This window comes from Pararge aegeria, chromosome 18 (assembly GCF_905163445.1).
Source record: "Pararge aegeria chromosome 18, ilParAegt1.1, whole genome shotgun sequence".
Lineage (NCBI taxonomy): Eukaryota > Metazoa > Arthropoda > Insecta > Lepidoptera > Nymphalidae > Pararge > Pararge aegeria.
In genome coordinates, this window is record NC_053197.1 from 7083181 (window position 1) to 7205076 (window position 121896).

Sequence of the window (121896 nt, forward strand, 5' to 3'; positions counted from 1 at the left end):
ATAAACTATTGTAGGTATATGGCAATGACATACGAGGTATTTTATTCGATTTTTATTACACATTTTGCGCACGTCTATGTTCGGTTTATTTTCGAAATAAAAGAAGCTTATATAATTTTTCGGCTCTTTCCCTTTCTTCGCAAAAAAAATCATCTTCCTTGCTCCATTACTGCGTGGCAGGAGGGCAAACCAAAGTGCAGACAAGCGAAAGGGTATTAAAATCCTGACCCACATCTTAAAGATAATTTACTCGTATCAGTAATGGCACAGGCTGTGTTACACATTTTAATATCCTAATCCTACTTAAGCATGCAGTCGAAACTTATTCAAATAATCACCACGCTGGGCAGACGGATTAGATTAGAGCAAAAGATGGTAGTAGTACCACATAGATGGTGGTAGTTATATATACCCTCAGTCGCCTCGAAAAACACTCGGAGGTGGAGGGGTGACAACTGTATTTTGATCTGCCGTTACCACACGGCAACGGTACGGTACGTAATTATATCATGACAAATAAATAAAAGTAGTTTATGCATCTAGCAGTTTCATTTTTGTCCCTTCTGAAGTAGAGACTTTAGGAACGTGGGGTCCAGAGGCCCGAGCTCTTTTTAAAGAATTATCGAAAACGGTTATCGAGTCTACCGGTGATCCTAGAGCAGGCAGCAACCTTAGCCAACGAATTAGTTTGGCCATCCAAAGGGGCAATGCTGCCAGCATCTTAGGAACTGTGCCTCGCTGCGGTGGTTTCGAAGACGCTTTAGAATTTATTTAGTTGTACATAGTTTATGCATCTAGTATGATTACATCGCATTTTACAGTCGAGGCGGTACTAGGCTCATGAGCTAAAAAAGCCGATCGTGTAACAAGTAATAAGTAATGTACCGTACGTGTTCCAACGATTACACTAGCCAGTAAAAAAAACAGCAGGAAAAAAACAGGATAAAAGTTAAATACGTTCTCAGAAAATAACGGACCTTGTTTTTCCACTGTATGAAAGTTTCGTAGGCTGTTCTCTAGATTTTGGTTGAAACAGGTCGGGACAGTCACTCGCGATTCGTGCCTCAATTATTATTTCCGGCAGAGTAAAACCTATTGCTCGACTTTGCTATTTAAAGTGGACTTTTTAAGTTATTAATAAAAGAAACCCAATAAAAAAGATATCTTACAACGTTAAATCGTTTTCGTATCTCTAATTCCAACATAGCACATTATGAACTCAAACATCAATGTATCTTAACTGAACTTATAGCATACTTTTAATTAACTCCAAGAGATAACTACTTCAATCTCCCTTGGGCCTTGGCACTTCTGTAATAATATATCAAAAAGCGAAAATATTAACAAAGTGTACAGCGAGCATCGTTCGCTACATACAGCTAATAGCCTATACTAATAATATAATAATAGGAATATTTTCGTATTTAAAACATGTTAAAAACTTAACTAGTTGTGAACATAACTAGTGATAAAATTAAACGTTCTTTTCTCATAACTGAGAAGGTAAAAATATTTGTCACACTGAGAAGTCCAATGAAGGCAAATGCCTTATTTATAAGTTTTATTTTACATTAAAATTTTCACCAACTTCTGGTTAGGTAATATGAACTTGTTGGACAACTCTTATACTTAGTCACTTTCTGAAGTAAAATAGTAGTTAAACACAAAGTTACCGTGGACTCTTCAATTAGAGGGACGTCTTAATTAATCAGATGGGGCTTTAAATTACCTATTTTTGTTTACTTTGTAACTTTATCGGTTTCATAAGTTGTGATGGGTGAAATATATATATCCTTCTTTTGTATCCACATTTTAGAAAGTAGAAGTTACCTAATTATTTAATTTTGTTAGTTTATTAGATTTTGTTAACGGCCCACTACAGGGCACGGGTCCCACAGTTAGAAGGGATTAGGTCGTAGTCACCACGCTGGCCCAGTGCGGTTTGGTGGACTTCACACTCCTTTGAGAACATTATGGAGATGGATGGAGACAAGGCATGCAGTTTTTCTCAGAATGCATTCAGTCACTGTACTATGCTACTATCCTTTAATATTATAAATGTGAATGTAAGTTTGTTTATACGCTTACGCGAAAACTCCTTAACCATTCATCATAAAAATTTGTTCACGTATTCTTAGAGGTATCAGAAGTAACATAGGATACTTTTTAAAATATATATTTTTTACGAAAGATAGAAAAATGTTTGTCAAAAATCTCATGTATGACTGCGTACTGCTATATAGTCTACACCTATGTAGCAGTAAGCTGCGTCCCGAAATTTACGCGGGCGAAGCCGCCGGGCATATCTAGTAATATTATAAATGTGAAAGTGTGGATGTTTGTCACTCAATCATGCAAAAACTACTAAACGCATTTGGATGAAATTTGGCATGCATAGCCTACATATTCCTTAACTGATTACCGAGGAAAAATTAAAAAATTGTTTACGAGCTGTGTGATCGAAGCCGCGGGTAAAAGATAGTTATATCATAAAAGTTAAAAACGTGACAGTTAAATACTTTAATATACAGACATACTTTGTATCCTTGCAATACGTGCATCAAGATCGGTGCACATATTGAGCTGAACATATATTAGATTGTACATTTATAATTTTTGTTACGTAGGTAAGAATCTCACTTGGTCAGTTTTTCTTATAACCGCATGGCTTTACACGTCACTTACGGCATAGTACTTCTTATGAATATATTTATTGACTTTTCACAACGCTTCTTAACGACTTTGTGAATTTAGACGGACTAATAAAAAACTCATGTAAATTTTCAGTAAGTTACGAAACTTTGGAGCTATGTTGAGATGATGCGTATTTTATCCTATAAGAGCGTGTTTCGAAAAGTTTTTTGAAGTACCTTTCCTCCTTTATGATTGTACAACGCGTCACAGAAAAAAAATCCCTTAATTAACGCCTTACTCCTCGACTGTCTGTTATCCTAGTACTATCCTGCGATGATAGCCTAGTGGGTAGGAATTTGACTTTACTTTTAGGGGGCCAAGTTCAAACCCCAGTAAGCGCCTCTAACTTTTCTAAGTAATGTGCGTTTAAAGCAATTAAAAATCGATAGCTCGGTGAAGGAATATTTTCCTTATGAGGAAACGTGAGGAAACCTGCATGCGTGAGTTGTCCTTAATATTCTAAAACGTGTGTGGTATCCACCAATCAGCCTTAACCCCCTTATCATGGTGGAAGGAGAACCGTGCCCTGTATGGCTGGTTGGATTGACGATAATAATGATAATGATCCTACTTTCTACTAATATTATAAACGTGAAATGTTTTGAGGATGGATGGATCTTTCTTATTCTTTCACGCAAAAAATACTAGATGGGAGACAACTATACAGTCATAAAGATTATAAATCGGAACAACACATAAGATATAATTTATAAATATATTTTGATATCAGCCAAAATATAATAAAAAGTGTCGGAAGTAAGTCGGAAAAAATTCTGCCCTCTGGGACCAATCGTGGCGTGAGCTGCATAAACAATTACCGTTAGGCAATAATGCATGCTGGGATTGTTCTTTTTAATAGTTCTACAAAAAAAACTTAGTCTTACGGGAAATCAGAAATTCTACGCAGACATCCGTAAGTATAATAATTGAAGTAGTGGTAGAGCTTTCTGTAACAGAGCTCGTCCGGGGAAGTACTATCGCCATGCTTTTTTCTGCCTTGTTCTGCATTGTTGTAATGCTGTGATCGAGACTGTAGGGCGTTGTTACCGGTGTAATAACAGGCACATGAGTAGCGAAGGTCTTAAATTGATGGGAACAGGGCAGTATGTTGTAGGACTTGCATGCCCTGTAAAGTGTGGCTCTGTTTATAACCGCAAGTTTTCCACTAAGGTGGGCCATCAATCATAACTATAAAAAAATATTGTGCAACTTCTGGAACCAAGAGGCTTCTGTGGTGTCTCCAGTTACCTCCAAAAGGCGTATAAATAAATGTTACTATGAAAAGCCGGCTTAACCTCTGATGCTGTTCATGGATGTAAAAGTGACCTGCTCGTTTGCTCGTGTATCTATACTTATCAATAAAGCTGGGTTTTTGAAGTTATACTTCTTTTGGCGCGATGAAGAAAAATGATGAGTAGTAACAGTACAAACAGAGTGAATAAATAAATATTATTACGTTAATAAAACCTTTTTTATTTAAATAAAATCTTTTTGATTAATTTTAATATTTATCGTTAATCACTACTGCATTTTAGTTTTTTTTTTCCATACGCCAAAGGAGTATAACTTCCAAGGCGTGTACATAAGTACACACACTCTTTTTTTATTTGTTTGCATGAACGTGCTTATCTCTAGAGCTGTTTGTCAGATTTGATTCTTAGGGTTTACATCCTAAGGATCTAAGCATAAAGAGTCAGTAGAAGAGTTTTGTCTGGTGGGAGGCTTTGGCCGTGGCTAGTTACCACCCTACCGACAAAGACGTGCCGCGAAGCGATTTAGTATTCCGGTGCGATGTCGCGTAGAAACCTACTAGAGGAATGACTACCATACTCTCTAACAGGTTAGCCCGCTGCCATCTTTGACTGCATCATCACTTACCACCAGGTGAGATTGCAATAAAGGTTTAACTTGTAGTGGAATAAAAAAAAAAGTAAGAACACGCGATGGAAGTAGAAGAAGTCGGAGATGGCATTTTATTCCGATCTTAGCATGAGATCAGGTTCTGAAGCAAATATATTGAAATAGCAAGAAATAAAACAGGAAATGAAACGAATCAAAAATTTTTAAGCAACTGCCGCTACATACAATCATTTACAAAACCAGTTTGTACCGAATTCCCACACATGCGATCGTATTTTCTTGCTTCCTCGTTGGTCTAGTCCTTTGGTTCAATCATATTTATTCAAGCAGTAATATTACGTTGCCGTGCATCACAACTTGTGTAATTACTTTCAAAACATATATATATTGAATGTCAAAGTTGAGTACACGTACCGTATAGTTCAAAGGGATTGACAAATTGAATTCAGTACTGCAACAGAATGTAATAACCATAAATTTACAAGCAATATTCTATCAATATTTGCTTGGAATATTATAAATACCGTTAATGTTCGCTTAATTTTATATCGTACCCAAAAGTTTCCCTATTAATTTTGCTCTTCAAATTAATATATGTTTTAAATTCTGGCAACATCGTTCGTTAATCCATCAACCTTATACAAAGGTCAAAGTATATACAGAGGCTTAAAATTAGCACATAACTTTATTAATATATAAAAAATAGCTGTTGCCCGCGATAGTTTTCTTCCGCGTTTGTTTTTGTTTTTGAAAGCATATTTTTAGGTTGTGTATTTTTCTAAAAAGTTAGTTTTCAAAACTATCTTTTTCAAATATGTGTATTTCCAAACATAACTGTTTCGTTTAGGTGAAGCTATTTGTTTCTACCTGCGAATTAAATTTTGTAACGCAGAAGCCGGTATTAATAAGCGACTTAATAGAAAGATCGCAGATTTCTTTGAAGGTAATAATGAGTATTTTAATCATGTACAATACAAAATTTGTATGTATCATCTCATATGTTTTCTCAGCGCACGCCAAGTAATTAATTTTATGGGAAAAAAAATTCTACTTTTGGTTACATTATTGCAATTTTCTTAAGGATCTCCACTTTATTTTCAATAAATTATATCATATTTATTTAAATAAATGATACTTCGTGGTAGCTTTATTTTTGCATAAAAAACGCTAACTCGGTCATTTACTTTCGGAGCCAAAAACAAACAAAAAAAAACTTTGCTCTTTATAATATTAGTATAGATACATACGTATCGTCTATAACTAAAAAGAACTTGAAAAAATCGTAACGAGACATTTACTTATTTCGTTGAATATAAATTAAGCTAATTTAGGCTTTCTATCTCTTTGATCTCTCTGTGTGGGCCAGGAAGGATCATTAGCGTATTAATGAAGATATCGTCATCATCTCACTACCACGTACACTTTTTTATGTAATTAACTCACCAAAAGTGTCTGTCTTTGACTTGGAATGTCTCACTACTAAAAACAGGTCACCTTTCTCATAGGAGATAAAGTTTTAGGGAAAATATCAACAAAATGTTTATATTAGTAACGTTGCAAATATTGTCTATACATGTTATTTAGTAATTAATTCAAATTCAAATTTCATTTATTACAAGTAGGCCTAATTAATAAGTAACGACTTATGAAACGTCAAGTCTGTTTGTAGTGACTCTACCACCGGTTCGGAAGGCAGATTCCACTGAGAAGAGCCGGCAAGAAACTCAGCAGACTGTTTTCCAACATCATTTTAAAGTTTAACAATCTAAAATGATAGCAATCACCTCAAAATGTAAATTATTCATATATGCATAATTTAAAACGTCGTGCATGACGGCGCTGACATAACTTAATTAACTATTCCTTGCGCCAAAATTGTACAAAGCGTTTGACAGTGAAGGATAACACAAAGGAGACATAGGTAGGTACGTTGTTAAATTGAGACCGTTAAAATTCAAAAATACTTCGTATATTGATTTTATGACAAAATAAATAATCTACGAAAGAGAAGTGGAAATGCCGACTTTTCAGTTACCACTAATCTAAATAAATAATAAATAAATAAATATATATATAAATATACTACGACACTACACACATCGCCACCTAGCCCCAAAGTAAGCGTAGCTTGTGTTATGGGTACTAAGATGACTGATGAATATTTTTTTTTATAAATTATATATACATAAATACTTAGAAAATATATATAAATACCCAGACACTGAAAAACACTTATTGCTCATCACACAAACATTTTCCAGTTCTGGGAATCGAACCCACGGCCTTGGACTCAGAAAGAAGGGTCGCTGCCCACTGCGCCAGTCGGCCGTCAAATCTATACGGAATAAGCCAAAAAGTAAAGGAAGAATAAGAATAATGGCATTTAGACAGTTCCATGTTTCAAAATTGTCCATTAGACTCTTATATTCGTGTTTGTATCGTTGGAATCAAATAGAATAATAATAAATCGATAATTGGAATACTACAAATCGAGTGTCGATGTCGATGTTGATGCTAAATAAGAAAAGTTTAAGGCAAAGTATTATTTATGTTTTTGTTTCGCAAATAAAACTGAAACAAAGCATAGTTAAAACAAGATAGCTAATATGTAAAGTAATATTTTTCAAAAGTCGCCGAATGCAATTTGCATGAAGGAAACGCAATATGTTTTATCCAATGAGCAAATTAGTGACATAAGCCAATATGGATAACAAGAGCTGAAGTTGCATAATTGCAGCGGCTTACAAAGGCAACTAGATATTTCGTAATTGGATATTGAAATTTGCTTGTTAGAATTTATAAGCGTACCTTATCTCAATTTGTTCGTATGATGCTACTCTTATAAATTTTTATAACTTTGTTTTGTTTAAAACATGTTTCGAACATGCAATATTCTGATTGAAGCTTTAAATATATATAATATTTATGGATTTCGTTCGCATATAGATATTATGTCAAGGTATGCAAGTTACTGTTCACCAACATTTTGATGAAAGCGATCGACAATTTTTATAAGATTCAAAATGGTACATATTGTAAATATTTATCAGTCTAAACGAAATTATTTTACTATGTTGTACTTTTGTATGTAATACATACTATGTTCTAACTGATGTTTTTTACTAGAAGTGTCTTTTTGAATTAATAATAAAGTAAAGGACATGACCAATTTCTGTATGGGCGTTCGAACTCAGTATATACCAATGATTTTTAGTGTTATAAATACGTAATTTTAGGCATTCTATTAATAATAGAACGTTGTTACGTAACGTAAAAGTTTGTTAGTTCGATTCTTCTTCTTTTACGCGAAAACAGAGCAACGGATTGATGTAATTTTTTGCATAGAGATAATTTATGGACCGGATTCGCTTTCAGATCGTTGTAAACTAAATCTCGACCTTAAATACTAATACATAAACATTTAATCACAAATATGGTCAAAAATAACATAATATATTTCTTTTGCTGTAAAAATTATCACAGATGTTATAATATAATATGTTGAACCTCTTTTTAGAATACTCAGCATAATAAAGAGAATCTACAGGTATATCTAGTATATCGCCATTAACTCAAATATAAATTCTCCTTTTCATGAATACACATTTAACAACAATAGATACAATGTTCCTTTTTACCTTTCGAAGTAAATGTGCTAAGTAGGTATAATATTACGAGACCTTTCTGATCCCGGACAACCTTTATAGATGATTCAATAATTTATCTGTATATTTAACTAGCCGGAATTTAAATATCGTCATGATCGTCGAAGAATGGCCGATCTTAATTCTGTAATCATTTTCAGTACTACCTTTTATAACCATTTTTAATATTCAGCATATCGTCTTAGGAAAGTACAGAAAACCTTTTTGGGGCTGAGTATATGCTTTTATAACATGCTACCGTGGAGTAAGTAATATTAGATTTACCATTACATAAGTTTAAAGAATGTATAAAAACACTTTTAATACATCGAGGTTACTATACTTTTGATGAATTTCTTAATGACAAGGTTGCCTGGAAGCAAGCCGCTCCGCTTTCATCTCACACAAGATAGAACAAAGATTGTTAAATTGTAAAACGATGATGGAAAAGAGCAACTGCTGATTTTCCTGCAAGCTTTTTCTCGGTAGAATCGGCCTTCCGAAGCGGTGGTAGATTCACTACAAACAGACATACTTGACGTTTCAAAAGTTTTTTTTTATCAGTGTGTTTAAAAAATAAAAAATAAAAACAAAAATATTTAAATTAACTACAAGACTTGTAAACTTCAGTTGCACTCAAATCACTTCTTCTCTTCTCTATCATAAAATCATTGTTATATTTGATAGCAGCTACAACATCCCAATGCGCTTACATTTTAGCGGTTAATATATTTATTGTTGCACTTAAATAATAAATATTATTCCTGTCATGTGGTTTAAGTATTACTTACCTGAAATCGTTAACATCATACTAACCGATGAACGTATATTGTTGGATACAGGTCGTTTGTAGCAGTTTCCAAATACGGTTTCATGAAGCAGATTTACGTGTATGATGTCGTCCTTCCACCTCGCTGACGATCTAAGAAAGCTTAACCAGTGCGAAAACGCAATTCCAACACCCTGAGACCACAGCAACGTTGGAATCTCTAAGCTGTGTGCCAATTACCAGTTCAGCTTCGCAACTTGTTTCTTTTACGGATTTGCTTATTAATGATTTAATCGTGTTCAAAAGAGTTGCATTTATATCAAGTGAGTATCAAAAGGACGGAAAAAGACGGAAATCTTCCCAGTAAAATGCCACTGTTGAATTTTGTTTGGATGAGGTGAAAGGGAAAATACGTGTATTGTAATTATTCAAATGTAAAGTATTTGAGGGAATAAAAAATTCCGTACGTAATTAGATTCGTTGGAGGTACGGAAATTCCATTTTCTTGGCTATACGTTGCCTGCCTTTTTTCCAAGTCAACAAATTCTAAAACTTGGATAGGTTTCAATCATATACTTGTATCAATAGACCAATGCCCGATACAGGATTTTGCCTAAAATAATTTAATGCCATACTAGAAAAATAATTAAATTATACACAATTTCTAAACCTCTGCTGTATCACTAAGAATACTACTCTTAAACTAGTTGGGCTACTATTACTATTTTCTAAGACCAAAATAATTAGGTATATGGCTGAACCTGCATTATTTCCTTTTAAACAGTTAATTTAATTAATTTTACTAAAGGCAGATCTGTTGGACTGTGACTCAAGAGAAACATTATTAATAATAATAAATATACTACGACAAAACATTGCCATATAGCCCCAAAGCTTGTGTTATAGTTACTAAGATAACTGATGAAGATTTTTAGATAGATAGATAGATAAATTCTTTATTGCACACAATTTATAATGTAAATTGAAACCATAAATATAAGACGAATAACAATGCGCAAAGGCGGTCTTATCGCTTTAAGCGATCTCCTCCAGACAACCCTTAATGAAAGAAGAACAGGAGTATGGAAACGGGATAGTGCAATTTTAAAAATAAATAACATAAACTACATCTACTATATATAACAATAATACATAAACAGCTAATACAAATACAAATAATACAGAAATAAATACATACACATATAAACATATATATATATATATATATATACATATATAAATATATATATAAATAAATATAAATATACACAAATACATACAGAGCAAATATATTAGTTTATGACTCCGTAGATAAATAATATTCTTTTAAACGACTTTTGAAGATGCTTAATGATTTAGACTGTCTTATGTCTCTTGGCAATCCATTCCAGAGTATAACCACCTTGACTGTAAAAGAATTTCCATACGCATGCGAGTGACTGGCAGGAACATGCAACCTGTTGTCATCCTTAGCCCTCAAATAGCACTGAACATTGCTACCAAGAAAGTTGAATCGCTCTTTTAAATATGGTGGCGTCTGAGGATAAAATAAAATAGAATATAAAAGACAAAGAGCGTGCAAGTTCCTACGTGATCGAATTGGTAGCCAGTTTAACCGAGAACGATACTCGGACACATGATCAAACTTACGTATACCAAAGATAAACCGTATACATACGTTCTGCAGCCTCTCCAGTTTATCGAGCATGGTCTCTGATAAATCCAAGTAGCAAATATCAGCATAGTCTAAAATAGGTAATAGAAGAGAATTAGCTAAGAGAATTTTAGTTTTTAACGGTAGAAACTTCTTCCACCGTCTCAAGTATCCAACAGCGGCAAAAATTTTGCGACTCATTTCAGAAACTTGAGGTACTCAAGACATTGTATTGTCCAAAATTAGCCCAAGGTCTCTGACTGCACTGTTCCAAGGTATAACAGTACCTTCAAATAGAACAGGTGGTAACCTGTTATATGATAGAGAGGAAAGGAAATAAGAGCTGCCTATTATAATTACTTGAGATTTACTTGGATTTACTTGGAGACCAAATGACCGACACCAAGCCGCAATTTTATTTAAATCAGTATTAATATTATCAATGGCAACGGCAAGATTATCAATAGCCGCCGATGCATAAAACTGCAAATCATCAGCGTAAAAATGATAGGACGAAGATAAAACAGATGACACTGAGTTTATAAAAATTGAAAATAGAAGCGGAGAGAGAACACCACCCTGAGGTACTCCGGAAAGAAGTGGAAGAAAGGAAGATAGTTTACTGTCCGAACGAATACATTGCTGACGATTACATAAGTAAGACCGGAACCAGTTGACAACGTGAGGTGAAATGCTGACTGTCTTTAGAACAGCCAAAAGTAGATCAAAGTCTACGTTGTTAAACGCATTACTGAAATCTAAGAGAACTAATACGGTAAGGAGTTTATTGTCGACAGCGAAACGAATATCATCGCGGACCTTGATCAAGGCTGTTGTTGTGCTATGACCACGACGAAAACCGGACTGGAGGGGGCTTAAAATATCATATCTGGTAAGATAGAGGCTAAGTTGATGATGGACAATACGTTCGAGAACTTTAGACAGAAACGGAAGAATGGAGATAGGCCGAAAGTTTGAAGGATTTACAGGGTTACGAACTTTAGGAATAGGAACTACATATGCTTTACACCACACGGTGGGAAATGCAGCTGAAGTAAGTGATGAGTTCAGTATGTGAGACAATACTGGCAAAACACCGTCAAGCGCTGCAATTATCATTCTCCTACTTATCCCATCAACCCCAGTCGCATCAGATTTAATAGCAAAAATATGCTTCTTAACTTCATCGACGGTTGTATCACTGAACTGGAATTCAGGTCTCTCGTGTGTAGGCAATGAGTAAAGATAATTAAGCGTCCCTTGTTTAATCAGCGCATTGAATGAACATTTGGCTATAAAGTGTTTGTTAAGGCTCTCCAAGTCAATGCTTTGCGAATCTTGCTGACGCTGACGACCGATTCCCAGTGAAGCCAGAAATTTCCAAGCTTTGTCGGCCTTTTTTTGATTCACTGATGAGTGAATATATTCACGCTGAGCATCTCGACAAATTCTGCTACACCGATTCCGTAGCTTTTTATATTTTGTCCGGTTGGCATCTGTCGGATTTAACTTATATTTACTTTTTGCTTTATTGCGTTTGGACATAAGCAGCTTGATGTCATTAGTGAGCCATGGTGCAGGAAGGTGCTTAATTTTGATTGGCCGGAGCGGAGCGTGTATATCAAAAAGTTGGGTCAAAAGTGAATTAAATATATTAAGCTTATCATCTACAGAAGGCGTGTCAAAAACAATATCCCAGTCAATATTATTAAGATCTTCCATAAATTTATCATTATTAAAATTAAAGATTTGTATGTATAATATACATAAACACTTATAATATACATATAAACACCTAGACACTGAAAAACATTCATGTTCATCACACATACATTTTCCAGTTATAGGAATCAAACCCTAAGCCTTAGACTGAGAAAGCAAGGTTGCTGACCAGTGCGCCAATCGGCTCGTCTAAAAATTATCATATTGGTAAATCGGATGAAATACAATTAAATTACCAAGGGTTAAGGCTTACATACGCCCTTAATACCGCGCTGAAGGACTCGAAATTCATTTAAACTTCACCCGGTACCCATCAATCAAAAAACAATCTAAATTGGACAACGCTCCCTTTCCCAGGAAGTTTTAACAATGGCAAGCATTTGTCAGCCTTTTTCATAATTGTCACATTGTTTCATATTTTCTGGGTCAAATGAGCTGTTAATCTGTTTTCTCGACACTTTTATCTGACATCGATGAAAGAGGATAAAAGTATTTCGCGTTTTCACTTTGTTTGTTTTAGAAGTAAAACTTCTTTACGCACGCTTGACTTGGGGGGGAAACTATTGAATACGTGACGCAAGCGTTGCGAAAAGTAACAATAAAATATTTAAAGCTAAAATTTAAACACAAAGGACCCAAAATAAACCAATTAGTTTTTATAAGCCTTTGAAAGAGTTTTGCTCCTCCAAATTCTGTTAACAATCACTGAATCTCTAAAACAATATATTTAAGCCACTTGAACGTCATTTTGCCGACTTTAGAACAGTTATGCGAAATGTTAACTTCTAAAAGGCTTTATGCCTGTAGGAGTTACATTTTGTGAGCTGTTCAAACGAACGTAACTAAGGAAATTAATTGGCAAAATACCTGAGGGTAAAATTGAAAAGCGCAGGAACCTCAATTGGTTCTGCGAGAGCTTAGAATACGGCAATGCTGATTCAATTACGGTCTTTAAATACAGTGTATTAAGGTACTATATTCACGACTCACCTTGGCTTTGTAACTCACAACAAAGCCTCTACAGTATTTGTGAAGAGGTTTCGTATTCTATGATAGTATTTTAATACACTGCCGCTTGCTAGAGGGAATTACTCAGTTAAGAACTCTTTGAAAATAGTTTTGTTCTAAGTGTTCCATCTAACCGGAATTATTTCTTTTGATATGATATCAATAACATACACTTCTTGTATTTCTATCCAAAGTAAATAAACTCATGAAAAGTATTTTACTTTTCAACGGCTGATTGGCGCAGTGGGCAGCAACCCTGCTTTCAGAGTCCAAGGCCGTAGTTTCGACTCCTACAACTGGAAAATGTTTGTGTGCCGAACATAAATGTTTTCCAGTGTCTGGGTGTTTGACGCACTAATATGTATATTATAAGTATTTATGTATTGTTCATAAAAATATTCACTCATAACAGTCATCTTAGTACCCATAACACAAGCTACGCTTACTTTGGGGCTAGATGGCGATGTGTGTATTGTCGTAGTATATATATATTTTCTTATTTGCATATATGAAAATATAAACTCAACCGAACTCATCTGTTTTTACGGGATAAAACACGCCCAAGTTTATAACCCGTCTTCCCTGATACCTATAATCTGGGTACCTTCCAATCAAGAGTGAATAGGCATCTTCTAGGCAAGCGCGCTTCATCTTAGGCTGCATCATCATTTACCATCAGGTGTGATTGCAGTCAAGCACTTGTCTATATACTTAAAAAAAAAAAAAAAAAAGAAATAACCCAGAGTTTGTTTTAATGGCGGTTTTATAGCTTGAAAGTCTTGAGGTACCTACCTGTTGCAATCGATTGCCACATATCAACAAATCACAACATGGATACCAGCCTACTAGCATATTTAATAATCGCTCAAACTTGCATACAAGATTGGAAAAAAACTTTATTGTTTTGAACATACTGTAGCTGATATCCACCAAGTACCAGTGTCACCAAGAGTCAATGAGAGCACGACAAGAGTTGGGCCCCAGGGTTCAACGAGATCGGGGGAACATCCACCTAAGGGCGGAGAGGCTTGGACCTTGACTAAAGAGGACCTCATGGAAACGACCACTGACGAAGACGCTTTCTCTCTCTCTTTTTGGGCCTCTCCACTACTGGAGGTTGGCCATCAGATCAGCGAACTTCTCGTCGTCTTGCTCCAAGCGAAACAATGTTTCCACGCTTACGATATTGGTCCATTCACGGATGTTGCGCAACCATGACTTCTTCCTTTTTCCAACACGTCGTTTGCCCTCTATTTTACTCTACTGTAAAAACATTCGTGTCACACCTCGTAACTTACCTACAAAGTTGAGGGCGTGAAGGCTTCACTTCAAACACAGTAACCAAAAACACACTTTCGCAACTTATACTAAAAACTCAACAGATCGCATTCTGTACATTGTAGATATTTAAAAAAATATTTTGGAGGTTACTCTATAATCGAAACTGTAGACAAAAATATATTTTTTCATTTTTATCTGTTTGTCAGTATCTTGGCTGCGCATCACGCTGGAACTACCGAATGTAAACTACAAGATTATTTTTATCCCGAAATTCAGCACAGTCCAGTACCAGTACGATTAATACGAACAGATACAAAATCTATAATTTAGGTATCTGATTTATTGAGAAAGTTTGTAGACTATGTAGCAGTACGCTGTACCCATATTTTGCGCGAACATAGCCGCAGGGCACAGCTAGTTTATTGTATTAGTGTGGATTCATTTAATGACATGGCTTCACCAATATTCGAATAAATTGGCGGCGTGATGTTTTCATATAGCTCTAGGAAAGCTTTTTATAGTAGTCTTTTAATAGATTTTTAAATGGACAATAAAACTCTTCAGGAAATATATGCTAGGAATTATTCAAACAGTTTACAGACAGGGTTTTTTTTTATATTAATAGCGGGCAAACGAGCAAGTGTCAATGAGATCACCGATCATGATACCGCCGCCCATAAAAATCTGCAGCACCAGAGAATCCACCGATGCGTTGCCAGCTTTAAAACGTAAAAAGCAAATCATTCTTTTAAGCGTCTTCCTTTTGGTATAATACTATGACAAAACTAAAGAGTTAACTTCTAAATGTAGGTTTTTTTGAAAACTTTTTTGTATAGATCGACTACCGGTGCAATAAAAAAAGTGTTAAAGGTAAATCCTGTTTACTAGGCTATATTATATTAACGCTTATGTAACGGATGGTCAAAGCTACTCGTAGCACATCAAAAACCAAAACGCAATTATAATTTATTGCTTTGTACTGAAATCGAGCGCTAATGTGTACAATGTACACATAATAATTTTGTTATGCGATGAAAATAAGATGAGTACGCCATCTACATTTCTATGCCTAAAACTTTTGAATTAAGTTGACAATTGCTGCCATCTTCTGGCGCTACACAATACTACCTGAACAGGCGTCTGTTGTATTTACAAAGTGAGCTCAAGGAAATTATGTCGCGTAAACTTGCCACTGTGTGTCGCTACAAGCAACCCGCAACGGTCTCAACTTTACGGACACTAAAACAGAAATCAATTAAAGAAACTTATTATACACCCTTATATAGCTATTTTTATGGCTATTCCCTATTCTTGTATTAATCGAAGAATGACCACAACTGGACATAGGTGTCGGGTAGAAATTTTCAGACATCAACATAACTAATACACGACGCTTATCGTCATTTTATCATCATATTCGTAAAAACTGACAAATGACTTCCAGTAGACACAGTTTTCTCAAAGGCATTACCACACCTAAACTTATTCAAAACTCTTGCCTTCAAAAACGTCTAAAATTAAGAAAATTACAAGATACTTTCCCTACTACATTTGACTTCGCACCGACTTAAAAATGCTGCAGAAAATATTTATTTCTTGCTTTTTAATTGTTTTACGAAGTCGGTTCTTATCTGTATTTTTTATTTTTAGTGCTAAGGAAAAATAAAAGGAAATACTACTAACAAGATTGTTAATAAAATCTTCTATTTATTATTCTGGACTTAAGCGTCACTTAAGGTGTTCGGAACCCCCTACAGAAGACCTATTTCCAGCTGTGGATGTCCACTGGTTGACATAATCAAATGATGATGATGACGAATATTATTATTATTATTACTACACTGTATTTAGCCCTTTTATATATTTAGATTAATACATATAAAGTCTAAACATAACTGAACTAGATGATGTAGAACTAACGGATCTATTTGGTTCACCATAAGTTAAAGTAAAATGGTAAAGTTCATAAACTCAATATAAAAACAAAATTTTCTTGCTAGAGTTAGTGAACACCATTATTCAATTTGAAATATTCGGCGTAAATGAGAAATTTGGTATATTAAATTCATATTTCTTGAATTTAATGTACCAAATTTTAATTAAACCTAATATCTTGTTATTACGTTATATAAAAATAATATCTTGTTATTACGTTGAAACCATTATAGAACTGCCTTACTGAAACCGTCTTTTTATTTTTCTAGCTTTCCGAATTCGCTATAATACTATGGCACACACAAATGTGTGTTAGACACAATAACGGCAATTATACAACACAACACATACTATTTCACACAGCCTTGTTTTTGTTCAACTAAACACAAACACTGATCAACTATATCTGACCATCTTAAACATAATGCCGACCTTATAACCACAAGCAGAACTTCACTTTCAATACTGACGTAACCTTTATACAGAGCTAGTATAGTCATTAAAGATTTAACTAAGTTTTTCGTGGTTAATCAACATTTCTTAAATATAGATCAACGGGGATCAACGGCAACGGGATACGTACTATGATATTTTTGGATTTGTCGATATTTCCCATTTTTGTGGATTTGTCCCAGTTGCATGGATCGTCGAAATATCGACAAATCCAAAAATATTATCGTGGTATGTACCCGTTGAACTATATTTAAGAAATGCTAGTATAGTCGTTACGTCTATCTCAGCTTTATATAGAATGGAAAGTGGAAAATATGCTAATGGCCAATGGGGCATTACAGTATTCATGTTTTATTTAGGTACTAATTTAATTTATATGTTATTTTAATTGACTTTCCATGATTCTAAATTTATTATTCCATACAGGAAAATTAATGATTTTTTTATTAAATTCAGCCGACATCTTCTGATGATTGTCTAGTTATTAAATAGTATTAAATAAATTTGTGTAAATTAAGATGCATGTCATAAATTTTGAGTAAATATGTATTCATAAAATGTTTTATGCAATTAAAAGAATTGAATTGAATGAAACATTTTTTTCACAACATTTTGTCTCTGATCAAAACAAGTTCTCAATTCAAAACAACCAGCAGAACACACACTATGTGCATTGGCTTGTGTGAAAACGCCCTTAAGCTTCATGATCATAGTAAATGAATTATTTTTAACGGCGTATGCGACGGGGAGCACATCGTTGCAGAGAATAACACAACACTACACTAACAATATTAATAATGCTTATTGTTTCAGATATACAGTGTTTGATGTGATGTTGTATGCCCGTCTGAGTTAGCGCTGCCCCCATGCCCCGGCTTTCGACATGCAATCCCCTTCACCTCGACTACGTCACTACAGGTCCCCTAACGTTCCTAGCATGCTAGCAAACCCTAAACAGCAAAACTTAACCCAGTTTTTGTTACATGGAACAGTATACGATAAAAGTAGGCGTAACTTTGCGGAACTCCATGATTTACAATAATCACTAACTTTAAAAAAATACAAAGTGTTTGCAATACTTCATTTTAAAGTCAATCTCTGAATATAATTCATTATTCTCAAAACTTGACTTTAAAATGATTTAAAATTTGTTTGAGGTTGCTTTAAAAAAAAAACTGTTCAGATCGTTATCGAGGAATATAGAAAATTAAGCTTAAAATGTTCATTTGACATCTAATACTGTGACTTAGCTAACTAACCAGTATCAAAATCTCACTATGTATGCTAGTTAGATTTAAACTTCACTTTTCGCATCCGCTTAGATTCAAGCATTTACAACTGCAATTTAATTTTGCATCAGCAATAATCAAACCTAATGCCGTTACAAAAGTATAAATCTAACATTCATTAAAACGTGTAAAAACGCAAAAATTGCAACACATTGCAACACAAATTCACGCTTTTTTAAACATTCCTTTCCATGAGTTCGTTATTGAAGTCAATAGTTTAAATATCATCATCATCATCGTCATCATTAATAACCCATAATCGGCCTAAAGAGTGAACTGAAGAGAGAAGCAAAATGAGACTGGCTCAGGCCGTAGTAGGCTAAATTTGATAACACTCTTGACGACCTCTCTAGCGCAACGGTGAGCGCTGTGATTTAAAGGTCAGGGGTAATTAGGAGGTCCCGGGTTCGATTCCCGTCAGGGGTAATTTGGAAATTTATAATTTCTGAATTTTCTCTGGTCTGGTGGGAGGCTTTCAACGTTCAAGTTACCACGATACCGACCACGACGTGCCACTAAGCGTTTTAGTGTTCCGGTCCGATGTCGAGTTAAAACCGATTCGGGGAATGACTACTATACTCCCTAACAGCTTAGCCCGCTTCCATCTTAGACTGCATCATCACTTTCCACCAGGTGAGATTGCAGTCAAGAGCTAGCTTGTAGTGGAATAAAACAAAATAGATTATATGAAGAACTCACTGGGAAGAAAGTTTCCTCAAGGTAGATTCCTTCACCTGAAAAGCTAGAGGAATGCAACTCGGTCCCCACTAAAGGGATTCAGATAGTAGCTCAATATAGGCTATCACAGTTTAAAAAATAAACGCATAGAATATTCTAAAAGAAATCATGTTCATACCACTACAATCTATAGGTTATAGACGCAGATTACAAAGCAATACTTAGTACTAGTTAACCTACGTAGCCACCTGCTACGGTATGTAGAGACTCAAATTACAAATGACGTAGCAAACCCAGCTTGCATCACTTTACCTACCTACCCATTACGTAGCTGACCCGTAGTACATGTAGTTAGTTTAGTCATATTACACATCAAAGTATTTCCTGCTTTATTTAAGTTTCACGTGTCTTTATATACTATGTTTCCTAGCTTCTAGTTTATCAGTGTAAAGATAACAAAATTTTCGGGCAAATAATTTTTTACTCTGCTTATCTATATTTTTTTTTCTTCTTTTAGTTATCTAATTTGTAATAAAGATCAAAACAATAGAGCTAATATAATAATTAATTAATTTTTCAATAAATATAACTAAGGAATTAAGGAAAATATTTCACATAATAAATTGTTGTTGTTTAAGATCTCAAAGCTCTTAAGAAATAAAATTTTAAGCAGTTATAGAATAAAAAAATCAACAACATGCCAATTTGATGCGTATTTCTCATTAAATAACATTTTGCATAATAAAATGGGTTAAACTTTATTGAATCGTGTTGTATATTGAACAATGAAGTAATAAAAAGTAACAATGTCAACTGTCCACTAGAGTTGACGCTTGAACTAGTTAGATCTTATAGATAGTATCTATCTAAGAACTATAAAGCTATATAGGAAGTAGAACTTGTAGCGATTAGTTAGTATAATTATTAAATATATATAAATTAATATATTATAATTAAATTTATATACTTCAAAAAATATCCGTTCACAATTTTGTCACTGTATCAGAGATATTAAAACCTACTACCGTACCGGAGTATGTGCTGATGATACAATATGTTAGTGCCATTTCATTTTTTTGGTAACCTGGCGAAACGATTTACATAATCTGCCATAGCTCTCAGAAAACTGCATGCTTCACTTTCACTGCTTAACGGTTTTCGTTGGCAAGAATTCGGCAAATCGAATGATATGATATGATGAAACTCCTCGACTCTCAAGCAGACACTTTTTGCAGCGACTAAATAAATAAAATTTTCATAGATATCTAATCTAGAAATTTATATTGACTTAAGTGAGTTTTATACATTGCATAATATTAATATAGCTTAAAATCAGCATGTTTATCTAAGCTCGCTTCTAAACTTTCTATGTTCGCTCATAATGTACATAAAACACAATATAACATACTAATATATTGTCTAACATGAGTATTCACACTTCGACCGTACTCGCACAGTAGCTTACGATAAGTATCTATAAGTAGCCAACATCCATTTCACATTGTAAGTAGTTCAAGTAAGTAGAATAATCGAACTTTGCTTGGCACACTTGCCGCTTATTGTTAAGAGGTCACGTAAGTATATATATAGAAAGACGTATCACATTGAGTCTGTTTAATATTTTAATAAAGAAATCCACCACAGATTTACCATGGTGTCGTAAAGTCGCTAAAGTCAAGTGAAAAAAAACATACACGATACAGAACAGACAGATGGGATGTGAATACTTTAAAAACTTTTATTCGCTTCCATGTCACTACAGATGATTGTTTGAGTTTAAACAGACAGCGCATTTGGAGTTAGCTTTATCATATTATGATCTTCGTTTACATACGCTCGAAACTCACTGAACAGATAATTTCAAATCGATTGAGCACAGTGAAAGTTTCCATCCCACCAAATATTGATACAGCCTTACTGTAGTGCCAAATCGTTCTCAGACATGTCAAGGAGAAAGTCGTTCAGGCGAATAGCCAATAGATAGGCTTATCAACGCATCACGAATCGCCTGACGAAGCAATAATGCCGCTTTATTATCAATCATACCTCTGTTCGACGATAAATTTGTGTAATTATGACGGCGAGTGGCCAAGATAAACATGATTAAATAACTACTGACCTCCTATCTGAAGTACGCTTGCAGATAATACATTGTCCAGACCAGTGAAATAGGAAAACCCTGCATGATTTCCTTTTTTATAAATAATCCATCAATACCAACAGTGGAGTAAAATATTTCAAAGAGAGATTAGAAAAGGTGGAAAAAGCGAGTCCAATTTGATAGGTGTAATGGACTGTGCATAGTGGAAAAATATTTGAATGATCCATCAATGGCTTATTAGTAATATACAAATGTCGTCATGCATGGGAGCGGTTATTACTTAATATCGCGTCGCTTGTTCAGTTATCAGCTCAGTGATGCGAGAACAAGGGCGTTATATGCACCTTCACGCTTTGCGTGAACGGAGTAGATTGTGAAAGCGTTAACATGTATCCCGTCACGCATTTTCATAATAATAAAGCGTGAGTGAACTCAAATAAAAATTAGTGAAGAAATATTAATAAGCGGAAGTTCTTTTGATCAAAAATATCCCTCTAATTTAATCTTTTTTCAGTGCAAGATTTTCTATTTTATTCACAGAATTGTATTTTTGACAGGACGATGACGGCAATCTGCTTTGTTTGCAATTTGCCGATCCTGTCCCATCAAGTAGGACTCGTGTGGGCTGGAGGAAATGGTTGGGACGAGCTCACACGGTCCACTCTAGAAGAATCAACCCTCAGACAACGCCTCGGCAGTCGCAGAGACTCGGCAGCACAAGTTTGCTGCCTATCGCCACCAGAACCCGATGTCAACGACCAGCCCAGGGGTAAGTGACCTCAAAAGGCGTACAATATCATCGTTTAAAAATTAATCAGGTAGGTACAGTGTGTCCCTACACACTGTACCTACCTGATTTATTTTAGAGTAATTTACAATAAATCTTAAGGAACTTTTGGGTAAATTTTTTTCTTTGAATCTAAACAGCAAGAATGTTCTGAAACTTGATTATCTTATAGGTGGTCCTCGCCGACGACGGTCATCTCTTGCTCAACTCACAGATATTCTTCGTGAGTGGGGAGGCGGCGGAAGTAATGCGCCGAGACGCCAAAGAGCTCCATTGTCAAGACGTGAGACCTTAGCAGATCTTGCCCGATCTCTGCCCTGGGCGAGACACGAACCACCGCCCCGCCGTCGACGAGATTCTTCAGCAGACTCTGGAATAAAATCGTCTGCTTCAAAACGACGTGATTCAAAAGCTGCACCACAAGATTTTAAGTCCGAATTTATTGGCTTCTTAGACCGAAAAGATTCCACTACAGTTATGCCTAGCAGGGAAAGGCGTATTAAGAGACGTGGCTCCGGTGATGACAAAGAACGTAGAGATTCAGTTGAAGGACACAGACATCGTCGAGATTCTGTAGCAATAGCACCACCACGAGTTGTCGCGACTCATAAAAAGAGAAGAGGTTCTCCACCGACACCTGCACCCCCATCTTTTGTAGATGCTTCATCAGATCCCGGCCCTTCAACTCATTTACCATCTGTGACTGTAGTTACTGTTCATGAACCGAGTCGATCAGACGGAGAATGTCCACCTATGACCATGCCTACAATTATCACGTCTGCCGTAACTCCTTCACCAACGTCACCTACAGTACCCACGGCTAATACTTCGCAAGGTACTCAAGCCACCCCAACTACTTCTACAGCTCAAGGTACTCAAGTAACACCAGGTGGAAGAACACCGCCAAATCTAGGTGGTCGAAGAGACTCTACGACACAATGCGGCCGAGCCAGGAGAGACTCTCGCGCAGCTGCTAGTCCGGAACGTAGATTGGGTAGATTACAAAGACAAGCCACAGCATTTGACGACCCTATTGGTCCGCCTGGTACGCGACGCAGGGACTCTGGACCCACATTGGAACCAGATGACGCGGGAAGAGCACGACGCGATTCCTTGAGCCCTGACTCAGCAGCAAGGCCACGGCGAGAAAGAAATCAGCTTAGTCCGGACAGAGCGGGTGGTGGTGAATTGAGTCCATCAGCAGCACGCCGACGAAGTCGTCTGAGACGACAGGCATCTTGTGCTCGAGTAGGTAGAGCTCGAAGTCCAGAGTCAAGTTCTTGTTCCAGTCGGGACCCTAGCCCATGTGCAAGGCCCCCTGAACGAACTATGTTTAGGCGACAATCAACTACGGAAGAAATATTAATAGCGCGTGGTTTTCGCCGACAATCTACGACAGAGGAAATGATACGTTGCCGTAACTTTCGACGACAAAGTTCTCAGAGTGACGATGCATGTATGCGTGCTCGGGGACGCCGGGACTCATCTACACAAATATTGGATGGTACCATCGGCACTATGACTGTAGAGACTACCAGCACGTTCTTCGATTCCAGTACACAAACTGGTAAGTAGCACTCACTTATCTTTTTAATATCAACTTCAAATTTGAAATATAATTATTTCAAGTAGGTCTAGTAATCGCACTTTTGAAAAGTCAACTCTATGTTTTTCACTAGTGTTTTTACGTTCCATCAACATAAACAATCTCATGAAACGTGGTCGAAAAGAGAAATGAGCTCCGGCAAATATACGCCGTTTGCCTCTTTATTATTTTGTTTAAAATATTTTTTTTTTGTCGGCTTTGAAAATGAAAACTAATTGCAATAATACTAAACTATAATTTATTTTAGAATTTCAACCTGTCTGCTTCAAACGTTAGCAACGGAATAGCGAATTTTTTATTACCGAAAATAACGCAAAGATATGGACGGGAAAAATAGTCCGCGTGTCTTTATAAAGTTCATTAAGACTTTTCATATCAGAAACTTAGTATATCACCTGTTCATACTAAAGTAACTTGTTTAGAAATATGATTTAGATTCTATGATTCAACATTTCAAAGTTTTTCTTTATATTCGTGCGTATACTTATTGCTGATGAATGGTGATAATAAATTAAACTTTAAATTCGCTAAGCTACGAAACTGAGCTTACTATCCACCTGCAATACGATCACAATACAAATTACAAATGGAAGAGCCACGTGCTCGATCCCCGCCCATTCCTACCGGCCAATCGATTCACGGGAAGTTTTGTCATCTCCCTCTAGCAGTAATGTGTGACGACTGTTTTATCGACGGAGAAGAGGTCTAGGGAAAGAAGGCCTTTTGTCACGAGAGGATTGTGAGCGGTGGCGCCATCTACGTTAGTTTAGGCGGGTGAGCTGCGAAAGCCACTTTATCGCACTTTGTAATAGCAGCGCATTCACACGGACCTCGGGAACGAAATGAGATGAACACGGTCGTGAGGCGCAGGCTCGGCCGCCCGCGCCCTGTCATCTGTTGCCCACCGCTGCCATGTTTACTAAAACGAAAGTGACGTGCCGTACACAACGAATAACCTCTACAACATTGCATTGACAAGCTACAATTGCGAGTAAATATTTGTGGACCAACGCTGGTTGACATTGTCTCTGTATATCTAACCTACATCGAATCAGTTTCTAAATAACGGACCATCGAATACAAATCGGGATTATTTTAACTTTTAATTTTTTGCTAAATATTTAATGAAAGTTGTTTTTTAGTAGTATATTAGTGTTGTGTTGTAGAATTAGTCGCGGGAAAGTGTTGAAGTGTGTCGAAGCGTGAACTGGACTTGACGTAAACAAGATATAAAATAAACATTCCGTTTAGAAAAAAAAACACCAAATAGTCTCTAGTTTAAATAATAGCAAAACAAATATTACTATTAAGAAGAGTTTGGTGCGCGTTTCAAAGTGGATAACTATGGTAAGTCAACATTTTAAATTTAGAAGAAAAAAATCATAATTTACAGTTAAGCAATAATATTTTCATAATATTTTTTTATCTGATACAAAATCTAAATTTTTAGCTACTGAGCGATTTTTTAGACGATTTGTAGAAAAAAAAAACATAAATGAGAAAACAGGGCAAGTTTTGTTTCGAGTAAGTAAAGGATTGTCGTCTTTGTCAATAAAGGCATTGATATTCAAATTTATGTCAATTGGTACAAAATTAATTTAGATCACAGTATTGAAAATTGTTTTTAATAAATTAAAGAATTGCATTTAACATGCAATATGAAGCTCAAGAGTTACTCAACTCAATACGTTTCATATTAATAAAAACAAATAATTTAAAATTTATTTATGCGAATGGTAATTCGCATAATTCTTGCCAATTTGCAGCATTATCCAAAATATTGTAAATAAAAATCCTGTAATTCATGCTAATTACTAAATCGTAAATCGTAATAATGTAGTTAAGAAAAAGTTTGTCGTACAAAAGGATTATTTTGCCTTTTTCTTTTTTTCTTTTATAAACTCGGCTGAAGATACTGTCTACCAAATTTCAAAATGCTCGTAAATCTTAACACTAAAAATGTATAACTAACTTTTAGTGCTAAGATTAGAAAATCTTAGATGACCAGCCCCTATCCTATACTGACTCGTTATTAGGAAACTTAAAGTTTTGGATGAGTTATGTGATACAAACTTCGTGATAATACTTTACCCCTTTTTATATTTCATTTTATTTTCAAGACCTTGTAGCAAACTGACAGCTCATTCGATGTAATAGGAATCCTTTTATAGCGGTTACTACGAGTAGTATCAACTGCGATCCAATCTCGTTAACTTTTATCATTGGCATAACGTTTTTCTCGTATTGAAAAATTTTTTCAGATGAAAACTTTTATCTGGGCAAATTTAAACTCAAAATATACATAATTAAAATTTACTTTTTACGGAAACGTTAAATTCATCTGTGCAAATAATATTGGTGAATTAGAAATAAGAATATTTCCTAATTCAGAGTAGTAGTAATGACAGATGGAGAGACAGGCAAAATGATGGATGGACAAAATGTAACTTCACACGAGTAAACCAAAACTCCTGAACGAGTTTAAACGAGATTTGCCATGTTTTGTGTGCCATATAGCAATATGCTGTCCATTAAGCAGAGAAATGGAAATATTTATTAGTGTAACATAGCAGGACAAAATAATTTATTGGAATCCTAACCCCTAAACTAGAGGATCGTAGGGGCCAAGGCAGTCGTAAACATAGATTAAAACATTGACTTGACTCTGAAATATTATTTATTAAGGTTAGGTAAAAAATTGCATAAACATTAGGTTTAGGTTTAAATACATTTATTCCCATAAAAAGACCTAAGTCACTTACATAGGAAACTTAATTTTCTATAATAAATTAATACACTTCGCCATTAGACTAAACTAAATTCATTTTTACTATTATCTACTCATTCAATGTATTCGTCTTTAAATTTATTGGTATTACTTAATATATAAGAAGCTAATTTGGTTTTGAATATATTGAATGAGTTTACATTTTTTATAAGTATAGGTATTTTATTATAAAATTTGGCGCCATCAAAGGTAAGGGATTTTTTACCATAATTAGTTCTAGGTAAGGTAAGGAAACAAGCTCGACGAGTTTTATTTTTCTTTTTTGTGAAAGTTTGTGAAATATATATATATATATATATCACTATAGATTTTTTGGTGGAAGTTCGAAAAGGATATTGGAAAAGAGTTTTTAGTATTTTATTTTGAACATTTTGCAGATGAGCGTATCTCCCGGGGAATACATCGTGCTAGATTTTTGATGGTGCCAGTCATTGATGCTAATTTGCTCCTTAGGTGTTCAATATGTGTATTCCAGTTTAAATTTCTATCAGTATTCCGGGTATACTGCTACACAGTGGTTAGTAAGTTCATGTACAAAACATTACCTACATTTCACGAGGTACCTACAAAACAGTACCTACATTGACTCTCAAGTTGGACCAAAAATGCTAGGTACCTATTGTTTTCTGTTAAGAAATTCTCAGTACCAGCCTGGAACTAGAAAATCGACATTGAAAGTGCTGATGATGGTTTTGTATTTAATAATGATAAGTTATAAAATGAACTAGAACTTTGATGGTTTTCTCTCTCTATTTTCGGATGAATATTTTTTTCAAATAAAAGAAACTGTCAGACACATAAAACACTTTATTTATCCTCATTCTAGTGGAAATTCGAATCACGTGGAGTTGTGGAGTCTTTCAAAGTAACTCGCGTGACGATAACTATTATGGTGTTTAGTATTTTATTATTGTCACATGAATTCAGTTCTTCGCAATAAAAAACTCATTTTACTGAACTGTTACGATTTTGCTAAACAAATTCACGAAATTGAAGAGTACTTGGTAAATTTTATTTATTTTCATAGATAAATATACCCCTGTACACAAGGTGCAGGTGATGACAAAAAAGTTGCAGTGGGTCTAGCGGTACAAAACCGTAGTATGTAAAAATCACTATCAAAGATCTACCTACGTCCAGTTGTGGACGTTTTGTGTTTCAGAATATAATTAAAAGAAAACATTAAAGTCGAAAAAAAGCGATATATATATATATAAAGAAAATTAACTGCAATTCCATATTCCACTGTTAAGTAAACATTGTGGAAGTATTTGAAAAGTTCGAAATCTTTTATGCCCGCCCGACTTCTTAAGCCTCCTATGTTTAACCGTTCTAAATCTGTATTGGTTAGTGCGGTTCGTTTTCAAAATAGTTCTGTAAGTTCTTCAAAATGTGCGAAATCTTGTTTCATTGTCATCATTTCTATCAAACCATTACCGGCCGACTAAATGGCTCGAATCTCCACAGAGAACAAAAAGGGTTTTTAAATCAGGTTATTTTAATATGTTTTGTTACCCTTTGAATTTGAGTTGTTTTTTAGATTGTATTACACATATCCTTCAATAACCCACATAGACTTTTTTAAGTCTTAGTTGTAAAAAATTAAACGTCCTCCGTGTCCAATTTTAAAGATTTTTCATGACTTTTTACTTCGTAATCCAACTATGTTTTTTTAGTTCATTAGTTAAACTTTTAGGGTCCCGTTAAAATTTAATAAAAATCTTCGGGAGTTTGTAGGCGTAACTTTGTACGACAGCAAATTACTCGCGATTTATTTATTGCATACCTGAGAGTTCTCTATAATGTTCTCAAAGTTGTTGAAGTCCACCAATCCGCACTAGGCCAGCGTGGTGGTTTACGGCCTGAACCCCTTCTTATTTTGGGAGGAGATCCGTGCTCTGTATTGGGCTGCTAATGGGTTTATACGCATAAAGTATAATTTAATTTGGAACCATTACAATAACATATTGAAGTTTGGTATGTATTGTTTTGAATTTTTTTTATGCATATACAAATTCATATTGTTTACTTATGTTGTGAATGGAAAAGTATGTCTGTTTTATTGGTATCTACGTTCAGCTCAAACACCGCGCGATTTTGATGTAGTTTTGAGATAAAATAACTTGCATCCTACTTTTTCGGCTTTTTGGGATAAAAGTATCCTAATTTGTGCCCTATTAGGATTTTACAATGAATAATTGTTAATTGTTATCCAATATCCATATAAGAACACTTTTATCTCAACAATCATCCGAGGAACAATGCTTTTTATTTTATGGAAGCGGTCCAACGGAATTTAAAATCATATTACGTCAAGCTGAATAAGATAACCTATCTTGACAAAATTTAGCATAGAGATAGTTTGTATTTTGAAAATGGACAAAAGATGCCTTGTAGCCTGCTAAAACGAAAGGTTTCCCATGGAATGAAAACCAATATTAACGCGCACGCAGTAATTTGCGGTCAACAGCTCGTTTAGGTACTTCTCGTACATAATCAAACTGTTTTAGTATTCACTGACATCCAATAATTATTCCAATGTTGTCAGTACTTTTTCAAATTTCTTTTACCCAGGATATAGTTTGCGATTTAAATTGGTAACTTAAAGCGGCGTGAGTTTAATGACTACCTCTCTGGTGTAGCGGTGAGTACTGTGAGTTTACCGGTCTCCGGTTTGATTCCGGGCAGAGACAATTAGGGAATTTATTATTTCTGATTTACCTCTGGTCTAGTCTGGCTATGGCCGTGGCTAGTTACCACCCTACCGACAAAGACGTGCCGCTTAGCGATTAAGTGTTCCGGTGCGATATCGCGTAAAAACCTATTAGGGGTATGACTACCATACTCCCTACCAAAAATAAAACATTCGAGTATCAGCTTCATACAAAAGTCTACGAGAGTTTAGAAGGTGAGACCTATCTATAGGTACTTTGTTTTTATGTGTTTATAACCTGGTTACAACGGATTTTTTTCTAAATTTTAACACAGTCTTATAATCGCTAATGCAGTGCTAAATCATCTATCGGGCTTCTAATGCCATTGTCACATTAGACTTATGTTTTATGCTGTGATAAGCGATGTCGCCACGTATATCTAGTGTGAATCTGGCTTAACAGTACAACGTCTAACGTCAATAATATATCAAGCTACCACGCATAATGGACGTTTATATGGACCGTAAAGATATTTGAGCGTAAGTGTATTATGATTGTCACTAAAAGTGCCGGCCAAAATTTCCCGTCGGAAACTATTTCAAAGTTATGTCACGTAAGTTTGTCTTTTATTTGAGTTAGAGAGGAGCTATAAAGTTATCGGCAGTTTAGAGTGTCACTGATTATTATATTAATCATAATAAAACTACGAGCGGCCTCTTGAATATAAGGAAACGGGTCACGGAGTTCCTTTAAGATATATTTCTTCGATTTTTTCCCGTGATCGAAGTTTGTGTGCTTATAAACGTTGTAGAGCTTTTTCTTGTCCAAAATCCCATCTTTATTAATCAAAAAGTAAAATTACAACTCTTCTCACATTGAGAACTGGCCAGGCTGGCCACATGCTTCTGGGAACGTTATGGAGAACTCTCAGGCGGCTGTTTATTTTGCTATAAAAGCAAGACATATATTAATTAGAAGAAGAAGAAGAAAAAGTCTTTATTGCACATACAAATATAAAAACAGGTTAACAAAAAAAAAATAAAAAACTATACATATGCACAAAGGCGGTCTTATCGCTTGAAGCGAAGGTACTTAATAAAGTAATATAAATGTATTGTGAAACAAAGTTTAAATAAAACTGAGTGTCAATGAAATGAGAGTATCAGTTTAATTTAAATAAAAGGTGAACCAGGCGTCCAATACACATTTAAGTCCAATCACAAAATGCGCCAGTTTGAACAAGAGTCTGTAATTGGTTGCAAGTAAGTAGGACGTGAATTTGTACACTGCCTAATGTTTAACCAGGCGGTTCACAACTGTTGGGCCTCGGTTTTCGTAGACGTACTAGAGATTGGACGTAAGTGGATATGGAACATTTTAGTGATTCTTTAGAAAGCACAAGAAACTTGGCAATGTTATGTCAAAAAAAAACCCTAATCGTTTATTACCTTTAAATTAGATTCCGAAAATAATTCAGTAGGTATTTATTTCATGACAGGTATATTCCCGAGTCGGTTTTCAATGAAGTCGAATCTAGGCTTACCTACCTCGAGCAACTGAAACATCCATATTTATTGTTCTGTGGGTGTTTTACGATAGGAACTATAAATGTCACCGATATCTTACGTGTCGAAAGCTATTACATAGCGGAGTCACATAACTTCAAGGTTCTAGAATATTTCAGGTCTAATAGACAGATTTATATAAGACGTTTCAGGGGTAAATATTATTCAGTAATCCAAGATACTGCTACTATCTGTTAAATATTCTACTTAATAAATAGTAGCAGTTTATTAGTTTATATATTATTAAATCATCATCATCAGCCTATCTCAGTCCACTACTGGACTAAGGCCTCTTCATTTGCACGCCATCTCGGTCTATTGCTGGTTAGCTGCATCCAGTACTTCCCTACTGCCTTTACGATATCATCCCTCCATCGAGCTGGTGGTCAGCCGATGCTTCTCCAGTCCAGTGCGCGGTTGTCAACCCAGAATCACTCGCCTCCACCGCCCGTCCCTCCCTTCGACACATGTGGCCCGCCCAGCTCCATTTCAGGGTCGCTGCTCTTTGAACGATGTCAGTGATTTCAGTTCGATTTCTGATCTCTACGTTGGGAATCCTATCTAATAGAGAAAATCCTAACATCGCTCTTTCCATTGCACGCTGAGCATTTTTGAGCCGGTGCTCCACCATCTTTGTAAGGGTCCACGTCTCTGCTCCATATGTTATAGTGGGTAGGACACATTCGTCGATTATTTTACGCTTTAAGCATAAAGGAATGTCTCCCTTAAGGACGTCTGAGAGTTTCCTAAAGGCTACCCACCCGAGTTGGATGCGTCTGCTTTTTCCTGTCCCTCCTTGCTTAAGGTTATATTATTAAGAATCCTTGAATATTATCATATAATTCTATTACTAGATAAAACTTATTTATTTGCATTGTAATAATTTCTTAACCGACGCTAATGAAGTTAAACCGCTATTTCCTAGTTAAAAAAGGGACTTCCCAAGTTTCACAGGTTGTATCGATTTGAACTTTAGTAGCATCGTATGGAAACGTACAATCGCTAGGTGGCATTCCGTTACAACGGTAACTTGCGACGGCCGAATTGTCGCACTAGACAATGATCATAGACAGGACATTCTTACATTTTTATGATACAGAATTTAATTTTAACTTATTAAATGTATTCGATCTGATCAACTTACTAAACATCCAATGCATTTGGTCAAACATGTAGTCAAAGATAAAGCAAAATATTGAAATTAGTTGGTCAGTAAAAGTGTTATCACAGTAAATTCTAAATAAGAGAAACCATAACAAATGTAAAAAAAAAACAATTTCAAGTTACATCTGCAATAAATGCCAACTGGTCCGCAAAACAGTTAAAAAACCAAATAAGCTTATATTTTTGGGCCGAAACGACTGTTACATTGAAATAAACATTACTACGTATTGTAGGGCTGCAATAAAGAATGAAATACCTATTCGCAGCCAACTTTACTGCCTTTAATTATTACCTATTTTATATGCCAACGTTTAATACTTCAATAAAATTTGTTGGTGTATTTTTATTAGAGACTAAACCTAGGCACCAATTATATAAAGTTTCATCAGTCGTGTACGTGTGGTGGCGACGGATCAGAATACAGTTGTCACCACCTCTTCTTCCCGCGTGTGCCTTACGAGGCGAATAAGGGAATATAACGGAGAACGACCAGCAGCGTGCTCTTTGCTACTAATACCATCTACTGCGAACACCAACCCGTCTGGCCAGCGTAGTGGTTATGGCCCTTCGGAGAGGCCTTTGTCTTGCGTCCAGCAGTCAACTGTTAACTGACTGATGATGAATTAACTAGTTATGTAGGTATCGTTATAACCACTTAAATGTAAATGGTAGGTTTACTCCAAATGTATAGTTCCTAAGGCAAGACCAAACATGCATGCCTCCTTAGCGGCGTTCAAGTTTGCGTCCAGCGTGCGTTTAATCATATGACGCGCGCGTTCGAGTAAATCGCCCGTGTAGCCTTCACTTTATAACGCGCATAAAAAATATCTTCATATACTCTTTACGCTACCCCAATTCGTTTGTTTTCATTTGAAACTGATTGGTGATATATTCTTTAATTTGTCTATCATGTGTCATTCACCTATATATATATATAAATTAATTGCTGTTCGCTAGTCTCGCTAAACCTCTGGAAAGGCTGGACCGATTTAGCTAATTCAGGTCTTGAAATATTCGAATATTAGTATAGGGAAGGTTTAAACGGTGCAAAAATACTAATATATATAATTCTTCTGTACCTGTTTGTCAACTGGTTCTTCCTAAAAACTGGGCGGATTTTGAAGATGACGTCAACGGGTTCGCTTGTAATAGATAAAATATATAATATGTACTTTTCTTCATCCGCGTTTACTACGTTTTTTACGAATCCTGAGGGAACCGTTTGTTTTACTGGGATAAAAAAACCTAGGTTACTCTCCGTCCATTTGCCTAAACTATGCCAAAAATCAAGCTGATTGGTTGCTTAATAAAGCAAGGACAATCAAACAAACAAACTATCGCATTCACATCACATATTAGTTAGGATAAACGCTTTAAAATACCCGCTTGACACTTGAGTGAAAACTTTATAAGACTGAAAACGGTGTATTTCTGCATTAATCATTCAAAAAAAGGCACAAAGACAACTGCCCGAAAGGTACGACTACCTGATTGATAATATAACTGCAGTTCTTTGCGTATCTGTTTCTATTAATTATGGCTAACTTCACTCAGACCACTTTTGTACTGACGCTTCTTTGTGCATCTGAAAAACTCTTTTAAGCTATTTTTATTTAAAAACGAATCTCAGGAAGCTTAATTATGAAACATACCTACGAGTATTTATATAACCGAATTCTGATTTAAAATTACGAGGGTCCACGAAAATTTTCTTTGCTAATATTTTCCCTGGCATCTCGCCCAAAGAACGCTTTTACTTTCTAACAACAGCGGGCATCAGAGAGACAAAACTTAAAGTTAGAGCGGCTATTAGGTACATTTTATACTAAAATTAATTCTAACTTTCAATACTGTACGCGATCAAATGGACAAACAATTCTTACTACGCTGTTGGAAACACTCCAAGCTCACTTGCCTTACATTTAGAATACATGGTGACCGTTGCGGATTATGTTAAGCACACCAAAATCTAAAAAAAACGATAATTTCAAAACCTACACCGTTGTCACCACTGACCGTAATGCTGCTTTTGATATAGATATCTTAATCGTACCAACGTTGAAACGGTGTTGGAACGCTCTTAATTTGTAGTCTCTTTTCATACATAACTTCGCTCTTTCTCTTAGATTCTGTCTTTTAGATAGCGTTGTTTAGATACGAGAGACGCTCTCTTTCTTACCTAAACTTTAAATATCTGAGGGTAAGCAAGCAATTTGGCACATACCACCCGCATCAATTTACAGTTCGCCCCCACGAATGAGATTTGAATCCCTTATGCTTAGTGAATCACCAATCCGTGAACTCGACATGCATAATTAAAATTGAAACTCCATAACACTCGGGAAATGGGTACTCGTATTGTTCGCATCATAAAAAACCAAACGGGCTTATGCAGAACATTTTATGTGTTACTTGATAGATACTTAAATTTTGAATAACTTTTGTAATAGGTAAAACACCGACAGTTTGGCTGTTATGTGCTATGTCATTATGTTAACAGAAAAGCTTAAACTAAGCTAAATTCAATGGAATAAACATCGTGCCATTATTATCTGGAATTTTTAACGGAAACTTTCTAGTTTCCTTTCAGTTTTAGTATACTAGCTATGTCCTGCGGCTCCTCCCGCGCAATTAACGGGACGCCTATTGCTACATAGACTACACATTTTCTCAATAAAACACATACTTTGTTGCTAGTGTCCGTTGAGGAGTTTTGTCCTCTCTCTCAAATCATATTCATCAGATCGACACGAACTTTTGTTAGAACTAAAGTATCCTTAAACCTATCCAATACAAAGATAATTATTTAAATCGGTTTAAATTTGGCGAAATTATGGTATGTAATCGTGAAACACTTTCACCGGGTGGGTCTCCCAAAGAAACTGTAATTTATTCTGGTATAAAAAGTTTTCTATGTCCTTTCTATAGTCTCAGATCACGCAAATTTCATTTGAATCCATCTACAGACAAAAATTTAAAAACAAATATATTATTAATATTTTTTTGTTCTTTTATAACCACACCTTCGCTGTGGAGTGTTTTCCAAAAAAAATTTACACAACAAATTCAATGTACAGAATTCGACTAGTTACAGTTTTTTTTTTATAGTATAGATATAGATAACAAAACTCAGTCGACCGAATTACCCGTCAATGCTATGCCGTTAATAATCAGAAATATGTCTATCCTAATAATATATTAGATTTAATTATGCATATAATTAAAACTGCATTGAAACTCGGCGAATGAAATCGCTACGGAAAGCTTTCATGTACTGTAATAACGTTCTAATATTGATGTTCTGTTTAGCATCACACTGTTGGGTACAGTTCTCTCCCCAATAGGAGTAGTTTAGCCCTCCATGCTGTTCTAATGAATGGTGTCAGATTTTAACGATTACTATCGCATGGTAGTAAAAATAACCAAATCCAATGATTTATGTGCTCTCCGAGGTACGGGTATAACAACAGTACTTCTCAAATCTGATAATTAGAAAATAGCTTCTGTTTTTTGTGGCTTTAGCAATTATCACATCAACCCATTACCGGTCTACTAAAAAGGCACTGGTCTGCTCCCACAATGAGACCGTAAGGGCGTAATCCACAACGCTGGCCCAGTGCGGATTCGTTGACTCCGCACGCCTTTGAGAACATTTCGTAGAACTCTCAGGCATGCAGGTTCCCTAACGATGTTCTCCTTCACCGTTGAAACAAGTGATATTTTAATAACTTAAAACGCACTTAAATTAGAAAAGTTAGAGTTGCGTGCTGGGATTCGAACTCGGTCCCACGAAGGTGAAGTCGAGCTCCTGCCAACTGGGCTATCACAATAAACTAATGAAATGATTGAACGTTCTTCCTAGTTTAAGCTGAAAGCACTTTAGATGCGTCCATATATAACATCGTGGATTAAAATAATCTAATATTAATATACAGAAATAATATGAGGATGTTGAATACTCATTTATCATGATCATCATCATTATGTCGGCCAATGTACGTCTATTGCTGGGCATAGGTCTTTTGTAGGGAGTTTTAAATACCACGGTCTTATGCCGCATGGGTCCAGCAGTTCCCTGCGACTCTTTGATGTCATCTGTCCACCTCGTCGGCGGCCCAATAACGCTGCGTTTAAACGTGCGAGGTCACCATTACAGCACCTTGAGACCCCAACGCCCATCGGTTCTCAAGTTATATGGCCCACCTATTACCACTTCGAGCTACGAGTATGTCGGTCGGGTGGATCTTCTACGGATCTCCTAATTCCTGATTTGATCACGTAGATATACTCATCATTGTCTCTTGATCATAAGATCAGGTTATTTATAATGTTGTATTTTACAGAACCGTCCCCACTGTACGACAACAATCATTACCACGAGGAATGTCTTCGGTGCAACTCCTGCGGGTTAAACCTCACGGGACCCAATCAGGTAATTATTAAACTACATATTTTTTTATTCCACATTGAGATTGTAGCTCCATCTCACCTGTACGACTGGCATGGGCAGGAGACAATTATCTCCCCGGGGAAAAGATAAAAATTTATCTTCTTTCACAGCTTTATCAATTCTCAGAGCATAAGCGCACATGTGGAAATAATATCAAAATAATATATGAGTAAAAAAAAAACGTGGGTAAACATCTCCTATTCCATATCCCCGTGTTGGACCTTAAATATATCCCCTGTCGGGGATATAATCGGGGGACATAATTTTTAATCTACTACATATGTATGTAGACAATGTGATAACATGCTGGCGGGCCAGTATTAATGCTTGTTATATAAAAAGAAAAACTGAAATCTTACTGTTTAAGTCACTATGATATTTTACTACAATACGTTCAACTGGAATTAATGTTATGTAGTACCTAGGTTTTCTGGTGCACTAAATTTTTTCTGAATGGTCTTTGTATGTTACTACTTATGTTTTCTTTACTTTAAGTGTAAAGCATTATAAAAAAAAAATACAAGTGTAAAATAAAAACAATGAAATAAAGAGACATTTTCTGTGTTTTTATTATTTTCTTACAGTTTAAAATAATCTTTAGACTAAAACGAAGACCCCTTATCCATCGGTTTGTGCGAGACATTATACTGGAACGCTAAGTCGCTGTGCCGCACGTCTTTTTCGGCAGGATGGTAACTACCCTAGGCTGAAGCTTTTCGCCAGACCATAAAAGAGAATAAATAAAAATTTAAAATTCGCAAACCTAAACCTTCACACTAATAAGACGACAGCGTCATGAAAAACAAAGTCATCAACCTTCCAGAACTCTTTAGTGAATTATTGCTTATGGTGCTACAGCTCTGTATTTACACATCATTAGCAAAGTTAACGAATTATCCGATGGTAAAGTGTGGAGAACACCAGACCACATAGGTCCTGAGTACACTCTTCAAAATATATAGAATGCTGGCAGTCAGGCAACCTCGCTCCAAACTTTAAAGCTCCCAATAAGTATTCCAGTACGACAATCTACCAATGCATCAAGCTGGTGTTTGGCAGAGCCATCACATAAATGCGAGCAGTAGGTACACCGCGCACGAAATTCACATTATGCTTAAAACGATATCTTTCACCGCATAAAGCGAAATATAATTCCCTTATTACATAGGAAGCACAGTTTCAATAAAAATACATATTTAGTAGCTTTTAAAAGCTTTTCTGTTACTATTTTCGATAGCAACTAAGTACATTATACGCCATATTGGTGACGCCATTTTTACTTTCGGGGAATCATCACCATAAAATGGTATTTATTTTCTTTGTGAATTTAGTGGACTGTATATTTTAGGTTTTGCTGGATTCTTTTCCCCTTTTTAATGTTTAAACTATGGCTTTAAAGGATATAGAACAAGGGATAACTAGGGTTGGACAGAAAAGTATTTGCACGTGGACTTACAGTTCGTCGTAATGCAGTTCTCTTGATTTCTCGTCACTTCACAAGGTTTCACAGGTTATCACTAAACACTAAAGCACTGATGTAGGTTTAAATACTATTAATCGTCCAGTATAAGGTTCTTTGGCCGGCCGACCATGTGGTTTTATTGAGCGGAAGATTGACGTGCGTTTGCCGCGGATATAGGTGTGCAACTAATTGGCGGCGTGATGCGGGCAGATAAGGATGCGGAAATATAAAAAATGGAGGATGGAAATCCATAGTGTAGCCATTATCTATTACTTCGACCACAGATTAATGAGAATTTATCAAGCATCCCCCCGGACATGAAGGAACCCTTCATAAAAAGGATATAAACATAATTGCAACTTATAATACGACCTAATATTGTAAGTATACTATACAAGAGTAATGCGTAAAGAAAAATAAAATAAATTAACTAAAGCATAATAAGATTAAATGAGAACTAGTGATAAAAATTATTGAGTTGGCAGCGGACATAACTTAACGATAGGCCGGATATAAGTCCCGTTCTTAGTTTTTATTTGAACTACGCGGACAACTCCATCTTTGCCAGGTAGCACCTTAGTAATGACCCCAAGTGGCCACTGTAAGGGCGGCGCGTTTTGTATAATAACTATCACAACAGTCCCTATTGTAAGCGGATTCGTGGGAGTGTTCCACTTTTGACGCACTTGCAAATTGTGCAGATATTCCGTTCTGAATCTCTTCCAGAATGACTGAACCAGAGAATCCAATAAAGAAAATCTAGACAAAAGACCGGCGCGTTCTCCAGTTACGTCTGGAGCTGGAATGAATTCCAAAGGTACGGTTGAAAGAAAATGCGAAGGCGTTAGCGCGGAGGGTTCAGAGGGATCTGAACTTAAAACATACAGAGGTCGACTGTTAAGTACAGCCTCAATTTCATTAAGTACAGTAAGCATTTCCTCGTATGTCAGAATTTGTTTGCCGATTACGCGAAAAAGTAGAGTTTTAACACTTTTAATATTACTCTCCCAGACTCCTCCAAAATGGCTTGCAGTTGGTGCATTAAGTTTCCAATCTATACGATATTTAGCTAATTCGGAACTAAAGTTCTTATAATAATCTTCTGACTTTAAAAAGGTATGTAACTCATTCAAATAAGCCTTGGATGAAACGAAATTGGTCCCTTGGTCTGAGTACAGGACTTCGCAATTTCCTCTCCTGGCCTGGAATCTTTTAAAACAATTTAAGAAGGCGGAGGAACTCAGATCAGAGGCTAGCTCTATATGAACCGCCTTTGTAACCAAACAAACAAATAGGCATATATATGCCTTCTGACTACGTATGCCGCGTTTCCTAGTCAATGTGATATAGAGAGGTCCAGCGTAATCTACACCTGTGTGTAGGAATGCCTTACTTTTCTCTATCCTACACTTAGGAAGGTCAGACATAAGTGGAAATGTAGGCTTAGGATTATGCCTAAAACATGCATTGCACTTATGTATGCGTTGACGTACCACACAACGAGCGGATAATATCCAATATTTTTGTCTCAATATAGACAGAAGCAATTGAGGGCCAGCGTGTGAATGATTACGATGATAGTGATCAATTAACAGATCTATTATGTGTCCCTTCTTGGGTAATAAAATTGGGTGTTTATGCGAGTAATCTAACGACGAGTAAGCAAGACGTCCACCCACCCGAAGAATGTCCTCAGAAACAAAAGGAAATAATTTTCGTAATTTTGACGAACATGGTTTATTATTTTTAATGTTGTCAATATCAGTCTGAAAGACTGAGCGTTGTATTGTGCGAATTATCAGTAATTCAGCTGCATTGATATCTTCAGCTGTAATAATATCTCTGCGCGGAAGTTTTTTCATGAATCTGAGTACATAAATCGTGGCGTGAAGAAATTTAGTCCAAGAAGAACATTTAGATCCAAGCTTTATAATTGTATATTCATCGTGCGATATTATTAAGTGCGTTGTAGTTTTCTCCTCAGGTAATGAAGAAACCTGATGAGAGGAAAACTTTATTATGGGCCACTCTTCTGAAGATAAAGACAACCATGGGGGACCCTTAAACCAAAGGTCGTGTTTTGAAAACTGTGTGGGCATAAGGCCACGAGACACACAGTCCGCGGGGTTTTGAACACCAGGTATGTGATAAAAGTTCACCTTAATTGATGTCAATAGCGTATGAATTTGAGAGATGCGGTTAGCCACATATGTATTAAACCTGTGTGGCGAAGAGAGTGCCCAACAAAGGGCGACTTCTGAATCAGAAAACGCGAGTACTTCCTTTATTTTGATGCGGGTTGACAATATATTATATACTGAATTTACAAGTCGAGCAAGCAATACTATTCCATTTAACTCTAACCTAGCTAGCGTGACCGTTGGTTTTACCGGTGCTACGCGGGATTTAGAGCAAATAAGTGTAATTATAGGCCTTTGATTTCTGTTTTTAACGTATAAGTATAAAACAGAGCCAAATGCTTGCTCACTAGCGTCAGAGAATGCGAGAAGATAAATTTCAGAAGTGTCTTCTATTCCAACATGACGAGGATACTTAAGATTCTGAATAATAGGCAGTTCAATTATATAATTTTGCCATCTTTCACATATGTGTTGAGGGGGACACTCGTCCCATCCTATTTTTAGAAGCCATAACTCCTTTATGAGTAATTTAGCGAATAAAATGACTGGACCAACAAGACCTAGAACGTCATAAAGACGCGCGGTAGCTGAAAGTATAGCTCTTTTGGTACAATCACCTTGCGGTTGCGAAACTCTAAAAATAAATTCATCAGATGCGGGAAGCCAATGAAGACCAAGAATCTTAAAGGAGTCATCAGTGTCAAGAGAGATCGACTCAGATTGGCGGTGAAATGAAGGAATGTGTCCGAGCAATTCAGTCGAATTGCTGGTCCATTTCACTAAGTCAAATCCACCAGCCTTAAACAGTTGTATCAACTCTTGAGCTATCTTTACCGCTTCATCTAGAGATGAGGCGGAAGAAGCTAGGTCGTCCATGTAGACGTCTCTCTCAACCACTGATGCAGCGAGAGGCCATTGCTGGCGCTCGTCACTAGCCAGCTGGCGCAGTGTGCGTAATGCCAAAAAGGGCGATGAGCGGAGACCAAAGGTCACTCGAGTAAATTCATACATTTCAAGTGGGTCCTTTGGTGAAGATCGATAAATAATGCGTTGATATTTGCGGTGCGGAGAATTGACATATATAGACAAATACATTTGTCGGACGTCAGCAAAAAATGCGATGCGGAAAATGCGGACATTCAAAAGAATGTTAAATATGTCTGCTTGCAAATTGCAACCAGTATACAAAATATCATTTAAAGATAATTTCCTATTTGCGGAGGGTTCTTCTATTTTAAGAAGAGAATAATCAGTGGGACAAGAACCATCTAGTACGATTCGTACCTTGGTACTCTTGTCTTCGCGTATCACTGGATGATGCGCTAAGATATAACCTGGTGAAGCAGGTTCATCAGGTGGTAAGCGTTTGAGGATACCCTTATCAAGGTAATCCTTAATAACTTCATTATATCTAATATGAAGTTCGGGATCTCTAATGAATCGTTTTTCCAGATTGAGAAAACGCTTCTTTGCGGTAAAATACGAATCACCTAATAAATTAGGATCTTCTTTAAAGGGAAGATCTACCGAATATGCTCCGTCCTGTTGGCGTACAGTGGAAGCCGTATATATGTCCTCACACCTTTGTTCATCAGGACTTAAGAATTTGCGGGAAGGAGGCTCTTCTATTGTCCAAAATCTCTCTAACATTTTATCTAAAGGTTCACTCGTGAAAAAACACAAAGCGCGGGAATTATTAGGTTTAGATAAAATAGGTGCATCGCCCATAATTATATAACCCAAAGAGGTTTCAAATGCGGAAGGCATATTTTCATAACCATTTATTTTATCAGCCATTGCTATTTTGCGATACACATTTACCCCTAGTAATATATCAATTGGACCAGGTTCTGCGAAATCATCATCAGCCAGAGGTAAATTTTTAATAAGACCATCAATGGCTGTGATGTCTACATGAGAGTCAGGCAGTTGAGAAGTGATTCGCTCAACTACAAGAGGGCGTATTGAGTATTCATTCGCGTCATTAAAACGAGATTTAAACGTAAATTCTGAAACACCAATTATTTTTTGCGATACTCCGCCGATGCCTTGAACTTCAGAAAAACGACTCTGAAAGCTAATAGGTAGCGAATATTTTTCACAGCAACTAATTGAAACGTAATCTCTTTGCGATGCGGGATCCACTAGGCATCTTATAAGATGTGCACAATTATTTTTGTCATACACTCTTATTTTCGCAGTACCTAACAAAGTGGTTGTTGTGACGCGTTCTAAACAATCATATGATACGTTACATACCAAAGTGGTATTTGTGGTCTGAGATATAAAATTATTTTTATTTAGTGTATTTTCACTAGAGGAGCTTGTCGAAGGTGCCTCAGTAATAACTGATGACACGCGAGGCGAATTAATTGCGTTAGGAGATGAGGGCGGTTTACCTATGTTAGATTTGGACGTTTTAGGTAATAAATCTTTAGCGTTGTAATTGTTGCGTTCAAAATGCAATTCAGTATGATGTGATGCCGATGAGCACCTTTTACAGTTTCGCTGAGAAGAGCAGTTTAAAGTTTTATGATGAGTCGATAAACATCGGTTACAAAAGTTATTATTTTTTACATGTAAATGCCGCTCATGCGGAGACAACTTCATAAATGCAGGGCAAGAATAAAGATGTGTGTGTTGACCAATTTTACACAAACTGCAAGCTGCACTATTTAAAGTATTTACAGTTTCTGTACTTACAAAACTTTTGGTAGAAGGCTTCGGAATCGAATTCCCCTTATATCTATTTTGAGGTAATTCTAATCCTTTATTAAGAGAGCGCGACATTACTTTATTCTGTTCCTTCACAAATTCTATAAGACTCCTATAGGTAGGAATTTGTTTTTTGCGATTTATTATCTCAAACATTTTAACTGTATCAGCATCTAATTTAAGCGTGGCTAAGTGAAAGAATATAAAATCAGTAAGATCGATTTTTAATTGTTTGAGAGCTTCTACTGAAGAATTAAATGTATTTATAAAGCTATCTAATGAATTAGCATTAGTACTAGCAAGCGGTTTAAATTGCAATAATTGGTTTAAATAAGCGCAGGCTAACGAACGCGGATCGTCGTATTTTTGTATTAACGCCTCCCAAATAATAGGATAATTTTCTGCGGTGGCTGGCAATCCTGCACATACAGATGCGGCTTTCCCTTTTAACCTACCAACTAAATAAAATACCTTTTCATTATTGGTTAAGTTAGGATTATCATGTATCATGTTTTTAAACTGCTGGTAGAACAAAGGAAATTTAGTTAACTGACCGTCAAACTCCATTAAGTCTATAGGCGGAAGATGGGATTTTAATTTAGGAAAACTAGAGATAGGACGTGCGCTGTCATTCTCTGAACTCGTATTATTAACATTAGAGTGACGCTCCATTATTTGTTTGACATAGCAAAACATTTCTTCAAATGAAGTCCACGATTGGTAATTAATCATAGCCTTTGGATTCAACATTAACTGCGCCTCATTGAATAAATCTAAATTTAACTCAAACTCTTTGCGTAAAGTGTCTATGTTTGAAGCCTGAGACAATAAAGAAGGCAGCTTACTGCTGTCCGATTCGACTTGAATAGCGGTGTCAAACATTATTTGCATACGAGCAAATATAACGTCCCGTTTGCCTTCCAACAACCGTAACTTACATTCTTCCTTGCTATATGGACTTGGTGAAGAAACCGACTCTGGTTTATTCATTTTGAAGGAGTAAACCGAATTATAAAAATAAAAATATAATAAAAAGGTGTATATGTGTTTGCAAATGCGTCAAGAAATGCGTAAAGTATATAAAGTAGTTGCAGTCTTATAATAATAAACACACAACCCCTTTATAGACGCGAGCGGTTAAATAAAAGTGTTATAATGCTATTTTAAAAACTAAACCGGGCAAAGAACTAGGTATAACAATTAACAAGTTAGCGGTCATGCGTGACCTTGAATGCAGCGAGCGACAAAAACGACTGCGGCCGAGCGCATTGTTTGGTAGGTATGATGCGTTTGAAATAGATATCTTTACCTACGATTCATCCGTTTTTAATACTAAGTAGCGGGGTAAAACTATATAGAAATACTAAGCAAGCGGTGCGGAAAAGAGATATATAATTATAAAATACTTAGTACTTCTTTACTTAGTAAACAAAACGTTAAATCTATTATGTAGACAATATCTTAGCGGTATTAAACTTACAAACTGAACTAGTGAATACCTACAATATGGCGTACTTTAAGTTGCATAGACTAATAATAATTCCGAACTTTAAAGTCATAGAATGTAATGATTAACGATAATTTAAATCCTAAAATTATGAATTTAAATCGAATCGGCCGATCTTCGGATCGAATGACTAAAATTTATGAAATTCGATGGAAGTGATCAAATATTTTTTATGAAATCGGCTCGAAGTGACCAAATTTTATGGTGACGCCATTTTTACTTTCGGGGAATCATCACCATAAAATGGTATTTATTTTCTTTGTGAATTTAGTGGACTGTATATTTTAGGTTTTGCTGGATTCTTTTCCCCTTTTTAATGTTTAAACTATGGCTTTAAAGGATATAGAACAAGGGATAACTAGGGTTGGACAGAAAAGTATTTGCACGTGGACTTACAGTTCGTCGTAATGCAGTTCTCTTGATTTCTCGTCACTTCACAAGGTTTCACAGGTTATCACTAAACACTAAAGCACTGATGTAGGTTTAAATACTATTAATCGTCCAGTATAAGGTTCTTTGGCCGGCCGACCATGTGGTTTTATTGAGCGGAAGATTGACGTGCGTTTGCCGCGGATATAGGTGTGCAACTAATTGGCGGCGTGATGCGGGCAGATAAGGATGCGGAAATATAAAAAATGGAGGATGGAAATCCATAGTGTAGCCATTATCTATTACTTCGACCACAGATTAATGAGAATTTATCAAGCAAAAATATTAATCATAGAAGCATGAAGGATAGGCAGTTGCGATGATTTGTAGTGCGGCATTATCGACTGTCAGTCACGGTTTTATTAAAAGGGTTTCAGCACCTGTCTATATTTCATCATGTTCCCTTCACGAAAATAACCAACTACGCAAATAATAGCTGCTTAAGCCGCTGTCCACAACTTCCTTCAAGTTTGTTTCGGCCTATCGTTTACCCTAACTAAAAGAGTAACTAAAAAAGGTATCCCATGTTTATCTCCAGGATGCAGGCTATCATTATGCAAATTTGTGTTGAGTATGCTGTATATATGTTGTAATGTATGCGTATGTTACGCATACATTACAAATGTTGGACGCGAGTGCAGCCGCGGGCATAACTAGTAGTTTATACACTGAAATTTAAAAGAAGATTCAAAAGCATTTAGACCTACAAAAATGTTTTGACGTTCAACAAATTTCATGATTTACGTGAAAAGTTTGGAGTATACTTTCATGATTGTAAAATGTAAACTTCGTTATTATAGTTGCTTAGTCTCGTCAAAATGGCTTAATAGTTTTTTTTTCTAGCGGTATTACTCGCTTGTTTCTCTATTTCTCTGGTAATATTATAAAGTAGATGATGCTGTTTCAACCAAGAATCTAACTTTTGCACCTGCTCATCCCGCTCTCTTGCAGCTTTTCCTTCTGCCAGAGGTTGCCTGTAAGAGATTGCTTGCAGCAATAAGGCCGCCTTTGCATGCCTACAATTTTTCTTCTGTTGCTTATTCTATATTTTATGTATATTTCGATGTTTGTGTGCAATAAAGTATTTCTTCTTCTTCTGATTGATAAACATGGGATATCTGCTGAACTTATGCTTTTGCTGCCCTTCGAAACCATTTTTATCCACGTTTCTGATACGCACCACTAAGATGTCGAACGCCCTCCCGGCGACTGTGTTTCCTGCCACGTATAATTTGGGTACCTTCAAGGCTAGAGTGAATAGGCTTCTTCTAAGCAAGCGTGCTCCCTCCTAGACCTCATTATTGCTTTCCTACGGGCATGATTGTCGTCAAGCGCTGGCCTATAAAATAAAAAACCAAGATGCGTCACCAACTGGGTCCTCCGTTGTCCATTTCTACCCACAACCCATCACTCTCTTTTTGCTGTTGGTCCATTGTGCAGTAAGTTGAAGTGGCAATGCTTGTCGTAGATGCGAAGGCCGTTTGACCAGAAAAGTCCTACAATGGACACCGCCAACAAACAAGCGTAGTGCGGGACGATCTCAGCACGATGGACCGACACGAGGGTTTTTTTTTAATGTTTTTTTGTATGGTAGTATAGTATATGTTTTTTTATTGATTTAATGCATTTAAATTATGCATAGCATAATTTAAAGAAAATATTAGTATTCTGCACTCATTCTCTATATAAACTATAAGTGTGGGAATTAGAGATTTTAATCATAATATTGTTTTGTCAATCACGCACATTTTATTACTTTTTTAAATTTGCATGGAGGGATTTACAATGCAATCAAATCAATCTCAGAAGCAATTAAGCGCCCACTCCAAAAACTTTGAGGCAAGTACCTAAGATAATATTTGGTGTATCCGCTCGTTGCCTTAGGTAGCCTTTTAATAACCTTACTGTTTAACTTGTAGAAAGCAAAATATTATTTAACCTGAAATGCTCGGCAGTGAATGAAAGTAAAAAATTCAAATATACTTTTTAAGGCGATCCCAAGCTCGAATCTGTACTGAAAGAAATCAGATATAGCTCCTAACATCACATGCAAGAGTGAAAGTTACTCCGGTCGACTTTATTTGCTACTTGTCGCGTAGCGTAGGTACTATGCGCGCGTCGGTCTTTAATCTTCAAAAGGGTTGTCATAAGCAAAGGCTTGGAATGTTTTGAATTAGTTTCTATGGAAAAATAAATATGCTTTTTTTGATTAAAATTTTAACAGGGTGATTAATTATGAAATATATTTAGGCACCAATCAACAGAATTTCGTAATTTCGTTACACGTTATATGTGTAGGTTCCTATAGACCGTAACAAAGACTTCATAAAAATCCATTTATAATGGAAAAAATTGTGTTCTTATTTCTTTGTTGCTTATATTCGACTCAATCGGAGCACTGGTCTTAATTGTATTTGGCACATTTATTTCTTGCATTCTGGAGATGGATAAGGGGACTAACCTGGAAAAGCACCAGGGAAATCAAGCCTTTCATTACTAGTAAGCAAACCTTCACAACTCAACCGATGTTAAAATAATTATTATCGCGGGAAAACTGACAGTTGCTGGATTGACAAATTAAACTTTATAAACGCAGGAGATGTCGACAATAGATATGTTTATATATTATAATTAGATATTATATAAACAAATTAAAAATCTTGTAGAAAAACGAAAGAAAGAAACATAAAGAAATAAAAAAACGAAATAGCTTAAGATAAGCAATAATAACATAGCGGTCAATATGTATAGTTATTAGATAGTTGGGAGAAAATGTTCGTCCCTATTGGATTAAAACTAATGCAAGTTCAAATATTGACGCCGGATACCGTTGATTTCCCAGCTCTCTCCACAAACCTCTCGTGGCTGGAATAATCACCAGCCAGCTACAGCTAAATACAAAGAATACATAATGACATTCCTTACAAACGCTGGGTGTTCTCAATTATAACTTTATTAAATAGCGATCCTTGACAGTAACAAATTTATTATAGTAACATTTATAATTAAAAAAATAATAAGAGTAAATAGAGCAAAATATTTTAATATTATTGCAAGTAAAATAAGATCAATATAAAAAACTAAAAAAAGTTATCGCTCTAATAAGGTTGCTCTTAAAGTTTTTTTTTGTTACTAAGTGCGATTGTGACTATAATAATACACAGGCTACCATTGCCATTTCGCGGATATAAGTATTGGTTTATTTAACAGCATAATTACTTTGGACAGCCAGTTGGTGCAGTGGGCAGCGACCCTGCTTTCTGCCTCCAAGGCCGTGGGTTCGATTCCCACAACTGGAGATGTTTATGTGATGAACATGAATGTTTTTCAGTGTCTGGGTGTTTATCTGTATATTATACGTATTTATGTGCATTATATTCATGAAAATATTCCTCAGCTATCTTAGTATCCGTAATACAAGCTACGCTTACTTTTTAACATGAATGTTTTTCAGTGTCTGGGTGTTTATCTGTATATTATACGTATTTATGTGCATTTTATTCATGAAAATATTCCTCAGCTATCTTAGTTTCCGTAACACAAGCTACGCTTACTTTGGGGTTAGATGGCGATGTGTTTATTTTCGTAGTATATTAATTAATTTATTTATTTACTTATTTTTTTTCATTTGGGTGACCTAAGTTAAACTCTTGGATCAAAGTCAATCTATCTACCTTATTTAACAGTGACGTGCACAGGGGTTTTGACCAGGGTATTCATAAAGAAGGCAGATGCCATAAAATGGAACAATCCTTCGCATTAAAGTTATAACTACAAAAATTTCAGGCAGCAGAGCTTTTGTGAATGTATGAAGTGCACGCCACTGCTATTAAGGTACCTCGATCTAATCTGACCATGGCATTCAATACTTGAAAATAAGAAGGTGAGACTGACAGATGCCAAATTCTTCTTCAAACCTTACAAGTCGGTCATCCATCTTTTTACCGTGTTAGGTATACGTTGCTTAAACCAGAACGAAATCTGACACACTTATATAGCTTACATCCTCGAACCCGCATATGCAATTTTTTATCCTTGAAGAAGGAACGAAGTCGCCGGCAATAGCTAGACTGATATATTTCTGAAGTATACCTAGTTACATTTAAGTACAATTGTTGTTTCAAACGTTATAATAAATAATTAATTTTCAATTAAATTCTAATTAACTAGTAGTGCAAGAAATAGTACGCCACAAGCGCTGTAGCCTTGAAGGAAATTAATCAAAGGAATCACAATAAAACCCACTCCCCTTATGGCATGAATAGGGTAGCCAATCACTCGTCTCTGAATCTGGATATAGTGGAACACAATACGCCATTACGTCATAGATAAGTGTTGTTTTATGGGGAATTTCCTTAATGGAATACAAGTCTAAATAACACATTTAAAACACAAAAATATAATTAAGTACCTGTCTTTTTCTCTTACTTATTCTATAACTCATTTTATGATGTTTTTATACAAGATTGTATGTATATCTAAATGTGTCTGTATTAGAGTATATATTAAAATTTATTATTGTTTATGTACATCCATCATACACTTATCATTTATTATATATTTTACAGTTTGGTTGCCTGGCAGAGCTCGCTTTTAAGCGATAAGGCAGCCAATTATACGTCTAGTAACTCAATATGTTCTTTTAAGTTGTTTTGTGTTTCTGAAAGTATACTTTCTTTCTTTCTTTAAAATGTGTATATAGCACTAACTGAACCGACATACCTACTTTGTCCTGTCAGTAGTCTAGTTTCATTATACAAATTTTTAAAGTTTTTGTTATAGTAGCAAAGAATTAATGAATGAATGAATGCGTGTAAGAATAATCTTTTATCGAGCAATTCAATAGAGCAGTTAGTTGGAAGATACAATTTGTTGCCATTACCACTACATAGCGATCTCTTCCAGGCAACCAAAGTTGTAAAGGGAAAATTTTATACCACCTAAAATGAATATAATATACAATCCTACCTATATATACTTTAAAATAAACATAGAGCAAAGTACACTTCTGGATTACTCTTCCAACTTTCCATATTACATGTGTGGGTAACTTATCCAATTTTTCGTTCCCTAAAAACCTTATAAACTACTAAAAAGCATTCAAATAAATCGGTCCAATCGTTCTTAAGTAACGACGACGAGTACCCATTCAAATTTTGATTCATACAGATTTCTACATATCATTTTGTGGGGAAACTATCAGGCAAGTTAATATACTATAGATATAATTGTATGGCTAAGTGTTTCGACGTTTCAGAATTATTATCCGACATAAAGAGGGTAGGTACTTCGATCCTTTATGAATACTAGCGTGTTTCCAAAGTCTTCGCTCTAGCATTTGCTACAAGGACGGTAAAAGTAAATAAAAATTAAAAACCACAAAATTATAATCCACAAATGCACGCAGAATTTTTAATATACCTCTACAAAACATTAGCTAGGTAATACGTCAAAACATTTTTAATGGATGTTTCTAACGACGTACTGAAGCTACGAAAACGTCGTTTTCAATAAAGATAATACATTTGACGGCACTGCATATCAAATATTGCCGCCGTTTTGCGCTCAAAGCTTTATGACACCGATGTCCATGTGATAAAAAGCATTTTTCATTCAAACTGACACGAAAAAATGCAGGGTGAAGCAATTTTATTCAGCAAAGAAATTTACATATTTTATTGACATCAAGTTAGCGGTTCACCACTATCTATCACGATACTATCTTGCTAAGTAATGCCAGTTGCGTTGAATTTTTAGCCGTCTTTAAAATTGGAAGAAGGTTGGCTTTAGAGGTGCCCAGTGGCGTGCATAGAGGGTATTCTCAGGGTATGCAGATGATATAAAATGAAGAAAATCTCCAGTACGAGTTATAAATACTTAAGGGTAGGCTTTTTATAACTCTTAAAATGTCGTTTTTTCTACAAACGTATCAAAAAAAGAAAGATAAAATATTGTTACGCCAAAGAAAAGGTATAACTTGTAACGCGTGTACATAAGTACACATACAATTTTTTTGGTATTCACGATAATTTTGAATCTAATAGAATATCAGCGAATCTAAAAGATTAGACTGATTTTTCAAATTACTGCCCCGTCAGTAATGTTTTAAGGATACTTTTTTTATCCCGAACGGTCTTCGCGGCTGTGATTAGGATCAAATGGCATTATGAGTCCGTTATTGCTGGCATTAATGTGCATCACCTGCACTGCACGTGCTATTTGTCACTACCACATAACTTAATCTACATCTTCATGTCAGTTACAATAGAAATTGGAAATTAAGTGGTTGTTCACGCACTGGCAAGAAACAGGAAATGAAAGAGAGGAAACAAATCTCTTATTGACACTCAAATGTGTATTAATTGAAAAGATACAAGTACTAATAATAATACCCATGAGTATTTTTTAAATCAAATACCTGGCCCAGTAATAATAGCCGTAAACTTATAGTAACTTATTAGGCACAGTTCAAGTTTTCGAGCAGCGACTATAATTGGCGCTAATAGCATCGATTACAAACAAACAAACAAAAAAGATAAAGTAAAATACAATTCTTCTTTTCGAAATTATTCAATTTCGGTTAAAATAAAAAAACATAAAACGAATGAAAAAACAAAGTAACAAATCAAATCAAAATATGATAATGTAAAAGGCAAGTCTTGCATGGGAGTTGCACTGCCCCTATCAAGAAATGACAAGATTCAAACAAAGCAGTTTTAGTGCAAATATACACATATGTTCAAAACAATAACAAAACAGTAATAAAAACTTCCCCCACATATTAAATTATTTTACAAATTTCAAAGTAACTTCATCCATAATAAAAACCATTTGTTCTTCGAAACGGCCAAAGTTTTTGTATTGAAATGTCCATTTGAAATGTTTACTTTCTCTATCTCTTCCCGCAAGACGAGGGTTGACACATTAAGGTGGATATCTATTTCAACAATCCCTTTGTTTTGCAAACTTTCAAGAAGAAAATAATATAATGTATCTGTGAACAGTTTGTGCGAACTAATTTACCTTTTCAGCCTACATGTGTCGCAACGTTCGTAGCTTTGTTCAAGTGTTTGGATCACCTTTGGCATTATTCTTTAACTAAGTCAACAAAACATTAATATAACGTCAATTAGCGACGACAAATGATACGAAACGCACATCTAATAATATTGTTAAATACTCCAATTGTACTTGGCATCTGGGAGAAATGTTTGTAATGTTAGGTTACATAATATCGTAATCTAACACGCGTATTTATACACAAAATGTGCAACTATGATGGCATGTGTATTTGATTGTAAACAGAAAAACGAAAAACCTGCATTACCACTATTATCATAACCATTGCAGGGCACGCGCGTCTCCGATTGAGAAGAACTTTGATTGTCAGTGGCCTTTGAAAAATTATAGAGAACTCTGAGGCATGAAGCTTTTCTCCCAATGAGTTTCTTTCAATTTTTAATTGCTTATTGCGCATAACATATGCGCGGGAAGCACTGTATCAAAAAACTGCCAATCCAGTTGGAACGGAATTCATTACACTACACCGATATTAAAATGTCGGATAATATCGTTGGACTAAAATGGTACTAAAATAATGTGAACTTTAAAACCTATCATCACCCATGGGACATCAACTCTTGGTCTTTTATAGGGAGTTCCAAATACCACGGTCTTGTGCCACTTGGGTCAGCGGCCCTCTAGGACTCGCTTGATATCATTTGTCCACCTCTACGGGGGTCTAAACACACTGTGTTTACCGGTGCGAGATCTCAATCCCTGCACTTTGGGACCCCAACGTCCAGCGTTTCTCAAAGCTATGTACCCCGCCCATTGCCACTTTAGCTTCGCGGATCTTTGATCTACGAGTATGTCGGTAATTCTAATTCTTCTACGGATCTCCTTTTCCTGATTTGTTCACGTAGCGATACTCCAGGCACAGCTCTCTCCATCGCCCGCTGAGTGACCCGGATGAGGCCCATAGTTAGCGACCATGTTCGAGAACCATAGGTCATCACTGGCAGTATACTTTGGTCCTCAATCTGGGGACGACATACGTCAGACTAGAGGATGTCACGGAGCTTCCCGAATGGTGCGCATCCGAGTTAGATTCAACGGTTCACCTCTTTCTCCTAAAACCTATAAAATAGTTATAGGTGTAGCCTTGCGTTTTCACGTAGATATTTTACCTTTAAAGTCTTTTAATTAGCAAGGGTTGAAGCAAACATGTAATAAAAGCTGTGCACATGAGTTAATTAAGGTGATAGAACCAAATTAATAGCATAAAGGGTCTCAACATTCATCATTTTAATTTCCCTCCGCAGTTCAAAGAAAACGTTTAATTAACGCTGCATTATAATTAGCATATAAGGGTAATAAATAAAGTATACACAAATTTACTGAACTTTTAGCAAATATACTTAAATTATATTGTCAATAGAGGCGTGACTGTCTGTTATGTAGCGACCTCGCTACAAAGTTAGATAGTTAGAGAACAGATAATAGCTCAAATAGGTACAATCGGTGAAGCTGAGGAACCTCAGTAGCTATAGTTCTCCAGATCATTAGCTAATATTTTAAATAAATTTTTGGCATGCCTTCTATCATCATTTTAACTAATCGACGTCCACTGCTGGACATAGGTATTTTGTAGGCAGTTCCACAATACACGGTCCTGGGCCGCTTGCCTCCAGCGGCTCCCAGCGACTCGCCTGATGTCGTATGTCCACTTCAGTTTCGCGACTCGCTGAGCTATGTCGGGAGCAGTGTAAGTCTAAGCCGGGACGACTCGCTAGTTTAGCATAAATACGCCTCATAAAGAAAGTACAAAATTGCAAATGAAATAAACGAACGTGTTTTCCGAACTTTGAGTAATATTTACATTCCTTTAAAAGTCTCAGATTTTTTGAATGAATATCTCATATCAAGATTGTTTATGTTTTATTAAGTGAGTTGACTCTCAAAGATAGGAAATGCATTCTGGACTTTTTTGTTTTTGTGTGAAATCATCACAAGAAATTATAAATTGCAATATGTAGATTTCTATGGTTTTTGCAGTTTATAGCAAATTTATGCTTAATAGCCAGTCCTTCATGCTAAGCTAGTCGATGGTAAACTAAAAAAAAGTTTTTTTTTTAATAATAATAAACGGACTAAACAGATGGCCCATTTGTTGGTAAATGAAAAATAATCACCTATTAACGGAGCAATTGCAACGTATACAAAGAACACGTCTTTCAAAGAGCGCCCTGTATCTACCTGGGGCGTGGGTGTTTTGGCTCATTTGTCTGTAATTATACCGGCAACCACGCTCTGTAATCCAAGCAGAAAAAATCAAGTCGGTAGTACTACCCCAGACGAGTTTTCTCATGAGAATCCATTCTAGTAATAAAAATGTTCTGTTTAGAAACGCGCCCGCCGCTTCAAGAACCAGATCCTGTGCGACCTGCACTTCGCGGACGTGGCGCTGATGGAGTGCAGTGACTTCATGCAGCAGCTACGCAGCTTTAAACCGCAGTCGCTGGGCTGCGCCGTCGCCCGGCGGAAGTCCTCGACCACGCTCATCTTTCCACTGCCACCGCAGGCTTGTTCAGGTAACCTATTGCCTAAACGCGCATTTTCTGCGCTACAAGGATGTTTTAAAGCGAGGCGCTTTAAAAACATCTAACATACTAAGACACATGGGAGGCTACAAAGGCGGGAGTGGCGCAACTCTATCGATAAGGCCGATAAGACCTTTTAGAAGACAGCTGGAGACAAGCTTTCCAGGACTGTAGATTTCGGAACTCCCTACAATAGGTCTTTTGTAGGGAGTTCCAAAATCTACAGTCCTGTTCAATCGGTTGAAGAAGTAGACTTACTCTACAGGCAATTTCATAACGTCAAGTCTATCTGTACTGGTGGTACCTACCCAACCAGCGGTAGGGACCACCGGTTCGGTAAGCGGTCTCTGCCTAGTCTCTACCCTGCTACTCTTATTCAACATCATCAATTTGCAATTTGATATTGTTTTTTTCTTGTGAGAGATGAAATCGGAGATGGATGCTTCGTTAGCAACCTTGTCATTACGAAATTCAATACCTCGACATGAAATGCCGTAACAAAAAAATTCAGCCGAAGGTTTCCTACACCTACACGTTCAATCATCATCATCATATCAACACATTACCAGCGATATATGTTTTGACCGTTTTTTTTATTTATGATATAAATAAATGCATTCAAAATTTCATTTTCGCAATTCCAAAAATGGTTAACCTCCTGGGATCTCTCAATTTTATTATATTTTATTGACTTTTGGCACTTGTATCACTTGAGAACAGTGGCGCCAAAAAAAAACTAATCGCCCAGCTGGGCATAAAATATATATAAACAAAACTTTAATACTAAGCATAAACATCAGTTTTTCACGCGATAAAGTCTACGTTCGGGAATTTACACGATTATCTCTAGTGTCGAACGCCCGAAATTAACAATCAAATCTTAAATCTTGAGATTGAATTTAGTAGTGCTATCCTTTATCAACTGTTACCTATAGATAAGCATAGCAGTACTAAATTTGTGATGTTTTTAGATAAGATTGATTATTAAAACCGGTACACCCGCAAGTAATCGATAAATTATTGCATTATTTCTGGCAGCATTATATAACACATATACCACGCAGGTAATATCTGCGTGTTACATGTGTTATACAATTTTTGCTTTACGTGTATTTCCATATTATTATGTCACTGTCTTCCTCAAACTGACACCTGATTGTATGAGTATATTAAATTCTTGTTCTTTTCTATTCCGTAAACTTTTATCGTATCGTATTTAAATGAGCTTTTCTCAAGCTAAACTTTATAATAGGAAATCTCACTGAGAGCTATAACAGCACTTAAAGTGCCGTAAAACACCAACTTGGTCGAGATCAAGGGATATTATAAAACCGTTAGCAACTGCGTATCCGCCTAAAGGTGTGATCCAATTTTCTGCTTAATTAAGATAATAAAACGTCAACCATTCGCTACAGTCCTTTTAGGCAGTTCCAAAACTCGCGGAATGGAATAATTACGCTCAATTTTAGTGACATTCAAATGGAGATTTCCCCCCCAAAGCTTGCGGCGAAATTAGAGCTCGGTTAACGAGATTATTCAATATTACAGACTGTTTAAATATCTACATTTCAACTGTATGTTATTATAGGGTCTATTAGCGTTGCCTTTAACCCGCAATTTCTGATAGTAGATATAGTTTCGTGCTTGGTCAGGAATATATGATCATGTTTGAATGCTTAACTCGGGAAGTCATAGTTGTCATCTTTCTAGTGTTCTATTGTCAGAATATGAACCTATCTAGGTTTATAGATTTAGCGGACTCCCTGACGCAGTGTTTAGCGCTGTGGGCTCGAGAAAAGTATAAATATACTTCGACAATACACAGATCACAATCTAGCCCCAAAGTAAGCGTAGCTTGTGTTATGAGTACAAAGATGACTGATACATAAATAGTTAATACTTATAATGTACACATTAACACTCACAGGAAAACATACATCTTATTCACACAAACATTTTCCAGTAGTGGGACTGGAACCCACGGCCTTGGACTCAGAAAGCAGTCACTGCCAACTGCCATTCCGGGTTCGATCTCTGGCGGGGATAATTTAATGCAATTGTAGTACATTTTTAAATTTGAAGACTTGTCCAACGACAAAACACATCTTAAATTGTAGAAGACATAAAATCCTCCCCACTTTACGTGACCTACCCTTTTTTTTAACTCATGACTTATTTACCATTTTACCAGCATATTTTATAGTAATTTACTGATAATTATTTGATAAACTACTACAGTAAATAAGTGTACATCCTTTCTTTATTTAAATTTATAGATATTGGATAGAAGCAGGTGTTTCTTTGCGGAAATCCATGATATATTATAAAAATTAAGCTTAATTTGCTATACTCCGCGAAAAGCAGGAGAAGCTGAACTAAATTTATCATGCAGACTTAGTCACACAGAAAATTCCCCTGGTTGTAAGTGATATTTGACAAGCCATAACAAAACAATATTCCGTGGAGGCTCAACGCAAACACGTTTTGTCCATTCCAGTCTGTCAGCTATTTATTGCGTCGACAGGAACACAATGCAGTCTACGCTATAAATAGAAATTTGAGCCTGACCATTAGTTAGCCGAATCTCACAATAGCACTGATCTAGGACTTCATATACTATGGCTGAAGCTTTCAGCTGTCAGATATATGTAGAATTTATAAATCACGAGCTCACCATCGTCAGCCTTAAAGTGTACTAACACTCTAACACAGACTTTAAATCAATCATTGTCGTTAATTTTTTAACCAACATTATTTGTTGTACCTATATATTTTATTTTTATTTTGATAACTTTATTGCATACAAACAAATAAAAAGTACATGGCAAAGTAAACATATTGTTCAAGCAAAATGCGACCTTATAGTTAGTAGTGATCTCTTCGATTTTTCCCTTCAAGTTGTTTTTTTTTTCAATTTTTAGGCGCACCCTAAGTTGTATTGCGGCGTATCGCTGTCAGGGGAATTCCCGTCACGTCTAGAAATTTACCAGTATTATTTGTTTGCGAGTCTATCTTCATTACCCATAAATCATGTCTCTACGTTCATGAGATAAGCTTACTTTTTGAGAAGATATCAAACAGACAGACGTGGCTAATATATATATTTTGATTTAGGCATGTATATATAAAAATTAGCTAATGATGATTGTGATGATATGTTATGAAACTCATTTATTCGTGATTGTTTGATCCATTGATACGCTTGAATCTCAGCTATATCTCAATTTTTATTTAGAAATCAGTTTCTTTTAAGTTATTAATTAGTTTTAAATGTATAAAAATTTATTCTTTAAAAAATGCTTATACAGACTTGTTTAATGATTTATTGAAAAAAAAACATTTGTTGAGGTTACGCTATCGTTGACCTAAACATCTGAACTTATTCGGCAGTTATTTTAAAATCACGTATAGACAATAAGTTTTAGATTAACTATGAGATAGCGTGGCGTAACTTTACGCAAGTCCATGGGTGTCTACAATCTACACTTAATTCGAATAAATCGTATTTTGTTGAAGATTCGTGTGGTTTTGTTTACCCAATACAAAATGTCTTAAGACTATAAATTAAACAATACAGTTTTGATTGGTCGTTCAATGTATAAAATACTTCACGATTAGATCTTTTAAACTACGCAACAGATTCGAATGCAGAAATAGATAGAGTGATTCAAGAGGGAGATTTATATGTAACGATAATGCAAATAATAGTAGCGAAAAGCAAATCAATTAAAAAATTTGTATGTTTTGTACAAACATATTGTTGTGCGCTTGCTTACATTGCTTACGCTGGCTCAACCTTAAGAGATAGATTATATTAATTTAACTTGCCTCATATTGGTATTTACATTTCACCCGTGCGAAGCCGGAGCATAGTATTCCACGAAGGCTTTACGAGTCAGTACGGAAACTATTTAGCTATGTATCTCAACAGACCTAAACCTAAACCGCGAATAATAATGTCACTAAAAGGCTCGTATCCATCGAATATTCATGATCCATCAACGTCTAAAGGTTGACAATAGGGGGCTACGCGATTGCCATCCGTGAAATTAGATGCAAGGTAACCCAATTTCCTTTTGTTTCCCGCTTAGATAGATCGCAATCCCTAGAAAAGCGGCAACTTTTATACCGATGCTACGGCCCGGTAACTCGCACAGATAGTTACTTTATAAAATATTAATGCCACTTTAAGAGAGGAGTAGTGTTGCCAAAATCTTTGCTTAGGAAATCGGGACTAGGGTACAATGTAGATAAATTTTAAGCAATCAATTACTGCGTCTACTTAAGTTTTTTTTATTCTAGCTTTATCTTCAGAGCAGAGGAGTATGGCAATTATTAATTAAATTAATCATTAATTATATTAATCGCACAATATGTTCTGTGCGTAATCGCTTGTTAGTAATTATGCCCACTGCTTACAATGCTTCCCAAGATCTCAGTTAATACCTACCTACCGAGAATATCTCAGCATAAAACTGAATAGATAACCTACAATTTATGGCCTTTTCCGGGGACTGAAACCATTGTTAAACAGAAGAGGATCTCCGTCTTAATCAATAGTTATCTGATAGCAAAAAATCGACCAAAAGTACATAAGTTATTAAAGGATATTATAATATAGCCTTTAAAAAATACAAAAGCTTTGAACATCCTATCGTATAAACTGTACACCTCACAACACTAAAAAGGTCCCTTAGCCGGTTACACAATTCGGTATTATCTACTTGGGCTGCGTAATAGAATATTTATAAAGGTGTGTTGTACCTACATGGAAAGTCCGAGATGAATAGCCCATTAAGTAAAAAAGACCGGGAATACAGTTAAAATATTTTTTGTCTGGTGTAAATCTTCGGTCGTGTTAAGTTACCACCCTACAGTCAAAGACGTGCCGCCAAGAAATTTAACGTTTCGGTAAGATTAGGTTAATTTCAGCCAATTTACGGAAAACCATCATTAAATATATATTAAAACCTTCCTGATTAATCGCCGTGTCACATTAGTGATAACCACATTTAAATTAACCGGTTGTTTCTCATTTTTAAACGCCCCGACGGACAGATAGATATTATAATATTATGTAGTGGTAAATATCATATGTATATTACTACGTACGGTTTGAAGATGCAGAACAAATACATACGTATGTATTAATAGGTCTAAGCTGTTTCTATAATGGTTTAGTTGTTTTTACCATCTATTAACTAAGAAACTTGAGTGGCTATTATAATAAATGTACGTCTACAGATTTTATTATTTCACGCTTACGACCGCTTACGTAGCTCTACGTAAGTACAAGACTCTTTGGAACTAGTAAGAGTATCTGAGGCTCTTCAACCTTGAATTCTAATAGTATACGGTTCTTTAATGTTTTCCAATATTATAAGACTTCTTTGGTAGCTAGGTCATCATTATCACTATAATATGTGTTTAAAATCAATAATCACAAAAAGTAGTTATCGAAGTTTCGAGTAAATATTATTAATAATTCCATTCAGTTGAAGATAGTATATACAGGTTAAGAATATTGATGAAAATTAAATTAGCATTTCAGAGCATGGTCGCATGATTAAGAATTAAATTTTCCATTTTTTGTATTTTTTTTATCTTAAACTAAACAAAAATAACCTGAAATAATGTATGGACCAAAATATAACTAAATTGTATCTTAAATGCCATTCTAACCACCGGAACGTTTGTAGTGTCTATAATGCTGGCATTGGTTTTGAATGGCCAATCTAATTCGTCGGCCAGGGTAACTGCCAGCTCTAGGTTGCCCAATTGACTCGTTATACTTTTTTGACAATTCCGTTGGTATTGACAGTCATTCACTAAAATAATTAATTAGCATCACATTTTTTCCGTTTCTATGTTAACTTGATACAATATAATGCCATGAACATCATCATGTCAGAAGCGCGTCAGTTTATTTGTTTGTACTCATGCTCAGACTATTTATGTCCTCTTGCTCGGCAAAGAGTCCCTTTGTCAAGATTTAAATCAGCAAGAACATGTTTCAGAATATCCCAATAAAACTTAACTGATGGAAAATTATAACATCTGGACAGATATCCCATAGATAACTATCAACACGTAAAATTTATCAATCAGTTAAAAGATAATCGGGAGTTGTGAAACTAGCCCTACAATTCGTAGAATAACGCAAAATAACGCAAACAAAACCATAATTTACAGCACATAAATATGCGCTTTTTAATGATTCCTATAATATAACGTGTATAATATAACCAACCAACCATTCCACAAACGTAACGTGATGTGAAATTAAAATCGTGCAAAGCTTTTCGGGCGGTTTACGTTTGTTGAGAGCCAAAACACACAGTAAAATATTAATTAAAACCTTCACATAAAATGATAAAGCACGAACTTCATAAAAAATCCTCTTCCCACGTAGGTACGATCTGGCTACGTTGTGGACCGTTATGTTAATCGCAGATCGACGTAAACGCCGCTTTGTTTTAATTACACTACAAATTAGCCTTTGATTCCAATGATTAAGTCGAAGGTGATAGCGTTTACCTTTTAAGGGTATCAGATAAATTAAAAACGTACCCCTTATCGGTTTCCTTGGCGCTTGACGGCACTTCTTTATCGGTATACAATTTTTATGAGCTTCAGGGTTTGATTAATCATGCTTGAAACTGGTGTCTTTATTTACACATAACGTACATATTCATCACCCCACGATACTTATAGAAGCTTGTGTGGTTTTACCTCTTTCCACAGGCACTCTTTTGACTGTCTTCTATTTTCTCTTTTTTTCTTCTTGTTCACTTTCTACTGAACGGATAATGTTATCTCGAAGTTGCGAAAGACTAATCTTTAGGTTGGAAATTATTTTGCGATTTAAGTACGTTCTGGACCTTCAGCTTTCCAAAAATTGGCCAGGTACTTTGTTTTTTTTTTCATTCTAATACTATATATATATTTTGGGTAATTTGAATAATTTCTTAAGGTTATCATTCGACTTTGAGCAATTTTTAGTTAATTTGAGATAAATAAGCGTGAAAATAAAATTTTCAATATTTGAATCTTATATTATTTGTAAGTCCCTGTGCATTTTCAGCAATTCAGTCTAGCGGCGATTGAGACGTACGTCTTCGTTTCAGACAATAATAATTGGATAGTTATCTGCTACGGTAATTTTTAAACCACTTGACCTTGGTTTTATGTTATTGACACAGTTTGATTTCTGATTGCGGAAATATAGGTTGTGTTGATTTTACGGCATCTATAATTCTTTGACTTGTTGCGGCTTTTGCAGTAGTCTGCTATCTTTATTCAGCAAAATGCCAAAACGGTATTAATAATAGATAGCTCCGCATTGAATCAATATGGATTTGAAACCACGGCGCCTATATTATGCGATTGGATGTCCGGTGATTGGATACATTTTCCCATTTGCAAAAGTTATTTGCCATTTGAAAGCTTGTTTGAATTGAATACCCTAAGGATATTAATTAATCATGCACGAATTTTACTGTCGTATCAATAGGTTTTATTACTAACTTAAGCTAGTACGATTTTTATTATTGAACCAACTTTGCCCTACTCCTTTTGACAGTGCAGTGGGCAGCGACCCTGCTTTCTGAATCCAAGGTTATGGGTTCTATTCCCACTTTCCCACCCAATTTTGTGTGATAAACATGAATGTTTTTCAGTGTCTGGGTGTTTATCATAAGAACTCTTATTTATAATAAGACCCCAAATGGTATGGTTCTCGGAGCTTTATTTGCTCATTGCTAAATAAATTTTTTTTTTAATCGTAAACCATCAAATATTGCATTTATTTGGTTTTTAATATATTTTCTTTTGCGTGGTGTATAGTAAAAATGTATTATGTATTCTCGTTCATCAGTATCCGTCAGAAAATGTTCTTTACAAAGGCATCCGTGCTCAAAAAATAGGATATTCTTCATACAAATACACTGAATTGTACAAACCAACCGACAACACAGCGTATCAAAAAAAACTTGCCTTGAAGCGGAAATTAATACTTCCTTTCTCGCACAAATTCCGAACGAAGGACATCTTTACGTCTGTCTTCTTTTTAAAATATCCGTAGATATACAAAAAGGATACTTAACATGACCGCTATCACTGGTACGGAAAAAGAAAGATATATTTATTGTGTAACCTTAAAAACCTTTTTAAAATCGATATTATACGTAATATCTGGGATTGAGGGTGAATACTATAACTAACTAACATGATTCCGAAGGTATTTTTTCTTCTGCTAAATTGGTTGCATTTAAGCAAGCCACTCTGCTTTATATTTGACAACATTGATTAGAACTGTAAAATGATATTGGAAAAAACCAACTGCTGATTTTCTTAATGGCTTCTTCTTAGTAGAGTCTTTCTTCCGAACCGATAGTCGTAGTACTTCACGTTTCAAAAGTTTTTTTAAAGTAGGCCTATTTGATATAAATTGTCGAGTCTTCACTTTTTAGCAATCAATAAAAGATAATTGTCACTTATTACTTTTATAATATACAGAACAATATCCAATTACAACCAGGTTATCCAAAACACATTACCAACAAAACAGATGAAGTAAAAATCTTAAACTTAATATAACCAAACAGACTACCACAGATAATCATTAGAACATACATGTCACTACATCTTTCCCTTAAATGTTTTATTTTTTATTATAACATAGTTACCGCCAAGTAAATAAGCGTCGACACATAGAAAACAATAAGAAGTAAGAGTAATAATTACAAAATCCGCAACAGCTAAAGACATCGGTGTGATGTATTTTATATTTACTTATTTTTTTTAACTCTTACTAAACGGTAAACTCTTTCAAATTTAAAATTGTTTCAGACTTGAAGAATATAATAAGGGAAAACACCACTAAAAACCAACATACCCCTTGAATTGATATGGATGGATTTACTTTTGCTTCTTTTATTCATATTGTTACAGTCATTTTCTTTTTAAATTTTGATATATTTGTATGAACCTCCACCTTTTGGAAGTTGGTTAAAATGGACTCATCATCATCATTAGCCATACCAGCCTACTAAAGGGCTCTTAGAATGAGAACGATTAAGGCCGTAGTCCACCAGTCTGGCGAAGTGTGGATTGGTAGTCCTCACACGGCCTTGAAAAGTCATGGAGAACTTTCAGGCATGTAGGTTTTTTCATGATATTTTCCTTCACCGTTAAAGCAAGTGAAAGAATAATTGATTATATTAAAACGACAGCGGTACGTACCAGGGTCTCCCCGAAAATAAAGCAAAAGCCGCAACCACTAAGCTATAGCCGCTTTAATGGTTTAAAGTCATATCAATGACACCAAAACAGCATACAGGTCAATGCGATCAGTCTGCACCGCACATGAAATGAAAACCTTTTTCATGAAGCGGAAATTAATATTTCCTTTGTGTGTTCTCGCTAAAGACCCTTTATATGGGTCACTGATTTTTTTTATCTCAATCCAAATCACTATGGCATTACGGTTTATGTTTGGATCCTTTTCTTTGATAAATTCGGAGTTTCATCCTATCATTTAGGTATAGAATATTTCAGCTTTTCCGCGTGTGTATATAAAACTCAAACAATAATTAGTAGTTTGCCTTGAAATTTAAGACAGTCTAACACTTATTTTTAGTGTTTTTCAGAACACTACGTTGTCTTCACTACGGACAGGACAAAAAAAAAATTTTAGGTTCCTTAACACTACATAGTACTCGTATAAAGCAAAGTTGCTTCCATCTATCTGAGTGTCCCTATATATAATCTTTAAACCAACGCAACGGATTTTGATACGGTTTTTTTTTGTAATACTTAAAGTGAATTAAGAGGAAGTGTTTCATGTTTAATACATATATAACACATATATTTTTAAACACTAGTAATTTTAGAGGTATCTAATATGATGTCGTAAAAACACACTTACATTGCAAACGCTTGCTGAATTTACAAGATAGATAAAAATATTACACTACAGTATTGAAGGCTTTCAAAAAGTCTTCAAAAGGGTCCGCCATGCACAACAACAATATTTATCCATTACTTAACCCTTCTCATTCTGAGAGAGCAATTTTTAATCATTTTTCAATAAGTTACCTTAAATACATGTGTGCAATTATTTTAGCTTCTTTATCGATACGAAAGCTTCCCCGATTTTTTTATTATTTTTTACGTAAGATCCATTTGATTATCATCCCAGTAACAACTGGGACAATAAAACTTTAGGTAAAGATATATACTCGCTTCTACTTGAAACTACCTACGGTTTTTTTATTTCAAATCGTACTGATTTGGAAAAAGTTTCCGTTAGAAAGCATGAACGAACACTGAGTTCGGGCACACACTCCCATCAGAAGAGGCCTCTAGTTCAGGGGTGGACTTTTACAGGCTATTGATGAATATAGAAGGTTATATGCATTTAATATCATTACCTGACGATCCAAAGTAAATCCGAGGAAAACTGTTAGGTACATCTATTGTAATAATAGAAAGACGATTCAATTTAGGCTTGCTTAGTTTAGACCGAATGAGTTAATTCATAAGATTCAATCAAATGCTTCGAAATCCAATTTAGATTAAACGTACCTTTTAGGATTGGGAGCAACTTTGTTTAAGAAGTTTTGATTCTCTATCATAAAATTTTTGCATAATAATCTTACTCTACGTTTTTTTGGAAATCTTGGTGTGATGAACATCAATGTTTTTCAGTGTGTTTATCTGTATATTATAAGAAAAAAAACAAAAATCTTATTTTGAAGCTGAATTATAATTATTGCACTTCGGAAAATTTCCTAAAAAAACTATTATCTCCTATTAAAATTTAAAGGGTTGTTCAAGAAACGAACTTTAAGAGGTATTTAACTTTTAGAGGACAGCTGGTTGGTGCAGTGGGCAGCGACCCTGCTTTCTGCGTGCAAGGCCGTGGGTTCGATTCCCACAACTGGAAAAATGATTGTGCGATGACCATGAACGTTTTTCAGCTTCTGGGTGTTTATCTGTATAAAATAAGTATTTATGTGTATTATATTCATAAAGATATTCATCAGCTATCGGGCTAGATGGCGATGAGTATATTATCTTAGTTTTATTTATTTATTATTTAATTGTGTATTACGTTAAGATATCTAAGGGTAGGATTTAAACTGGCGAATAGGAATTTATGTTTAAGGTTTGCAATTACTAAATATGACTTACTAAAATAATGAGTGAGTAAATGTTGTAACGGCCATTATTTATCCATAACCTTATAAAATTTAAGTAACAAATATTTATGTTTTAACCTTACTTTAGATATTAGTAGCAGCATGGTTATAGCGAGAATATTCTTTTTGGAGCACTCCATTTATTGCTTCAGATTTGAATGTCGCTCAGTCGGTATAAAATTTGCCCACTCAGTTTTTCTATTTGCCCGTTTAGTAAATTTTTCGCATATATTATATATTTCTTGTTAGTTAAGTATAACAATATGTCAATATGTCAGACTATAATAATGTAATGTTTGAATTATATACAATTTAATATGCATTTTATTTAAAACCGACTAATTGTGTCTTACATACGAAGGGTTCCTTACCAAGGTGCAATAAGAAATACAAATACAATAAAGTATTAACATTATTAAGATCGAACAAAAACGACTAAAATAAACAAGCTTCCATTTTGTATTTATTTTACTTTTTATTTATTGTGCCAGTATTAAATACACTGTGTTCTTAAAAATTAAGTCAATGAGTCTCTGTTATGAGCCCTCTATCTCTTTCTGTCAGCAAGTTATATCCGAATACCGTTCATGAAATACAGCCCACTGATGATGGCACATCATCTGAAAATGGGTCCCGTTGGCACTCATCGTGTAAGGAACCTTAAATATTGTTACCTATTTATAAGAGGAAAATCAAGATCGTAAAAGATATTAGAAGAAACAGTATTCTCAGTCCACTATAAGTATGAACGCCAAGCATATTGTACAAAGTTTGGTGTTCTACCTTACAGTGAATTGCGTATTCTGTCTCATCAACTGAAGAAAGAAGAGAGAAGAAAGCAGAAAGAAGGTCAGAAAAAATAAGAAAAGAACAGAAGAAATTAGAAAAACTTATTTTTATTGAGACCATGCATCTTTTTCCCCATTTAACAATGGGGAAAAAAATGAATGGTTGTAAGGTATCGTTTTAGTAAAGTAGTCGGCCAAGCCGGAAACTAGATTGGGGACCGATTAGGGACGTCTAGCGCATGCTAGCCAATGTTCCCGCCAAACTCAGAAACGCCAAACCGCCAAACTGGCGGCGAAACGACGTGTTATATTACAAAAACCATTTAGAGTTTTCATTTACTCCGTGCCTCGTAGAGCACGGCGCGACGTTACATCGTTACCATGAATCTATGACAATAATCTTTAAATAAATAATATAAATAAAAAGCCTTTATTTCTAAAACGTGTTAAAATTATCTTATTTAAATACTAATTTTTTAAACATTTTCGTTTTCGTCGCCTCTACGGCGTAGGCCTCTTCCGAGTATCGACAAAGCTTTAAGTCGCGAGCTTTTCGCATCCAGTCCGTTCGGAAAATATCTCGCCATGTCTTTCTTTGAGGTCATCTTCTTTTTTCTTCGAACTTGGGCATAATAACCTGCCGACAACCCTGCATTATAGTAGCATGGTTGATCTAAGCTAATATTTGAGCTACTTGTCTGTCAGTATGTTATGTGGCTTGTTTCCGAAGCGGCTTGGCTGATTTTGAGGAGATTTACTCAGATAATTAGAAGATTACACATGGTTTTGTGACATAGGCATACTATTTTATTCGAAAAGCTAACGTAGATTGAAAGAGTATGAGTGAAAAACACAACATATGACATGCAAATTTCGAACGTTTGTTCAGTTTAGGTTGTTTTAACTCAGTTAGTAGTTTATTTAAAATGTACCCGTAAAGGGGTAAATTTATAAAGGGGTAATAAAAGTCCATGTTTTTTAACTTTGCCCGTAATACTTATACAATAACATAGTTACAACTACGACAATACACACAACGCCATCTATCCCCAAAGTAAGCGTAGCTTGTGTTATGGGTACTAAGATAGCCAGTGGCGTGCATTGCATATATGCAAATAAGCAGTGCATACCCTACCCTCAGGGTCTTAAAGAACCTTCAGATAGGACCATTAAAGTTTTGTAATTAAAAAAACACTAAGTAAAAAATATATGAAAGCGCCATCTAGTAATGAGCGGCCAAACTTCTAGGTCAATTGTCGCTAGACAGGCGACAGCGCAACCAGCGCGCGCGAGGCGTATAGCGTACAAAATAAAATCTTCTACTTCGTATTTTAATTTTTAACCGTAAATGCTAAACATTTACCTTTTAAAACACGTGAAATACCTATATTATTATTTAAATCTCATGTTATCGATTGCAGGGTAAATCCATTATTATGAATCACTCGACATATGACGCCGTCTACTGTTGCATAGAAATATCAAATAAAATAAGCACGCCCAAAAAAAGAATCGTTCTGCTAGATGTGTGCGTGCAAGTTAGTAGTGTGTGTCGTGTAATGTTATAATCGTGCGCTTGTACTTACAAGATTAGCATCGGTTCACACAAGAACAGTTTCATTCATAAATTCTCTATGTATGGGTGTCTATAAGCACTGCTTACGGAAGTGGATAATCAATTACGTGTTTAATTTTTTTATGAAAAGTATTCCAGGAATTATTGAAAAGTGAGAAAGTTAACAATAAATATTGTTTCTATTTATTTTTGACATATCAAAATAAAATAGCGTTCGTACCCATACTTACAAAAAAATTAAAGACATATTTTGACTAATTTCGATTGCAATATTATCATTAGCATATTCAATCGCCATTATTGTTTACCTTCGAACAATGCTCTATGGCGTTGGTGATAAATAAACGGTTCAAGTGCATAAATTCAGCAACTTATAAAAGTTTGAGTAGTGATAGTTTAATGTGTTAACGTTATTTTATAGTTTATTCATTCATTTTATAATGAAAGTTGTTAACTCCCATATTCCTGCGGTCTTTGTTTGGGTTCAGTGTGCCTGGAAAAAGTACTTAGAGACAACTTTAATTTCTATCCCTATATCGTAAAATCATTCGCAAAGGAAGGTGTGTACCAATGTTACAAATATCCACAAAAAAGGTGATAAAGTAACACGTATGTTTAATAATAAATATTACGAAAACTATTCCTGACTAAGCGGCTTTGTACACACCAATCGATTATTTTGCTTTCCTTTTGTTTTATTGTCCAATATACGTAAAGTGTGGAATGATAAAGGATATTGTTATATTAATAATTTTCATCAAGACGCTAAAAACATACCTATGTTGGAAAAAAATATTATCATCTTCAGTGTGCTTAGAAAATGCTGCCGAAAGGTGTGTCATAATTTTGTGACGTAAATCAGGGTATGTACTTTTATTCAATTAGCAGTAGATAGACGATAGTATTAAATCAATCAAAAATATAACTTTTGTAAAGTAATTTGATTATAAACCGACATATCTAAAATATAAATTTTACTTTATGTTTGTGCTGAACACCTTTTGCATACCCTGGGTCCAAGGGCTATGCACGCCACTGAAGATAGCTGATGTATATCTTTATGAATATACACGACCAGACACAGAAAAGCGTTCACAAACATTTTTCCCGTTGTTGGAATCGAACCCACGGCCTTGGACGCAGAAAGCAGGGTCGCTGCCCACTGCGCCAACCGCCTGTCCTCTAAAAGGTCAATACCTCTTAAAGTTAGTTTCTTGAAAAACCCATTAAGTTTTAATAGGAGATAAAAGGTTTATGGGGAAATTTTTCTGAAACGAAAATTATACGCGGATGAAATGCAATAATTATAATAAGATTTTTGTTTAAGCTTCAAAATAAGATTTTTGTTTTTTTGAACGAGCCTATCTCTGGCAACAATCGCACATTAAAATTTTCGTATATGTGTTAGTGAACCAGTTTTTGAAAAATGTTCTATGTTACTTAGCATCACGGTAAGATTTTTAGGAGCCGAGGAACAGGTACAAAGTCAAAAGGAAAGCTAAACGAAAACTTAGTAGTCATAAAGCAGCCGTATGATGCGATGCGAAGGGGGTATATTGTGTAGAATAGCGGACGAAAGTTTGTATGGGAAATATTTACGAGTTGCAAACCACTAGTTTCATAAAATAATAGGTTGTGAGACCTACCTTGTTGGTTTAGTGGTGAGCATGCTCGACTGGTTATTACTAGGTCTTCGGTTCGGTGCCCGGGTCGGGTGTATAAATAGTATTGGATTTTTATAACAAGAAGCCTATTTGGTAATTGGGGATGATTCACCCCCGTACCTTATATAGCACGTTAAGTTGTCAGCCCTGCCTGTCAAGCCTGTTGTGTCGAAGGTGCTGTCCCATTGTACTATAGGATTGGAGGATAAGCGAGTGCCCCTGTGTTCGCGCACATACTTGCACACTAAAATGTCTCTCGCGTAGTTGGAAAATCTCTGAATATTGACCGCCGTCGATTGAAATCGGTCAGAGAAACTGTATTAATAATAAAGCAAAAAGGAATCTATCCTAATTCGACCCTTCTTACCGCAACATAAGCATATGGGTTGAACGCATTAAATTGAAAAGAGATTTAGAGACCCATTTAGAGCATAAATCAATAAACGCAAAAGCCTTATTAAGCTTTCCCCACACTATAGCGGTCGCGGTTAGATGAGGTAGCCCCCTATAAGCCGCTTTAGAGCAGTATGTTGGATCTATGCTCTAGAACCCTCTCGTCTATGAGGCAAAAAATTGTTGTTCAGCTGTGGAACGTTAATAGGCTAATGGTGGTAAAGATGATACAAATAACTTTAAAAACCGTGCCGCGGCCAGGATGTGATCCACGGGCACGCGTTGCTGACCTCAGGATTTTTATAACTCATCTATTCCAATCATCACACAAGGCAAATATAATCGAGCACTCTAGTGTAAATATAGAGACGTTCCATATTCACACCAGAGTTTACTCCATACGCTTACTTATTCGATAGCGTGAGAGTGAACTACGATGTATATGGTATCGAAAAGCGCCATCTAGTGTGATTTCTCAGAATAGTGACTAGATGGCGCTTCTTTGCTACGTTATAAATTGTAGTTAACTTTAACGCAATCGAATTAGTCAACGTAGGTAGAAAATTTTACATGGAAATTATAGTACATGGAATCAAGCTAGTTACATCATGTTCAGTTTAAACATCATCATTAAACTGTTCCGCAGCTGGACCTACTTCGTCACACAGTAGGTAGAACTCCAATCTGGGTTTTAAACAAGAATAAGTCACCGTCTTTTTCCCGACAAGGCTCCCTATCAATAGTGACCATGGTAAATATTTTATTTATAACGCTGGCCAGTCTCTGAAAGAGACACATTAACCGATATTTTACAAAGGATAAACAATATTAACTTCGCACTCTCTTTTGTGGAGAAATGCGCTGTGACAACTATGTTATTTTAAAATTTATTATGCTTTTCGCACTTTAGTTACAAAATAAATAGTCTATGGGAATTAAATCAGTGAAGTTTCTTCACAATAATGATACCTATTATCAAATATTGGATAGAAGCAGGCGTTACTTTGCGTAAATCCATGATATATTATGAAAATTGAGCTTAATTTGCTATACTCCGCGTAAAGCAGGAAAATCTTTGTATTTTATACCTTTCTTACCCCTAAGAAAGGTATAAAAGGCGACACATTTGGCTTATTTTACACTTAACAATTATTCACTGTAAAGTCAACATCTCCTGAGGATACTCCGGTTTCGGAGCGAAACGTGCGTAGTGCGTATGTACCCTACATTGCCGAAGATCTGTTTGGTGTGGAGTATAAGAATTGAAGAAATTATAAATTACACCATACAGATTCCCTTGCTTTACGCGGAGTAGAGCAAATTAAGCTTAATTATCATAATACCTGTTATCAAAAATAGTTAAAACTACTTAACAAATAAAAATTGCAAAAGTAATCAAAATTTGCCGCGCTACTGAAACTGCGATCACCAATCCACCAGTCTGATCTTCCCAAACTTCGTGCATTCGAAACTACAATTGCAACTAACTTGACAACCTACGCGAAATAACACTAGCAGCTAATTCGACCACCTGCGCGAAACTACACTCGCAGCTAACTTGACAACCTGCGCAAAACTACACTCGCAGCCAACTTGACAACCTGCGCGATACTACACTCATGGCTAACTTGACAACCAGTGCGAAACTACACTCGCGGTTAACATCCGAAAACACATAGAGTTTGAATCGGACTGTACCCACTTATGTAATAAATCAAACAGATAAAGACATTAGTAATTAAGATGAAGAGGTAATATCCTTGTGGTTAGGACGGATTCACTTTCGGGTGTCCCGAGTTATTTGAACTTTAATTAATTAAATATAATTTACTTTCACGATAAGTAAAACATCGAGAGGAAACCTGCATATCTGAGAGTTTTCAAGGGCGTGTTAAGTCCACCAATCCACACTTGCTGGACTACGGCCTAAACACCACTCTTACTGGGAGCAGACCCGAGCCGGAGGTCGGTAATAGTCGGTTTATCATGATGATGATGATAAGTAAGCTTTCTTCTCTGAATTCTCTTATTCTTAAATAGGCAGCTGTTACTTTGTTTTCCCCAATTGATTGTCGCCATTTTGGTGCGTTATATGTGAATATGTGTGTCTAATATTTGATTTACAAAAAACAATAATACTAGTTCCTGAGGAACTCGTATGTCTCATTTTGCGTTTATGAACAGCCAGTGTGCTAATAAATGTGATCAGTGTTCATTATAATAAAAAGAAATGGTAAAACGGTTGAGCTAAAGGCCATCTCTGCAACTTTCCGCTAATTCCTTACTTACTTTGTTCTATGTTCTCAAAAGTCTGATAGAAGTTGCGTAAAACACTATTTTTTTAATTCTCTAATTGTTGTAACTTTTGAACGTGGTTGGCGGCATTCGACGCAGCTTATTGAGTCCTATGAAGAATTCTAGATCAAAAATCATTCAGACAATTTTTTTTTAAATTATTCAAAAAAAAAACACTTTTTTTTGGATTTTTTTGTGTTTGATATCTTTCGAACGGATCAACCTATTTTGACCGAAACGGCGGTGATCGTCGGGTTTTATCAGCCTTAAGAGCTGATTAGTTTTTGGTATCGATCGGCAGAGCCGTTTAAAAGTTATTCTTAAAAAATCGTTCAAGCCGTTCAAAAGTTATGAGAGGTTTATATACAGACATGATTACACCATCGCGGGAATAGTCAGGAAAGCTTCTTAGGACCTCAAAACGTCGACATCTGATGAAAACTCGATTTTCGAAAAACGGGGTGAAACCAATAACTTCCCAACTTTTGAAATTTTTTTAATTTTCTTAGCGGGACTTTAAAAAAATACTTTATTCCCATACCACATTTCGATAATGCTGTAAAACTCATAATTGGGACATTTGGAATCCGAAGTAGATAAAAAGATTTACGCGACTGAACATAAATTTTTAATCTTCATAAGAGCACGGTTGAAGGTAAGCTAATCTAATGAATGTGATAACTCAATGCTATCTAGTAATGCTCGTAACTCCAAATGTCGGCTTTTAGGCTGATCTAAAGGGCGAAGTTAATTGAGATAACGAACTAGGTCATTCTAAACTCGGCCGTTGATTGTGTTTAATACCATTATATTTATATATATATATGTAGCCATTAGCTTATTAACTTAGCGGAACCGATAAAGAGCAAATCTTCGTTTTTAGTTTTTTTTTTTATTCTCAAAATGGCTTGTATTTTGGAAGATTGGATACTGCGGATGATATATATTATAGAGTGCCTGCCAAAGACTTTATAGATTCTATGGTATTCTGCACCTTTTCTGCGTTCACTACGCTATCTGTATACCACCGTATACCACCAACCGGTAAAAAAATTATGTATGGGCTTTACTTCTTGCTAAGCCCGCTATCTGCCTTTGGAAGTTCTGTTCTATTGTCCCAATAATCCGAAATCACAGATAGATATTTAAATATTAGCTGTTCGTATATTATAAAGATTGATATGTTTGTTTATGGTACACCTATTATAATACTCGTCCTAAAGAGCCCCAAATTTGTTTTTAGATATTTCTTATATATTGTATTATGAATTTTGCATCCCACACATTGTCACGCAAGGACACACAAGCACACTCTTAAAAACACACTTATGCATACACTCACATACACACATACACACACACTTACACACTCACACACTCACACACACTCACAAACCGTTTTTTTTTATTTGAGTTAACATTTTGCACTCCATTCGCCTCTCTCTATGGTGTGCTCGTAGATATACGTATATCCCCATCCGGAAAACATTGTCTCAAAGGCAGAGCAGGTAATTTACTCTCAGGCACGCTCTAGCTATATAGTATGGGAAATACTGTTCCTTTTGATTTCCGCAAGAGCGTGTGAAAGCATCCTGTGAATTCTCAGAATATAATTTTGTATTTTCCAACTTAGCGCTGTGGTAAATCCGCAACTTTTCTATTGTATCTACTTTAAGTTTCTTAACCATACCTTTGTTTTGTAATTCACAAAATTTTGCAAAATATACCTCCAACTACTTTCAAACTATTCTTGAATTTCCTTCTAAATATAACAAACTTATAAATGCGGATATCGCGATCGAGTTATGCCGCTTAATGAAAAGGGGTTTATCGAAAAAAGTTATTAGGTAGGTAAACCGGATTTATTCAGTTCTACGAGTTTTGGATACCCAGGCAGACGCTTAAGCTTCTCTCCTGGGAGTTTGTTAATAAAAGAACTTTTCAAATTAGGAACGCCAACTCTACAGATATTGCAAAACTGGAACACGGCCAAAACGATTATTTTGTAAAGTGTGATTGTTGTGTAAAAAGCTTTCATTATTTTTGTTAAGTAGGAATTATTTTTGGAATATAATTAGAAAATCCAAAAGTGCAGGCCTCATAACCTCATTTTTCACTAACAAAAATTCCTTAATCTTTTCGTGTAAATGAATGTTTTTTTCTTGATATATATGTATATGATAATATTATCATATAAGTGCAATGTGAGAAAAATACCGCATTTTTAGTTTCGGAAAGTCCTTGACTTTCATATATCGGGAGCACCCCCGCATATATTCCCAGTATACCCAGGCCAGTATTTTTTATGTGACAGCAACGTAGTGTTTGTATAACTTCTGTGCTGTCAAAAATACCCTCTTCTATAAGGTCTCTCTTATATAAGGTCTAATATTTATTTTACTTACAGATGAATTTTGCGAAGAGTATCCCCACAACCTGATACCCACGCCAGGGTATTGGATAGAATGCTCTCGGCAGAAAATCGCCACTGACACCATTTGGGACGAATCAGAGTCAGAACACGACAGCGGCCCTGACAGAGATGATGGGGGTATGTATTATCTATTTATTCAATATTTTTTTAGTATTAATGTTTTTAGATGCGTCACAGGTCAAATACAATAATTATATGTGTGTTTTTATGTGTGTGTGTGCGTGTGTGTGTGTAGGTGTGTGATATATGAATAAGTCGGGAGCGTTTCTCGCTATGTTTGATGAAAATCTGTCTTACGACGGCCGCTGCAACAAAATAACACACAATTTTTATTCACCTATATGGGTATTAAATGAAAGGACTTGACTTGTAGAATAATGTACACTATACTGAAGGTTGGTGTTATTTTACATACACATTGAATTTGCCGTATAAATACGCAGTACCTAGCAGTCAGCTTGCAAAACTGGTACTTTTAGATGTAAACTTTGGTAAGAAGAGATTCCGTGAATCAACAAAGTTAACATCAAACAATGCAAAGTAGTAAATCATTCATCATATCATTGGGCACGTTGATTTCGTTTCTTGGGCATTTGACTCTTGTCACCATACAAATGTTACTCAACTAATCACTTGTCATCTGCAAACATAACAAAGTTAAGAACCGGGCTATTTCCAAGTACGGGAATTTCAGTCTTATAAGTGATCCGCAATAAGGAGGAAGGTAGCAGAAGAGCTTGTTGTGAAAATCTTTGGCCGTGAAAGTATTACAGCCATGCTTATTTCTGCTTAGGTTAATGGACACAGGGCGACACTTTTTAGGACGTTTTCCTTGCATACCCGGGAAGTGTATGCAAGGAACACGGACGATGGTTTTTCATGTACCATCAGGTGAGATATCCGTTTGGTCCGCCAAATGAATTTACTAATATATATTACGATTATTATAAAATCACTGACTTGTTCCTGTTATTTCGCGTGAAAATAGATGGCTATAAAGGCGTGAAAAGTAGAACAAAGGAAATTATAATAAAATTTCACAAGCAGCAGCTATATGTAACCTTATCTTAAATCACTGGCGCTAGGCGTTGGAATGACTTATAATAGTTTCGTGACTGGGTTAGATGAATAACGTTTAATTTGTGGCATATTAACGTATGAAAATATTTTCTATGGGTGTCAGCGTTTCGTTGCAGGAATATCGTCTAATTATTTTTACCAAGTTAGCAAGTACCTGTAACGTCGACAGGCATTACTTTTTGATGTCATTCTATGCCCGGCATTGTAGTTTCCGCTTTCTTAGTTATTGATGGCAGGAGCCACGTATTACTAAGAAAGCACGCGCCAGACTCATTATTACTTTCCATAAGACAAGAGCGTTGTCAAGCGCAAGACTGTTATCCAAGAAAATCAATATAAATAACAGAAAAATAGGGATTAATGCCCAATTTTTATAAACGACAAACAATGCCTAAGTAATCTAAGAATATAAATATTCCTAGGCCTACCTTACCTTTACCTTTCATTAAACGATCTTCATTAGGCAACTCATACAATCTAAATTTTCTATGATTCTTGCGACGAGGTTTTGTATAGATTACGAAACTAATTTTTGAAAATATTTTTTTTGCGTTTTTTATCATCTGTTAAATGTCAGTTTACAAGATCCTTCAGCATCGGTGTCCACTTTAGACCGCCGTACGTCGTTGTTCATTACCTAAGAGGTAGTGAAACGTTTTTTTTTCCAAGCATCACGTAAATCATACGACGTCCGATTTAAGCGTATGAAAGTTAAAACCTTGATTTCATCTTCTCTCTACCTTCTCGCTTCGTTTTGGGGTAAAATGGAAATTTATTTTGGGGCACATTAAAATTATGTTCAGGAAATCATCGGGATCGATTCCATGTTCGGCTGTTCACTAAATTTTCGATACTGGCGCGGTGTAAAAAAAAATGGCGTTGTTCATCCTCGTGCCTCAAACAACGGGGTTATGTCAATCGCCTCACCTACTGATAATAATCGTTAAGGGCCACTTTCCCGCATGATAGAAGTGTTGTAAGTCTTATCCCTGTCGGAAGAAGAAGCCAGTTCGCAGCAGTAGGACATCCAAATGTTGTGAGCAACTACGAATGTTTTACAATGTATTTCTCGCCATTTTTAACCCCCGACGCAAAAACGACGAGGTGTTATAAGTTTGACGTGTCTCTCTGTGGCATAGTGTTTCCCGAATAGTTAAACCGATTTTGTTTTTGTTTTTTCTTTCCTAGGTGAATTAGTCGGGTACATTCTTAGCTATGTTTGATGAAAATCGGTCGGTTTATATATTTTTTTAATTCCGTCAATATGAATATCAAATGAAAGGGCTTCACTAGTAGAATAATTTACACTACATTGAAAGTCGGGGGGTTCTTTAAATTTTTAATTGATGAATGTTATTTTCAATTGCAAAAGAATATCTATACTTATGATAAAACTGTAACGGTTCGAATTCTGCACATTAAATATATTTAAAAAAAATTTTTTGAAGGGCACTCTTTAACTGATACTGTACCCAAAACTGTAATTTTTTTCATTCGTGTCTGTCTCTCTGTATCTGCGCCGCGCATCACGCTGAAACTACTGAATGAATATAATATACACAGACTAAAGGTTCAAGAGCAAGAACAGATATATTATTCGTCCACACCATCAGTTTCAATATGTTGAAATACTATCTATATTTAATATAATAGGTTTGCATAATTGACACTGGAGCTGAAGTACGATTAAAAAAACTTTACGTTTTGTACCTGATTTATTGTGGTATGTAGCAGTACGCTGCGTCCGGTAATTAAAGCGGGCGAAACCGCAGTGCAATTCTGGTTGTAAATAATTATCACAATAAATTTTATAAAGCCAACTTACTTAAGTGGGGATTGCTCGCAAAATCACTTTTGAGTAATGGAAAGAACTTGATTTATAATTTTCTGGAAATATGGAACTTACAAGAAATTCGTTTAAATTGTAAAGGCTCTTGAATATTGTGCGAGCTTTTCCAAAATAATTTCATAAGCCTATTAAAAGTGACGTCCAGAGGAGGTACTTTATAGACTTACTTTACCTTTGAGTACTTTATACTTAGAAGCATAATTGATATTTGGTGTAACATTGCAAAAGCCCCTTGCGGAAACTATTTCTTTGACACAGCCTGGAATCCAACGCTGGAGTTTTTTCAGTTCTTTGACTGGACTAAGGCGAATCCAATAGGTCTTCCTGATATATTTTAATTTGTAATTCAGAGAAACTTTATTCTTTCAGCAAAATAATTAAGCGTTTCTTTCCGATACCGTAAAGTACCGAAAAAGCATCAACATTTTCGGTTCAAATCCATAATCATACTACATACACACATAATTTTGAGTCTTCACAGGCCTCTTTTCTCAAAGGTTTTCATTATCTTATTCCTTATGCAACATCCTAACACAGAACAGCGAGACGCCTTGAGCTAGGAATTCTTATGTAGTTGACATGAACTTATACGACAAGTTTATCTCCACGTTTCTGATGCGAACCGCTAAGGTTTAAGATGCTCGTCCAGCTTTTGTATTATCTGCGACATATACTAAAGTACCTTCTAGACAAAAGTGAAATAGCATTTCTAGGAAAGCGCAACCCAACCTCTACCCAATGATACCAGGCATGATATTTGTCAAATTAAGCTTCGTCTAAATAAAGAAGGAAAAAGGGAAATAAAGCAAAGGGGGTGAACCGTGTAACGAGTAATTTCCTCACTCCGGTGGCTGGTGGGTACTATTTTTGGCTCGATCCGAGAATCAAACCCAGGATATCGCGATTTTAAGCGAATCATGCTTTCCAAACTATAATAAAAATAATACATATGTAACTTAAATATAAAACAAATAAATAAATAAATCAGCAGGTATTCTATAAAATGTTCCTAAGTATATAACGTATGATAACGTCTTCCAAAAGTGATCGAGAGGCAACATGAGAACACATCTGTCAAGATGGAACAAAGTAGAACTGCTAAAAGCTTCGTTTGATTAAGTATAATAAGATAGGATTTGGTATCTTAAGAATATTATTACTTTATGCTTATAATATTGAGAATGAGAATAATTCTTAGTACTTCATACATCAAATTATCAATCATGGCATTCAGAAAAGCGCTTATGTTATTTGTAGTGGTATACCACTACAAATAACATAATCTTGAAGATTACGTGTTACTTAATTACGTTAAACTGAACGACATCTCAATTGTGAGTATTTGAATAAATGAATGAATGAATGAATACACTTTTATTGTACACCAAAGAAAAAAAAGTAGTTACAGAGATACAAATACATATCAAGAGAGTACTATTTGGTGGCCTTATCGCTACATAGCGATTTCTTCCAGGCAACCAATGGCGTAAAAGGAAAAAACATAGGAAAGAGGTAGGTGGTGCAATAAATAAGATTTAAATTATACAAATATATAAATAAAATATAAATATATAAATATATTACATATAAATACAAATAAAATATATAACATAAATACCAATATAAATAGATAACATATAACATCCTCAATTTATATGATTATTTTATTTTATTTTGTCAATTTATAACAAGCATTTAGTTTAATAGTTCTTTCAATTAGAGAAATAGCACGCTGACCATATTTCCTGTCCAAAAATCGCCTTCCCCTTTTATTCGTAGTAGTTTTTATTTTTAACATAGGTTTTAAGGTTTGGAGTTTTTAGATCTAGCTTATCAATTTCCAGTGTACATTTTCATTACAAATTATTTGGTATTTGGATTCAAGAATATTAATTCTTGAAAATCAAAAGAACCATTCATTAACTCTTCAATTTAAAAACATTTAACTGTCCAACAAAAGCAAATGAAAAATGATTTTTTTAAATTGCCCAAGGGTCTGTCTCTCTTACTAAACTTTGATATCGGAAAATACTTATAAAGAAAAAGGTAACGAAATTAAAAAATATTACCTTCCCGATTGCCGTTACGGAAGGTGACGCTTACCAAAACTTTTTCAATTTCGATAAATTTAATTACGCGAGTTTTCCAAATGTTCGTAATGTAATACACGTTTCGAGTGGTGTTAAAAGTTAAAAGTTTTATGAAACGGCTTTAATTGGTGTTATAGCGAGCAAATCAAGAGTTCGTTTCCCATAGGCTGAAATAAATCCGTAAAATGATTCTATTAATATCTGTTCGAAAATTTGACACATGTTAATTTGCATTTAATATGACCGCGCTTCATTATGAATAAATAAAAAAAAATCATGATCATTAAAGGAAGCGGTGATAGCCCAGTGAGTAGTAGCTCGACTTCATTTTCGGGGGACTGCGTTCGAATCCTAGCACGCACCTCTAACTTTTCTAAGTTATGTGCGTTTTAAGTAATTAAAATATCACTTTCTTCAACAGTGAAGGAAAACATCGTGCCACCTTCATACCTGAGAGTTCTACATAATGTTTTCAATGGTGTGTGGAGTCCACCAATACGTACTTGGCCAGCGTGGTGGACTACGGCCTTAACCCCTTCTCATTGTGGCAGGAGACCCCTTACCTGCAGTGGACCGGCAATGGGTGGATATGATGATGATGATGATGATAGTTATAGCTCTCCTACAGAAGCATCTTATTTCCAACTCTACGATCTCTAAAAACTTTTAGCATAGGTATTGGATAGAAGCACATACATTGCGGAAATCCATGATATAGCAAATTAAGCTTAATTTTCATGACAGAGAGTAACAGAGGCTACTTCTTATTCCACGGAATTTGCAAAAACCAAAATAAACATGGACTAAGAACGCGGGCAACAGCTTTTACACAACTTTAACGTAAAAATAAAATTAAAATAAGAATATTATTTCAAATCTAAAGCAAAATATCTTTTTAAATATAGATCTCAACTGATTTTAAATGCATTATATTCTTGAAACAAGACTCATTCAAATACTGAAGTGTTAAGACGAAGACGACGGTAATCTTCCTAAAGTCATAATTCTGTGCAACGCTACATTTCTGGGAACTCAGCAGGTTTAGCTATGCAAAGCGGATTATACAATGATGACTCAGTTGTGTAACGAGGTTACTGAAAATTAGCCTCAGCTATCTGGCTTAATGTCTCGAATAATTGCTAGTTTAATGTTGATATTTGCGAAGATGATACAACTAGAAAGTTAGTTTTCGGCTGAGCAATCTTCATTTTTTAATTTGACGACCTTCCTTCGCTTTGGCGAGAACTGTGGTTTAAAGTGGGAGGTCTCAGGTTTGACCCCTGGCAGTACTTATTTGGAAATTTATAATTTCAAATTTTTCTGTGGTCTGGTCTAGTGGAAGCTTTCTTGTTGGAAGGCATAAGTATATATAAGTATATATATACTATACTTTTTTAAGTATACACCCAACCCACAAAGACGTGCCGCTAAGCAACTTAACGGTTGCTTTTATTTACTTGTATGGTTATAAGACAGGTACGAGTACTTTTCGTAAAAAAACCTAAAAAACCTCCCAAAATACACCGAGATTTTTTATGACCGAACATCGATAGCCCCTTGATCTATCCAATCTACAGTAATTCTAAGCATTATACAAAATAATTGAAGTTTACTACTCCAGAGTTAAAAAAATCTGCATTCAGAGATTTGAAAACAGCTGGTGAGATTAAGTACCCATTCAAATAATTTTTCCGCTGCGTGAAATGACCGCAATAACTCCGCTGGCTGGAGTGACCCAGCGGGAAGCCGTGCCAGTGGAAACGGAAGGTTTCGGCCGACCAAGTACGGAGACAAGCTCAAGGAAAGAAGAAGAAGATGATGACCGCAATAATTTTTTTTTTTGAAATTTTGATATTTATTGAATTGATAACGCCGCCGCCTCGCACCGCGGACACTCGGCAAAGGATGTTTCTTATTACTCATTAATAGAGGACATTAGACAGATTAACTGGGTCGAAACTGGGTGGTTGTATGTCAAAAATAAAGTAAAAGTGTTTTAAAATATGCACTCATTTAATTGAAATGTTTTGAGAGGTATCGAGAGTTTTTTAGATAGCTTAGTGAAGAGCGTCACATCGTTTACACGATGTTTGGCGTTTTTGGCGTTGAGGCGTTTGTCGGGAACAGTCGAGTTATATTAACAGATAGAGCTTTCTTCAATTGTGATACAGTTTCGCATCCTCAATTTTCGACACAGCATTTACATCTAAGACTCGTAACTGTATGCGGTAAAAATAACAAATTAATTAAAAGATAAGCGGTGCGATACAGTTGGGATTTTCATACGCCATGTCCAGCAGTTGACGTCCTACAGTTTAGATGAATACGAATTAATTAAAGTCAAGGAGCGACACAAATTATCGGCAATTTTACCTTGCCCTACATAGCTTGTCCTATAGTACCTTAATATCTACCCTTATCTGACCTCATTTAACGAATTCTGGTAATATTTCCAATATAATCTCTCACTTTTCACTCGTGAAACCAATTTAAAAGAAGTAGCAGGTTCAGTAAGGGCACGGGTCTCCTCACAGTGTAAGAATGGTTAAGGCCGTAGTCCACCACGCTGGCCAAGCGAGTACTATTTTAATTGCTTTAAATTAAAAAAAATAAGCATAACTTAGAAAAGAGGTGCGTCGGAATCCGAACTCGTGTTGTAATTGTAAAATAATTTGTAATGTTATAAATTAATTAACGGAATATTTATAACAATGTGAACTTATCCTTAGATTTCAACTTGTAACACATTTTGTGGGAGGATGTGAAACTTGAAGTACGTTTAGTATGCTAAGTGGATTACTGTGACGAAATAACGTTTCGCAGCGATTTTCACTGTCAGTGCTTGTTCTGCAAATTGTATACGATGTATAAGAAGATTTCTCTTAACTTATTAAGAGCCCGTTCTCTCCACTCCACGTTTTCTATGTGTAGAAAGCAAATGTGAAACTTATAATATTATGGTCTACGTTTGAGTTTATTCAGGCTCGTTTAATTTAGCGCATAACTGCTCTTTAGTCCAGAAGGTTAGCATAATACGATCACAACTGGGTTCGATTTCCTAGTTGGACTAAATACTGTTCGATATTGGTCGTAAAAAAAAACCATCTCTAGCCGGGATTTAAGTGATTTATTTGATCCAACTATGAGCCCCTTGATAGCAGTTCAGTTCCTGTTTCACCTGGAGGTAAGTGATGTTGCAGTCTAATATGGTAGCGGGCTGATTTGTTAGGGGTACGTTAGAGGTATTTTAGGGGTAGTAATATTAAGAACCCATTTCCCTAATTGGTTTCCAGGAGGCATCGTACCGGATCGCTACATCGCTTGGCGGCACGTCTTTGTCTATAGCATGGTCTTTGTCGTTAACTATTTTCGGTCGAGAATTATATAGTATTTATTAAAAAAAACTATCTGACCAGCCCAACTTCACATCAAATCGGTTAATATCTTAAAAAACCAAGAACCTAAGTGCAGCGCCACCTACCGAGTCTAGTTTTATTTCCAAACTATATAATACGCGGCCGGGTGGCCCTCTGCATTTTACTTGCTTTTAGTATTTCTATACCCGTCGTAACTTTTGAATGATAGGTCCAATTTGAATAATTTAAAGAGAAATTTGCAGGTACATAATCAATTTTAATTATAAAACTACTTATTTGGATATGATAGAAATGTCACCATATTTAGATTTCACCCGTGTTTTGATTGACAAATTATAACAAAAAGCGGTTATTGCACCTTTTTGTAGGTAATAATGATTACTTTTGACATTTAGTACATTATTTTTTGTATTATCAATAATTTTCGCGGCGTACGCCTGTAAAGCTCCATGTCGGTATGACATCTTTACCAAACATCGTTATATTTCAGCAAAACATTGTTTTATTTTTATTAACTAGTCTATAACTTTGTTAAAACTAAATTACTGGGGAAGTAGGAATAGTAAAGATATTTGCTATAAAACTCTAACTAATTTAATTAGAATCTGATAACGGGATATCAAAGCGCTGCCCATCTGCTCTCTTTCATTCCGGACACGTTTCCAATTTATTGATGCGTCATTTTACCCAAAGAGAGAGGATCTTTGGCGTCCGGTCACTCGCGTTTTATCACAAACAACTCTATGCTCGAGATACGGGTATATTACCTACGCAGCCATATAAATAAAGGCCAACTTGCGCACTCAAAATATTTATGGCTATAAGTAAAAGTACGGTTGGAGTATGGTTCATTTTATGTCACTGCAGGAAGCAACTTTTATATGGTAAGATTATGATAACCTTATTAGACTAGCTGTTAATGAATCCGACTAAAAACTACCTTGGTTTGAATTTCGGGTCGTGCCAAAGATTACAAAGTGGTAGCTGTTGCCCGCGTTTATTATATTTAGGTATTCTAGAGTTCTCAGCCACCACAACCACTCGATTACTAAGTTAATAAGCCTATCCTTAGCCTACATGCTCTGGATGAATTGATGAGGATGTTCTACTGCTAAGCCTTCTATATCCTAGGAGAGAGAGCATTTTCGACGTGGCTTCCCAATGTGGCTTCAGCTATTTTTATCACATGTTATATTTCAAACCTATTTATCATATTAAATACTAAAACGTTCTATTCACTTTGTTTAATATTGGACGACTAAACCACTACCATATAAACTAAAAGAAAAATAATTTCCAGCAAACACAAATTGTTTCAAGTCGTTTTCTCATAAATCTAGTGTTTTGAAATAGCACGCTGTAGCCGCAAACAGGCGACATGTTTGTGACTGGCGGCTTACCGTGACATGGCGCATGAGGCAAGAGCGAGAGAATCCCAAAACCGTAACTAGGAACTGGTACTGGAATTTTCTTAAAATACAGCCAAAACCGTGCTCGGAATCGAACCCAGGACGTCGTGCATCCAACTATGCTAACCTGCTATAACTATGCTAGTGGTAGAGCTTTTTGTGACAGAGCAGCCGCCAAGAAGCATTACTGTGACGGCCGATTGGCGCAGTTTGCAGCGACCTTGCTTTCTGAGTCCAAGACCGTGGGTTCGATTCCCGTGACTAGAAAATGTTTTTGTGACGAATGTGAATGTTTGACTGTATATTAAAAGTATTTCTGTATCATCAATTTTTTTAATTCTGTATTCATAAGAATATTCGTCAGTCATCTTTGCATCCATAAACAAGCTAAGCTTTGCTTACGAGGCTAGATAGTGGTATATATTTATTTATATTATATTTTGATTTACGTATTTGGTAAAAAAGATTACCTGAACTGAGGTATGTGAATGTCTGACCTACATTTGAAGTCGTTTCCTAAAGGTACCTAACCGTACCAGAACCCTAAATCACTTAGCGGCTATTATCGGCAAACCTGAGCCATTCAAACCCCATTTCGTAAAATGACCCAACCAAAATCTTTCATTACTTACCCGCAAACGCTGCGTCAGGAAGGTGGACAAAAAGCTCTTGATGTACCTAGCTAAAACGTTTCACAAAAAATATATCATAAGCTTTTTGTAACAACGTCATCCCATTTGTTTTCCCAGGAACCAAATCAGTCTATGTCACTCTCCACCTATTAAATTAACTCTATGAAAAACTACTTCGACTAACACATACATTACTTGCATTTTTAGTATATTGGTATGAAATGATATATAGCGCTTTTATGTTATTATAATATTCAGCGGTGATAGCCAAGACTTCGGCTCTACTCTCGGGTTTCAAGCAATTAAAAATTCAAATTCAAAATCAAAATTCATTTATTTCAAGTAGGCCTAATAAGCACTTTTGAAACGTCATGTCAGTCAGCTTGTATTGGCTTTACCACCAGTTCGGAAGGCAGATTCTACCGAGAAGAAGCCGGCAGAATCTGCCTTCCGAACCGGTGCTTTACAAACATCAATTGTTTCAACGGTGAAGGTCGTCAGGAAATGCATGCCTGACAGTTCTGCATAATATTCTCAAAGGTATGTCGAGTCCACCAATCCACACTGGGCCAGCGTGGTGGACTACGACTAAGCAGTGGGCCGATATGTAATGGGTTTATAAGATGATGATGATAAATATTCATCTTTGAATTATGAATTTTGCTTAGGGACTCGCCGTAAGCAAAATTCATAATTCATCAACGCCCTAAACTAATAATCAAGATAATCCAAAATCTTTTGTTGGCAGATTTAATTTAATAGCGCTCCTTTTATATAATAATGGCACCTACTTAATTCAATTTGCCTTTGATTGATTATATCAATTATTAACCACGAGCGAAAGTAGTTTAACTAGATTACATTATAATACCAACAAGACATTTATTACCCGCGTTACTGGATATACAGAGGTCGAAGCGTGAGCACGGAAGACCCTCCGGCACCTGGTTAACGAAAGTCCAAAAAGCTGAAGCTATAAAGCTATAACATAAACGCGGAAACCGCTCAAAATCGCCTTGAATGGAGGAAACGGACACGGAGAGCAGACACCAGATGATGGGAAAAGGCGCAGACAGATGATGATGATGTTACGTACCACTAGGATGTGGAACGCCATCCTGTGTCATCCCCAGTCTGTGTTTCCTGCTACGTATAACTTGAGTACCTTCAAGGCAAGAGTGAATAGACTTTTTCTAGGCAACCGTGCTCCAACTCAGACCTCTGATCATTGCTTTAACTAACAAGCATAATTGTCGTCAATCGCTGGCCTATCTTTATATAAAAAAAATGTATTTTAACTTGGTTTCCTAAATCGGTTCCTTTTTAGCCATTAAAATATATAAAGCTGAGGTGATGATGTTGCTCAAGATGTCGCCTACGTTCTTCGTGCAGTGGCGTGCATAGAGGGTTTGCACACTGTATGCATATGATATAAAATGAAGACAATCTCCAGTACCAGTTATAAAAACTTAAGGGCTTCTTGTAACTCTTACAATGCCTATCCTTATGTTTTTAATAACTCGAACTGCAGATTGTTTCCATGATATATATAATCTGCCCACATTGTGCATACCCTGTGCAGACCCTCTGTGTACGCCACTGTCTTCGTGCGCGTTTATTTCGATTTATACAAATCGCGTTGATTTTTCAAAACCAACAAAAACTTCCTTTCAACTAACTGTATACCAGGTTGATTGGTTGCTAAATTAGGGCGTGAGGGAAGGACAATCAAACACGCATCGTATTTATATTATTAGCAAGGATTCATGGGCAACCAGGAATTCCAGTCGCGGGCATTAGCTAGTGTGAGATAAATGCCTCAACATCACGTACGAATAGATTATTTGTATAGAATGGGTGAAGATCGTAGGCGCCCGACAGTGCGTCATTTCCTGTGTGATATTTCCTTTATGCTATTTGTCCTACATTATCGCCTTACTCAGCCCACCATAGAATATTGGATAGAAGCAGGCGTCACTTTGCGGAAATCCATGATATATTATGAAATTAAACTTAATTTGCTATACTCCGCGAATAGCAGGAGAATCAGTATGGTGTAACTTATAATTATTAACTTAACAATTATTCGTTGTAAAGTCAAAATCTTCTGAGGATGCTCCGGTTTTGGAGCGAATGTGCGTTGAGGGTACATTGCCGAAAATCTGTTTTGTGTGGAGTATAATTATTGAAGAAATTATAAATTACACCATACAGATTCTCCTGCTTTTCGCGGAGTATAGCAAATTAAGCTTAATTTAACTAGCGACGGCTGAAGCCTTTGCGCTCTGCCGCGATCACATGAACATATTGTCCAATCATGCAGCTCTTTGTTTAATAAACAGTAAACAATTTCAAACAATCATATATTCTGTGATATAAGAAGTAATAATATTCTTGTTATGTTATGCGTATAATTAAGGTTAATTATACGCATTCTGGGGACGTCATTCCAATATCCAGTACTTATACAATAGGCAAGTACAATACGTACAGTCCATGCTAATTAGTGCGGTACCATAGCAGCCAGCTTTTGCACGAGCGCAAGCACAAAAACGTAATAAAACAAAGTCCCCAATGTTAAACTTTCATCTACAAACAACAAACAAAGAAGAACAAACTGTTACCTTTTTATTTAACTCTGTCCAAAATGTATTGTGTAGACACGAGCCCTTTACTCCGTATCTCGTGAACAACTCTCGGAACCATATAATATTCATTTCTCATCTCAGCCTAGACTACCTACGTAATTGTTGAAACTTGGGAGGGTCCAAAAAAAATACATAACGTTTTCTCGCATTATTGATGACTTAACTGAATTCCACATTTTCTCCCGTACGTATTTACCCGTGCTCACTAAATTATTTCGCGTACATTTGAGAGGTGTGTAGGTACTCGATTTTTTTATTGGATTTTATTATGTTTTTTATTCGTGAATTGCGCGCGCCTAAGCAAAAGCATTATGTTTAAAATCGGGCGATCTTCCTTTTAAAAATTGATGACCAAAATCACAGCTCTAGAAGGAAAGAAGTTATCCTTCTTTCCCAACTTAAAGCAAACATTTCATTCAGGGATCTTCCTAAAAGTGAACGTTTAGGGTTTTGAAGGATTGTTATTTTCAGTAAAAATGGATGACAACTAGAAATAAAATGTGGTACCTAATAAACTTGCATTGGATACCATCATCATCATCCGCAATCAATTAATGTCCCACTGCTGGGCATTAAATTCCTCTCATGGGTTTTGTGTATAGACCCATGACACTGCTCCATTGTGTGTTGTTGGGCTTCAACGACTATTATCACAAGTTAGTAATAAAAAACAAGGCTTAACGTACTTTCGGCTTAATACCTAACAACTTTTAGCACGACCCGGGGTTCGAAAACCTCGTGATCCCTAGTTGGATATGCTAACCACAAGACTAACAAAGCAGTATGTTATACTTTAAAAATAATAAAAAAGATTAATGAAAGACACCATTATCTCCTTCTGGTTCATCAACCAAAAACAAAGTGTTTGAGGTTTCATTAATTTCCAAATCACGTCATTTCCATGTTCGCAGATAATTTTACTTCTGAGAGAGAATCATTTTTCATAATTTTCTGTAAGCTGTATCATCAAGCTAAGTTAGACCACTTGTGAAAAGATAATTACGAAGTTTTGTCAAGTCATTTGTTTCGGTCAATGTAAACTTTCAGGAGCTATGTAATTTACGAAAGTCTTCGTGAAAACTTTTATTATTAACATCACACCTTATGATAAATATCTTTAGCAAACGAATTAAATTTTCATGCTATTAGTAATATTGAGTAGTCTTGGGAAATACTACCGACGCGACGTGCACATTTCTGCCGCCAAGCAATATAAATCGGTTTTACTCTGAAAGGCATGGTTGCCGGTGATGGATAGAGCGAGGATTCACTTTGTACTACACGTTGCTCGAATGCGAAGTATTACTGTTTACAGTCGATGGTTTTCCAGTCAACTTTTGCTTGGTCCGTCAATAAATTTACTCCTATAAAAAATATATACAGTATATTGCCATAATGATTAATATGTTTCCATAAATTTTGTAACATTAAAACTGATTTATTCAGCACTCGAGTTGTATAAGTACGTACAAAACACTTTAAGATCAAGAACCCCGTCTTCTGTCGAGGGTATTTGAAAATAATAAATTTTAAAAGATGTCAGGTTAATGTACAAAGCTAAATTGCGTCTCGATGTATACTATGTTTGTGATATATTTATCAAAAAGAGCAACGAAAGTACCATTTGATGAATGAATGAATCAACAAAGCGGAAAATGCATTTATATTTACTATTTACTTTAAGAGACTGAGCTGCTCCTGGATAGATTTGTTCAGTTTTCTAATATTGTTCTTATTTCATTTTACTTTAGAAATGAAACAATAATCCATCTGAGCCATAATCTTCTGATTGAAGAGTAAAGTTAGTAGTGCCTACCTTACCAACAGAAAACTATAAGAAAGGTGGAAAACGAATATCTAATTTATAATTAATATAATACTTATATATAATCTTATCTGAATTGTTTGACTCATTCAACACTTTACTTCCGTTTAGAGAATACAAAAGTTCAAGTGTTTTCGTGTCAAAAATTTCCCATACCTAAACTGGAATTAGTCTACCTTATCTCAATGTAACTGAGATAAAAAAAATTGTTAACATCTAAGCACACAGAAGAAAATAAATGTTATAACATTATTATAATGAGGTTGGACGTAAAATCGCCGGTGACACGCGACTTTACAGGGCGGGAAAATTTCAGTTAAATTAATTCTTGTATGAAATCTAGCTCGACACGTTAAGCCCGGCTCAGCGTGACACGTTCAAGCTCTGGCGATAACTTTTGGATTACGGGATCAACTACACTTCGACGTTGTTATGTAAATTTGCAGAAATTCAATAGGGACGTCAATAAATCTTATCGAGACTGAACCCCCAAATCTAAGTTTATGCAGCAACATAATTTTTATCATTTTTGTTGTCTGTCTGTTTCGGCCGATCTCCGAAACGGCTCGACCAACTTTGACGAGACTTTCACAGACAGGTAGAGGGAGGTTTGTAGGAGTCACATGTTTTTCATAATAATTATGGCCGTTGCAATATAGAAGGTAGATTTTTAGAAGTCCTCTTAGGGTGTTGGTCACATCAACACGCTAGATCAAACCAGTTATGGAAGATTGTATTGACGTCCTATCTAGGAAGTCATGATATTAAAATCCGCATAGTTTGAAATATAATAACTCTAAAACTCACACTTTACAATTATTTATTGTAAAGTCAACATCTCCTGAGGATGCTCCGGTTTCGGAAAAAGTGCGTAGAGGTTTTACTGTCGGAGATCTTGGAAGATCTTGATTAGCTTGGAATTCTAATTGGTTAACTAATGTATTTACAATTCATAAGCAATTTTATTAAACGTATCGAAATAAAATTGGGATTTTATATTAGTTCGAGCTGTTTCGGAGATCGGCCGAAACAGACAGACAACAAATAATGATAAAAATTATGTTGTTGCATAAACTTAGATTTGGGGGTTCAGTCTCGATAAGATTTTTTGACGTCCCTATTGAATTTCTGCAAATTCACATAACAACGTCGAAGTGTAGTTGATCCCGTAATCCAAAATCCAAATTATAAAAAATATATTTTTGCATAAAATTTGATATGCACTTTGGAAAACTATGAATATGACAATACAAACGGAAACTTCCATTATAATATTTGTGTAAGTAGATTTATGAAAATACAGACGGCGCTGTTAAATTTTGCGTTTTGTGTCGAAGACTCTATTTACCCTTAAAGAATTACTATAACTCTGAGGACTCAATGCTAAAATACTCTATACCAGTCAACGTTCATTTGAATTCTTCGATTCGGCAATACATTATTTCCATTTATACAATACTGTAAGGCATGCGAAGCAAAGATAAATCCGTAACTAAACATCTTTAGGCGGATTTGTTTGCTATGCCTACTATCCTCGAGTAATATTACACACGCGAAGGGTTCCAAATAATCCCATTATTTAACCTGACACAGGCTGTAACAGCGAGTTTAGCTTTTTGCTGAACGCGACGGTACAGAAACTCTTATCATGTCAAATTACTAAGGACGTTAGACATTCTTTGACATTATTATATAGACATCTTTTTTTCTTTTTGTTAAGTAATAAAGTATATTTTTCTAACATATGTATATGTATGCAGATTTTGGGTGCAACATTAAATATCAGGGTTATATTTTCAATAGTAGTAAAAGACCAAGCAAATGACCTGAATTTAGGTGAAAAACACTTGCCTATAAACAGATGAATACTTCTTTATACACAGTGCCAGCCTGTGTCCATCAACCTAAAGAGTAGGTGTTAAAACTCATGTGTTTTTATTTACATTGGGAACCACGTCCTTCCGACTTGAACTCAGCAATGCTGATAGGGGCAGAAATAAGCATTAAATAAGAATTAAAAAAAAAAAATTATTCTGTTTTAATGACCTAATATTTTCATACAGACCGCCACAGAAGATCAGGATCTCTTGACGAGGCAGAAGAAGACAGCAGTGATAATGGAGGAAGCACTCCAAAGAAGAAAACAGCCATCGAAGAACAATGGGAAAGGTCCGGGGGCTTCGAACTTACTTCCGTGGAACAAGAAACATACGAGAAGTATTTCTACGGGACAGAACATTGGAATTATTTCACCAGCGATGAAGACCTAGGACCAGTCATACTGTCGATCAAACAGGAAACTTTGAATGCGAGAGATCAATTTAGGTAAGTGCAGAACAAATAAAGTATTTTTATAGTATTTTTTACCTACACTTACGTAATATCAATTTTATAAAATAAAAGTGCAAATAAAATAAATCGGAACCCAAAGGATTTGAACCCGCGACTCTCTGCCATCGCGGCCTGGGCGCTTTTACCACTAAGCAACTTTATGCATTTTTAATTTATTAAATTAAATAAAGTATTTATTAATTAGCACATTATTACTTTTATACATTTACGTAGGTACTGCTTAACTTAATTTTATATTTATATTATTATATTACTATTAATCTTAATGTTAACCAGGGCATCGACACTAGACATATATATATTTAAATATATAGATATATTATTTATTATTATTAGGGCTAAGATAGTCCAGAATAGGGAAACTACGGAAACAGCGACAGGTAATGTTTTCGTAAGGTAGGTTTCAGGTTATTTTTACTTCCAATACCTGTGAGTAGTTCGCACAGCAACTTATTGATTACTAGCGGACCCTCGCGACTTCGTCCGCGTATTAGTCAATCGAGAAGCTAGAATAGATGTGATGTAATAATAACATCATTATCATCGTGGCTAGCTATGTACCTACTATTATTTTACGTAGTATACTGAGTTTGTAAGTTGTCATTATTTTACTTGATACATACAAACATACATCCATACATCCACCCTCACAGACTTTCGCATTTATAATATTAAGTAGTAAGGTTCGATCGTTGTCCCATATGCTACTTGTTTTATAGCATACACTTTAAATTAAAAAAATAATTTAAATTCGGTTTAAATTTAACGGAGCTATGAAGTAAAATTGATAAAACATTTTATCCCGTTGCTCAGGGGACGGTATCGGGATAAAAGGTATCCTATATGTTGACCCGAAATATCAGCTACCACTATACCAAATTATTTCTTTAATCCGTTCAGAAGTATTCGCGTGATGCCCGGACAGACAGACAGACATAAATTAAATAACAATCTGTTTTGAACTCAGTTTCGATTATAAAGCATCTCCCGGTCAAAATTTTCAAAATATATTAAATGTACAGAAATCTTCCAGTTACAGTTTTATTATAAGTCTATACTTACCAACTAACTAACCAATATATAGTTATACACCGGTAATCTATATTACCGGTGTATAACTATATATTGGTTTCTAGTAAGTCATTCTATATCTAAATGAACTTGTCAGATTATTTCGTTATCAGATATTACGAAAGAGCTATTTCATCCCTAGTATGTTTAAAAAGATTTTATCCAATTTTGACTCACTGACCCAGTTACTCATCACTTTGTGAAAAATACTATGGTATTAGCTGGCACGGCATGACGCTGAAACATATTAAACAAAAATTTTAATGTAAAAAGACCAACCCAAGTCAAAAATGCAACGTAATTTAGCAAAATTTGGTAATGTATTCAAAAAGTTGAAAGACAAAGATCCCTTGGTCCCTCTGATCGGCTGAAACATTATTTCTGTATTTTTCTATACCCCTTGGTTCAACTCTGCTCTGCGTATATCATAAATGATAAATCTAAGCACTATTTTGGTATTTTACTAAATCCCTTGGTTTATTTCTGCCATGCCTACATCATAAATGATGAATCTAAACACTATTTCTGTATTTTTCTAAGTCCCTTGGTTTATCTCTACCCTGCATATATCATGAATGTGGAATCTAAACATTATTTATGTATTTTTGCTTTTTATAGCTGTGAAAATAATAACATGCAAATAAAACATCAAGGTAGGTAAATTAAATTTTAGAACCCTGTGTTATGGCCGTTAAATAGCGTTGTCCATTTCCTTCCACAGATTTATGTGTTTGATAACCTTTCCATTACAATAAGCTATGTTTAAAGGCCTTTTAAATGTAACGAAGCTCTGCCAAATATATTTAACGGTAGTGCAAAGGCGTTGTTTACTACCTGATTTTTCCAAGTAGCATTTGCTTGATAACAAATGGGGCCTGCTTATTATTCTACCAACATTCCACAACTCTTTGGACAATAATTTTTAAACAAGGCCATTTCCTGACCAAAACACTTAACTACTACGACGACTAAATAAGTTTTTATTAATAGAATTAAATACGTTATGAAACTGTCACAAGTTAAGTGTTAAACGTAATATAGTGATAAACGAAGAAAAATGGTCCCCAGTAATCTTTAAAAATATTAGATATTTCTCCAGAATAAAAACGGCACCGTAAATAAAAGCATTTCGTATAAAGAACCTTGTACATGTTAGAAAAATCCTATTTAAATTTCATGCATTGTAGAGTTTCTAGATTGATGGTATTACAAAGTTTTGCTTTACCTCGCTTTAAACATGATACTCTTTAGCGTGTGAGAATATAGTTTTGCATTTTAAAATAATTTTCGCCAACTTATATTAAATTATGTTTTCACTTTGATATTCTAAGCTGTGTAGCAGTTTCCAATATTCCTTACTTATATATACTTTGCAACTCAATTTTGTCGATTATCATACTGTGTACACTTGTATCCCGAAGTTAAATATTAAGTAAGTTTACGCCTTAAGCTATCTTTGCTTCACTTTTGCAGTAATTACTGCAAATATTTTCCAAGCTTGTATTTTAGTTCCCGATGTATCGCTGTTTCTTGATATAGTCTTCTGTTGTCAAGTCGTCCCGTTTTAATTGAGCTGATAACTTGAAAGCCTATTTTGAAACATATTGGTTGTCATTGCAATAATATTATAATTAAGCTGATCTGATGTTGGGGTTGAAAGGTAGCCATGGGAACTCTGTAATGAAAGACGCAACTGCATCGAGTTTGGGCTGGTTTGATTCTTCTAGATACTGACTCTGTTTCTAGGTTGACTGGTATTTGAAACAAATAAACATCAATATTCCACAATTTTCCTTACTTGATTCTTCCATCAAAGTTTGTCTGGAGATAGCTTAAAGTGATGAGACCGACTGTGCGCATTTTTTCAGTTTTTTATTTTTTTCACCTTTTTTTTCTTTTAACTTGAATAGCAATAAAGACTTCATCTACCAATCAATAATCTGTCTTTGTTTGCTCTCCTTCGGGGCCAAGAATAGACATAACGTTCCTTTATTGTGAATTACCTCAATTTAATTTTTTTTACCATTATTTAGTCTATTACTTTTTTGTTTATTTATTATCCATCAAATGCTTATTAATATACATGTTTTTTTTAAAGATTTGGCACAAAATATGTTTTAGTTAGTTATATTAGTTGTAAAAGAAATATTATGCATTTTTTTTACCAGCACCATAGCTTAGCCTTCTGAAGTTGGATACCTAAATACCTACTTTTGGAAAGATAGAGGTGAAATTTTCCAACTGCTTTATTTCAAACTCACATAATATATTACTCGTCAGCCAAATGTTTGCAGTTCTCATAATGTTTTGAATCGTTAGTTCAAAATCATCTCGCCCAAGAGGATTCGCGTTTAAATCAACAAGAAATATACTTCCCGACTACTACCATTAATAATCCCCTCTCAACACCCTAACTCACAATACATGCGCCTTTCCCTGGAGTTCTATATATTACCGAACTTTGAATACTTAAACACGCTATTCCTTCACACCGTAAACTTCTTATAAATAAAGGTCTGAACAGTTGAGGGCGGTTAGCATGATCAACTACAGATTATGAGATACTGGGATAAATTCGGTCCGGGTTAGATCCAAAAACTAATGGTATCTGGTTTTACGGTTAAGAAATTGTCAGCCAGTCGAGAGATTGTAAAATGTAAACTCGCGATGTCTTCTCTCGTGTCTCGCAAAACCTGTTAAGCCGTCGCGTCGGTCTCAATTATTAGGTATCTCTATTTTATTTTTTTTATCAATTAACTTAAAGAAAAACAATTTACTTCAGCTAGGTAACTCACCTCGTCTTAAATCTCACAGGGTTTATGTGACGAAGCATAATGGATATTTCATTTACATTTTTAAAACTACAATCCTATCGGTCGTATCGGTAAGTCAGCACACAGCATAGCATTATCAAGTAACTAGCTGTTGCCCGCGTATTTCGTCCGTTTTATACATTATCAAGTTAATTGGTTGCTTAGTTAGGGCGTAAAGAAAGGACATACAAACAAGCAAACAAACAGTGGTGGATATCTGCTTAAAACCTCTTCTCTGAGAAGAAGCCCGTGACAGGCATCAATAAGATGATGATGATGATGATGATTGTATGAAACACAATTTAGATTCACTATCATAAACGTAAAGTACGAACCAATACGTCATATAATGTACCCTTAGTACATCGTTTTCGCCTATTAAACTCTGTATCGTCAAAGTAAAATGGTCCTACTGTACATTGTTTTACAGTCGCAAACCCTGTATTTCTGATTTTTGTTTTACAAACGTTCTGCCAAAATTAAGAGCTTAAGAATTGTAGACAAATTTGAGTTATAATGCAGTTCTAATAAGATCCATTTTACTCAGATGTTCAAGTATTTCCATACTCGAAAGCGACTCCTCGATTGAAAGCGATCAATTCTGTACTAAGGCTGTTTAACTAGGAATGCTCGACTGAACTTTCGTTTACAAACTTTCATATTGCTACTCCGTTTACATTTAGTATCAACAGTACTTGTTGAACTTAATAGTTTCAGTTGACTCAACTCAATTAGCAGATTCAGCAATGTCTAATAGCGTATTTTAAGATTCAGCTCTCTTGGCCAGTAAGATTGGCCGCACCATATATTAATGGAAATAATAAATAATATCGAAAAGTTTATTGATTTGAATAATGATACTGAATAAAGAAGACTGAATTATGATTAGTGATTTGATATGAAGAAAGAGAATCAAATATTTATGCAATATTGAAGGTGCAGACGGCGGCTACCGCTTTACTTAACTATTCGAATTTACTTTAGGTATCACTATTTCCCCAAATCCCCACTAATGTTTTAAATGCATGGAAAGGTTATAGTTTTAACAGTATCACGCTAGACGGCCGATAAGGGCAGTGGCAGCAAGCCTTCTTTCTTCGTCCAAGACTGTTCGATTCCCACGACTGGATAATTAGTAGCTAGATAGCACTTTTGATGCGTAGGTACGTTGCATAAAAAATATGTTTTATAGAATTGAGATGATGTCGATAACTACATTCGTAAACTTAAAACTAAAGCTGCGAGGGTTTCCAACCACACCCTGGTCTAAGAAGAAACCAACAACAAACTTCTCCGGGTGTTTTTTATTGCCACCATCTCACATTGTCTTTTTAAACTATTTAAGAAACCTGGTATAGCAATAATTCCCACCCTAGATATTCATTGCTGACTAAGAGTCATTTATCCTATAATAGGGCTTTCCTATAAGCTTACGTTTAACACAAACTTTAAACTTTTTAAGAGACCTCTCCAATGAAAATTAAGCTTAATTTGCTATAATCCGGGAAAAGTGCGTAGAGTTCGAATTGCCGAAGATTTGTTTTGTGGTGAGTAGGATAAAGATCGAAGAAGTTATAAATTACAACGTACAGATTCTCCTACTTTTCGCGGCGTATAGCAAACTAAGCTTAACTTTGATTATTGAATCTTAGAGAGAAGCAGGTGTTACTTTCCATGATATATAATGAAAATTAAGTTAAATTTGCTGTACTCCACGAAAAGCAGGCGAAATTTTGATTGTATATCATGGAATTCCGCAAAGTAACGCCTGCTTCCATCCAAGACACATCCGAGATACCAAAGAGGCCTATTGAAAGAAATGACGCTGTAAAATCTAGACGCGCCACAAACGATTTCTCTTGTCACATCGGCATTTCTCGCTGGGATCCTCCGCATAACCATGAGTCACGCCGGACATAGGTATTTTCATTACTCTCTTTCATAGGAAAACTGAGGCGCGTCGAGAAAATATGGGATTTAATTACGGGGCATTTGCCGTTTCAGTCCATTTTCTTTTTAACCCCGGACGCAAAAATGATGGGGTCATGAGTTTGACGTGTCTATCTGTGGCATCATTTTGGTTATAATCGGTTATAATTGGTCGGAGTTATGGTGTAAAATAGTCAAAAACTTTTATCTCCTCTCCCAAAGGATCGGTTTAGTAGTTTTTGCGTGAAAGCGTAACAAACAAACTTACATTGACATTCATAATATTAGTAGGGATAGGGATAGGGATAGGGATATACATCATCATCAATGGCCTATAACAGTCCACTGATAGACTAAAGGCCTCTTAGACTGCCCATAATCACCACGTAATAAAAGCACAGTGCCAACCCGTTCTCCTGACATATTCCCTTAGTCGCCTCGTACAACACTCCCGGGAAGAGGAGGTGGTGACAACTGTATTCTGATCTGCCGCATGGCTAAAAAATCACACATATCATTTCAAAAGCCATTTCATTGATACGGGTCTCAAATTAGGGGTCAACGATTATTTTAAGATGGTTGTTAATGTAAAAAAAATCACTGGCTACTGGCTCAATGTTATTAAATATTTTATAGAGCAGTAAAGACGCCGGGTTTTCCCTCCTTGCGTAGTATAAAACTTTATTACCTTCTGTAATTTAAATGGGGCTTTTAAGTGGAGCTGTAGGTAAGAAAAGCTTTTCTGAATTATAACAAAGTATCTGTTACCTGCAACTTCAACCGCATTTTTTGGTTTTAAAAATTCTGCGGGTGCCTTTTATTTTCCCGGGCTGAAATGTATCCTATGGCCGTCTCCAGGATGCCAATTATTAAATTTGCAAAATTTCACCATGATTAGATAAGCGATCAAGCTATGTATAGGTAATAAATGCTATGGACGTGGGTAACGTTTCCGTGATAAACAGAACCTTATGTCTATCTCCAGAATCGCCTCCCACAACGCTGGCCCAGTTCGGATTGGTGGACTCCGCACATCTTTGAGAACATAATGGAGAACTCTCAGGCCTGTAGGTTTCCTCGTGATGTTTTCATTCACCTTTGAAGCAAGTGATATTTTAATTGCTCAAAACGCGCATAACTTAGAAAAGTTAGAAGTGCTCGCTGGGATTTGAACTTGGCCTCCTGAGAGTCGAAGTCCTATCTAGGCTATCACCGCTTCATATTGTGTGCCGCTTCATATTAAGCCTTTGACTGAAGTCCCTGATGGTGAGTGATGCAGTCTATTATGTTTACGGACTAACCTGTTAGGACGGTATGCTGTTATAGTAAAAACATACCCCTAATCAACTTAAATATTATTAGTCAAGGTTCCGCATTCGGCTTCACCCACATGTACTTCAAGTCTACTTCACCCATTTTAGCATTAAAAGGATAATATATTCTTAAATACTCCCATGTCTCTTTTCGTTTCAAATACAAATAGTAAATGTCACGTCAATCCCTTCTGTGTGATCAAACACTTCTTCGCATTTATACTAGCTAGTAAGAAACAACAGTTTGTGGCTAAAAAAAACAACTTATGAAATTAACAAGTAAACCGCTTATCGAAACAGTGTCGTTTAATTTTTGTTGACTTTGTAAATGAAAATTCGCATCCGATTTTGTTTACATTGTTTACAACAAAAACAATTTCCGTAAAACCGCAAAGCGAGCAAAAAAGTTTTAATCGGACGTTAAAATTCCGAACGGCATTCCAATCCGTAAAGTTTTTCTTTTTTATTGCGTTAATTTACTTGTCATTTGAAAACAAATAGTGAAGTAGAACATTACTCTCCGTGTTTTAAATACTTATGAGAATGAATACTATCTCTATAGGTAGCACAACATACTGCTTTGGTTAAGCAGCCGAAATTATGCCATATAATAAATGTGGCAACCCGCCGTTAGAAAAACTATGGAACGAATGACAATTGAAAGATGCTATAAATTAAAGTGTGACAAAACACTGCATAACTTTTTAAGAAAATCATACACTGCAATACGTGTACAATATAACAACGCATTCCGAATCCTCATGGGCTTGCTGCGGTATTGCAGTGCTTTCACTATGTTTTCAAAGTCGAGGGTGCCCGACTTTTAGCCATTATTGAATATTGGCTGTCTGTTCACCGGGACAGAAATAGAAAAGGAAATTAAGTTCCTGCGACTTGTGATATCTGAAATTAGTTTTTTAACCATTTTAGTCAGCTGTAAATTATACGTTTATTTTTATGTGTAGGTATACAATTATAGTTCCGTTTATACTTATTACGTAAATTTTATAATTTTATATTTGTTTATAGAATTAATGATCTGTATAATCTATGCATTGAAATAAAAGCCATTTTTATTAATATTATAACGAAAACAAAGCTTCGTCATATTAATAAACGTAACATTACGTCGGAATAGATTATAGGTATTGTGTATTTTCACGTTTTAAAATTTGAAAGGTGATGTGATGCGAAGTGTGACTAAACACGGTCAAAATTTTGAAAAATCTTAATGAAATTCAAAAAGATGAATATTATCAAAAATCCTTTAAAAATAAAGGACTGAACAATATTTAATAGTTTTGTAAAGTAATTTTCTTACATTGTCCACGCCCAAAGCATCTCCTGCCTTTGACCTTTAAGAGTAGATTGTCAGGTTTTTTGTTATTTTTATTTGTAATATAAATTAAAATAAGCGGGAAACATACTTTTATTCAAGTTCAGTTGCAAAAATAATACATACCTCGAGTTTCTGCATAAAGAAATTAAACGAATAGAACAGAATTCCTAAAAATCTGTTTCTATACCCCTTCAATCCATAATATATAATATTATACACACAACATATGGAAATATATAATCCGAATACGACAGTATTAAATAACATCTATGTACTGTCTTTAGAGATTTAGGTCGGTCTTTGTATGCCAGTCAATTTAAAGGGTTTTCAGACTACCATAACATACTTAGTTACTAACATACCTCAGTAATGCTTAATTAAATTATCATTATAATTCACAGAAGGTTCGCCTTTGAAGCCAGACAAGATATTTATACAAATTCCTATCTCTGTGTAAAATCATACGCCTTCATAATGCTTTATAATACAAGTACATTTTGAAGAAGGTCTTTTAATTAAATTCCTCAGTTTTCAGGTGGCTTTCTCACTTTTGCTATGACACGGAGTAATGAAAATACTGGAATTTGCAGTGCAAATACCAAAAGTATTTGAATAAAAAATTAACATGTGCCTTTTTTATTGCGTCTTTCTCTTTTCCTTGGTTAGAGGTTTTTTGATATACACAAACCATACAGTTCACTTCACCAATTGCGGCTTTAAAGTTAGGAAATAAATATTTTATGGTTTAAATTCTATCGGATGTTTAATTATAATAATGCATATATAAGGAATGCATACAACATCATAAATTCTTTAAATGAATCGTGATTATGTCTTCCTCTTTGTCTTTCAATTGAATTTCTTATGGTATTTGACTATTATTAATGAGTTTTATTTAACTGACTAGTTTTCTCTTCTATTATTTATAGCTAAATCTTTATTGTAAAGTATAAGGTTTTGTGTGTGTAATTAAAATTCCGAAGATCAGGATGTTATGATTTTATAGCAACTATAGTCACACGGGCTTTGCCACATCATCACATTCACCTTTCTGGAGATGAGCGCTGCGAAAGTTAGAGGACCTTCTCTCTTCTTCTAAGGGAGAATTTTCTCTGGTCTGATGGGTGGGCATCAGCCGTATCTAGTTACCACCTCACCGACAAAGACGTGCTGCTAAGCGATTTAGCTTTCCGGTACGATGACGCAGAGAAACCGATTAGGGTGGTTAATTATAACTGCCGTACTTCCAACACATAATCCTGTTTACATCTTAGACTGCATGTGATTTACCAACATGTAAAATGGCTGTCAAGGGCTAACTTGTGGTGTAAAAAAAAATCCAAAACCATTAAGTATGATGGCGGTCAAGCGCTAGTCTATAATTAATTAGGCAATATATGAAAATACTAGAGGACCCCAGCGCCATCTGTCGGGCTGATTTGTGAATCTAAACCATCCAGGGTGCCACCCAAACGCATACCGAAAAATTCATTCAAATCGGTCCAGACGTTAAGGAGGAATTCAGTGACATACACACGCACACAAGAAATATATATATATATAAAGATTATGAACAAAAGTTTCCTTTTAAGTAATAATAAATTAAAAAAGTATATCTACGAGTACCTCGTTATGGTTGTCAAAGACGTTGTAGTTTTATTTTGATGCACACTCGTAGGTTATTTTTCTGTAACTACACTAACCTAAATGTTTATGTTTTATTAGGTATTTCTTCGTTAATAAAACTTAGTTCTAATATGTAATACATACTTTTCCATTTATACTCAAATTAAAAATGAATTTTAACATCTTCACCATTATAAAGTTGACTTTTTTTTTTATTTCTAGTATATAAATATCAGCTTCCACTATACCGAATTTTATTTAAATCCGTTTAGTAGTTTTCACGTGATGCCCGGACAGACTGACATAAAGACAGAAACACAGACAGACAGATAGACAGACAAAAATTAAATAAAAACCTGTTTTGGACTCAGCGTCGATTTTAAAGCATACCCCGGTCAAAATTTTCAAAATATATTAAATGTACAGAAATATTCGAGTTACAGTTTTATTATAAGTATAGATAGATATAAACGACTGTACAAATTCTACAAAAGATCTCTTAGAAATGGAAAGCTGCGTATAGGTACTTTTCGTAAACATTAAGACAAAGGATAACTTTCTTTCGAATTTACTTTTGGTAAGACCGTGTCGCAATTCCAAATATCTCCTTGTTATAAAGTTTGTTATTCGCATATTTGCGTGGAATAACAATGGAAATTCTTTGCAATGTGATCAAATTATTTCGCAAAACTTTTGTATTACACCGTGTTGGGATTTAAGGATTACGTGTTTGATAGAAGGTTTTGTAATTTGGATTTTTTACGTTTAATAGGCTTCATATTCAAATAATCACGTACCCTGTAATCTGGCTGCCTCAACATAATCGATTGTTATGAACGCATAAGTTGTGAATAATGAAGACAGTGGATTTAATATATCGCGATGTACCATGCCCACTTTTTTGTTCGCCATTTCTAGGTATAGGTGTGTGATGTACTATTTATAGTTATAAAAAGTCCTGTATTAGTCACTGTCTTATCAACACCCGGTCGAAATTAAGGATCTGAAATCTAAAGTTTTAATAAGGCTACATTGGTTTGAAAATAATTATCATCTCTTATCACATCAACCCGTTACCGGCCCACTACAGAGCACGGGTCTCCTCCCACAATGAGAAGAGGTAAGGCCGCAGTCAACCACGCTGGCCCACTGCGGATTAGTGAACTCCACACACCTTGGAGAACATTATGTAGAACTCTCAGGCATGCAGGTTTCCTCGCGATGTTTTCCTTCACCGTTGAAGTGATATTTTAATTACTTAAAACGCACATAACTTAGAAAAGTTAGAGGTGCAGGCTGGGATGCGAATTCCTGAGCCGCTTGTTTCCAGTGGCTCCAAGCGTCATAATTACAATTAATTAGAGACCTAAAATTAAACATAAAGTAGGTAATTATTATCCCTTGGAGAAAGCGGTGCGTTTAGGAGATAATTTCAAGTTAGGAATAGAATAGAATATAATAAATTTTGTTGCTGTAACTGTGTAAATTTTTTTGGTGGTGTAGGTGGGAATAGTTCCAACAGTTTACCACTTTCTGGCGTTCAATTTTCTTACATATTTAGAGTTTATATTACAAATTACTATAACACTTAAAATTTTAAACTTTAGACACTACCTAAGAACTGTCACAAAAATATTATAATACGTAGATAGGAAATCAAAAACTTTACTCGCTCAAAGTCTCACGCTACCGCTGATTACAAAATACAATCAATACTAATATTTCACTTTCGAAAGTGAATTTATTTGTTTGTTTTTTTTTTTTTGTTTGTTAAAACAGAGTAGCACTTTGCAGGACCCGTCAGTAAGGTTTTTTTTACAAATGCCGTGGAAATCCTTTGTTTTGCTGGAATAAAAAATGACCTGGCTTACTGGGACCTCTCCGTAGTGGCGTGCACAAAAGATATGCACAGGGCATGCAGATGATATAACATGAAGAAAATCTCCTGTACGAGTTATAAAAAAATTAATAATAGGCATTGTAAGAATTATAAAAAGCCTACCCTGAAGTATTTATAACTAGTACTGGAGATTTTCTTCATTTTATATGATCTGCATACCCTCTCATACACGCCACTGCCTCTCCGTCCTTTAAACTAACTCTATGCCGAAAGTCAAGTCTATTTGTTGCTTAGTTAAGGCGTAAAGTAGGGACAGACAAATAAAGAACAACCAAAACCTATAAAATTTGTAAAGACGATTAGCGCAGTGGGCAGCGACCCTGCTTTCTGAGTCCAAGGCTGTGGGTTCCATTCCAACAGCTGTAAAATGTTTGTGATGAACATGAATGTTTTTCAGTGTTTGGGTGTCTGTATATTATAAGTATTTATAGAATAGAATAAAACTTCATTGCAACAAAACACAGATCTAAAAACACTTAGAAAACAGTAATAGTACTTAGTGCTAGGGTGCAAAGGCGGACTTATACAAATAGTGATCTTTTAAAGGCAACCCGAGCATGCAAAGCTAATATAAAGGTAGAAAGTGGATGGTGCATGAAGTAGAAAAATAAAAAAAAATAAACTTTCATGAACAATACGTCTTATATTTACGTACTAACTACAAAAATACAGGTATAAACGTATTTAGAATATATTATATAATACATTACAATACATATTTATGATACACTAGCTGTTGCCCGCGACTTCGTCTGCGTTTGATTTTGTTTTTAAAGTATTCAGTATAGCTTAGCCTTAAGTGAGTATTGTAGTATATATATACATATATATATAACATGTGACAAATAATTTGCAATAAAATAAAATTGCGACTATAATTAAAGATCTAAGATATCCTATCTCTTAAGTTGGACCAGACTGCTCACGGTGAGCCAATTTTATTTAAAATCGGTTAAGTAGTTTAGGAGTCCATCGCGGACAAACATCGTGACAGGAGATTTATATATATTAAGATATATGCTATCACAAACTTACACAATACATAAATACTCTAGTTTTTTTCATAAAGATATTTATCATCTTAACACAAGTACCCATAACACGAGCTCTACTCAACTTTGGGGCTAGATGGCGATGTGTGTATTGTCGTATTATACTTATTTACTTATTTCATATTAGTATGAATATATACCTACAACGTGTAAAGGAATTACGAAAAACTGTTAAAGGGTACATCAGTGTATTTCATAAGGAATCACCATGTTAAAATATTGAATCAAAAGAAGCATATTTACTTTTCCATACAAACTAATTCAAAACAAAGTGTTTACTTATGACAACCCTAATGAAGATAAAAGACCGAAACTTGCATAGTACCTACTCTACGCGACGCGTACCTAACAAAGTGACAGGAGTTACTTTTTTTACTCTTGCATGTGATGTAAGGGTTGAATCTGATAAAAACTATTAGCGTTCCAGTTTCACATATAAGTCTCAGAGACAGTAAACAATGTACCTCTATAATGCCTCTGAAGTATTATTTCTGTTTTATTAACACGTTGTATCTTTGTTGCAGGATTCTAGTACGAGCAATAAGCTACACGGTTCATGGGCTGATTCCGGCGTCGTGCGTGTTCGCCGACCGCTATAACCGGGAGGAAGTGGTCCGATCGCTCGGAAAGGAGGTCAACATTAACCCACCGTTGATGCTGGGCCAACTGCCCGACACACCTGAAGAGCTGCTGAAACTAGACCAAGTAAGTCAGATCATATCGCGGTTTTGCTATGATAGTGGCACAAGAGGAATATGTAAGACAAAAACCGACCAGAGTTACTAACATAGCTCAACGAGTTGCGAAGCTTAAGTGGTAAAGAGCGGGGCACATAGCTCGGAGAAAGGATGGACGCTGGGGTCCCAAAGTGCAAGAATGGCATCGCAGTCCCGTACTGGTAACTGGTAAGCGTTGAACCCAAGGAGGTGGACAGACGACATCAAGCGCATTTCAGGGACCGCTGGACGCAAGCGGACAAAAAGTATTTGAACTTCCTACTAAAGACCTTAGTCCAGCAGTGGATGTCTATCGGTTGATATGATGTTGATGATGAGAGAACCCAGCTTCACATGGTAAGCTTTAAGGTAATTGTTAAGACTTAACAATTATTCATTGTAATGTCAACGCCTTCTGAGGATGCTCCGATGTATTTAGGTTTGAGGAAGACGACATGACCTCACAAAAGGGGGACAGTAGCACTAGAATGGCCTAGAATAAGTAGAACAAGTTTTTCATCAACTAGACCAACGAAAGCAATGAAATAAATAATCTTTGTTAAATAATAGGTAGAGAAATTGAACATGCGCCTGTTACTATGACAAATTGCTAAGTCTCATCAGTAACTTAACAATGTTGTATTTTTACGTCAACATCTCCTGAGGAAGCCTTGTCGGTATAAAACGTGGTAGAGAGTACATTTTGAAAGATCTGTTTGATGTGGAGTATGAAGATTGAAGAAATTCGACAGTAGAATTTCTTTTTTGATAAAATACATCGAATCGCAGCGCAATAAAAAACTAAGAATTAACGGAAAGGAAATCTGAGATTTCAGATTGAATCTTTTTAATAATTGGTCCTTGTTGTAAAGTTACCATAACTTAAAAAAATTGAATTTGTTACCTATTTTACTAAGGCTTGAACTTCAGCGCTCAAGCCTTGTTCTTACCAGATTTTCGTAAATTTTGTGTAAAACTAGTTTGCAACGGCATTTTGACGGCCATGGGATACTTTTCATCCCGCGAAAATAAAGGGTTCCTGTGGCAATTTTATAAACACGGACGAAATCACAGGCATCAGCTAGTATACTGTTATTAAGCAAAATCATCACATTCGCGTGTTTCTTGATATAATAATTATGACAAAAATGATAGTCAAATAAATTCGTCTTTATCAATTTCAACCGCGAAATATCTTCACAATTTATGTTAAGGAAAAGCAAAAACAATATTGCGCAAACCTCACTTTGACTTTCAAATAAACGCTAACGAGGTCTTTCGCTTTCACAAAACTGATTATAATTTTATTTCTGCGCAAATAAATTCACCCCAAGCGAAATAATATTAGCGGATATACCTGTTTATCTATATAAATAGATAATGAGATGATAAAATCTCAGCGAAAAGACAGTAAACACAACCCTTAAATAGAACAGTGCCTTATCTCGCTTAGCATCCGGCCAGGCCAAGTGAAACACTGGCAAGCGTTTTAGTTAAAGAGCTGGGTAACCATAATATTATTGTGTTCTGTATGATTGTACCGACCATATTTACGGTCATTGGTTTTTTTTTTGTTATAATACTTCACTTTACATAATCTCTGTGGTAATTCCTACAAGTAATTACCTTAAATTAAATATGTTCATTCGCAACTTTCAATTAAAATATCTCAGACGCAACAAAAAAAAATTAAATTTAAATTCATTAGACAGCATTATTACAACATGGATGTGAAAATTTAATAAAGGCATATTGTTTAACCCATATTAAAATCAAATAATCACTATCATCAATAGCTTAAAACAGTCCGATACTGGACTAAAGGCCTCTCGTGGCGGGAGGGTTTGGCTAAAGCTCCATGTAGACGGGTTGGTGATCGCAATAGAGCACATGGACACTGCTGCCCGTTTTCCATTATATTTCCTTATTCGCCTCGTACGACAACCGCGGTAAGACAAGGGGTGATGACAACTGTATTCTGATCTGCCGTCACAACATGACATAAAACAAAACTGTATATAAATTCATAACATATATAAAAACTATACAATGTTTAAATATCTTACTCTGTGAACTACACATTATAAGCAAGCTTCGTTGCGTTTCAATCTCACGGGAATGTTTGAAACAGACGAGCTGTAAAGTATCCTATGCCTCCGTCAAGAAGTCTATCCCAATAAACAGACGAAAAATAAATTGTTGACCGACTCTCAGTGCTGTATTCCCAGCGTTTGTTTTTTCAATTCCCAATGACGAAATAAACGACGCCACTGTGAAACATTAATGAGAAACGTAGGAGGGAGGGTAATGCGCCCTTCCTTCCTCTTGAGCAACCCTCCTTCGAGCTTGCAACTAATCACGATAATGAACTAATGACAAGTTTCAAGCAAAACTACTTTGGAGCCCGTATCAACTTGGCCTTTTAACACGAACAGAGACTCTTATGTTAATGGACCTGTTATGAATAAAGTTTCGTAAATTAATATTGATGTGAGTGCCCTCAAACATTGATCCACGGTCCTGAGCCGCTTGCCTCCAGCGGCTCCCAGCAACTCGCCTGATGTCATCTGTCCACTTCGTTGGGGGCCGACCTACGCTGTACTGTAGCCTTAATACAAGATTTGTTCGTTCGCAATCGACAATCATTTTCGAGTATGGTATACTTAAACATCGGCGTAAAATGGATCGTTTTAAAGGTATACCATCTATATAAAGCTATATTAAATTTGCTTACAGTTCTTAAACTCGAGCTTGTAACAGAACGTTTGTTACACAAATATCTGGATACAGGATTTGCAACTCTAAAAAGAGAAATAGCTAGGATATCTTGTACTAAGGCTACTGTACTGATACATTACTTTGGTCGTCATTAATATCATTAGTTTTGGTTTTTAACCACGCTCGTTTTTTGGCACGTCCGATGATTGGCTGGAATAAGATGCTTTAACTTTGAACCTTGAACATTGTTGCTTGTTCAATAAAGAGACAAAAAATTATCGGTAGCCTAACTGACGTACAAGTGGGCACCGGTATTCCTCATCAGAAGTGATATTTAGACCCACCACGCAATAACAGCCGTATTTCCTACCTAAAAGCCATATACAAATCCAGTTAGTCACTAGGGTTAACGGTGCATAGTTTTTTTTTCATATTGTGTGTAGCTGATTAACCCTAATGATTTTAATAGCGTAACGCGGGTTTATTGAGGATCCTCGGAATGAGGCTCTGCCAGGAAGAGTTTGAACCCTAGAGCTCGAAGAATCAAAGGGATTGTCAGCAGCCCGAGGGAGCCTCACTTGATGCCGAACTTCGGCTCAGGCGAGATTCGGCCGGTTCAGGGGTTGACTGTGAATCCTGATATCATTTTCAGTAGTCTCAATCTAATCGTTAGGGTCGTGAGTTATATCTTTAGGCATTATCTTGTTGAGAGTGGCGCTAAGGTTGAGTGAGTAAAAAGAACCCGAACTATGAGAGGATTGGGATGTCAGATGAATGGAGGCAAAGTTGCAAGAATCATATTAACGTGCGTTGCATATTAATGCAAAAACAAGTTGCAGTGGTTAAGAGTAATTAAAATATCACTTTCTTCAACGGTGAAGGAAAACACCGCGAGGAAACCTGTCGAAGGAGACTCGTGCTCTGCAGTGGGCCCTTAATGGGTTGATGTGATGATGATCATGATGTAATAGTCTCTCTCATCGCTTCGTATCTGATTGGGAAAATTCTTGGCAAGATTTTCCAGAGATAGCTTGCCCACAGGACATGGACAAATAATACTTTCTAAAAAGTAACGGTTCTGTGAGATTTGAAAAAAAAAAATCACCGGCCATAACCAGTATTTAATACCTGCTCACTGCGATCTAAAAAGCGATGTGATATAGGTCTAGTACATCATAATATAACTATACATACTCTGAGTAAAAAACACTTTATAAGTTTTCCGTACAACCTCAGTTATTTGTACAACCTCAGTTCATTTTACCCGACTAACAGACCCATCCAATAAGCATGATACACATAATACGGTTTTCCGAAAACGTTATCCATTTTAAACCGCTAATTCTGTTAACACTAACAAGGCTGCGTTATTTGAAATAACATTCTGCAAATACGTAACATAAGGTCTATTTTTAAATAGCCTGATCTAGGGCAAGTCTGTTCGATCCAGCGAACTGCCAATTTTCATTAGGTGCCGTCGGAGGTATAAGTCAAAACTTTGTTGAGAGACTACTCGTGCTGTCCGCCCTTTATGTATGAACTCACTGAAATACGTCGGGTTTTATGAATATAACGGGCAGGCGTGTGTGAATTAATGCCAAGAAATGGAATTTCACCTGGAATTGTTGCCGAGTTCAGACAAAGCCTTTCAGAAGAATTTGTTTGCATGAGAGCTTTTGCGATGCGATGATAAAACTTTTTACCGAGTTCAAGGCGATGCTCAGTTGAAATACATTGCTTTTATTATGAAGTACTTACATACTGTTATATATTCTTACAGTATATTTTTTGTTTGTTCTACTAAAATGAAGACACCGAATCAGCTCTTTCCTTTAATCAGCAATTATAAATGGATCATATAATTGTATACAACTGCTAACTATCGTTTACAAGCGCCTCTCCGCGATTTCTTCCGTGTATGAGTCAACCTTAAAAGATAGTCGTAGCATGATGATTTTAAACTATAGCCTATCTCGATAAATGGAATAACGCAAAACGTTTTTCGGGAAGAAAGAACTAGGTATTCCTGAAATAAGCACGTTCAACCAAACGAACTATTTAGCTTTATAACATTAGTTTAGATAAGTATGTGGGTTACCAGTGAGTAATCAGTAGCTTTTAATATATAGGCGAGAGCTCAACCTTGCTTGTTCAGAGGGTATCTATTCCTATAATATCATGTCGACGTGAAAATTCACTTATATCACATACTTAGGTGATGGAGCAAACTTAAGTGGAAGAAGCAAACGAGGTCTTTGCAAATTCATTATTATCAGCTGTACCTACGGATGTTTCCGTCGAATTTCGTGTAATCCGCAGCACAACAAGCTAACTATTAGTAAAAAGAAGCAGTGAACCACTAAACCAATGAAATGTATACGTACAAAATAAAGCGTAAATAGCTCCTACCTGCTCAAAGAATACACTTCGAAAGTAATGAACTGCAAATATCCAATTCCATTAATGCTACACGTGGCAGAGACGGGAATACTAATGCCACTCGGTCAGTCTTCTCAACTATTCCCCTACATTCACTGATTGAAATCTAAAAATAAGGGAGAATTTGTTTTTTATTTTTCTTTATTACGCCTGTATCGGTCGTTTTTCTGACATGATGGAAAATTTCCATTTTATATCATTAGGGTGCCTTCACCGTCACTTTTGTCGAATCTGGGTATTGAATTGCTTTTGTGAGTTTTAAGCTTGAGCAGAAAGCTTAAGCTTTTCCTCAAATTAAAAACAACAATTGTGTGTGTCACAACTGTTATGTTTTTAAAGATAGAGTTCTAGTCAGGTAGATTGTTTTGCAAAGAGTAATTTAGGATCCTTTTTACCGCGTAAGAAACACTACGATTTTGAAGATTTTTTTTTTTTTTATTAAGTCATTAAGTCAAAGCGGGACAGCAAAAAATATACGCTGACAGATACTGGTAAATGCTAGTTAGCGAATATTAGGCATGTATTTTATTTTATTGTCACTTCAGAGGCATTTAATCGACGTAGTTGCGGGCTAAACAAGCGAAGTAATAAATTACATATAAAAAGTATTCCGTACGTAGCTGGTAATTCTTTTATGTGAACTTTATTAGGTAGAAGGGTCGTAAAATGTATTCTCATCAGACGACTACCCTTGTTTGAGAATAATAATATACAATATGCTCCCTATGTGAGGACTTTGATGCTTGAATTGTTATATAAAACAAAAGTAGAGCAGCCCAGAGGGTAGGTATATTTATATGTACGAATACTAGATCATACTCACACCAACGTAATTTACAAGTGAATTTTGATACATATGCCTTTTAACCTTCCTTAGCGATCTGGAATGATTACAGTTTCCTTTATATAATTATATTATTTTTTTATTTTCTCCAAGTGTAGGTAACCACTTATATTTACTGTGTCAAAAGTATAACTTTGGCAAGTTTAGTCAATATAGAGTTAGTTGTGTTACGCTAAGTGAATTTCTGTGTCGAGACAATTGAGTTCACATAAATTCGTAAGGGAGGCTGAGAATCGACATTACTTTGACTTTGTCATTAATTACTCCCGTGCTTAAGTATTCGCACCGATTGAAATATTTGAGCAGTTTCTTAAAGTGATCGAATTAATTAATGGTTATTATAGGTTATTAAAATAAATGTTATATAAGTAAATAAAGCTCCATCTTTATTGATTGGTTACCAATATTATGCCCGATATAAACTCTAGTAGTAGAAGAACTTTTTATGACAACGCTTGCCAAGGGAAGTACTTACTACAGCCATACTTATTTCCGGGTTGGGTTCCGGTCTGAGCGGTGTGATTGCCGTTGTAACTACAGGCTCATGAGTACAATCATATTTTTTTTTAAGGAGATATACTGCTATGAAATATGAGGTAGAGGTATGTTTAATTTTTTCTTATGCTACAAAAGTACTGAAATCGTGTTTGACCCAAGATTAAGTAATTTAAGGTCTTAAAAACTTCATATATTTTTTTCCTAGGACAAATATGCCACCATTTCAAAGATACAGTGCTTTGAAAACCTCCGTTTTAGCACATATGTCCTAACACAGCGCATTAACACTTAAACCTCAGGGTCCTCAGGTTGATGGGCATATAACGGCGCTGCATGCCCTGCGAAGTGACCACGATGGTTTTTGCACTGACCATCAGCTGGACATTCTTGGTCCGTCAATTATTGCTAGAAACGCGAAGGTAAACACGAGGTAATTACTATGCGAAGAGAGCAACTGTCATAATTAAGTGAGTGGATGACTTACAGCTCTAGCACTTCGCTCACTACGAATGACCCCAGAAGACAGACTCTTTTTGCATCGTTTGGCGGTAATGATAGTTTAATCTAATGCTTCATATCTCTCTGCTCCTAGCCGTAATAGAGAATATCGATACATCTTGAGACATGATACTCGTCGCTTCCGCGTCTTTTGATTCACTTATAGTTTATCCAGCGCAGCGAGCGCCTAGAACAGAATCCATAAGATAAAACGAGATTATCGCTTCCGCGTATCCCTCATATAATTTGTAAGTGCAACGTGTAACGTGTATGATGGGTAATGATGAATAATTGCCAATTTTTAACAATCACATAAGTTATCACTTATAACTAAATAAATTGGCTAGCTTTTTTAAATTTCTTTTAGTTTAAAGTGTTTTTTTACTTGTAAATATTTTCTTAGTTTACTTTTAAATAATATTCTATACCAACGGAATATTTCTCGTTAAAAGAACTGAGAATCTCGAGAGAAACAGTATAAAGATAGGAAAGAGAAAGATAATTATCTCTCTCATTACCATAATCATCTCCCGATGTCCCCCGAGCCTGATGTTTATAGGGTATACGCGATACCGACTATACTTGTTGATCAAAGACGTAATACCGAAATAGATTGGCTCCTCGTCTCGTAATAATTTACTTATAAATTTTCCTGCGCTCCGCGTAGAAAATATGATACTAACAACATTACTGCTTAGATTCAGCGAATGTTTCAAACATTTCATATTTCTCTTCAAAGCTGGGTTAAGAGGACAAGTAGGTATAGGCGGGATTCTCCGTACAAATCTATTTCCTATTTCATCGCCGGATAATGCCTCTAGAGCTATCATTTTCTTTTCGCGTGTCGAGTGTAGACATTGTTTTTTGTTTTCTTTTAAAAGCTTATTACTATAGATAATCTGACCTTCTTAAATTACCTTTGTTTTACCGCCATAATAAAAATTAAAAAATAAATGCTATGCATTCTGTCCATTTTAATCGTGATGAAAATTTGCCTATGTCACCTGTGTACTATCTCTATGTAATTATATTTATCGACGATAAAAATGTTACTTTTTTAGTATCTTTAGTTAGGAGAATAAAATCATAAGAACGTCATTAACGTACCCAATTGATAATAGAAGAGAGAGATTTGCGAACGAATTTATGAAATTTGTTAGGACGGGCATAAGCTAAATTAATAATTATAAAAAGTTATTGTAATTAAATGCTTTTCATTTGTCGCTTGCAGGTATTTATAAAATCGGAGCTGAAGGTCGGAGTAATATACGTAAAGGAGAATCAATACACTGAGGAAGAAATATTAGACAATAACGAGAATTCACCTCTATTTGAAGAGTTCTTGCAAGTTCTTGGGGAGAAATTTCGTCTCAGAGGTAATTATTAAACTATCTATACGATCTGAATCAATATATTCAATATAAAAGGGCAATGCCTAAATAAGTTATGTCTAATCTAAGAAGATCCAAACCGTCCGCCAATAGTTCCGACCTAAGAGAAGGTGAAAGGTTTTTTTTCTATAGACATTGCATGCAATGGGTATTCCATTTAGGCGATGCCGAGGTTTAGAGAAAACGGGCGTAAGGATCCCACAAAACTACGGATGGGCCAAGAATTTGCATGAAAACGGAAAATATATTTTAAGCACGAAAATCATTCCATTGTGCTGGTCTCACATTTGACGGGTTCTTTTTTCAAAAACTACCATAAATAATCAGCATTCTGATTTGTAGAGAAACATCTTTTAGTTCATAACTTCATAGCACTTTGACGTGAGATTCCATGGTCTTCCTATATGAATACTTGAATAGATATAATGAGGAAATATTTATTTTCTAAACAATCGAATAACTGAAATTACCTTTCAGGTTTCGACAAGTACAAAGGGGGTCTTGACACAGTCCACGATCTTACTGGTCTGTATTCCGTTTACACGAATTGGAGAAGCATTGAGATAATGTTTCACGTTTCGACTCTGCTCCCCTACGAGAAACACGACGCTCAAAAGTTACAAAGGAAACGGCATATTGGAAACGATATCGTGTGTGTCGTGTTTTTGGAAGCGGACAATACTGCGTTTTCGCCGGCTTGCATTAAGAGCCACTTTTTGCACACGTTTATTTTAGGTAAGTATATAATTTTTTTTTTGTAGATTTTAAAATGCATATAAAAATTTTGGAACCGACAGGATTTGAACCTGCTACTCTCAACTGTGACAATCGTGGCCTGAGTGCTTTTCCCCCAGGCTACAGATCTCCCTCGAAGCTTTGCATGCAGAGAATGCATTTTAAAATGTATGAAATACATACAATTTTTTTTTTTTTTTCCAAAAATCTAGTGTTCTATAAATTAAAGGTATCCATCAAAATGTAACTGTATACTCCGCAATAACATGTTTTTTCTATGTAACTGGAAAACTATGTTTTGGTTTTCATTATCCTTAAGAGGGTGCGTTGTTTTGTCCTGGAAGCTTGTAAATCTCTACCTCCGGGACAGAACTACTCTGGGCATTGAAATTTACATTCATTTTAAACTAGTACGTTTTGAGGTACAAATGGACATCTTTGACCCCTGATAGCATATATTACTCTCATTTCTTTCAACTAACTCTATGCCAAAAATCAAGTTGATTGGTTACTTAGTCAGGGCTCAAAGGAATAAACAAACAAACTACCTACCTATGTTAAATCCTTCACTACAGGTTGTATCGCTTTGATTTCATAGACAGAAATCTAAGCGATAGTCTTATCCTATTATATGAATGAAGCAAAAAATTCCATATCACAGTTTCGTGTGCCGAAAATTCCCCATGTCACCAGAGAAAATTGTGAAGAAGCGCCAAAATATGTCTAATAAAAAAATTGAAAATTCCAGTGCGAGTGTCTGCTAAAATTAAAAGGCGACCCACTAGATATGAAGTGTCTGTCGTGACTCGCGACGAGGTCGGCGCCTACAAACCCTACTTGTGGGAGCAGAGTGTGTTCGACAAAGGACCCATGTTCAGGTGACGAGCTCTTTCGAAAGCTTCCGATCATGTTTGAGCAGTCAAACAAGTGCCTCCGATGTGTAGGTAGAGCTAAGTAAAGAAATCTTGTGAAATTATCTTTGCCAACACAGGTGCCTTCTTCCTTTTTTTATCTTCTCACTGTATTATTATCATTACATGAAAATGTAATATGCGATTACGTTTATCAATGAAACATCAAATGAAATACTAACACTAAGGAAAACTTTATGTCGGGTTTCATTTGGCTAAACAAAAATAATGTTGGTCAACTAACTCGTGTTGGGAAGTTTCGCACAGAATTCAATTGGGGAGAAAAAAACCTAAAAACGTGTGTGTCAATGAGATAACTTTTGTAATTACAAAACGGTGCTTCTGCTGCGAGTATTTAGTACGCTCTATATTCGGCATTGTCATTAAAAGGTCATTAAACTTAAATCTTAATGCAATTTCACTTATAACCTATTATTATTAAATTTTTAAACCCGACTTGCGACCATTGTTTACTTTTAAGTGGTAATAACTACCAATTTTCATCGTAGCAAAAGTAGCATAAAGTTGCCTACCAAACTCCTCGACAATTATCAATTTATTATTTAGATTTAGATATTTTGTATTATTAATAGATAGATAGATAGATATCTATATAATTAGGTAATCGATCATCAAAGCCCACTAACAACAGTCCACTGCTGGACTAAAGGCCTCTCCCAACGGGTGGGTTTGTCTGTTATTAACAAGCTGGGCAGACGGATTCGTGATCGCAGTATATGGTAGTAGTAGCACAGTGAGTCTTCGCTATGTTCCCTAAGTCACCTCGTACGACACCCGCGGGAATAGATGGGGCGGGGCGGATGGCATTAATTAATTAAAGATGGCATAATGAGAAAAATAATATAAAGTTTAATTTTAGAGAATGGCTACTCACGAAAATAGTAAATGGCGAAAGAGCATCGTATTCAGCGCCAAAATTCGCGAGGATGCAAGAACGCACGCGGAGTCAAATGCTAGAGGATATAGTAGCTAACCTGCAAAACCACGCGGAGACTGGTCAAATACCGAAGCCTTACAGAAGAGGTAGGTTCTTTTTGACATCACCCGAGCTTCTAAAGTGGTATTTCATTTTCCTCATAAATCAAACTGCTCGAAATTCTTGACCGTTATTGGTGTTTTTTTTTTTAAACTTATGGTTTCTCTTGGATAAGTATCATCTATATCGCTGGCATGATCTATATTAATTTCATTTAATCTAGGAGTTCCTATTAAAAACATAATAAAGTAGCAAATTTTCAACCTAAAAAAGTTTCCAGGTGAGGTTCTGTAGAAAATGTTTTAGGAAATATTTGGACATCGTATGCCTATCTAGTAGTATAATTTAAAAAAATATGCTGATTGCAGTATATGAATGTGTATGTAAAACCTACTAAATTAATGGTGCTGCATCAAAGAGACATAAAATACATAGTGATGTCTAATGCAAGTGTTTTTTTGTGTTATTTTAGGCTATACACTAATCTTAAAAGGGGGAAAATACTCCTTTTTATTTAGTATCAGATTTATTATTTGGATTTATATTAATTCTCAGCTTCCACCCAGCAATCTCTTAAACTTTTCTCCGCTATCCTACCCGACAGGTAAATTGTATAAATACGCCATTAAGCCAAAATTGAATATGAATATGAATATTATTTTATTTAATTATTTATGTTTATAGTATATATATATCTATATATATATATATATATATATATATATATATATTTTATATATATATATATTATTGCGATTTCCCGTCTCTCATTGCCTTATTCCAATAGTTAAGGTAGCCTGGAAGAGATCACTGTTAGTGATAAGGCCGCCTTTTGCATATAATTTATGTTAATGTAAGTGTTCCAGTGTGAATTTCCTTTATATGCAATAAAGTTGTTTAAAATAAAAAAAAATAAAAAAAATCTTTTTCAAATTTATTAAAATCAATATTGACAATGCCACGATCTTTAAAGAATCATTGGAAGGTCGTGGTCAGCAATTTAAACAATAAACATTAAAACTAATTTAGTTATTTATTTTCTTTTTAGGTTCTTGGCGTCCTATAGGACACATGCGACCTTCATCTCCACTGCTAGACTCAGTCAGAGATCAATTTGAAGACTACGACCAATTGGCAAAGGATTTCACGCGAGTGTTTCTCAATAGCGAACTTAATTTTGCACAAAATGCTCAGCTTTTCGACGTAGTGTTCCTGGTTGGACAGTCGAAGCAAAAGACGAAGTTTATTGGCGTTCGAGCTATACTGGGAGTTAGAAGCAGGTAAATCTTCTAAAGCTATATTTTATTCATCGGAACTTGAAAGTCATGATATCCAATAATAAGCTCTGCTTTATAATCAGACAGTATTTTTTGAACCAATGATCAGTTAAAATCGTTAGAAAACGTGCACTAGGAGCCGGGGGATCAAATCTTGGGCAATCGAGAGTAAACCTTAGTTTCGATATATCTTGTAATGTATTTAAACCATTACGTACTTACGTTCTAATCGATAAAGCATACAAACCTAATTTTCGATAGCAAAGACTTGAATAATGTGCAAACCTAGAATGGTTTTACCTATTTATATATAGATTTTAAGTATGATAGACAAGGTATTGAATTAAAATTACCTTGTCTATCATACTTAAAAAGAATTGCTATTATTCCACCAAACACAAAATAGGCGTTGACATCAAAGCTGTGGTCAGCCGTAAAAAATATACAAGTCTGTCCTCAACTTAGAGGTATATATTGTGAGGTAGATATTGTGCCACTTTTAAATAGACAGTAGATATAAGCTACTTGCCCATATCTACACAAAAAAGTTCTTTAATTCTCAACAAAATTCGTCTTACTTGCAGAGTTTTTCAAGAAATGCTATACGGCATACAGACAGGCTTCGGTTCCCCTCAAGTGCCGGTGGCCGAACTACTCGCGCGACCGGCACCCACGCTGCTTTCGCCCACGCCCGCTAGACAGAAGAGCAGTAACTTCTTACAAGTTCCCGACATTGAATCACCGAGGTCAATAGTATTTATATTCATAGTACTTTGTTTGGACGGACGATTATTGTCAACCTCAATAAATATTATATCTTGTAAATTATACTATCGGAGTATATACAAACTCATGAATTTGGTTTTTTTTTCAGGCCAAAAAGTGTACCAAGTTCACCGATGGTTAAACGTGCATTCTCTCGTCTTGGCACCATCACAGCTGGTTGGGGACGCTCCATACGAAAGCAACACTCGCAGCTTAATGCTGATGACAAGAAAAAATGGGCTAGCTCCCAGGATTGTTCCAGTAAGTAATTTATTTAGTCATATGAAACAAAACTTTTTCCCAGTTATAATTATATTTCATCCTCAGCCTGTTATTTTTTTGTAATATGGGCAAAGGGCATTGACGGCCGACTGGCGCAGTTGGCAGCGACCCTGCTTTCTGAGTCCAAGGCCGTGGGTTCGATTCCCACAACTGGAAAATGTTTGTATGATGAGAATAAGTGTTTTTCAGTGTCTGGGTGTTTATATGTATTTTCTAAGTATTTATGTATATATAATTCATAAAAATATTCATCAGTCATCTTAGTACCCATAACACAAGCTACACCTTGGGGCTAGGTGGCGATGTGTGTCTTGTCGTAGTATATTTATTTATATTTATTTAAAGGCCGACTTCCTACTCATAGGGGAGCCGCTGGGCCGAGGTTTAGAGCGCAGAGTGACCATACTCCAAAGCAACCTATATTAACGCAAGCATTAATTATCATAATCACAGTGAAAATAACTGAGACCGACGCGATGGTACAACTAACTGCCACCGAGCTGGTACCGACAATATCTTAACAGAAAAATCAAAAAATAGGTTTGCCAATGTCGAAATCTAAAAAAGGTACTTACTTAATACGGTACTTAAGGTTTTATGTACAACAACGAAGCTTAAATAGGTACTATATTTCCTTGAAATATTCGTTTTTCGGAGGTTTAAAGTGTTTTGATTTTCATAATAATATATTCTGATCTGACATAGCTATATATTAACATAATATTGTTCCAAAAACATAAAAAATATTGATTCACAGATAAGGAGAGTAAAGACAAGGACAAAGATAAAAACGCAGCATTAGCGGTGCCAAGGCTGTCGGTATGCGCCGATGCGCAAAAAGTGGACCGTGCCAAGCTCGCGCAAACTGAGGTATGAATATATTTTTTACATTTCATAAGCCAAATGTATGTATATATGTAGATGCTAGGCTTAGGTAAGTTCAGGATACAGACTCTACTGCCAATCTATGAAGGCAAGGCTGAACCGCAGCAACCATCCTGTGGTCCTTTGCGACGTTAAAGATTGTACCCGACGAACGACCAAACAACGAGCGTGAATCTTGTGATTTGTCGTACACGGGACGCAAACTTGGACGCCACAGGTCGGACATGGTGGGGTGGCTGTCGCTTCATCATCACTTCAATCGATTGGCATTCACTGCTAGACGCTAGACGTCTGGTTTATGTACAGAGTTCCAAAATCCACAGTCCTGGGCCGCTTGCGCCGCGGCACGTAGCGACTCATTTGATGTTGTCTGCCCACCTCGTTGAGAGTCAACCAACGCTGCATTTACCGGTGTGGGGTAACCATTCCAGCACCCTGGGGCCCCAACGTCCTTCGATTCTCCGAGCTATGCCTATGCCTTGCTAATTGCCACTTCGACTTCGCGACGCGATAAGCTATGACGGTAACTCTAGTTACGGACTACGTCTACGGATCTCCTCATTTCTGATTTGAACTTGCATAGCTCTCGCTTAGCTTGTGGCAATCAAAGGCTTTTATGGTAAGAATTTTAACAGCAAATCGACTACTGAAAAAACCGAGCTGAATGCTTTGTAAACTTCTGGTTTGTAAATGTATAAAATTAAAATTTATATAAAAATTACCAATAATATTCCTTTTTTCTTTTCAGTTCTCTATAATTGAGTTTGACCCTGAAACCTTTCGTATACTTCTGGACTACTTGCACACAGGCAGTTGTCCACTCACATGCGCTTCTATACCTGGACTTATATGTGCTGCTGAGCATTACGACTTACCTGAACTGTTACAAGCTTGTTTCCATCACGCGAAACAATTCCTTAGGATAGAAGTGGTAAGACATTACTTTTTAAGGCAGAAGCCATTGTTTAGATTAATAAGAAGTAATATAATAATAGATCAATGAATATCTTATGTCTTGTTAAAACCACCAATGTAAGATTTTACGATTAAGTATGAATTAGCAATAATTCTTTTTTCAGGTATGCACAATGCTCATATCATTGGAGAACTACTACTGGCGGTATACATCGGCTTCGGAACTAGTGAATATGATACTAGCCTTCATCGAACAAAGGGCGTACGCTCTATTCCAGACCGCCGAGTTTCTCAACCTCTCAGAGTCCATGGTGCAAATGATTATGTGCAGGAACCTCGAAGTGCCTGAGGTCAGAAAATTTGAAGCTATGCTCAGCTGGGCACGTAATAAAATAAAAACTAAATCTGCCAATAAGACTGACGCTAGAAATGAGTTTAAATGCATAATGGAGAGGCTAGCGAGAGACTTAAAGCTCTATAGGATTTCCCCGCAGGAGTTAATAAAAGTGGTACTCCCTTCAAAGGCAATAAAGAATGAGCGTATTCTTGAGACGCTCATGTATCAGGCAAATTCTGGAATGTACAGAATACAGGACAGCTACATAGAAGCCTGCCAGCAACGCTTACAAAAACAGGACTCGAGGTTTTCTGAATTCGAAAGTTTTGATTACGGCATATAAACTTGGAGCTGTGAGGATATCAGTGTATTAGATAGATTACGAAGAGCGATAAATTTGGGTTCTTCTCACTGTGGTATGTTGACGCCTTCAAAGAATATTATTGTTATAGATGTACTTTAGTAGAGGTGCGAGAAACATTTGTACACTTCTCGGATACCTATTCCTTGTTGTTGTTCATTGATACCTATATATTTTTTACATCTAGCTAGACGTGTTCAGTAGAATCATCTCTATTTTTGGTACCAAATTTGAGATTACAAGTTTGTGATCTGAAGAATGAAAAATAAAGTGTTTTTGGATGTACGAAGATTTATATTAACTTACCGGTACAAAGATTTACTTATGTGATCCATGTTTGAAAGAAATACGATCTGGATAAGGACCTGGATATTGTTTATTTAGTTATTGCGTATTTTTAATTACAATAAACCTTATGAAGTGAAAAATATCCGCCCTGACAGTTAACTAAAAGCGGAATCATTTTGCTCACTCTACAAATTAGACTTTGGAGGCATCTTTCTATCTTTAAGTACCAGTTTAAGGTATAGCCCCGGAGAAACTCGCCACAACTTGCTTGTAGAAAACGTCACGCATGAAAAATGACTGATTGCTGATAAAAAGTAAGGTATATTATTATAAACACATGTAATCGAATTCTAAATGTTAGATGTAAAATGTTACATAATCGAGTAACGTGTAATGTACTCAATAATCAAAAATGAATCGCA

The 121896-nt window shown here is 35.6% G+C and overlaps 1 protein-coding gene across 1 annotated transcript; it reads left to right on the forward strand.

The window, feature by feature from the left end:
- The first annotated feature begins 17903 nt into the window (after positions 1-17903).
- LOC120631748 lies at positions 17904-121431 on the forward strand. The gene is made up of 19 exons (XM_039901428.1): positions 17904-17938; positions 21646-21857; positions 22048-23442; positions 35996-36084; positions 53763-53949; positions 74286-74429; positions 82352-82354; positions 91286-91547; positions 105142-105322; positions 113562-113706; positions 114199-114456; positions 115205-115334; positions 116248-116411; positions 117413-117644; positions 118226-118387; positions 118516-118667; positions 119446-119558; positions 120322-120504; positions 120653-121431. Exons 1-19 carry the CDS (start codon positions 17904-17906, stop codon positions 121166-121168), a joined length of 4563 nt encoding a protein of 1520 aa, XP_039757362.1. The 3' UTR covers positions 121169-121431.
- Positions 121432-121896: the final 465 nt, after the last annotated feature.

Coding starts and splice junctions, on each gene's coding strand:
- LOC120631748 (XM_039901428.1), top strand. CDS start 17,904: ATGCAATCCCCTTCACCTCGACTACGTCACTACAG. Junction 116,412..117,412: donor ACCGAAGCCTTACAGAAGAG/GTAGGTTCTTTT, acceptor TTTTCTTTTTAG/GTTCTTGGCGTCCTATAGGA. Junction 119,559..120,321: donor CCAAGCTCGCGCAAACTGAG/GTATGAATATAT, acceptor TTTTCTTTTCAG/TTCTCTATAATTGAGTTTGA.